We start from the raw sequence: 144,179 nt of genomic DNA, 5'->3' as shown, positions 1-144,179 counted from the left end.
AGTTGATCAGTTTTACACCTACTCTGAAAATTTCATGACCCTGACCCAAAAGACCTTTGACCTGTGACCTGATTCTCGAGACAATGTTCGGCCGGAATCGCGATTTAGCGTATGTCAGCTCACATTATCCGCGCGTTTCCAGTCTTTTTGTGATTGTAGGCGTCCAAACACATGAAATGATGTTCGTCGCATGCATCATGGTGTGTGAAGGTCACCTGAAGGTCAGGTCAGGTCATTGACCTTTGATGACCTCGGCTCACTTTTTCGAGTATTACATGTTTCTAAGGTAGTTTTTTTTCGGGCTGATTTCGAATTTAGCATCCATTCGAACGTTTACGAAGTAGTTTTAGTGCCTTCGTAACATGCTACGACGCCGTCAGTGGTAGTTGACACCTACTATGGATAGCCGGTAGGACGCCTAATGGTTGACCTGACCTGACCTGACCCGATCTGACCTAAATGCATGAAGAAATCATCTGTGATCAAAACTAACATGATATTCGTGATCAGCACCCCGAAAAACCCGATAACAGCTTCACTTTACGTAGTTCTAGCAGGTCCCGATATTCCCGTCTTTTGGAACATTGACCTGGAAGGTCAACCAATGACCTAGGACCTTAAAATTGGGTATCATCGGCTTCCTCTCGTCACGGGCAACACCCTCGTTTTTTCCGCGAAGCTCTAGCTCGATCAGCCCCCCCCCCCCCCCTACACATTAGAAGCTGGAAAACGCCGCACACATGCGAGGGTTAATAGGTATTGTCAATATTGACTACCGCAAAAAGTAAAAGCGGCCAACTTAGCCATTTTCGAAGATATCGGGCTAAAAATTTTGACAGTGGGTCATCGGCTCGGTATGTGTTCAATCACATGCTCCATTTCCTTTTTTCTTCAGCACAAATTTAAGTTTTGAAGACCATCACAAAAGCAAATGCTACGAAAGATGGATAGTGGGCAACATATCCTGAATTTGCCGTGCTGCATGGAAAGTAGTGTTGATGAGAAAAGGGGTTTTTGGTTCAGATTATTGTGGGTGCAGAATACATTGTCTGCACCCACTGGAGAAATATTGTGGGTGCAGCTGCACCCTTGCACCCATGGTTCCTACGCTTATGTTCGTATGTAGCTGGCCCGATTCTAGAAAAGCTGAGTCCGACCTACCGGCACTCACATTAGATGGAGCTGGTATTTATGTCTCGCCCATTCAGATGCATTTGAATGGTTTTCCAGGGTAATTAATCTTGATTGACATGATTCAAACAGGGATATATGTACAATAATTATGCACGGGCAATGCTTGGAGCAGCCTATGCTTTTGTTCAATTCTCACAAACCTGGAATGCATTGTCATGCATGCTCAAGTTTCAAAACTCGATTGTAGAACTGAAACACTTGACTTAGTTACACTTAACATTGTTCAACGCTCATATAAATGTCTCTATAGTTTGTCCGTTCACCCTGTTCAGGCTGCTACTATGCCCACTCAATAATCCTATTACTGATGAGGGGGGGGGGGGGCGAATCGGCCCCCACCTGTAGTTTTTCTGCTCTCGACGGAAAATGACTTAAGTTAGGGGCTCGAAATTTGATGACTTCTCATTTCCATTCATTGGGCACATTGTGTCAATTTTTTTTTAGTTTTTGGCTTGCGCAGGGGCGTCTCCAGGACGAGTTTCTCGGGAGTGGTTTTGGCCCAGCTTTGACTGTTTCGACATTTGCCGCTTTGGAGCGACTTACTTAGGTTTGTACTGGTGATCAGTGGCACCACCCGTCATATGTCGTCATATGTCGGTCCAAGGATCTAAGGACTATGTTACGTCATTTTACAATGAAAATATTGGAATAGGCGGATCCAGGTACCTGAGAAAGGGGGGTATATTAATGCACTGCCCCCCGTCTTAGCGTGCCTGAATCCGCCCATGCTAAACGAAAACGTGTATTTTGTGCTTAAGTGGCATATTTTACATGATATTTGAAACATTATGTCAGAAGACACATGATAACCATGGAAAACTCAAAACATCGTCCCTAGTTAGCTTACCTGAAACCGCCTATGATTTCCCCATTTTTTTTTACTTTTTATAATTAATCTGAAAGCTCACGATATGAGCAATCGAATGGTGTTTGTCCCATTCAGCTCGGACATTTATTTTTTCGAAATATCAAGGGCGTGAATCGCCCCCCCCCCCCCCCCACCACCACCACCTGTTAACGTAGTCCAGAAAGCCCACCAGTAATAGGGTTAAAGGCGACAAGGCTTTGGCTGTTGACTGAAACAAATGACTCCGGTTTTGAACAATACATATAGGACATAAGCGGTTGCCGGCCAAAAAATGATTTATTCTCTGTTCCGCTGATGCGTGATAAGATAGTCTAGCCGGTGTAGGCAAGTGCGGACAATGGACATGCTGTAAGCAGGATGCGTACCTGAGCTTCTCCAGTGCAGTCACCAGTGCTCTGAACAGCCGCCAGCCATGGTGAAGGATATCTCCACAGGGCCCTGTGGAGCTATCCTTCAGGGGTTCTAGGCGACATCGAACAGAGGAGCGGCCGTCCGATCGGCTGGCGTGTGCAGATAATGAGCCGCCGGCTCGCCGCGCCGTGCCGAGGGAGGTGGTCGGTACCTCACCTGACAGGAGACGCCCGCCTGGCCCGACCAGTGGCCGGCGGCCGGCAGTCGCGGCAGCTTTAATTGGGCTCAGTCGTCAACAAAGGCACGTGTGTGTCAGAGTGCAGCACGCGAGGGACGGCGGGGCTGCTGACAACGACAGGTAGCGCCGACGGCAGGACAGTGTATAACTACGAGTATGTAGCACCCTAGCACCTTAGCCAGGATCACGCCACAGCGGCAGGAAGCACCGCGATTTGGGAATGGGGTGGCGGCACGGTGGCACCGACGGTAGGGCGGCACGCACCGACAGAGCTATAGGCCGTCGACATCACGCAATTCTGCCGAACCCACCGCGACCAGAGAGGCGTACACATACCCCGGCCCACTGCGGCCGGCCCCGCCACACCCCAGCCATGGTTGTTGGATTAACAGAGACGGACCGGGCCGCCATGCCCTCTCACCGGAGAATCGCCCGGTGCAGTTGTATCCCTCACACAGCAGTGGGAGCGAGAGGACTGCAGTCGCCGGCCTCCGAGTAAGTCTGAACGGCCGGCCAGTCGCCGGTATGTCAGCAATGTTAACGAGGAGGCTCAGTTACTGACAGTCAGCTGCTGTCCAGGAAATGTTAACAACCCTACTGCTACTCGGCTGCCATTGGGAAAAGATTTACGGCCTGGCTGGCAGACCGGCCGTAAGTGAGTCACTTTAGCCGGCAATTTAGGTAAGTCGGAAGATTAGGCTACGGTGTCACCAGGCGCCGTTTCATGGTCATTACACATCTAACAGGAACAGTAAACCTCAGATCAGCTCTATTTGACGACCCATGATTCGCAGATTAGTGTAAGACGCTGCTTCGTTGAGTTAAAATGGATATCAAACGGATATATGTTCCTCATCATCTCGATGCCTACTCAAACCAATATTTGACACCGACTATAAAGTACAGATGAACCGAGTCGGGACCCTTTTGGACACGACCTAAGCTCAATTAGTGATGATCAGAACCATGCCATCCAGAAACTGTGGTTGTCCTTCCCCAAATAGCACATGCCCGTGCTGCACTAAGGAGCTTCCGCTCGATAAGGCCCCCTGCAGTGTTTGCAGACATCGCGGCAGACACCGGCGCCGCGAGCGTCGGCACTGGAAGTGGACACCCTGGACCCGGTGTTCACACTCAGAGGCCGAGCGCATAGAACAGTGGAGCGCGGCCCATTCAGGACGTCCCCGACAGCAGCTATATCTGTCCATCGGGTGCGGCCGGATGGGTGGAGATTTGGGGTGGTCTACAGTTCAGAAACTGATACGCTAAAAGGACAGTGTCATCGAACAAAATGAAAAGGATTGAACTCAAAACTGTCAACACACATTCTAAAATTTGTCTAGATGAAATATGCAATAGAAGTAACAGGATTATGAGAAAAAACAAAACATTTAACGCTGTCCTCTCACTAGCCTCCCATTAGTAAACAGCACGACACTTGTGTCTCGTTGGCTGACTGGCGCCAGTGCTACTGAGCGTAGTTTTGTGGAATCTGACCCCAGAACGACCACTAAACAGCGCTGGGGAATGGTATTAATCGTCGACGGAATGCATGCAGATGATAAGCATAGAACTCTCAGAAAGCAACACTCGACCGCCATTTGATTCACAAAGGCATCATGGATGACTGTGTATAGTGATGAGTGGAATCGTAAGCGCAAAATGTTAAATATTTTTTTACGTACTTTTAGCGAGAATATCTTTTTTTAACCACTCACAGACAAGGTTGTCCGCTAATAAGAGATGGGCTTATGTTTATTCTACAAACAGAACAGATGCAAAAGACCAAACGTGCGCTGCGGCACGCTGGCCGGGCCAGTACTGCAGTCGGCATGTCGCAGCCCGGCGGCAGCAGCCTGTGGGCGCTGGAACCGGAGTATTTCGACAGCACCCGCGCCGTGAGTAGGACACATTTGAATCAAATGCCCAGCTTTCATAGCTCCTTATAGATTTATAGGCTGAACAGCGGAATAACACAGGGTCTAAGTTTTGTAATGTTGAAACTTTGCGCTGTGATAGATCCATTGACGACATAGCCCGGCCGCGCCGCACCGCTCGGCGTGTCAGCTCTGGCCGCGGCGGCGGGCTCTGCGGCTAAAGCCCTTGTTACACTGCCGAATTTTGGTACACGAATGTGCACGAATATGCAAGTCATCCTATATCGCGGATCGATTCGGGATCTTTCTTCCACGGTCTTGGCATTTCGCAGACCAGTCGGTGCCCACCGCGCGACTTTTACGGTTCGTCACGACCGCCACGAATATTTCATGAAAAATGAAAATTTCGTGGCCGTTCGCCGAACTTATAATTAACCCTCGCCCGTAAACGGCGATCTGCCACCTTCGCCCATGCAGGGGGGGGGGGTTGGTGCGACCCCCCCCCCTTGGCGTTTGAAAACGGAGCGTCGTAGAGCTTAGCGGAAAAGACCAACGGATTGCTCTCGCCGAGATCTCGCGATTGGTGGTATATTTTTTGGTCCTAGGTCAACATTTGACCTACTTTTGACCGGTCAAAGGTCAAATTTTCGGAAAAATAGACTTTTTCAAATTTTCCGCGGCGATTGCGGCAAAACGGTGGGAGATATCGACTTGAAACTTTCACTATCGTGTTCCTTGATCAATTCTCTATCGTTTGGTATGTATTTCGTTTCCCTAGCTCTAAAAATGGCGCGTTGGGAGCGCCGGAAGTCGGCAAGGTCACAGTCGGCGGCAGAAATTCGAAAAATCAAAATTTAAATTTTTGAAATCTGATTGTATTTTTGGATTTGGGATGTCCATTTGCTCCCTATAGAAGCTAATATTGCTGCAAATTCCCATTGAGGTGACAAGAATTAGCAAAATAGTGGTTCGGGCGCTTTTCAAAAATAGTACCGGACGCTGTTCCTCTTGTGACGTCATAGCTCCGTGACCTGACCTGACCCGGTCAAGTTTCTTATACCATATGATAGCCAATACTTGCCCCAACATGCATGGGAAGTTTCATCACGATCCATCAACCGATGTCCGTACCACCGGCAGGAAACCTCGGGCGTTGGCACTCAGTTTGTGAAAATCCGGCCTGAGGCTGTTCCCTTTGTGACGTCATAACTCCGTGACCTGACATGACCCGGTCAAATTTTTTTTATTAAAAGATGCGCAAGGTTTGCCCCATAAGGTACCCAAAATTTGGCGGCGCTGCGCGCCGCCGTTTTTGCGCTATTTCCGAAAAACCTCAGGGGGGGGGGGTTGCACCAACCCCCCCCCCCCTACATGGGCGAGGGTTAACGAACATGATCGCCAAACACTCGCCGAGTCACCGCCGACATGTCGCTACGTGCGCCGACTTGTTGCCAAGGTATCGCCGACTATTCGCAACAGATTCGCCATTCATTCGCGATGTTCGCCGAATCATGGATCAGCTTCGACCCGCGCACGATTAGGGGGCCCCCCACCCGTTGTCTGCAAATCGGGCTCTGTCGGCGAACCGTTCGCCTCTGTCGGTGAACTGTTCGCCGATTTCCTACACGACGTGATTCGGCGACAGGGTCGTGGCCAAAATTCGGCAGTGTAACACGGCCTTAAAGCCCTTGTTACACTGCCGAATTTTGGTACACGAATATGCACGAATATGCAAGTCATCCTATGTCGCGGACCGATTCGGGATCTTTCTTCCACGGTCTTGGCATTTCGCAGACAAGTTGGTGCCCACCGCGCGACTTTTACGGTTCGTCACGACCGCCACGAATATTTCATGAAAAATGAAAATTTCGTGGCTGTTCGCCGAACTTATAATAAACGAACATGATCGCCAAACACTCGCCGAGTCACCGCCGACATGTCGCTACGTGCGCCGACTTGTTGCCAAGGTATCGGCGACTATTCGCAACAGATTCGCCATTCATTCGCGATGTTCGCCGAATCATAGATCAACTTCGACCCGCGCACGATTAGGGGGGCCCCCACCCGTTGTCTGCAAATCGGGCTCTGTCGGCGAACTGTTCGCCTCTGTCGGTGAACTGTTCGCCGATTTCCTACACGACGTGATTCGGCGACAGGGTCGTCGCCAAAATTCGGCAGTGTAACACGGCCTTAACAGCGCCCGCTGCACTGCGCTCAGAGGGCAGCCTCACCAGTAGGGCCTTCATCCAGCTCGCCGCGCTGTGCACAGCACAGTTCCACGCTGCCGCATCAGGCACTGTAGCGTTACACGCTGTCGCGCTATACACACTGCTACGCCTTTCCCTGACAGGCCACATGCTGTTGCGCCGCACGTTATTCGCTCGTGCGTCTCTGCGCGCCGGTGTGAATTTTAGGTGGTGCACTATTCAGTGGAAACAAGTCATAACTAACTTACAAGGTCTTTAAATTCCCAGCACACACAGGGACGTGCTTTGAAGGTAAGTTTAGGTAAACGCTTTAAATGTCATTGATGACAGCGTTTTGGTAGAGGCATCAACTGATGCAAACCGGTACTGAATTGGTGTTTGATACAGTTAAATTTCCATTTTTTTTTATCTTACTTTCACGGCTTTGCTGATACTGATGTTGTTTTGATATTCCTTTCACCTGGATTTAGCGGTAATATAGGCGCACTAAAATTAGCTCATGCTGAGCCCATATTTTTAGACAACAGTTTTTCCAATGGCTTGCAATCTCCCTTCTCAATACCTTTTGGCTAGAAATGATGTTTTCAGTCCCAATGTACCTATATTGTGTAGTGAAATTAACATCACTAGCAGAGTCTAAAATAAATTAAATCAAGAGATCGTATTACATTACTAGTAGCCCGTATTCCGACAGTTTGGAGTCGGTGAGTCCAGGACCCGTTATGTACCGTGCAAACCGTCGACAGTCGGTTTGTCGCTCTGCCCTTTGGAGCAGCTGGCTGGCCCGGAAGGCCCGGACAGGCCTGAATGGTCGCTACGTACACCGCTCGCGCTGGAGGCGGGCTCACTTAGATGCACTGTTTGTTTCCATCGGCACCCTCTATTTGAAACGGACAGGAGCGCTCAGTCTTGATCAGCGGCTGGGCGCGCCAGCTGGTACTACCGGGAACACAGGGAGCACCGGGAACGTGAGGCACGGAGCACAGGATACCGATGACTAGGAACGTGGAGCCACAGAGCACGACACACCGAGAACAGAGCACTGCAGCACAGAGCACAGGACGCTGGTGACTGGGAACACAGAGCACGGAGCACGGAGCGCCGGGAGCAGCGGAGCACCGGGAACAACGGAGCACGGGGAGCACGGGGAGCTCGGAGCACCGACTCACCCGGAGACCCGCGCCGGCCAAAAATTGATCGAGCCGCTCCCGGCTGGCGACTGGCGTGGACGCAGCTGCTTTCCGACGGCGTCCCGGAACACAAACGGCCCGGAGAGATGATGAAATCACTCGCTCCATATGGGTTCATTATTATAGTTGAACATGTCTTCCGTGAGTTTTGCAATGAACGCTTTTGGTAGAAACCATGTGTTTGATACCACCGTCTGCTCATTAGAATTGTTAGCCATGTGCATCTGCTCTAATCCAGAGTTGTTCCTAAACTTGATGGAGAGGGCGTCCAGTAAAGTTGGCTCGGTATTGTTGGTTCCGCGCACCTGTCTTTGACTCGCCTCCATATGCTCCGTAGTGGACCTTCCCAGCTGCTCCCGGCTGAAAACCTGGTCTGCCTGAGACGCACAGCCACAGAGAAATCGGCATTCGTTAACTTCATTATAAACCGCATTCAGACTGTACCTACTGTACCTCGTACTGCGCTCAGAACAGCGCTGCTCACTATCCTTGGTACTTGGGTCATGATATAGGTTATAAGTACGTTTTATCATATTTGCCCTCCTTATCTTTCAGTTATATTACTGTAAATAGCATATCCTTTGCAATATGTAAGTTTATTTTTATATATTCATGGTAAACCAGATTCATTTAATAGCTTGACCTGCTGACCCAGCGCTCTTTGAGAGGTCGGGTCACACCAAGTCAGCCGGTAGGTGCCAGCTCGCCGGTGCTGCGGCTGCCGTCCGACTCGACGCGCCGCTGCCAGCGATGCTACTGACCATCAATCCCCGGAGAACGACCTTTATTTTCGGTGCCACTCAGGCATTTGACGATCCTTTGCATGCTTTATAGCCCTGGAGTGCCGACTAAATTAAATTCCGCGCTAACCCAAGACACCTCTGCGCCGGAGAATGTTAATGGCCTTGCCGGCAGCTCTACCCTGGTAGGGCACGGAAAATTAGCCCGTCATATGCGTGTCCCCGTACGCAACCGGTGAACCACACTCATTAAACATCTCAGGGCTGAGAGCCTATCAGTCGAACAGTTATGCCGTCTCTTCCTCAATAACTTTAAGCATTTTCACATGCATTTATATTGTGAACGGCCGCCCCGAAATGTACAAATTTACGAAACTTGAGCCCAGTTCTTATCGTTTGTTAACCCTCGCCCTGGCAGGGGGTCGATGCGCCCCCCCCCCTAAGGTTTTTCGAAGATAGCGTAAAAATAGCGGCGCGCAGCGCCGCCAAATTTAGTACAGCCTATGGGGCAACCTTTTTACATATGTCCTGAAAATTTGAGGTCCGGGTGATCTTGGGTCAGGTCACCAGGTCAGAAAAACCGGTACAAGGTCATGGTCAAATTTCAATTTTCTTTTTGCACCTGTCCAACTCACAGTTTTTGACTGATTTCCTTCAAACTTTCAGGATGTGCTAAGTTCACCGAGTTGTATAACATATAGTTCGGGTTTTTTTTGAGGTCACTGACCTGAGGTCAGGTAGAGGTCATTACGTCGTAATGTTAAGCCTATGGGAAAATAATAAATTCGGAAAATACTGGAGATATCCGCTTCGTTCTATCACTTTTGTGCTTCGAAACCACAGTACTTAACAGCAGGTAACTTGGTGCTTCTTTGTTTGGTGTACTTATCCATGGGTCAGGTCAAATGAGGTCAACTGAGGTCAAATGACGTTTTTGCCAATAACTTGGCACATAATGAAGCTAGAGCTTAAAAAATGGTATCATTGTGTTCCTGGTGATCAGCCGAATCGAATGATATGTGATATGATGCAATTTGGTTAACTTGAACTTAATTTATTAATTTAAGTTTACTTAAAATTTAAGAAAAACTTTAAGTACACTTAAGCAAGCTAAGAAGTATATCATTCGACGCGCCTTGACGTGCTGAGTTCACTGGTGCTTTTCTTTTTGCTCTATGTTAATTAGATCAAAAGTTATAAGCGAAAACTTTTGACCTGTTTTTAGCGAAATTTTTACATTTATACCCCTCAAAACCCCCCTAAATATTGACCTAGAGCAACCAATTTTGCACAGGGGCGAGAACTCTAGGAGACCCACCTACCTACCAAATTTGGTGTTTCTAGGTGCCATAGGAGCCAATCGCGAGGGGGGTCGCATCGACCCCCCTGCTAGGCCGTGTTATGAAAAATGCCCTGCCAGGGCGAGGGTTAAGTTTCGCTGGGATTCGTAAATAACATGAGCTATGACAAATTTTGTGACGTTACTACATAACGGTTTCGACGAAAAGAGCCATAACTTATCAGTTTTTTTCCAAAGTGCACTTTTTTTGATTTGCAAAAGAGGTTGTCAATGAAAACGATCTGTAAAATAGCTATAGTCATTTAGCTATATTCATTTACCAAAAACATTATTTTAGGGAGAAATGTTATTTAGCCACTGGATTTCTTTAAAAAAAATACGCCACGGAAAGGAAATATACAAATTTTTAGCATGGGATATGGAACTAGAATGGCAGTTTTGTAGCTTGTAGATTGAAGCTATCACAAACCTGGAGCTTTATGGCCCAACAATCACCCTAGGCAAATATATTCCATTTCCCGTTCCGGAAGAATGCAGCCATCTGTCGCAGAGGCAAGCGTCAGCCAATCAGCATGCAGTTGGTTTGGAGCTGTGCAATATGGTTGGTCAACGCCTAATAAGCTTCCGCTGCGAACACTATTTAGCCTCTAGTTACTAAAGATGGAATATAGTTTTTCCTATACATTCTAAGCATAGAAAATCATAAATCTGTAGCAAAAACTAATTTCAGAGCAGTGGTGTATTTCCTTTAAAAAGCATATGCTTAAGCATAAGCATAAGCATAAGCATAAGCATAAACATAAACCAGCACACAAACAGTTACACACAAACAATGAACTAGCACCGGTCACTGTGATTGGAGCGTCAGTCTGCACACAATGGAAGGCATAACTCGTACGAGGCTCCGGCTAAAATTCCACCGGTCTCAGAGACTGGGATGGGCTACGGCAGATACTGTACGGCGTTATAGTGGGTTCGCCCGCAAAGCTGATTAACGCGGTGAAAGATTAGAGCAAAGCGGAAAAGAGGTGGCTCCAGCAGAAACGCATCGCGATTCGCGATCTTCTAATGGGATGCTCGCCAACAAAAATACGATTTACATTTTCTTGAGATTTGCGTGCGCTTTATATAAATACGACTACAATTGTACAAATACGAGCATAGGTGTATAATCATGAGCGTTACAAAATACGTACATGCATGCTTGTATGCTTGCATATACTCCAGAGCATACTTCGGGCAGCTTTGCGAGGACATAACCCACGCCGCTAACTAGAGCAAATAGGGATTCATGAAACCAACTTTGTGCCTACCATAAAAGTTCGGTTGTAAGTGAAACGGTCTAGCGCTCCCTGGAATGCGGCACTCGTCTGAAAGCACAGCACTCCTCAACCTGCACCCGCTCACGTGTCCTCGTGTGGTGCATTCTGAGGCTCATGGAGCTTGGGCGATGCCAGCTCGCTACATCTGCCTGACGGCCAACTTTGTGCGACTCTCTAAGACGCTGTTTTCGAATAACGACCGATTTTATTCGTTCATTCAGAGACCCGGAAGCTCACGTGGAGGGGTGGGGGCGTGGGACAGCTGTGGGGGCGGGCGGAGGGAGGGGGCGTCGGCGACTGACATTCATGGGCCACTTCACACGTGGCCGGCCCGCTCCCACGGTGGTGGCCGGTTGGCACTGCACGCGGCGACACTCCAATGGCCACCCATCGATCACCGGTCAATGGGGCACGCCCACTCAAAACGTCACCGGCAATAGATTTCGGAGTCACGAGCAATTCACGGCCGGATGGTTTTATCGCCGAACTGAATAGTGCATGTAGCTGGCTGCAGATAGTGCATTCACACTTGCATACGTTTTGATGGGAACTGTGTTGCTAAAACCTGTCGCATAACATCTTGCGGCATCGTGATAGAAGGACCAATAAATGACTATGTAATGTATCTCGGCAGTCGTATAATCGACCTGTGGACGGGCAGCTGTGCCGGATCCCAGCGCGCCGCTCGCCGGCCAGCCAAGAGCTGGTCCACGACCTACCCCGACCTAGCCACGTGACCGGGACCACGGGAGTGAGGGCAGCATGGAATGCACCGAGGGTAATGGGCGAATGGAACTAAATAAATATTTCGATAGTTTTTTCATCGTAGTTAATGTGAATTTATTCGGAAATTACTGTAATGCTTTTATGGTAATGTTTCATGCGGGACACTGTAGGTACCTGCGACGGACATTTCTGCCTCTGATAGCCACTGGGAATATCGTGGATAGGTACAGGTCTCGCGGGTTTTAGCGGTAGGTTTTGCACCTAGAAAATTTAGTGTACTTCAGGCTATATCTTCGTCGTCTTAAGCTTTTAAGTGTTGAAGATGCGATCGACTTGTTGGGTAACAAGCCGGCCATGATCGTGTAAAATGGCTTCATCGTAGATCGATTAGTTTCTGAGATATAACCGGAAATGTAAAAGTGCAAAACCTACCGCTTAATCTCGCGAGACCTGTACAATCTGTACGGTGTACCATGTTTGAGATTGGATTTAGCAGCTTGTCTGGGGGTATAAAGGGGCGATATTCCCTGACTCTTGATTTCCTTGGAGTTATATGGGTCCCGAGGTGTACAATTGGACATATGTAGGCGTGCCGGTGACCCTGGCGGAGTGTCTGGAAACCGTGACCCGCGGGCGGCAGCCCGTGTTGCCAGCTGTGGCCGCCGCTGGCAGGAAGTCAGAGATGAGGCCGGATGGGGACACGATTCACACCGGTCGTGAACGGCCCCACTGCGGACCGTGTGTGACAGGCCCGGCCCCACTGCGGGCCATGTGTGACAGACCCGGCCCCACTCCGGGCCGTGTGTGACAGCCCCACTCCGGGCCGTGTGTGACAGACCCGGTCCCACTGCGGGCCGTGTGTGACAAACCCGGTCCCACTGCGGGCCGTGTGTGACAGTCTCGCCCCGGCGGCGGTCACCGGTCACACAATTCCCACATCAAACGCTACCCCCCCCCCCCCGCCCCCCCCCCCCGGTGACCTCAGTGGCGTCCATTCATCTGACGTAATGGCGCGTCTGCAACTGACGCTCTGCCACTGACTGAGCCGCGCTCGTTTCCGGCGGCGCGCCGCCCCAGTCCCTGGCGGCGGCCCCCAGTCCCCGGTGGGCGGCCCCCAGTCCCCAGTGGCGGCCCCAGTCCCTGGCGGCGGCCCCCAGTCCCCGGCGGCGGCCCCCAGTCCCCGGCGGGCGGCCCCCAGTCCCCGGCGGGCGGCCCCCAGTCCCCGGTGGTGGCCCCCAGTCCCTGGCGCGCCACCCCCAGTCCCCGGCGCGCCGCCCTAGTCCCTGGCGGCGGCCCCCAGTCCCCGGTGGGGGACCGTTGGCGGCGCCGTGCGCGCGGCAGGGCGGTGGCAGTTAGCGCTCGGCAGGGCCTCCGACACCGCAGACAGCGGGGGCTGTCACCGGCCGGCCTCCTCCCCAAGGCACCCAGTCTGGTCCCCCGTGTACGGCCGGCCATCAGTCATCGCTGCCGCTGCCGCTGGGCGCCGGGCCGACGGTCCCGCGGGACACCGGGTGCAGCTGCAGCACCTCTGCTCTCCTCCCTCCCCTCTCAGGTCGGCCGGCACAGCACCTCTGCTCTCCCCCTCCCCTCTCAGGTCGGCCGGCACAGCACCTCTGCTCTCCCCCCTCCCCTCTCAGGTCGGCCGGCACAGCACCTCTGCTCTCCTCCCTCCCCTCTCAGGTCGGCCGTCACAGCACCTCTGCTCTCCTCCCTCCCCTCTCAGGTCGGCCGTCACAGCACCTCTGCTCTCCCCCCTCCCCTCTCAGGTCGGCCGTCACAGCACCTCTGCTCTCCCCCCTCCCCTCTCAGGTCGGCCGGCACAGCACCTCTGCTCTCCCCCCTCCCCTCTCAGGTCGGCCGGCACAGCACCTCTGCTCTCCTCCCTCCCCTCTCAGGTCGGCCGGCACAGCACCTCTGCTCTCCTCCCTCCCCTCTCAGGTCGGCCGTCACAGCACCTCTGCTCTCCTCCCTCCCCTCTCAGGTCGGCCGGCACAGCACCTCTGCTCTCCTCCCTCCCCTCTCAGGTCGGCCGGCACAGCACCTCTGCTCTCCTCCCTCCCCTCTCAGGTCGGCCGTCACAGCACCTCTGCTCTCCTCCCTCCCCTCTCAGGTCGGCCGGCACAGCACCTCTGCTCTCCTCCCTCCCCTCTCAGGTCGGCCGGCACAGCACCTCTGCTCTCCTCCCTCCCCTCTCAGGTCGGCCGGCACAGCACCTCTGCTCTCCTCCCTCCCCTCTCAGGTCGGCCGGCACAGCACCTCTGCTCTCCTCCCTCCCCTCTCAGGTCGGCCGGCACAGCACCTCTGCTCTCCTCCCTCCCCTCTCAGGTCGGCCGGCACAGCACCTCTGCTCTCCTCCCTTCCCTCTCAGGTCGGCCGGCACAGCACCTCTGCTCTCCTCCCTCCCCTCTCAGGTCGGCCGTTACAGCACCTCTGCTCTCCTCCCTCCCCTCTCAGGTCGGCCGGCACAGCACCTCTGCTCTCCTCCCTCCCCTCTCAGGTCGGCCGGCACAGCACCTCTGCTCTCCTCCCTCCCCTCTCAGGTCGGCCGGCACAGCACCTCTGCTCTCCTCCCTCCCCTCTCAGGTCGGCCGGCACAGCACCTCTGCTCTCCTCCCTCCCCTCTCAGGTCGGCCGTCACAGCACCTCTGCTCTCCCCCCTCCCCTCTCAGGTCGGCCGGCACAGCACCTCTGCTCTCCTCCCTCCCCTCTCAGGTCGGCCGGCACAGCACCTCTGCTCTCCCCCTCCCCTCTCAGGTCGGCCGTCACAGCACCTCTGCTCTCCCCCTCCCCTCTCAGGTCGGCCGTCACAGCACCTCTGCTCTCCTCCCTCCCCTCTCAGGTCGGCCGTCACAGCACCTCTGCTCTCCTCCCTCCCCTCTCAGGTCGGCCGGCACAGCACCTCTGCTCTCCTCCCTCCCCTCTCAGGTCGGCCGGCACAGCACCTCTGCTCTCCTCCCTCCCCTCTCAGGTCGGCCGGCACAGCACCTCTGCTCTCCCCCCTCCCCTTTCAGGTCGGCCGTCACAGCACCTCTGCTCTCCCCCTCCCCTCTCAGGTCGGCCGTCACAGCACCTCTGCTCTCCCCCTCCCCTCTCAGGTCGGCCGTCACAGCACCTCTGCTCTCCTCCCTCCCCTCTCAGGTCGGCCGGCACAGCACCTCTGCTCTCCTCCCTCCCCTCTCAGGTCGGCCGGCACAGCACCTCTGCTCTCCTCCCTCCCCTCTCAGGTCGGCCGGCACAGCACCTCTGCTCTCCCCCCTCCCCTTTCAGGTCGGCCGTCACAGCACCTCTGCTCTCCTCCCTCCCCTCTCAGGTCGGCCGGCACAGCACCTCTGCTCTCCTCCCTTCCCTCTCAGGTCGGCCGGCACAGCACCTCTGCTCTCCCCCCTCCCCTTTCAGGTCGGCCGTCACAGCACCTCTGCTCTCCTCCCTCCCCTCTCAGGTCGGCCGGCACAGCACCTCTGCTCTCCTCCCTTCCCTCTCAGGTCGGCCGGCACAGCACCTCTGCTCTCCCCCCTCCCCTCTCAGGTCGGCCGGCACAGCACCTCTGCTCTCCCCCCTCCCCTTTCAGGTCGGCCGTCACAGCACCTCTGCTCTCCTCCCTCCCCTCTCAGGTCGGCCGGCACAGCACCTCTGCTCTCCTCCCTCCCCTCTCAGGTCGGCCGTCACAGCACCTCTGCTCTCCTCCCTCCCCTCTCAGGTCGGCCGTCACAGCACCTCTGCTCTCCCCCCTCCCCTCTCAGGTCGGCCGTCACAGCACCTCTGCTCTCCTCCCTCCCCTCTCAGGTCGGCCGGCACAGCACCTCTGCTCTGCTCCCTCCCCTCTCAGGTCGGCCGGCACAGCACCTCTGCTCTCCTCCCTCCCCTCTCAGGTCGGCCGGCACAGCACCTCTGCTCTCCTCCCTCCCCTCTCAGGTCGGCCGTTACAGCACCTCTGCTCTCCTCCCTCCCCTCTCAGGTCGGCCGTCACAGCACCTCGCTCTCCTCCCTCCCCTCTCAGGTCGGCCGTCACAGCACCTCGCTCTCCTCCCTCCCCTCTCAGGTCGGCCGTCACAGCACCTCTGCTCTCCTCCCTCCCCTCTCAGGTCGGCCGCCACAGCATGCATCTGATAGGATGTCAGTCACCCCGCGCCCGTGTCGGCAGGACCTCCGTCCGAGTGTTCGGACAAGTCCACACAGAAGCGGGCGGTGTCGGTGCCCGAATGTGGTGTTTTGGTGCCCGGAGGTGGTGTTTTGGCGCCCGGAGGTGGTGCTTTGGTGTCGTGCCGCCGGTGCCGTCCCGATGGAGTGGCACCGCCGCGCTGGCCGGCGGTGGGACGCGGCCGGCCGGCCCACAACTGACGTCGTTAGCGTTGACAAACACGGCTATCAGCCGAATGAAGGGACATTTGCCAGCGGCCGACACGAACCGCGAAACGCCAGCCGTCCTTCATCCGACTCCTCTCTCTCTCTCTCTCTCTCTCTCTCTCTCTCTCTCTCTCTCTCTCTCTCTCTCTCTCTCTCTCTCTCTCTCTCTCTCTCTCTCTCCTTCTCTCACGCTTCGTGTGATCAGATTTGCGAAAGTATAACTTATAAGCAGCGCGGTCAATAAAAATATAGATAAGTGATAGATAACCAAGCCATTAGACGATAGTAGCACCAATCAGACCTTGATTAAATTCACTTGGATAATTGTGTCTGATGGGTGTCATGACGAAATTAATGCCCCGCAAGCAGAGCTTGTGGATCGTTCTAAAAGAACATTTTTGGCCTGCTTTGAAAAATTAAAATGCATATTGGACCACAAAGCCGAACAGGCCTATCGCCCTCCCTGCCCTCTCGCCTCTGCGGGAGCTGGCAGCTGCCCCCACAGCCACGGACGACAGTCGCAGCCCCTCCTGCAGCCAAAATTCAACGAATAGCGGTCTTCGGAGCGACTCGAGCCTGGGCTCTCACTAACAGGCGTTAAGCGCGCGATCGACTGAGCAGCCACACAGGCTGATTATGACGAAACTGATAACACAATCGTCATCTAGATTCTAGCCCAATTACAGATTTTATGGAATTATTTTTTTTTTCATTTACTATTCTTGGCCTCAAAAGTAATAGACTAAACTAACACGCTGTCAACTGTGTCATTATAATCGAGTAATTATGAAAATATTAGTCGCATCGCACATTGGTAAATACCGACACTATATTAACCCGCGCACCGACGGGGATCTGCGCGAACTTCGCACCGACGGGGGGGGGGGCGGATGACCGCCCCCCCTGAGATCTCGAGAACGAAGCAAGCTAGCGACAAGCGGTAAACGGCATCGGATACGCACGGCCAAGATCTACAATTTTTACTAAGGTCATTTTCAGGTCAGGTCAAAGATGACGTCACGGGGGTCGAAAAAGTCAAAATGGCGGCGCTAGATATGGAGAGTTTTTCTCGAATAACTTTCGAATGAGTCAAGATAGGACCAAACTAAGGGCATAATCGTGATCCTCTCGTCAATCCGCATCGAATGATATATATGTTGACCTCGAAAGGTCAAGGTCAAAGGTTGACCTCAGGTCACGTGACCTCGAGGTCATCATGTATATCATTCGATGCGTCTTGACGAGCTGAACATAATGAGACCATCCACGCGGCTGTATCTTGTTCCTGTACGGAGTTATTGGCCAAAAACCTTTGGTGACCTTTGATGACGTCACATGACCTCACAGCTTCCCAACAGCAAAACAGACCTCAAGGTAGTGAGGGTTGATCGTATATGAAGTCATGTATGGTATATGGGGCCATTCCGACCCGTTTTAGTGGTAAAAACAGGGAGATGATTTTCCCCCATTGACTTATAATGGGGAGGTCGCGAAATTGACCTGACCTTAGGTCACCGATATCAAAATTCCGAGATAAACAAATTGTAGCTACTAATGACCTAATAATATCCTGCGACTTTCAAAGGCCTCCGACATCTACTGTAGCTCTGGCACGGTGACAAAGTTGCAAAAAAGTGACTTGAGGTTGGGTCATTCAAAGTGACCTGGTGACCTGACCTTAAATGGTAGGAGGTTCAAACTTGCACACCATGTGTAAAATTGATGAGGTTATAGTCATACCAAATTTCGCGGCGCTACGCGCCGCGGTTTTCCCGCTATTCGCGAAAAACCTCAGGGGGGGGGGGGGCGGATATCCGCCCCCCCCGTCGCGTCGGTGCGCGGGTTAAAACGTAATTACGTCTACATTTACAACGAAACCACCTCTAACCTGATATTTGTAACAGTACTAAAGGATTTTTCAACAGGCTGCCTCAGTTGCCAGTTGATGCCTCAGTCGCTATATGTAGGTATTTTAGCCGGGGCCGCCCTGCTGCATTAGTTGCTGTCCGTCTAATCTGCCGGCCGGCTGTCGTATCAGACCCCCGATCTGGCGGCGATCGCGTCAGCGGCTGACGTGGTGGCCGATCCGTGGGACGGCGCTCAGGTGGTATTCCGCACCGGTCACCGGTCACCGAGCTCTGGTCACCGGTCACCGAGGTCCGTTCACTGGTCACCGCTCACTGCTCACCGAGCTCCGCTCACCGGTCACCGAGCTCTGGTCGCCGGTCACTGAGCTCCGGTCATCGGTCCGCTGATACCGCCTGCATCGTGACGCTGAGGCGCCTGCATCGGAGACCGGCGCTGTGCTTACCTATAGCGCACACACTGTCTACATATACAAATTGTGTATGAAATTGCGCAGTATATGCCCAGAGGCCGGTCTGCTGAGTGCTGTTGATTTTGTCACGGAGACCTTGAATATGACAGCTCAGTAATCAGCAGCGCGCTCTGTATGTAAGCAAAACGAACAGTCCTCGAGCGGCTCACCCCGCGATCAGGTCCTCAGGTGGTTCGTCCGTCCCCTCAGGGTATATTGCCTCCCCTGGCTGAGGTGAACTGCGCGCCCCTCGGATACAGTTTGGTGTGGGCGTATCTGCACAGCGGCCGGCTGGGCGAGCACCGGCGAGGTGGGCGAACAATGAGCCGGCAGGCTCAGCTCCAAGTCGAAGATCACTGACGCCGACTGACAGGCGGCCGTTTTCCAATTGCGCCATACTCCGCGGCTAATTCAAGACCTACATACATCACCCACCGTTGTGAAAATGATGCAACAGCCCGCCCGTACAGCTCGTAAGCTGTGGGGCGGCGTGACATTTGATGTAAGCTGTAACAGGTGCGGGGATGTCCCACATTGGCAACAATCAAAGGTGCAGCAGTGATCACAGATGAAGAGCAACGGAAAAGTTAATATCGTAGAGTGCAGCGCTCTTGAAAGCTCGTCTCTGGTCTGAAAATATTTATTTTGTAAAGAGATTGAAAGATTTAACTTAACAAGCGCAGTGGAAGGGGGGGGTGGATTTCGCCCACCCCTCCTGTTTTTCGCGAATAACTCGCGCTGCAAACATAATATTAATGTGAAATTTTGGCTACCTGCCCAGAATTGAATTGCGGATCTTCCCGTGCAAGAAATAAGAAAGTCGATTCACAACTTTTCTAGTAATAGCGGTGTAAAGTCAAATATCCTGCCGCGGCGGCGGCGCGGCGGCGCGGCGGCCGGCGCTAGCCGTTACGCGCCGCCTGAATTGTAGACTGTGCCGGGGCGGGACGGTTCCGTCTTTACATCGCGCTCCTTACCGCTGATTACATTAGATTCGCGTCAAATTTGGTGAGAAGACTGAGAAATATACAGGCAATCATATGGTCAAAGAATTTTGAAAATCGGTCGGTAACAACTTGAGTTATGAGTGTGAAAACACAAAATTGTGATTGCCGCGTTTCCCGCGTCGGCCGATCCCGCTTCAGCCGGCGACACCTTACCCTTAGCAGGCTTCTAAGTTAGAAGTTAGAAGTTCTAACTGCCATATTTATTGTTGGATTAACTAGAAATTCACAATACATACTCAGACATGTTTGGTCTTTCGTATAGTGAAAGACAAAAGAAAATCGGCCGGTAACTTTTTGAGTTATCGGCGTGTAAGCGCAAAAAAGTTGCTCATGTGGCAGATTTGACCACATTTGACCTCATTTGACCTTGAAGATATTGACCTAGGGTCATGAAATTCACACACAACAGAGTTTCCCATGGCCCCACCCTACCCTCCAAAGTTCGTCTTTCTAGCTCCAGTGGGAGCTGAGATCTTAGGGGGGGCGACATCCGCCCCCCCCTTCCACTGGGCGTAGTACTCGCAACCCTTCCACTGCGCGTGTTAATACTTATATACAAATAACCTTTGTCGTAGAATTGGTATTGATTCGATGCAGCTCGTCACGGTGAGTCTAATGGTGTTCTTTGTTTTTCGCCACGCGGTCTAGAATTGCCGTAAATTGACTTTGAAAATTTGACGTTATCAATTTTGAAGTTTTTTTCGATATAACTTGGCCAAAAAAAGAGGTATCAATTTAAAAGTTGGTATGTGAATATAAGTCAGTAGGGGATATCAAAAGTTCCGGTTTGTTCGAAAATAAAAAAACTTTAGGATTTTTTTTAGCCATTATATTCATTTTTTATTTTTTGGGGTCAAAATTCAAAACTGCCAACATTTCGAGATAGCAGCCTTTGTAATAATTTTGCCCTTGTATAGTTTTTGCCATTTGTATGAAATGAAAGCACGCTAGCGGCGTTTGCACTTGCGAGTATCTGACAGTCATTTTACGACATAGAAAATGTATCGACTTCTGACAATCATACGCGAGGCCGGTTTTGACAAAAACATGAAAATCATGTTTTTTACACACCCCAAACATTTACCTGACTGGTCAATTACGATTTATTCGATTTGGTGAACTTGAATTTTGTGTCTTTTCGGTATTTATGGCCCTCGAGAACCCCATTTGCATCACTGTGCTATGGCTGGTAGGGTCCGCCAATAGTCCTACGGGGCGCGGGTTAAGGAAAAGCCCAGAGGTCTTCCGCCGTTTCGGAGATATTCCAGAAGCACTTGAGGGGTAGACGAAAACAGCCCCGCGACTAATGACGGTAAGTTACTGGTGACTTGGTTAGAGAGTTGCAGAACGGACTACGCTGGAGGCCCGATCCCACTGCACTCAGTGGCAGTGCGCAGTGACCGGTTACTCCAGTGTGAAATTCCCTACTTACCAGTCAGAGACGCGGCCACCCGCCGACGATCAAAAGGAGCGAGGCCGGCGCCCGGCCTCAGGCACGTGCTGTCATATTTCCAGTATGGCGCACCTGTTTTCCAGATGTCAACTCAACAACTTTTTGTCGCCGACATAAAAAGCCCCTTCAGCGCAGGAGTTTTAGGTCACGCTTATTATCAAAGGCTAATGAGCATCCTAACAGTCCGTTCTACGTCAGCAGATGCCATGTCAGCATCTCTTTTTAATTTATGCTTTCGTTCTTTGTCCGTGTTATTCTTTTGGTTATGAATGCTCCGATTATGAAAGCGTTTTTGTTCTAACTGCATCGTCATATTTGCTTTAGATTCTTAGTCGTTGGATATTATAGCAATGCGAAAGAAAGGCGTATTTGGCTGATTCCAGGTGTACTAACTAGTAGTAATACACACTGGTGCCAACACTGGTTCAGTATCAGCTGCTGCAAGGTCAGACACTGGTATTGGCGCTCAGCCCTTGTCCGGGTTTCAGGTCAGCCACTGGTGTCAGTGTTCAGCCCTGGTTGAGGCTAGGCCAGACGCTGGCATTGCAGTGCTCAGCCACGGTTCGAGGCTAGGTCAGACGCTGGTATGGGCTCTCAGTTCCAGTCTGGTCGGTACTGAGGGGCTGGTCACTGCCACCACGCCGCCGCCATCGCTCAGTGTACAACCGGCACCGCACGTGAGCGGGGAGCCAAGCCGGCCAATTGGCGTCCCGGTGAGGCCGGCCGGCCGGCCCGGCGCCCCTCACCGACACCGACCTCTGATTTATCCGCGCCGCAGCGCCCGAGATGAACCGGCCGCGGCCGCTCTGCGGGCGGCGGCCGGGGGCGCTGTGACGCCCCTACACAGTACCGCTGTGTGTAACTACCAGCGGCGCACAGCAGCTGGCACAGCGTCACTGCAATCACCCGCATACCGCGGGTGATCCGGCTTCACTGTGTGTCCCTAAGGGTGCAGCCGTCTCAGGCCGACGTGGAGCACACAGCTGGCCAGTGTTCTATGTGCCGGCCTATATGTATTCTAGGTGCCGACTGCCGACATGTGATCTATGTGCCGGTTTGTGCTCTGTGTGCTGTCGACGGACGGAACACACAGCCGGCCTGTGTTCTAGGTGCTCCCGGCCGACGGAGACATGTTCTGTGTGTTCCCTGTGCTGCTGACACGGCGTCATCCCCGCGGCAGAAGGACTCCCTCGACGCCAACAACAAATGCCATGCAGTCTCTGGCTCAGCCTTCATGTCACCGAGCGGTACCGACTCGGAAGTCATTACGGAAGACAAACATCGAAAACAGCTTGCTGCCACCACCAAGAGAGGTGATTTATGTAAAGGATAAGTAACACAAAGCTTAAAAATTAAAAGAAATTGCGGAAAATGGTAGGACAGGGAGCACCAAAAAGGAGGGTTTATAGTTTTATTTGTTAATTATAATTATGCCTCCTTAATTTATATCTAATATATATTAGATATTGCTGGTAATGCTGATCCACCACAATTGGCTTCTGCAACAAAACATCGTATTGTGTTAGCTAGCTGCCTTTGTATTGTCAACGCAATTGCCTCACAATTGGCCGCATCACTATTTCCACTCAATCTATGGCAGCGCATGCTCCAAAGTGCGTTTCTTATGTTAATTTAATCATTTAGGTGGCGTAAGAAAAATAGTTCTCGGTTCTCGATGTTTCACTTTTATTTCCTTCATTTACCTTTGTAAATTGTAAGTGCCTACAATGTTTCGATTTTTTCGAGAAATGACTTCAGCTGTGTTTACAATTGGTATGATATCATTTATTTACGTATCTGCTTTATCCACGTGAGTTTAGAATAGTTGTGCTGAGTAGTTTGTGATTATTGCGTCTTCCTAGAACGTTTCGAACACAGCAGCGAGTCGCTTATCTGGGCGAGTCTGCGCCTTTTAGAGGGCCTGAAGTTTGACACAGACCACTTAGTGCCACCGCCAGTTGAGGCCTTGACGTCGGGAATTTATGGCGTCACAACTCGATTAGCGTGTGCCCGCGGGCCGCGCCGCCGCGCCGCGCCGCGCCCGTTAGCCAGCCAGCTGCCCGTCTCGGCCGACAGATATACTGGCGCGGCGGCGGCCAGTGCGGCGCGCTGACGGCCGCGGCGCGCGCGCCACTTCAAAGCGGCGCGCCGGCGGCCGGTGACGGGTCGTGTCGCGGTGTCACCGCCGCTGATGACGCCTCTCCGTCATCTCAGCCGCGCCGGCCCGCCGCACTATTTCGGGGGGCCCGGTGGGCACTGCCAGCCAGCCAGCCGTGGGAAGCTTTCACATCACTCACGCCAGCGGGCTCACTGTCAGAAAGTTCATAGAACGTGTTGGGTTGCCATTGCTCGTTTACATGTGCCACATTGTATGTGTTGCCTGTATGAGGAAAATGAAAATTTAAAAAGAAAATGTAGGACATGATATATATAACGCATAATGGACTTGTCTGCCGGAGTCGTCCGTCATTTTGCCGCTGCCACCGTCGATTCTGTCCCTGATCGTTCTCTCTGTCGACTCTCCGAGCGGCTCGTGCCGCTCCAGCGCTCCACTCTCTCTCCTCCGCGCTCTGCCGCGGCACGTCCGTGTCCTAATCTGGCCCCGACGGAGAGTTGATCCATGGCCTCCGTGTCGGCCAGGGGACGTTCGTTATTCGGGCGCCCGGCCGAGTCGGTTCGCCACTGCAGAGCGGCCGGTCCGCGGCCGACAGTCACGCCACGGCCCGCGGCAAACGGTCACGCACCAGTCACACCGCCGAGCCGGGCTGGCGGGACGGAGACCTGAGGCACGGGTAGCTGCAGGACAGGCAGCTGCAGGACAGACAGGTGCGGGACAGAGGTGCGGGGCAGACAGGTGCGGGGCAGACAGGTGCGGGGCAGACAGGTGCGGGACAGGCAGCTGCAGGGCAGACAGGTGCGGGACAGACAGGTGCGGGACAGACAGCTGCGGGACGGGTACCTAGCTGCGGGACAAACAGGTGCGGGACAGGCAGCTGCAGGGCAGACAGGTGCGGGACGGGTACCTAGCTGTGGGACAGACAGCTGGAGGAGCGGCTGATGACAGACACCTGACGGGCCCGCTGACCGGGCATTGGTCGGACACCCCAATGCAATGTAGGCACTTAGGTACAATTTAGTGTTTGTGCTCGCGAGTTCATTCATTCAGTGGAAGCGCTGTGTCCCGCGGTGGCACTGCTACCCATGTTGCACGGGTTGCCGTGAGTCCGTTGTGCCGGGTCCCACCGAGACGTCCCACAGGAGCCGCCGGGGCGACCCCCCACCCCGCGCTCCCCCTTCCCGGTACGTGCCGCGTCCCGTTCGCCGGTCGGCGTGCTCCCAATGTCCGGCGTAAAACCGAGAGTGCGGAAACACGCATTGTGAAATGATGATGAGCCGGCGGCCAGGGCCGCTCCCGCCGCGCCGGGCGCCGCCCGCTGCTGAGCCGTCAGCACGCCATCCGTCCGTGCCAGGGAAGCTGCGCCGGGAGCCGGGAGCCGCGGGACGACCCGGCGCGCCGGCCGGGCCGGGGGCCGGGGCCGCCGGACGACCCCGGCGCGCCGGCCGGGCCGCGCGGCGCCAATAGAGCCGCCCACCGCCGATGAGCTGTGCCTAAAGCGGCGAGTTGACACTAAGCAGGCTATCAGAGCTCGCGATGGCGCCTGATATCGCGCTGCAGCGCAGCCAGGCGGCACATTTTGGCTACTGCCGAAATCATTTATAAAGTCCCGGGAAAAAGAGTAATTTTCTGGACCAACATTAAATTTTATCAAGGCTTGATGTTAACTGAAAGTGCGCGAACTGATATGTAAAGAGCGATTGTTTCTCCAGCGCTTTTATTCCTGCCGTTTTATAGATTGACGTGAAAGAGTGAAAAACCCCGTGTTGCGTGGATCTTTTTCAAAACCACATATTCAGTGAGAACGTGAGAACGTGGGAAACTGACATACTCCAACTATTCCGGTGGCAATATGGATGCATCTCAGCATGTAATATGTGTGTACTTAAACTTATGTGTAATATATGTGTACGCGAGGGTACTTCAACCCGCGCCCCGTTGAGGTCTGGCCGGTTCCTCGTTCTGTTGGGGGTAGGTAGGGGGAGGGGGCAAAGGGCTCCCCCCGTCGTTTCTCTGGAACCAATAGCCGGATCGAAAAAAAATTCAAACGGCGCTCGAAAGAGCTCATCGAGATGCACAAGAAAGGATATCGATGACCTTGATATTTGACCTGCGACGTCACAGGGAGGTCAAACAAGGTCAAATAAGTCCAATTTACAATGACGAGAAGACGGATATGAAAATGAAATATAAGTTTCCAAAATGAGTATGGATAATATGTTTATGACAGATCTGGCATGTGGATAATCACCTGAGTGGATGATGATCTGTGACGTCGCAACAGAGGTCAGCCTCGACCAGTCAGAAAACACTTTCGTGAATCGTAAGGAAGGGCATGTTAAATTATGAATATTCGAGTCGTTAGGAAGGCCTGTCATATATATGCAACCACAGAAACCTCCTTGATCATTTTCTTGGACCTATGACGCCACAGGAAGTTCAAATAAGGTCAAATTGTACCGTTTTAAAGAAAGCAATTTTTTACGTAAAAGTGACTTTACTCACGCAAGGATCATATTCAGTCAGGAAGAGGTTGATAAGTATTATAAATATTACTACTGACTGATTTCAAGCACAAATATCGAAAATATTGTGACGTCATAAGAACAGTCGCTACTTTTTCAGTCATTCATAGGGCTATATCTCTGGCAGTTTTAAAGATATTTTGTTAGTTTTTGGCATGTGTAAGGGGTTCTCTGACATATATTCCTTTTTTTTAATTCCCCAAATTTCAAAAATTTCTTAAGAAATCTAAAAATTGAGGTAGAAAATTCCTAGATCTAGGGAGTTTTATATTTTTGGAAATTTCGAGATAGTTATTTTGTTTGCCATGCTTTTTTAGCAAGGGCGGCGCCACCGTGGGGGCAGTGGGGGCAGACTGCCCCCACTGGCAGGAGGCCGTGGGGGCAAGACTATGTTTTTGCCCCCACAAAATTTGGCTGATGTATGGGAACAGAAGACCGGTGCAACATTCATTATAGGCGGTTATAATAGTACGCCTGTTTTTGACGGTCCTCGTATCAAGTGCGTCAGCAGAACGTTCGTTCTCGGACCGTCTGTCGCATATCTCGTACTCCCACTCATTCTCCTACTCATTTTCATTCACCAAAAGGCTGCCCTAGAGCTTAATCTCGAGGAGGTTGAGAAGCAGTTTATCAAAAGTCGGCCAGAGAAGAGATCACCCTCTTTTGGGAACCCTTAGACTGAGACTGAGCTCAGAGAGGTATGACAAAATGTGATAGGTATGTATATCCCGGGTTATCTGGAATTGTATGTGGGTCGCCCTAATGGAGCTTATTCTCGTACCTATATCAATCGTATGTGAGAGAATCGCACATATATACGTACTACGGGGAAAATGAGAAATAGGTACTGACTATAGTTTTGAGGAACACACCATTTTACATCTCAACGAACAACATAACGTTTTCAGTAGTTTTCACAGGTTTGTGTCTCGCAATCTAGTTTTATAGTTTTATTTCGGCCGGGCGGCCCGGGGGTAATCCTAACCACCGCAGCCCGGGGTAGCCCCCCCCCCCTGTTTAACTCCGTTAATAAGGCAGCTACTGAAACAAAAATGGTACCAAACGAAAAGTATCTATGAGAAGATTCTAAAGCACCGAAACTTTTTGACCTCAGGTCAGTTTTCAAGGTCAGAATTCAAGGTCAAAGGCAAAAACCGGCATTAATGTAGTGGTCTCAAAGTACGTGTTCCAGAGGACGGCATGGTGCATAAAATCGGCTAAAAGGGATGTTGAACAAAAGAAGAGAATCCGTGGATTCCGATGATGTGCATAACATTCAACTTCAAGGTCACGATCATGCTCAAAATTGACCACAAACTTTGCACTTTTTCTTATATCTTGTATACTAAATTCCGAGATGTTTTGATATGTTTTCAAGCTTAGCGGACCCCTATTTGTGCTTAAGCTTACGATACAAGACTGCTACGAGGTCAAAGTCACAAGAGAGTATCCTTGCTAGAGGCTATTTCACTATTCAAGTCAGGCATAATAATTAAAACATGTTTTGCCATACTGAGGCTCTAAATGAATGCTTACAGCAAAATGGATGCCAGAGGCCAAGAATCGTGATCCGCGGCTACGAAATCATCACAAATGACCTTCCATGTGTAAAAAATCAACCAAATGTCATTCGAGGTCACATGAGGTCAACATAAAACTTGACCTTTTCCAAACAATATATATGTCATTCGACGCGTCTCGACAAGACTAATGCGAAGGTACCACTGCCGTAGCTCCAGAACCATTTTTGTTGAAGTTATTTGCGAAAAAAAGAAACTAAAGCCCCAGCTCGGGGTCGTTGCCCTGACCTCTGACCTCAGGTCACCAAAGTTACTTAAGTATTTTTTTCTGGGTCAAATGCTACACAACCGTGCTCGTAATTTGTCTTTATCTCTAAAACTCAATTTTTGGCAGCTGGTTGAAGTTCACGTCCGTGACGACGAAGTTTGCCGTGCAGGAGTCTAGAAAAATCGGCTCTGAGACATTATCAAGGAGGCTAGGTCCAAATTTTTTGCTTCAAAAGATGTCAAACTAATGGGGGATAAGGTACAGCAAGCTTCGTCTTTCTATCCCTAAGCGTTCGTGAGGTATCGCAAATATTCGCCAGGGGAGGCGAAAAATGCCCCCCCCCCCTTTCCGGGCCCGCGAGGGTTAATGGTTAAACTCAATACGCCTATGCATGAAACCTAAAACCAAAATAATTTTGAATGACAACATCTAGGGACAATGTGCTCATGGATTTTGCAGATCGGCGTTATCAGACAACAGTCGGGTCAGTCTCAAGCTTGCCCCCACTGGCGAAAATTCGTGGCGCCGCCACTGTTTTTTAGGTATACCTACGGTTCAATTTTTGAGTCGCGAAGTTGAAACTAGAGGTGGCAAAATATGAATTTTTTGGAACCAGACTCGAACCAGACCCGGCTGGACATTTCTGGAACCAGTCGGACCCGGTCTTAGTTGGAACCGGAACCAGTTGGACCCGTCCCCCAAAAGTCAATTAATACAAACTACTTGTAGGAATCATTAGTTGCATCATGTAAAACAGCCTATTTCCCACTTGGAATACTCATGAGGTACTGTGTGCAAAGAAACATTCACTTCATATCTTGCAATAATGTGTAGTGTGCAAGATGTATAGTTTATGGCAGGACCCGGTTGGGCCCGTCAGAAAATTTCCAGGAACCGGTCTGGACCCATATGGGTCCAGACTGGTTCTTTGGACCGGGTCCTCGGGTCCACATTTTGCCACCTCTAGTTGAAACTCCGATTTTCTGCGATTTTTCTCGGTGGACAACTTTTCGACGAAAAATTGCCGAACATGACCTCGAAGTTTGACCTCTATAGCTCTTGACCTAAGATGACCTGGGACCTGTTTTTCCAGGAGTTGTGTAAAATTGATGTCCGGAGAGGTACTGAAAGTGTTAAGCTGAAATTCGCAGCTGTTTCTGAGTTATCTGCAAAAAAACCACAGGGTGGGGGGCCCTTCCCACCCCCAACGGGTCGCGGGTTAATTAACATGTGTAACTGTAATATATCGTGTCGTGATGTCAGACGTGATCAGCTGACCACGTCTTAGCGCCCTATGCATGGAAAGAGATAGCTACAATTGGTTGTCTATAACCCGGCCGGGCCCGGGGGGTAATCCCAACCACCGCAGCCCGGGGGGGGGCGTTTTTCGCCCCCCTGTCTAACTCCGTAAATAAGGGAGCTACGGAAACAAAAGCGATACCAAACGAAAGGTCCTTACGAGACGATTCTAATGCACCTAAAAATTTTGACCTCAGGTCAATTTTCAAGGTCGGAGGTCAAGGTCAAAGGCCAAAACCGGCACATGTGTAGTGATCTCAAAGTAAGCCTTCTAGAGGACGGCAGGCTGCATCAAACCGGCAAAATTGGGTGTCAAACGAAAGAAGAGAATCTGAGGATTCTGAAAATGTGCTCCAAATTAAAGGTCAAGGTCAAGGTCACGCTCAAAATTGACCTCAAACTTGGCACTTTTTTGCACATCTTGCGTGCTAACTTCCAAGATGTTTTGAAATGTTTTGAGGCTTATTAGTTCCCTATTTGTAGTTCATCTTACGATACAAGGCTGCTCAAAGGTCAAGGTCACAGAAGAGTATCCCTGCTAGAGGCTATTTCACTGATTCAAGTTAGTAATAATAAATAAGACAATTTTGCCATCCGGAAGCTCTAAATGAAGGCTTAGAGGAAAATAGATGCCAGATTCGTGATCAGCGGGTACAAATCCATCATAAGCGACCTTTCATGTGTCAAGGTCAACCAGAGGTCATTCGAGGTCACATGAGGTCAACATGAAACTTGACCTTTTCCGAACAAAATATATATCATTCGACGCGGCTTGACAAGGCGAATGCGATGGTACCACTGCCGTAGCTCTAGGACCATTTTTGTCGAAGTTATTTGCGAAAAACTAAAACCACATTTCGGGGTCGTTGACCTGACCTCTGACCTCAGGTCACCAAAACTATTTTTCTATTTTTTTCTAGGTAAAACGCTACACAGCCGTGCTCGTAATTTGTCTGTATCTCTAAAACTCTATTTTTAGCAGCTATTTGAAGTTTGCGTCTGTGACGCCAAAGTTTGCCGTGCAGAGGTCTAGAAAAATGGACCTTGTGACGTCATCAAGGGGGCTATGTCCAAATTTTTTACTACAGAAGATGTCAAATTGATGGGAGAAAAGGTACTGAAAGTTTCGCCTTCCTATCCCTAAGCGTTCGGGAGTTATCCCAAATATTCGCCAGGGGGGGCGAAAAACGCCCCCCCCCCGGGCCCGCGAGGGATAAGTTATTTTGTAGTGCAGATTTACAACAGGTATACTTCAAATGCATCTCATTGGCCTAAATTATGCCTATCCTATTTATTACGTTTGTATGATTTGGTGCCCATACTGCCCAGTAGGTAAGTGCGAACTCCTAAGGACTAGGCAGTCAGTGGGTATTTTCCCCCCATTTTAAGTTACAGCGTTATGTTAGATTGCTTTTACAGAAAGATATTCGATAGATGGCTGGCCAGACTGAGTCGATGGAGCTCTATCGTGGTTGAGTCGGTATTTTATACACTAGTACAGCCAGCCAGTTTTTGAGTCACTCCGTTTGGGACGGGGACGGCGATGGACCCCTTTCACCGGCATGGCGGTGGACCCCCTCTCACTGTCCGGCGGTGGACCCCCTCTCACCTTCCGGCGGTGGACCCCCTCTCACCGGCATGGCGGCGGACCCTCTCTCACCGGCATGGCGGTGGACCACTGGCGGCGGGCGGTGGACTTCGGCCACAGGCTGGTAGAACTGTACCCCCGGTCACCGGCCGGCGCGGCGGGAGACCATGTCGCCGGTCGGTGCATGTGGACCCCCTGTTACCGGATGGCGCTTGTAGGTCTCCGATCTCCCTAGAGTTCCTGGCTGATCCCTCATCAGCTACCCCCTCCCCCCCCCCTGCGGCGAACACCGCCTGTCATCAGCTGCCCCCCCCCCCCTGCGGCGGACACCGCCTGTCCTGGCAGCGGCCGCACTGATCCGCCATCAGCGGGAGACCCTCCCCCGACCTGCCCCCCCCCCGGCCACCGCGCACAGCTCGCCCCGGTACAACAGGCGTCAGGCACCATCTACTGCCAACACATTACGCAGGTTTGTCCGTGCCAGTGCACTGTCAAACGCCCCCGCAAACAAATGACCCAATCAACAAAGCCTACTGTGCCGCGGGGACCAATACGTTGCTTCAGTGATTGCGTGACTGTTTTGATTTCCTTCATCTTAAAAGGCCTGCCTCACTCCATTTGGACAAAGTTCACTGTTCCTTAGGTGAAAAATGGTCACCATTAATATACGAACGCACGAATAAACTACTCGGTTGGGAAAGGCCTGTCATTTTGTAGTTTCAACCCACTGTGCAGGTGCAAATTGTCTTCGTATGCTTGGATAATGACATGGCCCATCTCTGAAATAATAGTTGAAGTGTCTTTGTGAATTTTGAGCAGTGTGTGCACATTTTCACGGGTGTTGATGCGGCCATGTTTTGTTCGGGGTTATTTGCCGTGCAGTAACACTGTAGCCAGTACAAGCTGCGAGCGGAGTGTGCGTTTCAGTTGGCTCTGCGCCCTCCGCCTGGTGAAGAGCCGGCTGACCACCTGAACAGCTGGTGGGGCCCGTCCCAGACGGTCACTCCGGTTCCGGCTTGGACTGGTCAGCTGACGGCTCCGTGTCCCACTCCAGTCAGTCCTGCAGGTGCAGTCAGCTGCTGGGTCCGTCCCACTCCGGGACGGAGCTCTCAGGCGGCGGCCACCCACCACTGTCACTGGTGAGCTGACGACGGGTCCGTCCCACTCCGGGACGGGGCGGTCACTCCTGTCCCCGCCCGGGCAGCGCCACCCAGCCGTCAAATTCGGGTCAGCCAGGCGGCAGAGCCGGCCGCCACGGGCCGGCGGCGTCGCCCGCGCGACGGACGTCGCTCTCTCGGCCTGAATAGCCCCGATTGCATCGATATTCGACCCAGCCGAGCGGCTGCCACCCGGGGACACGGCACACCTCCGGTGACCGTCGGTCCCGGACGGACGGACGGCGCCGGCATTGTCGGACAGTCACCGGCGGCCGCCGTCTGAACGTCGGACAGTCACCGCCGACCGCCGTCTGAACGTCGGACAGTCACCGGCGGCCGCCGTCTGAACGTCGGACATGCTGTACCCGCGCCGCCTGCCCGAACTGCCGTACCGCCGTCCACTCAGACTGTCCTGCCATACCACCGCCTTCCCAGACTGTCCTGTACCGCCGCCTGCCCAGATTGTCCTGCCGTATACCCGTCCACTCAGACTGTCCTGCCGTATACCCGTCCACTCAGACTGTCCTGTCGTATACCGTCCACTCAGACTGTCCTGTCGTATACCCGTCCACTCAGACTGTCCTGCCGTATACCGCCTTCCCAGACTGTCCTGTACCGCCGCCTGCCCAGATTGTCCTGCCGTATACCCGTCCACTCAGACTGTCCTGCCGTATACCCGTCCACTCAGACTGTCCTGCCGTATACCCGTCCACTCAGACTGTCCTGCCGTATACCGCCTTCCCAGACTGTCCTGCCGTATACCGCCTTCCCGGACTGTCCTGTCCTAATGCCGTCCACTCAGACTGTCCTGCCGTACCGCCATCCACTCAGACTGTCCTGCCGTACCGCCATCCACTCAGACTGTCCTGTCGTATACCGCCGTCCACTCAGACTGTCCTGCCGTATATACCGCGTCCACTCAGACTGCCCTGTCGTACTGCCGCCTGCCCGGACTGCAGTACCACCGTCCACTCAGACTGTCCTGCCGTATACCTACCGCATTCCCAGACTGTCCTGCCGTATACTCGTCCACTCAGACTGTCCTGTCGTAACGCCTTCCCAGACTGCCATACCGCCGTCCACTCAGACTGTCCTGCCGTATACCCGTCCACTCAGACTGTCCTGCCGTACCGACGTCCACTCAGACTGCCCTGTCGTACCGCCTCATTCCCAGACTGTCCTGCCGTACCGCCTTCCACTCAGACTGTCCTGCCGTATACCGCCGCCTTCCCAGACTGTCCTGCCCTGCCGTACCGCCGTCCACTCAGACTGTCCTGCCGTACCGCCTGCCCAGACCGCCATACCGCCGTCCACTCAGACTGTCCTGTCGTATACCACCGTCCATTCAGACTGTCCTGCCGTATACCGCCTTCCCAGACTGTCCTGTCCCAATGCCGTCCACTCAGACTGTCCTGCCGTATACCCGTCCACTCAGACTGCCGTGCCGTATACCGCCTTCCCAGACTGTCCTGTACCGCCGCCTGCCCAGATTGTCCTGCCGTATACCGCCTTCCCAGACTGTCCTGCCGTATACCGCCTTCCCAGACTGTCCTGCCGTAATACCGTCCACTCAGACTGTCGTGCCGTATACCCTTCCACTCAGACTGTCCTGCCGTATACCCGTCCACTCAGACTGTCCTACCGTATACCGGCCCCTGCCCGGACTGTCGTACCGCCGTCTACTTAGACTGTCCTGTGCGTTCTAGGATGGGAAAATGGCATGTGCGGGCGAGGGTTAATGGTCACTTTGAAATGGCGCAGCCGTCCAGGACTATTCTTTGACCACGCACTTGTGCATTACATCTATGAATGACCTTGTGGGACCGCAACTGTGAACAGCTTTTCAGTCGCACCAAACGTCCGACAGGCTCGTTTTCAGATGGTTCCGTACCATGGCCTGGTTTACAGCGCGTCGCCACAGTGTCAGCACACAATCCACACGTGTCAATCAGAGCAGGCCTGTAAGGGAAGCTCTGGATAAGCCTCCTGGTAGATGTTAATCCCAGCATATTGGTCGGCACGCCACGGTTAGGTATAACACACACTAGCTAGTATGCATGTCCAATGTCCATCTAGCCTCTCAATGCCGTCTTTGACGCGAGCACTTCCGGCCAGTGTTGAATGGAACATAACTGGATCGTCGAGGCTGGAGCGTAGGCTTCCAGCAACAATGGCCGAGCTTTGTTATGCCTGACTATGGTGCCGTACAGCGTTACGACATAGAACTGACGTCTTAGACCGCAGTCCCCTATATCAATCTGCTTACTCGGCACGAATTGCTTCATCAAACCAATGCAATTGATTTGAATGGAAGAGGAATTTATGCGGCCTATCGCACTCAGTGTTTAGCCATCATTTAACTATAGGTAGTCGCTCGAGGAAAGCATCCACGATACTGCGCCCCGTTCTTCAAGAGACGGCTCTTCACGAGGCGGGTCACCGGCGGCGTGGTGCAGTGATCTCCGGGCCCAATCGCGCCCACACGGGACGTCAGCGCGGCGTCATATTTGTTTTGGGACGCGCCGCGATTGATCGTGCCGTCAGGATCAGGCGCGCGGTCCGTCCGTCTCGCGGCCGGCGCAAATTTCGGCCCGCAGATAATTTACCGCTCTGGCCGACGAAAAATATTTACAGACACCGCATCCATCTCGAATAATCCAATTTCGCCACAGCCATAACGCAATTAACAGATGAAGCCCCTCATCTGCAGGAAAAACATGAGTGGGGTGAGAGCAAATGACAGCAGCTGGCGGCGGGTCGACAGCTGGGGGGGGGGGGGAGCGACGACAGGGTGGAGGGGGGGGGAGCGGGTGAGGACAGGGCGAGGGAGGTGGGTGGTGGTGACAGCGGAAACAGCGGCGGAACGGCAGGGCCCGGCGCCGGACGGCGGGGCACGGCGGGATAGGGGCCCGGTGGGACAGCGGGCCCGGCGGGACAGGGGCCCGGCGCCGGACAGCGGGGCCCGGCGGGATAGGCAGCGGCAGAGTGGTGGCTGCAGCAGGGCTGTATGTAGGTGACGGCAGAGCCCCTGTTGTTGGTGACGCCATTGGTGATGGTGCTGGTACGGCGGCACCGTGACAGCGCTGGCGGCTAGTGCTGACTGTGGAGGGTGTCCATACTGTCCAATGTCCATGGACGATGGTGACGACCAGGTTCTGTCAGCCGCGGACGGGAGGGTCCCGAGTGAACACCTTTGCAGTATCGCGGACGGCGCGGCGCGGACTTCGCGCGCCGTCCCCTGAGAGGGCGACAGTCGGATGAGCGCGCCGCGCCAATATTTGCCGCCGGTGCGTCAATAGTGTCGCGGCGCGCGCTATTTATTACACGGCCGGCCGGTTTAATGGGAGGACGGCTTAATGGCGCTGTCGACTTAGAGGGCGCGACAACCGGGCCGAGGGAGGCAAACAGGCCGGGGAGAGAGAGAGAGAGAGAGAGAGAGAGAGAGAGAGAGAGAGAGAGAGAGAGAGAGAGAGAGAGAGAGAGAGAGAGAGCCGGAGAGAGCGGTGATCAAAACATTCCTCGGATTTTGCACTCTAGCAACTAGCAAACACGATACCGCTTAGCGAAGACTTTTTGGTGGATAAGAGAAACGGGTAAAATTGATCAAAACTAAGCATGTGTTTCAAAGGTAGAAAAATGATGTAAAAATCAAGTATTTCTTTATTGTCATGACCTTTCATCCTTTTCAAAAATATGCTGAGCCAAAATCATATTGTTTTAGCGTTTTCAAATATATCGGCCACAGGCCTTCATCAGTGAAATATCCAAAAGAACTTTTGGATATTTTCTTTGGATATATATTATTTTGGATATTTCACTGATGGATGCCTGTGGCCGATATATTTGAAAACGCTAAAACAATATAATTTTGGCTCAGCATATTTTTGAAAAGGAGGAAAGGTCATGACTATAAAGAAATACTTGATTTTTACATTAATGATGATCCTCCAACAAGCACTAAAACAAATACAACTCACGTAGAAAAATGATGGTAAATTTGGAATTAAGATAGAATTTTGAAGTTGAAATCCTCTAAACAAAGCATTGAACACGTAGGCCTCTTTATGACTTGACATTGATTAACAGGAATTTGACAAAGATATAATCGTTTATTTTATATTAAAAGATATGCTTTATCTGGTTTTTGCTGTTTTGGGAGCATTTGAAATTGGCTGAAAATGGAGCGCATGAGTTGCACTATATTACTTCAGCCTGCAAATGCAGTCTCAGCTCGGCATAGGCAGCACTGGCGCTGGTCTTGCCTCGTTGATCGTTCTTCTAGCTGCCCCGGGCGGTGGAAAATTTCCTTTCTGACGAGCCTGGTCAGCTTTAAAGGAGCTCCAGCGACTGCAGCCCCAAATGAACGTGGACTGCTGTCTTTACCGTGCCTGGGAGCTCCGCGGAATTCGTCGGCTCTGAGGTCGTTCTCACGAGTCGCTGGCGGTGACTTCAAAGGGTGCCACGGGGGGAAGGGGGGGGGCCTGCAAAATGTCGACGACCATTGCAAATTGAGGCTCTGTGGAGCCTTCTCATATTGGGTTGCTACATTTTTTGGAACAGCAAAGTGCTGCTGAACGTGCGTTTTTTTTATTTTTTTTTCTACCAACAAATTTACGGTCTACCATTAATCAATCAGTGCCTTCGTGGTGGCAGATTTAGTGGTAAAAAAGAAAAGGCACTGTTTTGGTCTCGGTGCGCGGAAGCGCTTTCCGCATCGTGCTCCCACGACCGCTCCGCTCACTCGAGATTCACGGCGCCCACGCCGAGAGATCCACAGCCTTCACGCCCGGAGATCCACACCGGTCACGCCTCACGCGTCTCTATTGTTGAACTGCACGCTGCACAGCGCGCATCCGTTTGTAATTGTATTGTATCTGTATTGTAAAATACGAACGTATGAATGTGACTGTTACATGCGCAATCTAAAGGTATTGTTAAGAATGAAATGTTCAAACACTGTAGGCCCATGTATCCGATCACAAGCCCAGCCTGATCATCATCAGCTTTCACTGTGGACGTTCTCAATTTACAGACACTACGCTACATCAGATTTCTTCACAGTTCTTTAGTATTTGACGCACCGCGACCTGTATCCCTTAGCCTACTTATTCCACGCAACGATTTAAATGCGGCGGTGGTTTCAATTCACATTTGATATGCATTCCAGCTACGCCGGTGAAAGATGAAGACCTGCGTGCCTGTTTGTTCCCGCGCCGCAGAGGTCCGCTGACGCGCCGCCGCGGCAGACGGAGCGGCGCGGCGCAGCGGCGCAGCGCCGCCGGCGGCGCCACTTAGCTCGCCGCGGCACGGTTCACCTCTCCCTGGGGCCGAATCGGCCGCGGCCCCGCCTTTTTACCATAACATTGTCGACCGAACACCGATCACGTCGATATGACAGGCCACTTCCACTAAGCGTTCCACTGAAAGGCTGCCGCGCGTACAGTTGTAAGGTTCAGTTTGTGCTGCTCAGAGCATATGTTATCGGTGCTCGCTGCTTAGTGTATTGCCAATACGTTATTTACATAATCCGTAGGGAGACCTTTATCAGAATTACTCCGTCTATGCCGGTAGAACGCTACGTTAGCGGTTTTGCGGTGTGTGCCGGTTTCGGTCATTTGTTTGGTAGTCGACACTTCGCGGCCCCTATTGGAGCATTTATCAGGCGGTCGGCGGCGGCTGCGGATCGGGCGCCCGGGCGCCCGCCCCATCCGACCGGGCGCCGCCGCCGCCGCGGCCAAAGCCGCACGGCGTGATGGCACTGATCTGGTCAGCGGGGGAGGCCGAGGTACACGGCCTGCCTGGATCGGCCCGGATCGGCCCGGATCGGCCCGGATCGGCGCGGGTCGGCCGGCGGAGAGGCAGCCCTCTGATGGGATCGCCGGTGAGCCGCCGCCGCCGCCGCCGCCGCCGGCAGCGGTGGCCCGCTCCGAGCGCCGGCGGCGACGGCCGACGAGCAGCGAGCATCGATTCTCGGCGGAGTCGGCGAGAGGGCGACAACGGGCTCGGCGCAGCCACCAGCGCGCGCTCGGCAGACGCCGTCCGAGAGACTTGTCGGTGTGCGCGGCGGCGAGCCGGGCCCGGCGGCTCCGATAGAGTGCCGCTCCACCGCGGTCGGCCCGCAGCAGCGGTAATTTGGACCGGATTCCCAACAAACACAATTTACTGGCCCTGATTGCGCCGGCTCGGGTCATTGGCCGCCGTTCTCATACGAGACGGCGTCCCTGGCTTGCAGTAAAAGGAGAACAGTGTGTGGCTTCGATTGGGATGAGCAGCCACTTTGATGGCATTCACTTCAATTTAAAAGCCCTTAATTAACAAAAATAATTGAATTTGTCAAAATATCTTGGAATGATCCGTCATCACAGTAACATTCAATTTCTGAAATGCTGAGAGAGACAAAAAAAACAATAGCCAACAAGCGCCAGACGAGGTTCCACTTGTCCTTTTTCACATCACTGAGGCAAAGATTATTTCAACCTAAACCAAATGTGAGAGCGTAATGCATCATGCGATTGTAAATCGAATTCATTTAGAACTGATGACGCTTTAATGAAGTCATTCAAGGCGGCATGCATGGACTAATAAATCAAAACTCCAAAACCTATATTTACCAAACATCTTTAGTTAGGGGTTTATGGGTGACGAAAAGGATAATAATATTCGTTGTACTTCATATAGCTGTTCATGTGACTGTCCCGGCGATGGGTAGGTGCTGTTCCTTCCGGCCTTGGGTGATGTGCCGGTGTGGGTAATGTCTCTCTCTCTGTCCCCCCGGTGGGTACACTGTCCCCCCAGCGGTGGGTACACGGTCCCCGCGGTGGGTACACGGTCCCCCCGGTGGGTACACTGTCCCCCGGTGGGTACACGGTCCTCCCGGTGGGTGCAAGGTCCTCCCGGTGGGTACACGGTTCTCCCGGTGGGTACACTGTCCTCCCGGCAGTGGGTACACTGTCCCCCCGGCGGTGGGTACTGTCCCCCGGTGGGTACACTGTCCCTCCGGCGGTGGGTACTGTCCCCCCGGTGGGTACACTGTCCTCCCGGCGGTGGGTACTGTCCCCCGGAAGTGGGTACACGGTCCCCCCGGTGGGTACTGTCCCCCCGGGGGGTACTGTCCCCCGGTGGGTACACTGTCCCCCCGGCGGTGGGCGCCGACCGGTCTCCGATCGGCCGCCAGCGCCGGGAGTTGGCCCACCCATCGGACCCGGCCGGTGAGTGGGTGCGATCAGACCGACCCCCGGATCGTCCTCATCGATCGGCCGCCGGTTATCGCCGATTGTGAGCCGTCGGCGACGACGCTCGTCGGCCGCGGCGGGGGCGGACCGCGGTGGCGGAGGGCGACCTCGGCGGAGGAACCGAACTCTTCAAACGGTCCCCGTATGTCTGTCTGTCTATCTGTCTGTGTGCTGGCTGACCAGTGACGACCCAGTCCGGTCTGGAGGACCGTCCTCTGAGTGCGCGTCACCAGCTGAGCGCACGCAGTGGGCCCCAATTAGGGTAATGAGGACCCGGTGGGACCGCGGCCGAGTCGCACACGGCCGGCTGCACCACCGCGGGTCCCTCCCCTAGCTCCTCTCCTCTCCTCTCCTCTCCTCTCCTCTCCTCTCCTCTCCTCTCCTCTCCTCTCCTATCCCTCCTCTCCTCTCCTCTCCTCTCCTCTCTCCTCTCTTCTCTTCTCCTCTCCTCTCCTCTCCTCTCCTCTCCTCTCCTCTCCTTTCCTCTCCTCTCCTATCCCCCTCCTCTCCCCTCCTCTCCTCTCCTCCTCCTCCCTGCACGCCGTGGTGCAGTCTGCAGCCGGCCGGGCGGACTGACGGATGTATATCGCCTGTCGAGACTCGCTGGCTGTATCCGTCGAGCGCGCGGCGTCCCGTTGGCCGGAGCAGCGGCGGCCAGGGCCACCCGTCACCGACGGCGCGGCGGCCGGCCCCGCGGCCCTATACATATAGTATAGACCCAGTACCGGGCGGCCAAGCGGTCCTACAGTATAGACCCAGTGCCGGGCGACCCCGCGGTCCTATAGTATAGACCCAGTACCGGACAGTCACGCTCCTAGTCAACGGATCTAGAACCAGTGACAGGCATCCACCAACAGACGCCGGACAGACGGGACAGAGCTGTCTTGATGACAGCCCTGGACACAGGACAGACAGCCGTCAACTGCGGACACATGGACAGGACAGCTATCACCAGCGGACAGTCATCCCACCACCCAACAGACTACTGTCGCCTGACAGAGCCCATGAGGGACGCCCGACGGTCAGGGATCGGACCACCAGCCGCCCGACGGTCAGGGATCGGACCACCAGCCGCCCGACGGTCATGGATCGGACCACCGCGCCGGCCCGGGCTCCAGTGATCGGACCACCACTGGCCCCGGACGGACGGCCGGAGGTATGTAGGTACTCGTAGGACGGACCGACAGGCGGCCGGAGGTAGGAGGACTGACCCACTGCGCCCATCACCGGCTCCTGGCCTGCGTCCTTCCGCGCCGCGCGGCTGCCGCTCATCAAACTGGGCGCCGGCCGAGGCCATTTCATATGTTCCGCCGCTGAAATGCATCAGCGTGATTGGGTTCGTTATTGGCTAGCGCCTCAGCCCCGAACGACCTCGTTTTATCGGTACAGATGAGCTGCAGAATAAACTGTGGCAAACCTGTTAGCTTCGAGTTTTTGGCTAGTTGACCGAATAAATCAGGTGACACAATGACCGGTTTTCAGATTTGCAGTATAATACGAGGCAACCAAGTTCCGCTACTGTGTCTGTGTGTCTGCAGTGCAGACCGTGTCGTTAGGCGGCACGGGCGGTCATCGATAGCAGCGCCTCTATCGGTCACTAGGAAAAGCTGGGCTGTAGGCGACGAAATACCGGCTGAGTTGTCACACGTTGAATAGGTTTATAGCCATCAGTCTTGTGAAAAAGTTGAACTTTTGCCTTTAATATTTCTACAGGCAATTTTAGAAGTGTCTTCACATGGATTACAAAACCGTTTAGATTATTGTATTCACTTCAAGCCTTTCCTATTGTTCTTGATGATGCGGGAACTATTTATAATTAGTGTTTCTAGCTTAGTAAAAGAACATACTTTGCAAACGATGAAAAAAGCATAAATGAAAGATTTTAAATGCAATTCTCTCTAACAATTAACCCGCGCCCTGCTGGGGGGGGTGTTTGAACACCCCCCCTTGTGGTTTTTCGCGAATATCTCAAAAACGGCGGCGCGGAGCGCCGCCGTTTTTGGTACACCTTATCATACATCAATTCTACACATGTTGTGAAAATTTCAGACCAAGGTCATTCAAGGTCAGGTCACCAGGTCACTTGAAGTGACCTCACCTCATAAAAAGTTTCAATGTCTGTCATAGCTACACCGAGTGACCGATCGCTTTGAAACTTTCAGCGATCGCTAAGAGCAATAGCATGTACAAAATGTTTATCTCAGAATTTTGATATCGATGACCTAAGGTCAGGTCAATTTTGCGACCTCCCCATTATAAGTCAATGGGAGAAAATTGAAATGCGCCTCTTTTGGACGAAAGACATTATAAACACTCCCAAACACCGAATTACAAGTGGTTTAGACACACTGAACATGAAAATGGTGTCCGTGATCCTTGTTTATGCCCTGAGGTCATCTTAGGTCACGAATGGTATCTATCAGTTTTTCGCAAATAACTTTTGATAGAGGCATGCTAGAGCGATGAAAACGCCTTAGATGTGTTCAGCTCGACGATACGGATCGACTGATATGCAACATGACCCTTTCCGGTCAGGTCATGACCTTGACCTGAGGTCAAATTTTCAAGTTGACCTTTCAAGGTCAAGTTATAGTTCATTCGATGCGTCTTGACGAGAGGAACACGATGCCGGTAAAAAATAAGCTCGTACAGGGCTTGGGTCAAAAGTTATTGCAGAAAAACTGTTTCCGAAAAAATCGGCTATTTTTGCAGTTTTTGCCCCCTGCAGGCAAAACCGTTGACGTTAGGTCAAATCTGAGAGAATTACTCAGAAAGGGCGTTAATAGGGCTATCGAATGCGCTTTTCCGCGGCGCTGTAGCTCTATTGGTTCCCGAGTTATGCGTTGGCTTCTTGGAAATTTTTGACATTCGACCTGGAAATCGGCGAAATTTTGCCTTCAATGACCTCTGGTGACCTGACCTTTGACCTGACCAAAAAATTGACCGAAGTGATTTCGTCATTATTTTTGACGCTCTTTCGAACGCCGCCTTCCGCGTATCGCTACGTGGCCCAGGAGCCGAGTTACAAGGGGGGGGGGGTGTTCAAACACCCCCCCCCCCCCAGTAGGGCGTGGAAATCCAGGACCCCCAGCCGGGCGCGGGTTAATGGTAAATTCTCTACATATCAAGGAAAAGGTGCATGCTAACTGATAATTTAAAGTTCTTGGGGCCAGTTGTTTTCTTCTTTTCTTACGTCGCCCCAATGGCCGCGAATACACTTGTGATAACGCCTATCATCACTAACAGCCGTTTCGGCTCGGTGTCGACGTTTGGCTAGATTGACAGGACTGTGTAGTGTGTACAGTGTGTATGTACCTACAATACGGCACGGCTGACGGCCTGTCGGTGTTTTCGGCAGAGGGTCACAGGGGTCACACGGGGTGCAGCAGGGGTCACACAGGGGTGTAGTAAGGGCCACACGGCCGGTGAGGAGTTCAGCGAGGAGACACACAGGGGTGCAGGTGAGGGGTCACATGGGGGTGCTGTAAGGTGTCACACGGGGTTTAGTAGGGGTCACATGGGGGTTCAGTAAGGGGCCACATGGGGTGCAATAAGGGGCCACACAGGAGGGGTGTCGCAGTCCATCAGTCGCCCACGCAGCCCTCGGCTCCATGGAGCCGATGTAATAGGTCGGACAAACGGGCCGGTGCGGCGGCGCGACTGAGGCGCTTGTTAGTGCGCCACTATTGGACGGCGTCCCGGGGGAAATAGCACCCGATAGCCGCCTCTTTGCATATGAATCGAGCCTCCGCGTCAGCTGCTGTGGCCGGCGGAGCCCGCTGTGCCTCCCGGAGTGCACTGCTGATGACCGGTGCAGCCGCCAGGAGGAGGTATGTCCGCTGAGCCCGTGTCCCCTCGGGTACCGTCCGGTGGAGCTGCAGGTGAGCTCCGTACCTGTCCGCCGCACCCCGCCGGCCCCGAGCGCAGGTCCGTGCCACACCGCCCGCCGGACTCGGCAAACGCCTCCGCCCCGCCCCGCCCGCTCGATGGCAGCGCTCGAGCTGGCCCCCGGGACACGGGCTCCTTACATATTCGGCTCATGGCGAGTGGGACCCGCTGACCGCCCGCCGGCTCAGCGCCTGCGAGCGGCCGGCAGCTGCCGGCGGGCGGGACTCGGGATCCGCTCATCTTGACGCCCCTGCCTTTCCCGACTGACCCCGACCCGACCTCACAATGCTGAAACCTGGTAGGTATGGATGATCATGACAAGGCTGCTGAGTTAGCATATCCAACAAAACTGGCATTTGTCACTTCATTTAGCTAAAATTTCTGGTGGCGATTTTTCCAAGTGAATTGCAACTTGCAAGCCACATGGGTGATTTTGCCACCATGTTATCAATGCAAAAATGAAATACTTATCCGATGCAATTAAAAATATCTTTTTTGAATATAGCATCATTTTTATCTCCAAACTGGTTTTTAACAAGTAAAAAAATTACGTTGGAAATTACATAACACAGGAATGCACAGTGGGAGTATAGAGAAGCAAAAATTACCAAAATAAAAAATGGATAAAGCTGGGCTCAACTTTTCAGCGGAACCAAGATCATCTGCAACTCCTTAGTTTGCCAATAAGACTGGCTGAAGAAATCTGTACCATTTTTAGATCAAAACGCTGATAATAGGGGTGCCGGTAGGTTGCAGCAAGAACGCCCTCTTTTTGTTCCTCTCAATGCCGCTGGAAGAAAGCGGCAAGGTCCTAGAAAACCGATGCAATCATATTTTTGCTTATTTATCTATTCTAAACCATTTTTCAGTTTCTATTTACAATCAAATGTCAGTTATTTTCAACAAATATAATGTATTATAAAAGTAATGTATCGCTCCTATTTTGTACCTCATTTCAGGGCAAAAAAAAGTCGAATCGCTTTGCTATTTCCTATTAAACCAGTATAACGCCTTTTGGGGCGACTAACGGAGCGAGCGAGAGGGTGGGCCTTGCACGTGCGAAATTGCGAGGGGGTACCTCCAACTGACTTGAGCACGGCACCCTACTAACCGGTCTCTAGCGATGTGCCAAACTTGGGCACAATCGGCCCAGCCGTTCTCGAGATCTGGAAGCGGCACCCTGCACGTGCGCACGTGCAAAATGGGTCCCAACTGACTTGTGCACGGCACTCTACTAACCGGTCCCTAACTGTGTACCAAATTTGAGTGCAATCGGTCGAGCCGTTCTCGAGATCTGGAAACGACCCCTGCACGTGCGCACGTGCAGCAGCGCCCCAACTCTGACACATGGATATGCAGTGCCTAGTGGGTGCCTACCTTACATGCCAACTTTCAGCGCAATCGGCCAAGTAGTTACCGAGATATTGCAACAATTACAAAACGGACACCTCTTCGTTTTGCACGTGGCACGTGCATAAGGGGTCACCCACATGCATCAGGAATAGTCCAATACTTGGTAGAAGGAATGAAGCTACCCTACAAAAATTGCCGCGTGTAAATCGGTCAAGTGGTTGCTGAGATATAAGCCTCGCAAACCGGCCGCTCATACTCAGAAATTTCCGTTAATCTAAGGAAAGACTACGCTCGCTTCGCTCGCTCCGTAATAAAATGATTGAAAATATTTGTTAGCGTTAAAAAAAAAACATTATTTGGCATAGTGGCAAGGTCGCTCCTTGTTCAGTTAAACTTTACCACAACTCATTTTCTTAAAAAATATTTTTAGGCAAGATATAAATACGACGATAGCAAAACCCGAAGAGCTAATCTTCATCCGTGTTTTGAGCATAGAGTCATCCCAAAAAGTTAGCAAGTTTAAAGAAAAAAAGTTTAAAAAAGTTTAAAGAATACAAGCGTCTCAAGTTGAAAACATAGCAAAGTGAGATATATATCTTCAAATAATGCTTATCATGCATAAGTACATAATGCAGGAATTACCAGTCTCTGTAAGACGATTACTTCATCTTTCAACTGACCCTATCCATCAGACAAGAAATATCCATCATTTTCAACCTGTTTTTTCAACAAAAAATTACAGGCTCTACTCATTTCCTTGCATCGGACCCAAACTCTGGAATGACTTTATAGCTAAAGATCTTCTATTAGAAGAAGTACCTCAATAAAAAAACACTTTCAAAAAATATGTAAAGAATATCTTACTTAGTGAGTACTAAGCAAAAGTACTTATCAAAATTTTAAGTGAAGTATTAGCAAAAGTATTAGTTAAGTAATCCTGGGTACTAAGTATCCTCGTAAATATACCTATAAATGAATATGAAAATATGTTAAATCTTACAATAAGAAAAACAACAAGAACATGATAATAAATAGCAATACATACCTAAATAGCGTAATACACACGCTTACCTAGTACTTTTCATACAGAGTGCTTAGCATCTCGACAAGTGGCCCAATAATAAATGGACATATTGGTGCATTTATTATTGGGCTAGGCTGACAATGATGTGTTGATAATGTAACCTACCTTTGTGATTATCAACACAGGAGATACGTCCCCACTCAAATGGAACGCCGGACTTGAAGGGGTCCATCAGCAACAAGCCCTGCTTAGCTGGTGGGCCCTAGAAAGTCTGGCTGTTGACCTGCGCTCGAATTGACCAGAAATGTTTCCCCACTGGATTGCCATTTGCTGATTTTTCTTCTAGGAGTGAAAGGCTGAATGCACTCTACTAACCAATTATGTATGCATGTATGAATGACTTCTTTCTTAGATGTAGTAGAACAGTCATCCGCTGCTTTCAGCAATGACTACTTTGGCTCTCTTTATTTATTAACCGGTTCCCGCACTTCTTTTGCTTACATTGTTTTTTTTTCTTCAATTTTCCCAGCTGGGAGTGCCGCGACTTATCCTTTTTTATTTTTGTCTGGTGTTAACGTAAGGTGCTGTGAGTCGCTGGGCTGAGGGTGGGGGCACTCCTGGTCACCTAATAATGGGTGGCGGAGTAGTTCGAAAAAAGTGACCCCCGTTCACGGTACAGTTTTTTCCTAGTTTTCCTATAGTTTTGAGATAGTTTGGCATTACCAAATCCACCCCCAACCTCACCCGCTTCATTGCAAGGTGAAGTTTTTTTAGACTCCCACCAGGACACGGGCTATTTATTTGGTATGATGAATTGAGTAAATGTTGAATTAGTGAAGTGTTTATCATTTAAACCATATCTAACCTGATTAAGTTGTTTTTGAAAGATGTCTGTGAATGGAGCGCGGTCTGCAGCAGCCGGCCTGTTATCAGTAGCAGCCCTCTCAGATGAGCCGGACAATCTCGCTGGGCTGACGCTGGCGCATAAACGTTTCCATGAAGGAGGGGTTACGAGTGGCAGCCCATCGATCCATCTTCATCGCGGCCACAATTCCCTCGCATTACCATGTCAATTCCTTCTCCATTTAGTCATTACCAGGAGGCAGATATTCTCTGGCCCCGCTCCCCGGAGTCGTTCTGAGAGGAGCCTCATCTGCGCTGATTCGCCCCCCCCCCCTCCCCGCCCCGCGCCCCCCCTCCGTTATTGGTGCGTCGCTCAGCCCCCCGCAGACGATGAGCCCGCCGCCCCGACGTCCATTGACACCGGCCGCTAATCGGACGGCCCGGGTGCCGACCGTATGGACGGGCGAGCACCAATATACGGCTGGGCGCGTGTTCGGCCTATTGGATCTTACAGGGGCGGATTAGCAGCGGCGACACGCCCCGCCAGCCTGATTATTACTCCTCAATACCCAGTACACGCCCCGGCAGTCAGCCTTCACATCAACACCGGCCGTACCAACACAGGGAAAGAACCAACGCCAGCACCGTAATCATAGGTACCTACTCCATTGGAGATGAAATGTCAATCGGGTTTTATTGAATGATACATACACACAGAAAAATATTGACACCGTTAGCGGTGTAATTGCACAGTACATATCTGAGCACTTGAGGAAAGTTAATTTAGTCCCTTCCCCGCTTAAACTACTCGCGCTTCTAAATGAACACCAGGAAGAAGGTAAAAGAACACTGTTAGGAGGGTTGGGTGTTTTACTACATGTAGCAAAACACCCAACCCTCCTAACAGTGTTCTATTACCTTCTTCCTGGTGTTCATTTAGAAGCGCGAGTAATTTAAGCGGGGAAGGGACTAAATTAACTTTCCTCAAGTGCTCAGATATGTACTGTGCAATTACACCGCTAACGGTGTCAATATTTTTCTGTGTGTACTGCACGAGGCGTAATTAATGCGGTCCGGTTGACACAGTCTGCAGAAACTGAGTTTGAACAAAGACCTGGAGCAACTCAATCAAGGATTTGACGATCTTTGTAAGCTCACACATGTGTTGTCTTGTCATATGTGTGGACCCAGGCCTGTCGTCAAAATCGCTCCCACCCGGTTCTTTTCCCGCGCGGCGCGGCTCAGCTCCGCGACATGGTCACTTGACCGGTCAGCCAATCAGAGGCCGCCGTTCCTGCTCTGTGATTGGCTGATCGCCGGGAGCAGTCGTCAGCTGGCGACCAGAAAACTTTGACGGCCGCCCGTCGGCACTGCGGGGCCCTTCCTGTCGCACCTCAGGGAGCTGAAAGGTCATAGCGCTTTGAACCAGCCCAGACTACCGGCGGATCTTCGGCCGGCCTGTATCGAATTAACATCCTCAGTGTTCAGCCGCCGGGGACGCCCGAATAAGGCCATCAGTGCCCGGATCCATTCGGCGAAATACGCCTGCTGGTTATCTATTCTGTTCCTATGTGACAGGAGGTGCTTGGTTCCGTTGCGCAATGCCTCAAACTATTACTTGACATTCTGGCCAATCTAGAGGGAAGCATTTACCGCCTAGCACAGGCTGAATTCGATGAAAATTTGTCCTTCTTCCTAGAATAAAAGGAAAAACAAAACCTTGCGTTGTGAACGTTTCTGAATTCCAGAGCAATTTACACATGTTGAAGTGAAATTAATGGAAATTTATTCCAATGGCCTGGGGAATAATGTCTCACGCCATCATTTGTTTTGTATCCACCAACGTTATTGTGTTCATTACTGGTACTTAACTTATTTTGACCTCAGACTGTAAGTAGGTACCGCTCTCTTCTCACTAAAGGTAGATATTCCTGTTTCGACATATTTTTAGTTAATTTTGAAGGATATGGTGCCAGTCACTTTCCACTGCAGCTGCTGTTTGCTCTGTCCGTCCACTTGTGAGCTCGTACTGCGTGGACCGCACTGCGGGCGCCGCCCTGATGTAACCGCCACACTCTCCAGCTATGCAGTGTATGCGCCGGTCACCGGACAATCAGGGGCGGCTGTGCACCTGCACTCTGCAGTGTACGTGCGATCGACGGGTGATCAGCGGCAGGTGCACAGTGAACGACTGCCGGTCAGCGGGTGACTGAGGCGGCCGCCAGTCCACTGTGTATGACCGGCCGGCAAAAAGTGCCCGCTGTCTGCTCTAATTAATTAACCCTCGCCCGCACATGGGGGGGGGGGGTGGTTGCCACCCCCCAGGCAGTCTTTCTGCTCTGCACTCGTCTATCCTTTCTTGATGTCCACTGAAAATTTCAAGTTTCTGTGATTTTTGGTTTCGGAGATATGACCTTGTTTTTCAGGTCATGTCATGACCCAAATGGCCAATTCTCAACATCTTGCGTTTGCCATGGGCCTTGTGAGCTTTTGACACCCTGATTTCGGCCTTTTTTGCCAGTCTTACCTCCCACCTATCATGGAACATGTTGTTCGACGATGTACAGGGGTCAAGGTCAGGGTCAAGGTCAACCTAGGTCATCTAAGATAATTGCGTTTTAGGCAAGCTGAATTTACTTTTTGTGAAGTTTTTTGACTGCATTTTTGGTAAAAACTTCTCAGATCATGATTTCATGTGATATGGACCCAAAAACAATCGGTGCACACATCAGCATACACACAGACACACACAGACATACAAACACATATAATTGACCTTGACCTAACTTGACCTGAAATGACCTCAGCAGCAAAATTCTGGTCGGATAGTGTGACAAAGTGGTTCTAGCTGGCTTAGCACCAGAAAACAGCATCGTCATCGGTATTTGATAAGCAGCGCACTTGATATCCAACGGTGACCCAAAACAGCAACATTTTTTAGTTTGACCTGACCTGGAAGGTCAATGACTGACCTGAGAAGGTAAAACTGGGTATCATTGGATTCGTCTCTTCCCAAAGAATCTTTTTGGTCTTTACTGCTAAGCTCTATCTCCAACAGGAACGAAATGGCGCGGGGGGGGGGGTGGCAACCACCCCCCCCCCCCATGTGCGTTCTAGGATGGGAAAATGGCATGTGCGGGCGAGGGTTAAAGGGCTGACCGACTGAGCCGGTCAGCGGGCGACCGGGGCGGCCCCCAGTCCTCTGATTATGACCAGCCGGCAAAAAGTGCCGGGAGGTACTCGCACAGATGCCGACATATATCAGTATGCACCGGCCAAGATACCGGCGCAGATATACCTGCAGATACCGGCACAGAAATCTGCAGATATCAGCAGGCACGGATACAAATACCGGAGGGTGCAGGTAAATCGAAAGGGACTCTTTACCCACACGTCAAGCCGGGCCTCAACACTGGCTGCAGCAGCCGCCTGGTGTCGGTAGACTGTGCCGCATGACCTGAGAGTTGAGCGGGTCAGCCTAACTGTGGAAGGGGCACATTACATGAGACAGAGCCAGAAGGGAGCCTGTGGAGGCATATATGTAAGGGTGTCTGATGGCTCTAGCCTATAGGAACGAGCTTGAATCTTATGAAGCTTGTGGGGGCTTGGGAAGCGAGGAAGTCATTTGGGGCGTTCCACGACAAATCGACAAGTGCCCTGCACCCTCATATTTTATTTTTTGCTTAAAATTGGTCTAATGGGTTGTGATGGGCGGGGAAGCCAGCTGTGGCAAGGATTTTTTCTTCGAACAACGGTTTCCTAGATATAGCCTCGGGCAATTCCTGGAGGTCGCGCTGCAGCCCTATGTTTGGCGGCTTATACCTAATTCAAAAACTATTGGATTTCTACGATAAAACTGTATATGGTTCAACTCACAATCAACCAACAAACATTTTGGCTATCTCGGATTTTCAATTTTTGAAAATTTTGATCACGTGACCTTTTGACCTATTTTTCGAAGAGAGACCTTGATATTTTCCCCACTGAAAGTTGCAATTTTGTCTGATGACGATTAAAGCCTTATCAATTGTCATTCATATGCGAAAATAAAAAAGTAGCTATCGCCCTGCGTTGACCTCAGGCCAGGTCATTTTTATGACTCCATTATTACGAGCGGAAGCGACAGCGAGATCTCGAGAATAAAGCAAAATATCGACAAGCGGTAAACGGTGCAGGGTACACACTGATAAGGTCTATAATTTTTACTGAGGTCATTTTCAGGTCAGGTCAAAGATGACGTCATAGGAGCAAAAAGGATATCAAAATTGCGGCACTACATATATATGAAGTTTTTCTCGAATAACTTTCAAGGTATCCCAGCTAGGAACAAACTAATATCACCACCGTGATCCTCTCGTTGATCCGCATCGAAACATATCATGTTGACCTCGAAAGGTCGAAAGGTCAAAAGTTGACCTTAGGTCACGTGACCTAGGTCAAAAGTTGACCCTAGGTCAAAAGTTGACCCTAGGTCACGTGACCTAAGGTCAACTTTTGACCTTTCGACCTTTCGAGGTCAACATAATATGTTTCGATGCGGATCAACGAGAGGATCACGGTGGTGATATTAGTTTGTTCCTAGCTGGGATACCTTGAAAGTTATTCGAGAAAAACTTCATATATATGTAGTGCCGCAATTTTGACATCCTGTTTGCTCCTGTGACGTCATCTTTGACCTGACCTGAAAATGACCTTCGTAAAAATTATAGACTATCCGTGTGCACCCTGCACCGTTTACCGCTTGTCGCTATTTTGCTTTATTCTCGAGATCTCGCTGTCGCTCCCGCTCGTAATAATGGAGTCATAAAAATGACCTGACCTGAGGTCAACGCAGGGCGATAGCCACTTTTTTATTTTCGCATATGAATGACAATTGATAAGGCTTTAACCCGCGCACCGACGGGGGTCTGCGCCAACTTCGCACCGACGGGGGGGGGGGGGGCGGATGACCGCCCCCCCCCTGATATCTCGAGAACGAAGCAAGATAGCGACAAGTGGTAAACGGCATCGGATACGCACGGTCAAGATCTACAATTTTTACTAAGGTCATTTTCAGGTCAGGTCAAAGATGACGTCACAGGGGTCGAAAAAGTCAAAATGGCGGCGCTAGATATTGAGAGAGTTTTTCTCGAATAACTTTCGAACTAGTCAAGATAGGAACAAACTAAGGGCATCATCGTGATCCTCTCGTCAATCCGCATCGAATGATATATATGTTGACCTCGAAAGGTCAAGGTCAAAGGTTGACCTCAGGTCACGTGACCTCGAGGTCATCATGTATATCATTCGATGCGTCTTGACGAGATGAACACAATGAGACCATCCACGCGGCTGTATCTTGTTCCTGTACGGAGTTATTGGCCAAAAACCTTTGGTGACCTTTGATGACGTCACATGACCTCACAGCTGCCCAACAGCAAAACAGACCTCAAGGTAGTGAAGGTTGATCGTATATAAAGTCATGTATGGTATATGGGGCCATTCCGACCCGTTTTAGTGGTAAAAATAGGGAGTTGATTTTTCCCCCATTGACTTAAAATGGGGAGGTCGCGAAATTGACCTGACCTTAGGTCACCGATATCAAAATTCCGAGATACACAAATTGTAGCTACTAATGACCTAATAACATCCTGCGACTTTCAAAGGTCTCCAACATCTACTGTAGCTCTGGCACGGTGACAAAGTTGCAAAAAAGTGACTTGAGGTTGGGTCATTCAAAGTGACCTGGTGACCTGACCTTAAAAGGTAGGAGGTTCAAACTTGCACACCATGTGTAAAATTGATGAGGGAATAGTCATACCAAATTTCGTGGCGCTCCCGCTATTCGCGAAAAACCTCAGGGGGGCGGATATCCGCCCCCCGTCGCGTCGGTGCGCGGGTTAATCGTCATCAGACAAAATTGCAACTTTCAGTGGGGAAAATATCAAGGCCACTCTTCGAAAAATAGGTCAAAAGGTCACGTGACCCAAATTTTCAAAAATTGAAAATCCGAGATAGCCAAAATGTTTGTTGTTTGATTGTGAGTTAAACCATATAAAGTTTTATCGTAGAAATCCAATAGTTTTTAATTAGGTGTAGGCCGCCAAACATAGGGCTGCAGCGCGACCTCCAGGAATTGCCCGAGGCTATATCTCGGAAACCGTTGTTCGAAGCAAAAAAAATCCTTGCCACAGCTGGCTTCCCCGCCCATCACAACCCCTTACACCAGTTTTCAACGAAAATAAAATATGAGGGTGAAAATTTATTTTTTTATTTGTCGATTTGTCGTGGAACGCCCCATTTGTGTGACGTTTCTCAAGGCCCAGGGGTGATGCGCCGTTTGTGACAAATGCTCGTAGAAAATAAAAAAGGTCGGAGAGGGGGGGGGGGGGAATCGCCTTCAGCTCCTGTAAGCATGGTGTGGACTTTCCACACTGTCCGCTTAGGTGGTTACGCTCATGATTAATGATAATGTTTGTCCTTTTCCCTTTTCTACTTTTCCAGCCTCAAACCCCGTGCCCCTGGCCCATTTCTCTGATTTTATATTGTCTGTCCCTGTTTATTTCCCCTCTCCTTGCACGTCCTCTGTCTCTTGTCCCTTACCCCTGTCCCCAGTCCCCAGTCCCCAGTCCCCAGTCCCCAGTCCCCAGTCCCCAGTCCCCAGTCCCCAGTCTCCAGTCCCCAGTCCCCTGTCCCCTGTCCCCTGTCCCCTGTCCGCTATCCCCTGTCCGCTATCCCCTGTCCCCTGTCCCCTGTCCCCTGTCCGCTGTCCGCTGTCCACTGTCCCCTATCGGGACGTTGCCGGCTGTCCGAGGCACCCGGTCCCCCCGGTCGATACAGGCGGGGTGGCCGATGGACAGTGGTCCGGCCGTCTGTGGCCAACTAAAAGATTGAGCGGGAATGAGTCGGCCAAGCGGTCGCCGATGTCCTCTCATCTGGGAGTAACGAGTGTGGCCGGGCCGGCGGAGCTGGCGCGCCGGCCCGGTCCGCCGCCGGCCGCCGCCCGCTCTGACGGCGCCGGGAAGCCTGCTCAGCCGCCGCCGGCACATCAATCACACCAAATTGTCCGTGCGCTGAAGACGCCACACAAATCACGACCAATAGATAAATCTCGGCCGTGACCGCAGCTCACGGTCGTCTGAGTGGGACATCGGCGCGGACGCCGCCGCTGGACGGCCTGTCGGGGTGGCGGTCCCTGTCGGACAGGCTTTCGGGTGGTATAGGCTGTCGGGGTGGGACGGGCTATCGGTGGGACAGGCTGTCGCGGTGGGACGGGCTGTTGGGGTAGCTGTCCCTGTCGGCAGTGACCGGCTCGGCGCGCTAACCGACCACGGCAGTGACGCGCGGCGTGGGGTGTAATCCGCGCCGGCACGGATCCGCCCAGAGACGCCGGCGTTTCGACGTCGTACTGATGTCGCTGTGTCATCGGACGATAAGCCGACATCGGACGGGATCGGTCCGGCGAGCTGAGACCGCTGTTTGTTCTGATGGCGAGCGGGCCGGGATTATGTTTCTCGGCGATCACCCGGGCAGCGGTCGTGCTGTCTCCTGCCTCCGACGTGTCCAGCTGTCCGAGAGCCTGACTCAGCCGCAGGGCACCCGTGCGGATGGGCCCACAGCACCGGCGCTTTGCCCGGCCTCCAGCTCCCGAACGGCCGGCCTCCTGTGACGTCTGACCGCTCCTCCGCAGCCCCGACCCCTCTGCCCAGCCCCTCTGCCCCGTGCTCCTCCCGCTTCAGCCGGCCACCCCGGCCCGCTCTGCAGCTGGCCAGCGGCAGAGCAGAGCGCGGCCAACCATCAGCGCTCTGCCGCGGCCGTCCGGTGCCGTGTCCCTGGCGTGTGGCAGCGCCGGGATTACCCAGAAATCTGGCGTATTTTCAGAGCGGTCGCCTGGAGGCCGGTTAGCGGCTGTGGTAGGTACCGAGTCTCCCAGGCGGCAGGCGGCTGCCGTCTTACCAGCCGGCGTCGGCAGCCACGCCAGCCAGCCGCGCCAGCCAGCTGCTGCCGCTGCTAACACTGACCTGACTGCTGCTGCTGCTGCTGGCTGCTGCTGTAACCACTGATGGCTACTGCTGCTGCTACCGCTGCTAACACTGACTGCTGCTGCTGTTGTAACCACTGACGACTGCTGCTGCTGCCGCTGCTAACACTGACTGCTGCTGCTGCTGTAACCACTGACGACTGCTGCTGTAATCACTGACGACTGCTGCTGTAACCACTGACGACTGCTGCTGCTGCTGCTGCTGCTGCTGCTGCTGCTGCTGCTGCTGTTGTGACTACTGACGGCCATGCTGCTGCTGCTGCCGCTGGTGCTTTAACCACTGACGGCTGCTGCTGCTGCTGCTGCTAGCACTGACTGCTGCCAACACTGACTGCTGCTGCTGCCACTGCTGCAACCGCTGCTGCTAACACTGACTGCTGCTGCTGCTGCTGCTGGTGCTGCTGCTGCTGCTGCTGGTGCTGCTGCTACTACTGCTGCTGCTGCTGCTGCTAACACTGACTGCTGCTGCTGCTGTAACCACTGACGGCTGCTGCTGGTGCTGCTGCCTGCTCCTACTGCTGCTGTAACCACTGACGGTTGCTGCTGCTGGTACTGGTGCTGCTGGTACTGGTGCTGCTGGTGCTGCTGGTGCTGGTGCTGCTGGTGCTGGTGCTGACGGCTACTGCTACTGCTGCTAACCTGCCCCTGCTGTAACCACTGACGACTGCTGCTGCTGCTGGTGGTGCTGCTGCCGCTGCTGCTGCTGCTAGTACTGGTACTGCTGCTGGTGCTGACGGCTACTGCTAATGCTGCTAACCTGCTACTGCTACGGCGGATCGATGAGGATGCTGCGTAGCTCAGCAGATGTCGTAGGCAGCAGGCAGTATCGTCAACAGGCGACTCTGGCCAGCTGCTCCCCGGCATCAATTACCAATTAAGCGGCGATTACCTCGCCGCAGCGTCACGGCGACGCCAAAATGCCGTGCGATCCGCGTTTATGGTGCCGTTTTCGGATATGAATGGTCGCTGAAGCAGAATCTTTTCCATCACTCGCAGGCGCTACCGTCCTCGTGACACTGAGTGCACTTGTATGTCTTTCAAGTAAGTGGTTAAGGCTGTGAAACACATGTGAAACAATCTGCTGGCATTTTATTATGAGACCACCCCAATGAATATCCGTTGGGATGAGCGCGGAAAAGCTGCTGAACCCCACTTCTTCGATTGTAAGAGAACGACAGCTGCATTCAGAATATGTGAATTTACAAAGCATCGGGTTACAAGCATTGACCATAGAGGAAACAGGACACAGAAATGTATAGTGAAGGGAGCTTACCTGCAATTAGCGAGCGAGCAAAGCCAGCGAGAGACTTTATTTGTGGTTAAACGAAAAGAAAAATCCGTATGATTGGCCAGGCTCAGCCCCGCCCCGTGGCGCTTTGAGGGGCTAATATCTCGGGAATCACCTGACCGATCGACAAGCGGTCTTCCTCAAATGTGTGATACCGTTATTCTAACGTCACTTTTGAATCATCTAATTGCTTATCCGTCTTTTACTATGTTTCTTTACGCTTTTTTAGGATCGGTATTTTCAACGCAAAGTAAATCAGCGTTTGCCTTGTTTGTGTTTACGAGCGAGCGAGCGCAGCGAGCGAAGTGAGTCTTTTCAATACCAGTAAAACGCCTTTTGGGCGAAGAACGAGCGAGCGAGATAGTGAGCCCTGCACGTCCGGAAGGGCGAGAGGGTGCTTCCAACGGGCTTGCGCAAAGCACCCTTCTAACCGGTCGCTAGCGGTGTGCCAACTTTGAGCGCAATCGGCCCAGCCGTTCCTGAGATCTGGAAGCGGCATTCTGCACGTGCGCACGTGCAAACGGGTCCAAAATGACTTTTGCACGGCACCCTACTAACTGGTCCCCAACCGTGTACCAAATTTGAGCGCAATCGGCCCAGCCGTTCTCGAGATCTGGAAACGCCCCCTGCACGTGCGCACGTGCAGTAGCACCCCAACCGTAACACATGGGAATGCATTGCCTGGTGGGTGCCTACTTGTATGCCAAGTTTCAGCGAAATCGCCCCAGCAATTACCGAGTTGCTGAAATGGGAACAAATTTGGCACCTCTTATTGTTGTATTTTGCACGTGCACTGGGGGTCACTCACATGCATCGAGAGTATCCTATTTTGGGTAGAAGAGATGCTGCTACCCTACAAAAATTACCGCAAGTCAATCGCCCAAGCCGCTGCTGAGATATGAGCCTCTCAAAATCACTACTTTTGCAAAACAGCTTGAACACCCTTGACTTTTCACGTGGCACGTGCCACGACGGTCACTGAGATGTATCAAAAGTAGTCAATTACGGGGTAGAAGGGATGGGGCTACCCAACAAAAAAGACCGCAGGCCAATCGGTCCAGCGGTTGCTGAGATATAAGCCTCTCAAAAGCGTTACAGGCCGGGCCGGGCCGGGCCGGGCCGGGCCGGGCCGCTCATACTGAGATTTTTCCGTTATTACCAGTAAAACGCCTTTTGGGCGAAGAACGAGCGAGCGAGATAGGAGCCCTGCACGTGCAGAAGGGCGAGAGGGTACTTCCAACGGACTTGCGCAAAGCACCCTTCTAACCGGTCGATGGCCGTGTGCCAAATTTGAACGCAATCGGCCCAGCCATTCCTGAGATCTGGAAGCGGCATTCTGCACGTGCGCACGTGCAAACGGGGTCCAAAATGACTTTTGCACGGCACCCTACTAACTGGTCCCCAACCGTGTACCAAATTTGAGCGCAATTGGCCCAGCCGTTCTCGAGATCTGGAAACGCCCCCTGCACGTGCGCACGTGCAGTAGCACCCTAACCGCAACACATGGGAATGCATTGCCTGGTGGATTGCCGGGCCGGCCCGGCCTGTAACGCTTTTGAGAGGCTTATATCTCAGCAACCGCTGGACCGAATGGACTGCGGTCTTTTTTGCTGGGTAGCCCCATCCCTTCTACCCCGTAATTGACTACTTTTGATACATCTCAGTGACCGCCGTGGCACGTGCCACGTGAAAAGTCAAGGGTGTTTAACCAGTTTTGCAAAAGTAATGATTTTGAGAGGCCCATATCTCAGCAGCGGCTTGAGCGATTGTCTTGCGGTCATTTTTATAGGGTAGCTGCATCCCTTCTACCAAAGGTCGGATACTCTTCATCTATGTGAGTGACCCCAACTGCACGTGCAAAATACAACAATAAGAGGTGCCAAATTGGTTCCCATTTCAGTAACTCGGTAATTACTGGGGCGATTTCGCTGAAACTTGGCATACAGGTATGCACCCACCAGGCAATGCATTCCCATGTGTTGCGGTTAGGGTGCTACTGCACGTGCGCACGTGCAGGGGGCGTTTCCAGATCTCGAGAACGGCTGGGCCGATTGCGCTCAAATTTGGTACACGGTTGGGGACCGGTTAGTAGGGTGCCGTGCAAAAGTCATTTTGGACCCCGTTTGCACGTGCGCACGTGAATAATGCCGCTTCCAGATCTCAGGAGCGGCTGGGCCGATTGCGTTCAAATTTGGCACACCGCTAGCGACCGGTTAGAAGGGTGCTTTAAGCCCGTTGGAAGTACCCTATCGCCCTTCCGCACGTGCAGGGCTCACTATCTCGCTCGCTCGTTCTTCGCCCAAAAGGCGTTTTACTGGTATTGAAAAGACTCACTTCGCTCGCTGCGCTCGCTCGCTCGTAATAACGGAAAAATCTCAGTATGAGCGGCACGGCCCGGCCCGGCCCGGCCTGTAACGCTTTTGAGAGGCTTATATCTCAGCAACCGCTGGACCGATTGGCATGCGGTCTTTTTTGTTGGGTAGCCCCATCCCTTCTACCCCGTAATTGACTACTTTTGATACATCTCAGTGACCGTCGTGGCACGTGCCACGTGAAAAGTCAAGGGTGTTCAAGCTGTTTTGCAAAAGTAGTGATTTTGAGAGGCTCATATCTCAGCAGCCGCTTGGGCGATTGACTTGCGGTAATTTTTGTAGGGTAGCAGCATCCCTTCTATCCAAAATAGGATACTCTCGATGCATGTGGGTCACCCCCAGTGCACGTGCAAAATACAACATTAAGAGGTGCCAAATGTGTTCCCATTTCAATAACTCGGTAATTACTGGGGCGATTTCGCTGAAACTTGGCATACTGGTAGGCACCCACCAGGCAATGCATTCCCATGTGTTGCGGTTAGGGTGCTACTGCACGTGCGCACGTGCAGAGGGCGTTTCCAGATCTCGAGAACGGCTGGGCCGATTGCGCTCAAATTTGGTACACGGTTGGGGACCAGTCAGTAGGGTGCCGTGCAAAAGTCATTTTGGACCCCGTTTGCACGTGCGCACGTGCAGAATGCCGCTTCCAGATCTCAGGAACGGCTGGGCCGATTGCGTTCAAATTTGGCACACCGCTAGCGACCAGTTAGAAGGGTGCTTTGCGCAAGCCCGTTGGAAGCACCCTCTCGCCCTTCCGCACGTGCAGGGCTCACTATCTCGCTCGCTCGTTCTTCGCCCAAAAGGCGTTTTACTGGTTTATTTTATTCGAGTTCATAGTTGGGTGCTGTAGCGTGTATGATTTTATGTATTTACTTCGTCTTTGAAAAAAATTGATCGGGTCATGTCAGGTCACGGAGTTATGACGTCATAAGAGGTACAGCCTCCGGCCGGATTTTCACAAACTGAGTGCCAACGCCCGAGGTTTCCTGCCGGTGGTACGGACATCGGTTGATGGATCATGATGAAACTTCCCATGCATGTTGGGGCAAGTATTGGCTATCATATGGTATAAGAAATTTGACCGGGTCAGGTCAGGTCACGGAGCTATGACGTCACAAGAGGAACAGCGTCCGGTACTATTTTTGAAAAGCGCCCGAACCACTATTTTGCTAATTCTTGTCACCTCAATGGGAATATGCAGCAATATTAGCTTCTATAGGGAGCAAATGGACCTCCCAAATCCAAAAATACAATCAGATTTCAAAAATTTAAATTTTGATTTTTCGAATTTCTGCCGCCGACTGTGACCTTGCCGACTTCCGGCGCTCCCAACGCGCCATTTTTAGAGCTAGGGAAACGAAATACATACCAAACGATAGAGAATTGATCAAGGAACACGATAGTGAAGGTTTCGAGTCGATATCTCCCACCGTTTTGCCGCAATCGCCGCCGAAAGTTGAAAAAAGTCTATTTTTCCGAAAATTTGACCTTTGACCGGTCAAAAGTAGGTCAAATGTTGACCTAGGACCAAAAAATATACCACCAATCGCGAGATCTCGTTGAGAGCAATCCGTTGGTTTTTTCCGCTAAGCTCTACGACCTTCCGTTTCGAAACGCCAGGGGGGGGTCGTAACAACCCCCCCTGGTCGTTCGTGTTATGAGAAATGGCCTGGTCGTGCGAGGGTTAAACCATTCATACATTTTCTTTTGAACAATATGAATGAATTCCACGGCACGTGTCACGTGACCAGTCAGGCATGCAGAATTGTTTCGCTTGCAAAAAAAATCGGCATTGACTTAGCGGATTGCGCTGAAACGTGGCCAATAATAGGCGGGCTAACTCTGTGTTCCGTGTGGCCCAGTGGATAATGCGTCCGTCCCCCAACTTAGTAGCAGCGAGTTCACGACCGGGGTGCTTCACGTCGTTCGACCTGCGTTTCTATATTTAGCCAGCTGCCTTTGGTGACAGCAGGCCACGCTAGACGACGGACCGTTCAGCCATCTATCTGCAATCCTTAAAACTTTCGATTAAATTTATATCCGGTTAACCAGGCACCTGCGACAAGCAGGAGACCGTTCCCACATCTCGAGCACGACTGAGCCGATTGAACTCAAACTGTTAGGCATCGGTAAGTACACCCTGCACTATTAGCCCTCGCCCGCACATGCCATTTTCCCATCCTAGAACGCACATGGGGGGGTGGTTGCCACCCCCCCCCCGCGCCATTTCGTTCCTGTTGGAGATAGAGCTTAGCAGTAAAGACCAAAAAGATTCTTTGGGAAGAGACGAATCCAATGATACCCAGTTTTACCTTCTCAGGTCAGTCATTGACCTTCCAGGTCAGGTCAAACTAAAAAATGTTGCTGTTTTGGGTCACCGTTGGATATCAAGTGCGCTGCTTATCAAATACCGATGACGATGCTGTTTTCTGGTGCCGAGCCAGCTAGAACCTCTTTGTCACACTATCCGACCAGAATTTTGCTGCTGAGGTCATTTCAGGTCAAGTTAGGTCAAGGTCAATTATATGTGTTTGTATGTCTGTGTGTGTCTGTGTGTATACTGATGTGTGCACCGATTGTTTTTGGGTCCATATCACATGAAATCATGATCTGAGAAGCTTTTACCAAAAATGCAGTCAAAAAACTTCACAAAAAGTAAATTCAGCTTGCCTAAAACGCAATTATCTTAGATGACCTAGGTTGACCTTGACCCTGACCTTGACCCCTGTACTTCGTCGAACAACATGTTCCATGATAGGTGGGAGGTAAGACTGGCAAAAAAGGCCGAAATCAGGGTGTCAAAAGCTCACAAGGCCCATGGCAAACGCAAGATGTTGAAAATTGGCCATTTGGGTCATGACATGACCTGAAAAACAAGGTCATATCTCCGAAACCAAAAATCACAGAAACTTGAAATTTTCAGTGGACATCAAGAAAGGATAGACGAGCAGCTATACGAAAAATCAGCCTTCTAGCTCTAAAAATGTTGAGTGCAGAGCAGAAAGACTGCCTGGGGGGGGGGGTGGCAACCACCACCCCCATGTGCGGGCGAGGGTTAGGGCACCCTGCACAGGTCAGGTGGGTTCTCTTATCATTTTGCACGCGCGCACGTGCAGGGTGCCGCTAATATATCTCAGGAATGGCTGGGGCAATGACGCTCAAAGTCACATCACATCTTGATCACACACATACTAATGCATCGGCTAGAACTACATAGATAGAAGGCGATCGGCACAAGTCGATTAGAGATGGGGCATCGAGCTTTCGCACGCCCAGGTTACACAATCTTTCTCGTTTGCTCGTAGCCCCAAAAGGCGTCTTGTTGGTTTTAAACTGCGTAGATTTACACGTTTGAAGTTTTGCCAAAGCTTGTCAGTAAGTTTGGTCACTAAATTTTATAACATTTTAAATTGAAAACGTGTGATGCGTCCTTTATATTTACTCTACTAAAAGAAATATTGTGTGAACAGAACTTTATTTCGTAATGGAGGTGATCAGAGATGACGAAGGACACTGAAACATCTAATTGGCTGGAATTCCAAAGTCAGTATCCGTTAGATATAGCCATAGCCACACAATGAACAATTTTGCGTGTAAATGTCACTCGACTTTTCCTTTGACGTGCTATGCCTGCTTTTACTCAGATGGTGGCCCAATTATATTTTCCCTTAGTTAACCCTAAAAACAACCCTTGTTATTGTATCAATGTCCATCACCTTTGCACATGCCAAACACGTTTTGATGGAGACTGACGACCGGCGCAGAGCGGTGTAATTTGTAAGCCACTCGGAGCCTGCTCCGCCGGCGGTCGCCGCGACCTGTCGCGCACGGCGCGGATCGGATGCGTCCGGCGGGCCCGCCGGGACCGTGCGCCGGCGGCCTGTGAGCCATCCGTTACGGCGCCAAGCCCCGCAGGACAGCGGCGGCCGGCATCCATTAGGCGCGCCGGCCAGATGCGATTTATATGCATTGGCGGCCTCTTGTGAAGCTCATTGATATGCGCCGGTCAAAATCAATGCATGTAATTATTGGCGCCGCCGGACGTGGCCACTATTGAAATTGTCCATGTCAATCACTGCAGGCTGGGCGGCGGCGTGGAAGCGGCTCGGCTCGCTCGGGCCGCTCCTCGGTGGGGCGCGCCGAACAGGACTGACCTGTGCCGCTGTGAACAACAACAGCCCGAATGTATTGATGACCACTTGGGGCGCGTGTGAGTTTATTAGATCTCGCCAAACAGGCGAGACATTTACTGTTCGCACGTCGCCACTTTAATGGCGCACTGCCTGTCACGGCCGGCTGGATAGTTTTGCCGAGCGGCGCCGGTATTTTACGAGCTCGTAATGACAGTGCCGCGATCAGGGCGAGCCCGAGACGGCCGAACCGGCCATTACCGATGACGCATGTGTGATTTACCAATTCCAGGAAAGCTGCTAACAAAACACTGACTGATCAGGGTGGAACCAATGGGCTGCTAACGAACGCTGCTAACAAAACACTGACTGATCAGGGTGGAACGAATGGGTGGAACGTATACTCATCACATTTTGACGAACTCCGATAGATATGTCGTTTCATACGTCATACTATGTAAGCATTTAACACTCGCACTTATAGGGGGTCGAACGGATCCCACTTCGATTTTTTGCACACACAAAAAAATCGCTCAAAAAAGGTCTGATTGCGCGCACGCTCAAACTTATCTATTTTACACCTACCATGAAAATTTGATGACCCTGACCCTAGTGACCTTTGACCTGTGACCTGCTTCTCGAGATCATGCTTGGCCAGAATTGTGATTCGGCGTACGTCAGCTCACTTGGCACCCTTTCAGTACGAGTATTTGTGTGGTTGTAAGCGTTTAATCACATGACCTCACCGTTATAAGTCAATGGGGAAAAATGAAAACTGTTATTTTGGCGTCGGAAACGATCTCAAACTACATCAGCCACACGGAATCGTGATTTCATGCACTTCTTGCATGTTTCGATGCTTCGCTTTTGCAAATGCTGACCTTGCGTGAGGTCATTTATGACCTTAATAGGGTCATAAGAGTTTTTGTCAATAACTCCTGATTAAATTGAGCTAGCGAGTATGGAAAGTCACCAATGGACTCAGGAAGACCTGCCAAACCGAAAAATATGCGACATGACCTTCTTTGACAAAGTCCGTGACCTGTGGGCCCTGCCCAAATCGTAAGCCGAGGTCAACATCTCAAGTTGACCTTATCCAAACAAAAAGCATACCATTCGGCGCGGCTGATCAAGGCGAAAACGATGCTGTCAAAATCACGGCTCTGCGGCCATTTTTGGCGAAGTCATTTGCCAAAAACCGCGCCCGTACCTTAAGCAACTTGACCTGACCTCAGAGGTCACCGGTTGATCTGAGACCTTAAAATTGGGTACCATCGCTGCGTCTCATAACGGCGCACATGCTTGTTTTTTTTTTCCGCAATGCTCTAGCTCAATCAGGGGCGAAACGGCGAGGGAGGTCGTACTCGTCCCCTCCCCCTCGGCCGGCGCGTATGTAGCCAAAACCGTCGAGAGTTAAACTTGTAAAATGATGTTTGTCCCATGCCTCATAGTGATTTCTTAGACTACTTGAGGGTCAGGTCAAGGTCGTTGACCTTAGATGACCTTGGCTCACTTTTTCGAGTTTTACATGTTTCTATGGTACTTTTTTTTTGCTAATTTCGAATTAAGTGTCCATTTGAACATTTACGAAGTAGTTTTGCTGCCTATGTAACACATTTCGAAGCTGTCAGTAGTGGTTTAGATCTTCTCTGAATAGATGGCAGGAAGCCTTCTGGCTGGCCTGACCTGACCCGCCCTTACCCAAACGCATGAATATATCATCTTTGATCAAAACTCATAACATGAAATTCGTTGTCAGCGCCGGGAAAAGAATCATAACAACCTTACTTTACGCGTACAGTCGAACATTTCCTTGCTATTCAATTCGTTGCGCATCGTATGATGAACTATCATTTATAAAAAGGAAGTAGTCACTTAGACTTCATAGTCACTTCTTTTGGGAAGATTGAACATTTCACTTTATCAATCCGCCCGGGGTTGTTTTGAAGTGAACACATAATACAGCATGATGAAAGCAAACTAATTTGTGGTGGCTTTTGTTTCGTCTGTATAGGTTAATGAGGATGGAGTGGAGGAGCAGTGTGGCTTTTGATGATTTTACATTTGAAATGAAGGAAATTTCTTGTTTTATCCTTTATGACTATCAGATATTGTCTTTCTTTCATTTATAGAGTTCTAAAGCGCGCGGTGCAAAGCAAATTGTGCCAATGTAATCAAAACTGGTTGGCGAAAGTAATGCATGTTGCAAAAGTAATGCAAGTATTTTTGTTTGTCATTATTAAACGCTCAAGTGGGTTCGAAATTCGAAACGGCACAAAAGAGTACCCTAGAAAATCATTAAACTTGAACGATCTCCCGAGACCACCAAAGGTCAAAGACTTTGACCTGACCTTCACATTACCTTGAAACCTATCATGAGGCATGGATAAAACATCATTTTACATTCTGAGGCCTGTTTCACTAACAAATAAAGTGTGTAATTACAAAGAAAAAACTTGAGTTTAAAAGAAATAATTACCAACATTTGAAATTTGGATTTAACGAAACCTTCGGGCATGAATTTTGAGTTTAAAATTTGCAAACTTTTTTACAAGAAAAAGTTTGCTAGAAAACATGGGAATCGCAAACTTTCTGTTTCACGAAGACCAGAAACTTGAAAGAAAACATCGTAATTACAAACCTGAAATTCCAGTGGTCCTGACGTTCGGAATTTTGATACTTTTTGTGCAATGATGCAAAGCAATCAATTATTTAAAACAAATATGATATGCTGAGTCATTATATGCTCTTTTTCACTTAGAACATTCCCTACGAACTAGCTACGAGCAATAAATAAATATCGTCATGTTTTGTCATTCGCGCGCCATAATTGCATTCAACAGTCTTCTGCTGTCACATGTTTTACGTGTTATTTTCTTTCGATAATAAGATATTGTGAACTATCATTTATACCACTCAGAAACAGCATCATTATTTTTAATTTATTCCTGCAATTTCTGACATGAAAACTAGACATAGTTTGATAAAAAGAAGCAATATCTGTAACATGTTAAAGTTCTTGATTAAAAACAATTTTATTGTTTACAAGTTTATTTACCAACTCTTTTTATCGGAGGTGCCGCTGGTGATGAAGTTTAGTGAAACCCGATTTTACATAGTTTGCAAAAATACTTATGAATTGTAAAGTTCAAACACTTGTAATCGCAAGTTTTTAGTGAAACAGGCCTCTGGAATGTTTGGACAAGCTTAGGAAGCCCATGGAAACGCACGGATACTACATATGCGCTGGATACGCCGATTTGCCATTGCGGCCTGACATAGTTTCGGAAAAGAGGTCACAGGGCACAGGCCATTAGTGTAAGGGTCATGAAATTTTATGGAACTATGTGAAATTGAGTAAATCGAGAGGGCTATGGAAGTTCAATCGGCTGTTTTTTTACGAGAGCTGTTGGTGATAAACCAGGGAGGGTCATTGACCTTCACTGGCTCAGCAGCCGGCACTTTTGATTGTAGCTGTACACCAATCTCTATAACATGGGTTTGGGAGTTAATGTGACCATGAGTAGTATCATCCCGCCTGACTTCTGCGGTTTTCTGCGAGGCCCTGCTCTACGCGCGTGTGAAAGAAATGCTTCCCTTCCTAATGTTAACATTTCCGAGCCAGTTTGCAGTACCTACTTACACCCTACACATATGCATACTGCACGCATGCTAAAATATCGCCGATGTATTTTCAACAAACATTTATCTTCGGACACATAAGGGTATATACTGATAATGTAACAACTCAATGTTTGACGAACCATTCCTCCTGTCTGTGAGCAGAGGTGGCGGCCAACAGTCAACAATGTGGAGGGCCGCCGGTGCGCCCGGCCGGAGCCGCGGGGCCTCAACAGGGCGCCCCAAACACTCCACAGGCGCGGCAATTTCACACCGGATCAGCACACGAGGGATCTGTTTGGCTCAAACTCAACTAAACGTGGTGCTGCCTTATGTGAAACACTTGTTTTTGTCGGTACGACTGATACGTGCTGTGGAACGCTACCGCTAGCGCTCCGTACGGGATTGTTTCAGTGATTTTATCAGAATGTATTCCTTTGAACTGTATGTGCGAATTCACGATATCTCCCAGCTGCCGCACTGAACGATCCATCTTTGTGAAGCCACCTATCTAATATGCATGAGACAATGCAGTACAAGAACTACCGACAACAAGTTCATTCACAGAACGGTTGTTTGCCGACCACGCATCGCTCCCAGTATCCGCAGCTCACACTCACCACAGCTTCCACTTTCACTCGCCCACAGCTCACAGTTTAGCGCACTGACAACAAACGACATCAGTCACTCGCAGCTGACAGTGTCACATCCCGGCCAGTCACGCAACACCACCAGCCGGCGTGAGCGGGGTTCCGGTTTCGTACTCTATTGGTTGACGGTCGGGAGCGCTGGACGCCCTGGTCCACTCCGAGGTACTCCGCTGCACGCGCTGAACCTCATGGGCGACCTCCGAAACACCTCGGACCCTCCGGGACCGGGCGGAGTGTCGCACCCCCTCCGGGAGCGGGCGGAGAGTTTCGCACCCCCTCCGGGACCGGGCGGAGAGTGTCGCACTCAACCAAGACTATTCGAGCGGCTCACACCGTTTGAAACACCTCACTTTTTTCCAGAGACTGTTCGAAGCGCACCATACTCCGTCGTGTATCGTTCGAAGCACATCTCTTTCCCTCTGGGCGGTATGGGTGACGCCTCCGGCCTAGGCGGTCCTTTGAAGTTCGACACCCACCGGTCACCACTCAGTGCCTGTCGGATCCCTGGATCCCCGCGGTTTGTAGCTCGGGCACAGACGCACCCGGCACGGCCCGGCACCGGCACACTCACAGTCTCAGCGCCGCCAGCAGCGCCGAAAGACTAGCGGCCGCGGCGCCCTGTCACCGGGCCCCGCCGCGCCGCCACGGTCCGCGCGCGCCGCTGGCGCCACCTGTCGGTGACCGAGGGCGGCGGCGACCCCTCACGTGACGTCCACGCCGCGCGCCGGCCGCGGTTGTGTGACCAGGGCGTCGGTGATGGCGCCCAGTAAGCTGAGGCCGACGCAGAGCAGCCACAGGTGACCCGGGTGGCCGGCCGGGTGGCCGGCGCTCACCCCGTCCTGCATTGCCGCGTGGTGCTCGCCTGGAAACGACCCGGTGGCGTCAGCTGTAAGGTAGGGCCAATAGGATTTTTCGAGCTTTATGCATGCTGAGTGGGCAGTATGCATACCGCCCAACAGTCTGGGCAGTGTGCATATTGCTCGGCCACGCTCCTCTTCACGGTCAATATGTTACCTCGGGCATACATTAACCCGCCCCGTGCTGGAGGGGGGGGGGGGGGAAGAGGGTCGTTCCCCCCTCAGGTTTTTCACAACTACCTTAACCCGCGCCCCACTGGGGGGGGGGGGCTATTTATAGCCCCCCTCCCGTTTTTCTGCAATAACTTCCAAACCGCTTGACGTATCGACGCCAAACTTTCAGTACCTTCGCCTGCATCAATTTGACACATTGTGTCAAAATTTGAACTTCGTAGCTACCATAGGTCGGCCGGAAATGACGTCAGAGTGACGTCATGTTCGGCCGATTTCGACGCAAAACATTGAACCACGGCAATCGTTCCCAAGGGCTCAGTTTTTAAGCTAGATCCAATTTCTTTGCATGAGAGGACTCAGAATAGACTGCGCTATCAAACTGCTATCTCGGATTTTCAACATTTTGAAAATTTTGAAAATTTCATATAATGAAATTCAAAATTTACATTTTTACATTTTTTTCAAAAAGTTGTTGACTTTTCGAAAAAATCGGAATATATGTGATAGAACGCGTTATTATGACTAACTCTAGCAAGTTTTAGCTAAATATCTTCAAAAATAGCCAAGTTATACGCATTATTGCAAAAAATTCACAATTATTAATTTTTCAAATCAATTTTCCAGCACGTATTTGACATCGTACGCCAATATAAATAGCACCATCGTGTTCCTGAGCTCAAACTGCATCCAATAGACACCTTTTTTGTTGAAAAATTTTAACTTCAAAATTTGACCTTTTTTGACCTGAAAGTGACCTGACCCTAAGCTAAATTCGACTCAAAATGACCTCGAATGACACAGACGACATCAAATCCGAAATCTTTGGCCTAAATGGACCATAAAACATGTGTCACGTGACCGAGGCATGATATAATATTTTCGTGACCTGTGATGACCTGACCTTGACCTGAAAATCAAAGTACAAGTTTGGTACCCTCAGGGTATCTAGAACATCTGTTCACGAGTGTGTGAACCAAAAATGAGCCTGATCGGACTTGTAAGACGGCGGCCAGAGCCCAAAACGTGAACAAGCCAAAATGCTAATAATTTTTACTTTGACCTGACCTGTGACGTCATCGGTGACCTCGAGGTCAATGAAATTAGGTTTCGCTCGACAGTTTTTCCGGGGCTATCAGACGCCGTTTGAATTTTGACGATCGGCCCAGTAGTTTCGGAGTTAGGAGGGGGGGCTATGAATAGCCCCCCCCCCCCCCCCAGTAGGGCGTGTTATACGCAGACGCCAGTGGGGCGCGGGTTAAAAACAGCTGGGCGCAGCGCCACCGCTTTTGGTACAGCTGTTTATGCCTCTTTTCCGCACATTTTGCGAAAATTTCAGACCCAGCTCTTTCAAGGTAAAGTCACCAAGTCACGTTAAGTGACCTTACCCCAGAAAAGTTTCAATGCTCGCTGTAGCTACACCGACGGTACGATCGCTTTGAAATTTTTAGCGATTGATATGAGTAACAGTATGTATAAAATATTTGTTTCATAATTTTGATATCCGTGACCAAAGGTCAGATCAATTTTGTGACCCTCCATTATAAGTCAATTGGAGAAAATTGAAATGCGCCTATTTTGGACGGATGTCGTTCTTAATACTCCAAACATCGGCGCCCCTCGCCCGGCAGCCCCCCCCCTCGCCCGGCGAGGGGGGTTGATGCAACCTCCCTAAGTTTTTTTTTTCGCAAATAACGTACAAACGATCTGAACGAAAGACGAAAGGATCTGAAGGAAAAAAGAAAAAATATGACATACCCTCTGGGGCAACCTTTTCGCACCTATCCTGAAAATTTGAAGTCCCAGTCTTTTCAGGTCAGGTCACCAGGTCACAAAAACCGGTACAAGGTGAGGGGAAAGTTGGACTAGTTAAGCGGCAACTGGATTCCAGAGTTCACAAATTGATGGTAACAAAGTATATCATTCAATGCGCACGGACGTCCTCAGTTCACTGGTGCTTTTATTTTTGCTCTATCTTTACTAGGTAAAAAGTTATAAGCGAAAGCTTTTGACATGTTTTAGCAAAATTTTTGCACTCATGACCCCCAAAACCCCCCTAAATATTGACTTAGTCACCAAATTTTCACAGGGGCGAGATCTCCTATGGACCCACCTACCCTGTAAATTTAGCGTTTCTAAGTGCCATAGGAGCCAATCGCCGGGGGGGGGGGGTCGTAACCAGCCCCCCCCGCCGTCCGTGTTATGGAAAAGGCCCTCGCCTGGCGAGGGTTAATTGGTAAACATGACACACTGAATCAGAACAATGCACCCTCACCTCCCTGTGTGCCCCTGAGGACATCTCAGGTCATGAAAGGTCCCAGCAGTTTTTTTTTACTGTAACTTTTGATGGGGACGTGCTAAAGCGGTGAAAATATCTCAGCTGTGTTCAACTCGACGATACACATCGACTGATATGCAGCATGACCTTTTCTGGTCAGTTCATGACCTTGGCCTAAGGCCAAATTTTCAAAATGACCTTTCAATGTCAAATTATAAATCATTCGAAATAAATCATTATAAACCCCCAGCACACCACGGAAAACTCAGACCTGGTACCGTGCACGCACGGAGCGGGTACCGTGGATCGACAAGACCCTGGGACAAGACAAGATCCAGGTTCCGTGGACCGGACAGGACCGGTTACATGGGTTCCGTGGACCGCGGCGGGGCCGGTTACATAGGTTCCGTGGACCGCGGCGGGGCCGGTTACAGGGGTTCCGTGGACCGGACAGGGCCGGTTACAGGGGTTCCGTGGACCGCGGCGGGTGGACCGACAGGACCGGGCGGGGTCAGCTATATGCGGACCGTGCTTCACAGCGTTCCTGCAGGAGGTCGCTCGGCTCAGAAATCGTTTAATGTCCCAAATGCATGCCGCAGCCGTCATCATCGGCTGAAACCAGGCGCTGGCTCAATGAGCCGGCCACAAGTTGCACTGAATGTTGATCGATGCAAATCACTCTCTTTCATGGAGCGGAACAAAATGCCGATAATTTCGCCCTGTCAAATGATCAGCCGTCGGACACCCATCAAACTTCGAGCAATCATACCGATGTCGTTGATATGTCTAGGTTCAGCACCGCAATGTGCTGCTGGAAGGCATCTTGCGGGCTAACTTCCATGAGGAAAGTCTCTGAAACACTAATTTCTCAAGATTTGTAACTATTTTAGCTAAGAAAAAATGTATAATTGAGGGTGTATCATATGTGCCTATAAGTACACGTCTCACACGATCCTAGCAAATGTCTCTTTACAATAAAATAGGTATAGAACAAAACATAATCTAACCTGACCTAACCTTGCCAGCAACCTACAGCCTTCAACGTACAGCCTACACCCTACGGCCTACAGCCTACAACCTACAAAATATGCCGTGGTACATGAGCGGCACATTACATATGAACTGTGGCACATAGGTATGGAAGTCTCCATATATTTCATGACGTCATAAATTGAACGATTTTCATTACATCGTAGACGGCTTGCTATGCGGTTTTGGGGATAGCTATGGACTGATCGTCCAGATGGTGTGGGCGTGCTTCAGAATGCTTACCGACTATTGGCAAAAATAATATTATTCACGAGTCACAACGTTGATCCCTCGTCCGGCGAGGGGGTTGATGCAACCCCCCCCCCCCTAAGGTCTTTCGCAGATAACGTAAAAACGGCGGCGCGTAGCGCCGTCAAATTTGGCATACCCTCTGAGGAAGCCTTTTGGCGCCTTTGCTGAAATTTTCAGGTCTCAGACTTTTCAGGTCAGGTCACCAGCTCACAAAAATCGGTACAAGGTCAGGGGCAAAATTGGACAAGTTTATCGGCAACGGAATGCCAAAGTTTTTTCGGCGATAGCGTGAGTGCAATGGCACGTAGCGCTTCCAAAGTTCAGACACGAGTTAGAGCATTTAACATGTGTCACATGACCCAGGAGTTTTGAGATCCAGTAACTTCAGGTCAGGTCACAAGGTTACAAAAACCAGTACATTGTCAAAATGGCACTAAAAATGCACTCTTTTGTTCATTGAAATTAGAGTTCTTCATCGATTTGGGTTAAATCGTCCCTGGTGGAGCTAGCGCGTCGCGAAAAAAAAAAACGAGCGTGTTCGCCGATACGAGACGAAGAGATTGATACCCGATTTTAAGGTCCTAGGTCAATCGGTGGCCTCTGACGTCAGGTCAAGTGCCCAAAGGTGCGGTTTCGTTTTTGGTGAATAACTTAGCAAAAAAAAAAAAAAAACGGGCGCAGAGCCGCGATTTTGGCAGCATCGTATTCGCCTTGCTCAGGCGCGTCGAATGATATCCTTTCTGATTGGGTGAGGTCAACTTAGGGTGTTGAGTGTTGACCTCGGTTCATGGTCAGGTCAGCGCCCCCAGGTCACGAAATTGGCCGAAGGAGGTAATGCCGCTTATCATTCGATTCGGCAGGTCTTTCTGAGTCCATTGGTGGCTTTTTCGATTCGTTAGTTCAATTTGATCGGGAGTTATTGACGAAAAACTGATATGACTGAATGACGTCATAAATGACGTCACACAAGGTCAACATTGCAAAACTGACGCATCAAACCTTGCAAGGAGTCCATGAAATCACGATTCTGTGCCTTGAGATAGTTAGAGATTGTTCCCGGCGCCAGAATAGCAGTTTTCATTTTTCCCCATTGACTATACCTAATGGTGAGGTCACGAAAATGACCTGACCTCATATGACCTTTAGGAAAAATCCGAGATATACAAGTTGTGAGACTCGTAATGGATACTAGATCCTGCAAGTTCCATTTCCCTGTGAAAGCTCCTCTGGCAGTGGGTGCGTTGCGAAGTTGCGATATCTGAAGATCGTGCAGAGGTTCACCTATGACGTCATAGGTCAGTGACCTGACCTGACCCGGAAATGCGGTTGGTGTCAAAAGATCAGGCTTGAATCAAAGGTCAGGTATGCGAAGTTCCAGCTCTCTATCGCCAGCGTGTTCGGAGCTATCGCGAAAAAAAAACTATGGGGGGCGGCGCCCGCCTCCCTCGGCCGGCGAGGGTTTAAATCGGGTACTAATCATTGCGTCTTGTATCGGCGCACACGCTCGGCGAAACGGTAAGGGGGTCGTACCCCCCCCCCCCCCTCGGCAGGCGCGTACGTAGAAAACCAATAGGTTCGGCGAGGGAAGAGATGATGAAAATAAATTATGTCCAAAGCAGCACGGTGCAGTAGGTTTCAATTGCGGTCTAGACGCTACCGAAGTAGCATGGCCATGGAAGGAAATGCTAAATGTATGCTTTTGGGATACACTTATGTAACACTTTAAATAAACACTTTTATAAACACCATTATAAACACTATAACAAACACTTCCATAGATCCTGGTTTGTCGCTTGAAAAAGGGTGTTTGGCTAATGTGAAGGGAAAGGCGAGTGTCTGACATACTGTTTGTGCCACATCCAGTGATGTAATTGATGTGTTCTTGGTATTATTTCTTTCTATCGTATATATATTCTTTGGGCACTAATTAAGATGATAGAAACCCTGCCGGTGTTCTAACATTTCAACATTTCAACTCGACCAAAGTCGTGACGCGAGTGCGAATGCGGCTGTGCAGTGATGAAAAATAGTGTCACGAACTGCTGTTTTTGCCAGAGTTGTTCGAGCAAAAAGCAATCCAAAGAAATGCAGACGCAGAATGCGACAGCATTCTGACACATCACCGCCCTTTCGGCTCTGTTGTGGTAGTTTCATTTACTTTGTGCTGCCGGAGAACAGAAAGGAAAATACGTTACAGGCTTTCAGAAATTAAATAAAAAATAATCCCTCGAAAAACTCATCTGCCAGGTTTTAGTCGATTTTGTGGGCTAAATCGGTCGTGTTGGTAGATAGTGGCCGCGGAAACTTTGTTGTTTCTCCGTTCAATTTTTGTCGTTAAGTCAAAGTTCCGTATTTTAACGTTTTCTTATTTGTTTCCAGACTCATATGCTGCCGCTTATGTTATATTTATTATGCAAACTATGCACACACTAAACTTTTTCAACAGCCTTTCGAATCACATGCAAAGCAAGTCTGTATGAGGTCTAACTCGGTCAATGAGTCGTTTTTAAATGTGCAGTTTTTTCGTGAACAACCCTGTATAACACGTATCGCTCTCATCAGGTTAGGGAGTTTTTGTATTAGCAGACTTTAGCTGATAATTTCCTCAACGAAACGGCGGACTTGCCGACACACCGCCTTTGATGGGTGTTTGAGCTCTGAGACTGCCTCTTGTCGGTACGGGGCCCAGGAGACCAATAACGAGCGTCGTTGAGTCGCCCTCGGGGCTGTTTTCAACTGGATGCCATCACGGCCCAGCCAGAAATGGGCGGCAGCAGGCTGCAGGGTCTGAGAATTATTCGTAGCAAAGTGGAGAGGCAGGATACTGCAAACACACATACAACGACGCAAACCATGGCGCATCTCAGAACAAAAAGCGTGAGGTAAAAATATGCAAACATATTCGACTAGCTCTGCAGTATGTACTTCAAAAGAAATCTACACCGTTTTCACTTCGGTCAATAATTAAGTGGTATACTGTGAGCAAATTTCAAGGGAATATAAAGATTGGCGGGTTTTGAAGGGCTGATGCCAGAAGCCACAGCCAAATGCTGACAGTGACTGCAGAGTGATACCATGGATGATATAACACTATTATTATCTCATCCATGGTGATACCGTTCCATCTTTTATTTGTTTGTTTGTTTGTTTGTTGGTGGTTAGGGGCGCGCCGACTGCGAGGTCATTTTGCGCCCATAACCATTCCATATTTCAACGACTCCCTTTAGCTACTGGTGGAAATGCGCCGACACCTACACCATTTGGTAGTTCTGGCACATGGTGCTACCCCAAGTGCAGCAGCCGCTATCATCGGCCTCAAACGGGAACAGGGGGCGGGGACATCAGCTCGCGCACCACCCTTCACGACCGGTCATGTCTCCCCACGTCAACCCCGTGGACTTCCCTGTGAGGCCACGTGAGTGACATGGGGGGGTCCAGCAGCCCAAAGAACTTCAACACTCCCGACGAGAGCAGTGGGGGGGGGGCCTCCACTGCTTGCTTTGGCTTATGGTCGCATCTTTGCACGCACGTGCTCGAAAACAGGGGAAAATCCTGGTCCGGGCTGAATCGTGCATTGCCCGAAAAACTCGTCATCTGTAAAATGCGCTGTAAGTTCTTGCGAACACAAATGATTTGATCTCAAAATACATGAATATTTTTTTTTTTAATCTACCCCATTTGCTCACACCATGATCGTCATGCTGAGCTCAATTGTTTGCTCCTAATTCGGAAAGTAAATGAGTCAGTTTTTGTGAACATCCCCGTACCTATTTACATTTTAAGGACACAAATCCACCCGGCATGACACTGTCCCTTCATTTACCATCCTCAGGACAGGCAAACCTATTTGCTCCACACCGCAAACCCTTGTTCTGGGCTAGACAGTCACCTTTATCTGATAGGTACGGGTAGCTCCACAATATGTAGGAGCGGGCCTATGGCCGGGTGCGGTGACCGCTGGCGGGGCTGGATCGCCTGTCTACGTGATGGGCTCAGCCCCGGCGGAGTACCGGGATGCCCGCCCAGACAAATGTCTCCCCTTATTCCTATCATCGTTCCCACTCTGGAAAGGTCTCGTCAGACCAAAAGGGCCTAATCCTACAAAACAAACGAAATCCGACATGAGTTCAGTGACAATGAAAGGGCAATGAAGGTCATATAGTGAAAGAGTCATAGCGGTGAGCTGTGAGCTATGAGTAGCAAAGCTGTGAGTAGCTGTGCAGACTAACTGTAGGTACCTGGGTATGTTTACATGCCTACAATGGAATGTAGTTGAAAGTTACATACCTAAGACAGTCGTCAAAACGATGCTTTGGCTTACGGTAGAGCACATTTGGACTTAATGGGGCGCGTGCATAATGCTGGGATAGTTGATAGCGCCGCGCAATGCCCTGCACGCCGCGCCGGTGCCTTGTCTCACCGTTGAGCACGTGCAGCAGGACGGTGGCGTGCGGCAGGTTGCTGGGCTGGCACGTGTAGTTGCCGGAGTCGGCGCGCCGCACGCGGCTGATCACCAGCGTGCTGACAGTGGTGTCGGCGCCGGTGCGCTCGACGGCGGTCCGGTGGCGGCCGCCGGCCGGCGACATCACCAGACGCCCGTCGTGGTGCCAGAACACGAACGCCGGCTGCTCGATGCTGCGCGAGATCACGCACTGGATGGTTACCGTGCTGCCGGCGTTCACGTGCAGATCGCGCTCGCCGCCGACGATCGCCACGCGTGGCACTGAAACACCCGACGCACCGGTCACAGGGCGCACTGCAGGCCAGGTTAGCGGTCACATTAGTGGAGGGGTCAGGGGTCACAGCGGTGGGGTCATAGGTCACAGCGGTCGGGTCACAGATCACAGCGGGCGGACAGAGAAGCTGACACCAGCGAATCCCCCGGAACGTTTAGCCCCTGTCGTGATACCTGGAGGCCACTGTGTACCTGGGGCGCGGAGCGACTCGGTATACGGGCGGACGGCGCACGATGGAAGCCACTCCCTCCAACGGTGGCTGCTCAACGTGTCAGCACACTGACTACGTGATCGAGACGAGGTGGTAGAGCCCAGGAGCTATTATCAGACGGAAGGAGCTGGACCAGCCGACTGACGAGGGTCCGTGGAGACGAGGCCGCCCGCTAATCCGATCCATTATCCGGCCGCCGCTGCTGAATATGTACAGTTCAGCCCACTTTGCCAGTTCGGCGAACGGAGGCTGTGTCGAGAACCAGTGCGGCTGAGAGCCAACTTTGGCGCCGGACGCGCTTCCTGAAGGGCCAATTAGTGGACTAGTAGATGTCATCTGTGACACTGTTCCTGCAAATCATGCCGCTTCACCCTTACGGGGAACATACGCTTATAGAGACGCGCGAGTGGAAACTTCCAAGTCCGCACACGGATGGAGGCATAATTAAATTAGTAACGGTAGGCTAAGTTCCAAAGTGATGATGCACCGTTATTCCCATGTGCCCGGGAGTTATTCGGGTTGAAAGTGAGTGCTAACTGCGGTATGGCTGTTCAGACAACGCACCAATCATAGTTACACCCCATTTCGCTAAATAACATATATTTAGGCTGTGAAATGTAAGCCATGATACGGAATTCTCTGTTTCTTTTTTTTAAGAAATTCAGCTATTTATGATAAGGTATGTCGCAGCCGGTGTCTGAATTTCTTTCTCCAAACACCGTGAGTTGTTCAGTGGTATCTTTTTACGTTTCGGCAGTCCGTCTTCTCAGTCCACTTTACCTTTCGATGGCCGCTGACATTGAATGATTGACGGGCGTGTCGGCTCCGTGGAGGCCTCTCTTCTGTAAAGTGGCCGGAAGCAGTGGCTGCCCGCCATATCCCCCCACCCCCACCCTCTCCCTCCAACGTGACAGACGCCTATACCTCGCCGGAGGGGCCCGACAACAGCACCTTGCGGAGCCCCGGGGAGGAACAGATACCTCGCCGGAGGGCCCGACAACAGCACCTTACGGAGCCCCGGGGAGGCGCCGCTACCTACCTCCTCGGAAGGCGCGACAACAGCAGCTTACGGAGCCCCGGGGAGGCGCCGCTACCTCCCCGGAGGGCCCCAACAGCAGCTTACGGAGCCCCGGAAAGGCACAGATACCTCGCCGGAGGGCCCGACAACAGCACCTTACGGAGCCCCGGGGAGGCGCCGCTACCTCATCGGAGGGCCCCAACAGCAGCTTACGGAGCCAGGGGAGGCGCCGCTACCTACCTCCCCGGAGGGCGCGACAACAGCAGCTTACTGAGCCCCGGGGAGGCGCCGCTACCTCATCGGAGGGCCCCAACAGCAGCTTACGGAGCCCCGGGGAGGCACAGATACCTCCTCAGAGGGGCCCGACAACAGCACCTTACGGAGCCTCGGGAAGGCATAGATATTAGATACCTCCCCGGAGGGCCCCAACAGCAGCTTACGGAGCCCCGGGGAGGCACAGACACCTACCTCCCCGGAGGGCGCGACAACAGCAGCTTACTGAGCCCCGGGGAGGCACAGATACCTCCCCGGAGGGCCCCAACAGCACCTTACGGAGCCCCGGGGAGGCACAGATACCTCCCCGGAGGGCCCCAACAGCAGCTTACGGAGCCCCGGGGAGGCACAGATACCTCCTGATCGGAGGACCCGACAACAGCTTACGGAGCCCCGGGGAGGCACAGCTATCTCCTCGGAGGGTCCGACAACAGCAGCTTACGGAGCCCAGGGGAGGCACAGATACCTCCCCGGAGGGCCCGACAACAGCAGCCAGCCTGCAGCCGGCTATGGGCTCTATCGCAGCCGACACAACGGCTGCTATTGCACCAGCGCAAATGGCACGCTAAAAGTAAATCTACCGAGCTCAAGTTTAGTGAGGTCAGCTATTTAGATAAGGGTTCAATGTAAGCTTGGCACTTGGTGCAGAAAATGTTCCAGTCGATCGTAAGTGATTATTTCCGAAGCGTTTAAGCGGCAATTACTTCCAACAACAAAGGTCATTTCACACAAAGCAATGACCGCTCTATTGCAGTTTGCATGTAGTTACATAAGCGCAGTGTTGCGAAACCTGGAAAAAACAACGCATTAGCGTCCCTAGAGCTGGCAGCGCTATTTTGACCCAGACCTTTGTTGACCGTGTTTGGCGAGCCAAAGTGAAGGACCGTGGATGGACGGTGGACGGTGGACGGTGGACGGTGGACGGTGGACGGTGGACGGTGGTCGGTGGACGGTGGACGGTGGACGGTGGACGGTGGACGGTGGGCGGTGGTCGGTGGACGGTGGACGGTGGACGGTGGACGGTGGACGGTGGACGGTGGACGGTGGACGATGGACAGCGGACGGCGGGCGCGGGGCACCGTGTGTCCACCGCTAAGTCGGCGTACCGCCGCTCGACCGCCCGTTAATTGGCGTTGTGTGTGTGTGTGTGTATGTCGGCCGGCAGGGGCGGCGCGTACTTCCACCATTAGCTGTATGTACCGGCGGCGCCGGCCCGGGGTGGCGACATCGCAGCTCGTCGGGGCGATCGTTAGCGAGGAAACTGGCGTTTGGCTCGCCACTGATCCGGGTAGACAGTTTGGTGCACCACTGATCCGGGTAGCCAGTTTGGCGCGCCACAGAGCGATAGCCAGTTTGGTGCGCCACTGAATTGGTGACCAGTTTGGTGCGCCAATTAACTGGTGACCAACCACCACCGGACGCCACTATTTGACGAAAGGAGGAAGTAAGGTGCACGAGTCACGACACCATTGCCTTCTGTCCCTGGGTCAAGAACACGTCACCATTTCATTCTCTCCCTGGGTCCAGAGCATGTCACCATTTCTTTCTTTCCTTCTGCTTCGACTCTCTGAAGATCCTCACATCGTTCCACCTGCCTGCGGCCTGCGGGCTGAGCAAAATGCTGACAAAATGAATTATTATGTATTTCAGACCCCATGAGACCGTTTTTCGGCGATAATTTCTTCAGTTTTTGTCTAATTGGCTTGAAATTTTGACATTAGACATTTCAGTTCAAGCGCCAATTTTCATCAATATGGTCTCTTAACAAAATATCAATATTTAGAGCACTTGTCATAGGCTCGTAATGCTAATAAGATTTTGCACCCGGATAGAGGCTCGTTCGCTACCGCAGCGGATTGGATGGGAGCGCTGGCCAATCACGTTGCGCCGGGCCCAACTAAACTCCGCCCACTGGCCGTGACCGCGCTGGGCTTATGCCGGCTCAGTCGGCGGCAGCACCGCGGGGAGGTCGCACGGGAGCCGCGCACTGGAAACATACATGGAATCGACAGGAAGTGTCTGAGCGAAAGCTTGCTCTTCATTTGGGGGAGTTGGTAACCGCTTCTCTCTTTTTGGTATATCAACACCGATCCAGCTCAGAATATGAAGAATAATCATAATGAGGATAGGTATCAACATTCAACCTCTCCAGAACCAACCTTAAATAGAGAGCTGAGTCATGCTCATGCACTATCTGAATATCTGAATGAATGCACATTCTGGCGCTTATGTCATGGTCAGGTCGTGCCACTGTTCTGTCACCTACTTATGACATGCGAAGCCTCTGCACTACTCGAAAATATCGATATGGTTGTCTGCGTCAATCGCTGTTTCTGAAGACGCTGTTATACCTATGCAGAAAACAACAGAGTAGGATGATGAGTCGCGAGCACTTCCGATTGCCTAAGACATCGCTCCACGAGCTGTGTTCGTAATTCGGGAAGCGTTGAGAAGGGAGCAGAAATGTGATGTGCGATTGGTGGCGCATGGTAGAAATGTGACATCAGAATAAGGGAAACAAGCGCATAGACTATAATAAAGAAATCGCGTCTTTTTGTGAAACTAAAGTAACTTTTCAATTCCTCCAATAATGAGGCAGTAGGCTACTTACTTACAGGTATTTTAATTATTTGCAGTTCAACACGAAAGCTTGGGGTCAAGTCAGTCCGGTGACCTCAATCTAGCCCTCGCCCTGGCAGGGGGGGGGGGTCGATGCGACCCCCCCCCCTAAGGTTTTTCGAAGATAGCGTAAAAACGGCGGCGCGCAGCGCCGCCAAATTTGGCACAGCCTATGGGGCAACCTTTTTACATATGACCTGAAAATTTCAGGTCCGGGTGACCTTGGGTCAGGTCACCAGGTCAGAAAAACCGGTACAAGGTCATGGTCAAATTTCAATTTTCTTCTTGCACCTGTCCAACTCACAGTTTTGCACTGATTTCCTTCAAACTTTCAGGATGTGCTAAGTTCACCGAGTTGTATAACATATAGTTCGGGTTTTTTGAGGTCACTGACCTGAGGTCAGTTAGAGGTCATTACGTCGTAATGTTAAGCCTATGAGAAAATACTAAATTCGGAAAATACTGGAGATATCCGCTTCGTTTTATCACTTTTGTGCTTTGAAACCACAGTACTTAACAGCAGGTCACTTGGTGTTTCTTTGTTTGGTGTACTTATCCATGGGTCAGGTCAAATGAGGTCAACTGAGGTCAAATGACGTTTTTGCCAATAACTTGGCACATAATGACGCTAGAGCTTCAAAAATGGTATCATTGTGTTCCTGGTGATCAGCCGAATCGAATGATATGTGATATGATACAATTTGGTCAACTTTAACTTAATTTATTAATTTAAGTTTACTTAAAATTTAAGAAAAACTTTAAGTACACTTAAGCAAGCTAAAAAGTATATCATTCGACGCGCCTTGACGTGCTGAGTTCACTGGTGCTTTTCTTTTTGCTCTATCTTAATTAGATCAAAAGTTATAAGCGAAAAACTTTTGACCTGTTTTTAGCGAAATTTTTACATTTATACCCCCCAAAACCCCCCTAAATATTGACCTAGAGCAACCAAATTTGCACAGGGGCGAGAACTCCAGGGGGCCCACCTACCTACCAAATTTGGTGTTTCTAGGTGCCATAGGAGCCAATCGCGAGGGGGGGGGGTCGCATCGACCCCCCCCCCCCCTGCCAGGCCGTGTTATGAAAAATGCCCTGCCAGGGCGAGGGCTAGCCAATTACAAAATGGGTTAGTTCTGAAGGTGTTATGACTATGTTGCACCGCAATCACATGAATCCATCTCAAGCATACGCATACTCGTAAGCATAATATATTTCATATTGCAACCACACTTCTTAAATGCTACGGTGTAACTGTTTATCATGTCTTGCATCAGTTCACAGTCAATTGACATTAACGGTTTTTAATGACGTTCAATCAAGCAAAAATGGAGTCACTAGCCCTGAACTTACTGAACTTGTAACTTACGTATATCTTAATTGATTGACATGGTGTAGGCTAATTTGCGATAAATGCAATAACGAAGGCTATATGCGCTAATTACGAGCGCTAGTTTCTGCTGTATCGTTATTACTGCAACGGCAACCGCAAGGCAGCCACGTCCAGTGCGAGCCGCCCCGGTCCGGCATACAGCCTTGGGTCCGGCAGCTACTGACCCGTCGGCTCCACGCATCCGACTGACCGGCCAAGGTCACCGCTCCGTCCGCCGGGAGGGCGGAGCTTAATGGTCACGTGCCTGTGACGTCACGCCTACGTACGGATAGCCTCTACTCCACTGACGGATTTACGGAGCTGATTTTAACATTACGAGGCAACGAGAAGTACCCTAACAATTGATATTTTGTTAAGAGACCATATTAGCGAAAATTGGCGCTTGAGCTGAAATGTGCTTTGCGAAAATTTGAAGCTAATTGGATAGATATTAAATAAATTATCGCCGAAAAACAGGGTCTCATGGGGTCTGAAATGCATAGTAAATTACAATGTACGTACATTTTGACACATTATTAACTCCATGAACGTAGGGGTTGTTCATAGTTCTAGGACTATCATTGTTCAACGACAGCTTTGAAACAGACGGAGGCACACCCAGAGTATGACATTTGACGCTCTAGGTGATGTCTCCATTAATTATTTGAGCTTCCCTAATAATGTTAAACTAGTTTAAATTATCTGTAGCACCAGATTATCGTTTGTTAGCTCGGTCATTATGTGTTCATAAATCACTAGGAGGGCTCGACAATAATTCAGGTAGACGAATGTTGCTGCTGCGACTGCGGGTCAAATTTACGAGCCCAGCATACCTCACGTCTGGTCCTTATAAGGCAAATGTTGTGCATCATACAAGCAGACTGCAATGAGCGACTCCATAACTAGGTACAGATTGCTGGAAGGCGTGATTTAACCACAAATCGGTACAGTCACGCAAACAGCACGACTGCAGAGTGTTTTATTTGTTAAATGGTCAATATTGACCGGTACCCGACAAACGTCAACACTGCTGTGGCAGTACGTAAATACGTTGAGTCCCGCGAGCTGTCTGTGCTCAACAAATAATGTAAACTGGGGGGGGGGGGGGGCGGGCGCAAACAATCTACGGTTTATACCCTTGTGTACCTGTCCGTGCCCGCATGCAAGAGAGAGCGGCATCATAAAAGTGGAAAACTTAATTGCGTTATCATTATTTTTATCTTTCCCTCATTTTCGAGCATATATGAATAACTAGGAAATAACTCCTCCTCCTCCTCTCTTCTCCTCTGTCGCTCTTTCTCTTTCTCTTTCTCGTTCTCTTTCTTTTTTCCTCTCTCTCTCTCTCTCTCTCTCTCTCTCTCTCTCTCTCTCTCTCTCTCTCTCTCTCTCTCTCTCTCTCTCTCTCTCTCTCTCTCTCTCTCTCTCTCTCTCTCTCTCTCTCTCTCTCTCTCTCTCTCTCTCTCTCTCTCTCTCTCTCTCTCTCTCTCTCTCTCTCTCTCTCTCTCTCTCTCTCTCTCTCTCTCTCTCTCTCTCTCTCTCTCTCTCTCTCTCTCCTTTGGTTCTTGTAGGAGGTGACATAAAAGTAATATAACGTTTTTTTTCAAACGTTTCACGTCAATCTCTACAACGGGAGCATCAGAAATATGCTTTCACAAACAGAAAATGGCGCAACAACGGCTTAGAAGGTTGAAAAAATGTTTTGCTTCAAAACAGTTAAAAGGACCCACCCGCCTTGAAAAGTTAATGAATTAGCGTAAAAGTGATATACCGTAGTTCAGAAAGCGCAAAAATACCTAAATATCAACCTAATTTCACTAAAAATATTCACCGGTTTTTGAGATATTTTAATTTTAATTTCGGCTATTTTGGGCATAGAGATCTTAGATCTCTATGATTTTGGGCTTTGGGGGCCTCCGTTCTTCCTATGACGTCATTTGTAAGCGATAATTTGTTAGGTATCGTAAAAGTGCGAAAGATGTTGCGCGCACGGTAGCATATACAACCGAAGCAACGATTGATTGTCTTTTACCACTCTGTTAGATAAGATTTAAAAATCACTAGACCTGCGTTGACGTCACAGAGTCTAAGAGGCATTCAAATGCATTAGCCCATTAGAACCCGAAACTGCAGACTTTGAAATTACATACACATTACAAAAATGTAATTACATGAAATTACATTTTTGTCATAGTATGTCATGTGTCTTATGACATGATGTGTCATATATCATGTTAAATATCATCGTGGGCACAAAATACACGTTTTCGTTCATCATAGGTGGATTCAGGCACGCTAGGACGGGGAGCAGTGCATTGATGTTTACCCCCCTTTCTCCGGTACCTGGATCCGCCTATTCCAATATTTTCATTGTAAAATGACGTCACATAGTCTACAGGCTCAAACATATGACGGATGGTGCCACTGATCACCAGTAGGTACAAACCTAAGTAAGTCGCTGCCTAGCGGCAAATGTCGGAATAGTCAGAGCTGGACCAAAACTACCTCCGAGAAACTCGTCCTGGAGACGCCTCTGCGCAAGCTAGAAACTAAAAAATATGACACAATGTGCGCAATGAATAGCAAGGAAAAGTCATCAAATTTCGAGCCCCTAGCTTAACCCGCGCACCGACGGGGGGGGCGGATATCCGCCCCCCTGAGGTTTTTCGCCAATAGCGGGAAAACCGTGGCGCGTAGCGCCACGAAATTTGGTATGACTATTTCCTTATCAATTTTACACATGGTGTGCAAGTTTGAACCTCCTACCTTTTAAGGTCAGGTCACCAGGTCACTTTGAATGACCCAACCTCAAGTCACTTTTTTGCAACTTTGTCACCGTGCCAGAGCTACAGTAGATGTCGGAGGCCTTTGAAAGTCGCAGGATGTTATTAGGTCATTAGTAGCTACAATTTCTATATCTCGGAATTTTGATATCGGTGACCTATGGTCAGGTCAATTTCGCGACCTCGCCATTATAAGTCAATGGGGGAAAATCAACTTCCTGTTTTTACCACTAAAACGGGTCGAAATGGCCCCATATACCATACATGACTTCATATACGATCAACCTTCACTACCTTGAGGTCTGTTTTGCTGTTGGGCAGCTGTGAGGTCATGTGACGTCATCAAAGGTCACCAAAGGTTTTTGGCCAATAACCCGCGACCTGGTGGGGGGCTATTTTTTGCCCCCCCCCCCCTCCAGACTTTTCGATATATCTCCAGAACCGCTGCGCCGATCGTCACCAAACTTTCAGTACCCTCCCGGACATCAATTTTACACATTGTGACCAAAAAATTTTCCAAAGGCTATGATAGGTTGGCCGAAAATGACGTCAGAGTGACGTCATGTTCTGCCGTTTTCGACCCAAAAAAGGGTTTCGCGGGAAGAGCTGTCAGGCTTTGCAAATACAGAAAAATGATAAATACATAAAAGCTGTAGATTAGACAGGGCTACAAAATTGCTATCTCGCATTTTTGAAATTTTTGGATTTTGACCCCCAAAAATCAAAAAATAAACTTTTTGGATATAATTATCGAAAAATCCAAAAAGTTTTTTGAATTTCGCAAAAACCGGAATATATGTGATAGTCCTTACCGCCTTCCATCCACATACCAAATTTGAGATTGATACCTCTTTTTTGGCGAAGTTATAGCGAAAAAACTGTTCAAAATTGATGACGTCAAATTTTCAAACTCAATTTTTAGCAATTCTAGACCCCGTAGCGCAAAACAAAGACCACCATTAGACTCCCCGTGACGAGCTGCATCGAATCAATACCCATTTTATGCAAAACTATCAACTTTAAAATTTGACCTTTTTTGGCCTGATCTTGACCTGAACTTGACCTGAACTTCACCAGAAAGTGACCTAAGCCGTACCTGATAGTCTTATAACCAACACCATTGAGTTGGAAATGAAAAATTGGCCATAAAACATGTATCACACAACCTTAGTAAAGTTGGGCTCATGTGACCTGACCTGTGACCTGACCTGGTATTGCCAGTGACCTCTAATAGCAACATATCTACTAGGCAACTGACGTCCTACCGCTGATTCTCGACAAAATGCGTTTTCCTCGGTGTTATAGCGCATTCCCTAGAAGACCCGTGAACGGTGAAACATTTCATCTTTGACCTGACCTGTGACGTCATCGGTGACCCCGAGGTCAATGAAATTTGGTTTCCTTCGACAAATTTGACAGGCCTTTCGAACACCGTTTGAATTTTGTGGATCCGTCCAGTAGTTTCGGAGATACGAGGGGGGCAAAAAATAGCCCCCCCCCCCCCCCCCATCAGGTCGCGTTATAAACAGACCCCACCAGGGCGCGGGATAACTCCGTACAGGAACAAGATACAGACGCGTGGATGGTCTCATTGTGTTCAGCTCGTCAAGACGCATCGAATGATATACATGCACGTGGCCTGAGGTCAACCTTTGACCTTGACCTTTCGAGGTCAACATATATATCATTTGATGCGGATTGACGAGAGGATTACGATGATGCCCTTAGTTTGTTCCTATCTTGACTAATTCGAAAGTTATTCGAGAAAAACTCTCTATATCTAGCGCCGCCATTTTGACTTTTTCGACCCCTGTGACGTCATCTTTGACCTGACCTGAAAATGACCTTCGTAAAAATTGTAGATCTTGACCGTGCGTATCCGATGCCGTTTGCCGCTTGTCGCTATCTTGCTTCGTTCTCGAGATCTCAGGGGGGCGGCCATCCGCCCCCCCCCCCCGTCGGTGCGAAGTTGGCGCAGACCCCCGTCGGTGCGCGGGTTGAGTGGTTTTCCGTCGAGAGGAAAAAACTACAGGTGGGGGGCGAATCTCCCCCCCCCCCACCACCACCACATGTGATAGGGGTAACTGGGATTGACTGCAATACTCTCTTCACTAGTTACGACAGATAACATTCGTACAATTATTTTCATCATCTTTTTAGCGTGTTTTACGCTATGCACTGTCGGTAAATGTCAGATGACATATGTATGTGTCGCAGCGCACACAACAATAAAGCAGCCCATGCTGTATGTGAGCGGCATCCGCCGACAAAGCGTCTGACGGCACTGATCCCCGAGCTCGGCAAAGGGCCCCGTCTGAGGCCCCAATTCGCCTCTCAGTGAGCACATATCCGGGAGGCAACGGGTGGCTTCATTCGCGAATCACATTGTGAGCTCATGCGTTATGTCTGAAGCAATAATAGTCTAAGTGGCTGCCGGCTCGGTGCGCGGAAAAGAGAGGACGGCCCGGCCAGCCGGAAACCTTCCCGAAAATGGCTGAACTCGACTCACATGCTCCGTCTATGATGATGGGCTGTGCCGACATTGCGAAACATGCTAATTCTATTATTACCATTCCACAAGAGATTAAGTTAGGAAAAAACAACTATTTCAGTGCCCCGAAACATTGAACTTATCAATCAATTAATTACCATTGTCTCATATGGAGCGTCAGCAGCCGTCAGCGAGTCGACAGCTCTGGATCCTAGCTCAGTTCATCATTGCACTGCAGGCCGCCGGGGCCATCAAATCGGTAGTCAACGACCCGAGCGGACCCATCAATCGCGGGTCAGCTGTCTGCATCCGGTACCTCCCGATGTTGATAGACCCCCCCCCCCGCGCACCATCCATCCACCTGGCCGACCGACTCGGCGGGGCAGCGGCTCCCCGCACTGGTGCCCCGCACTGGTTCCCCGCGCGGACCGCCCCACTGCTCCACAGCAGCCCCGCGCGGGCCGACGCTGTTCTCCCAGTGTCTCAGAGCTCTCCACACGGCCCCGCCGCTGAACCTGCGGGCTGGCCCGCCGCCGCTGACCCAGCCCGGCCCGGCGCCGCTGTCCCGGCCCGGCGCCGCTGTCCCAGCCCGGCCCGGCCCGCCGCCGCTGTCCCGGCCCTCCGCCGCTGACCCAGCCCGGCCCTCCGCGCAGCGCCCCACTCTGACTCACCTATGACGTTCAGTGTGACGATGTGGCAGATCTTGGGTTCGGTGCTGATCTGACACTCGTAGAGGCCGGCGTCGCGTGTCTGCACGTATTTGATCTGCAGCGTCCACGTCTCCGAGTTGTCCACGTGGAAGCACTGGAAGCGCTCGTCGGCGATGAACGTGTACCGGTCCACGGTGAGGATGTGGGAGTCCCGGTTACGGACCCAGGACACCTGAGGGACGGGGGGCGCGGGTCACACAGACGCCTGCGGGCCGGGCGACGGGTCACACAGACAGCTGCAGGACGGGCGATCTGCACACAGGGGGACAGGACACCTGCAGGCAGGGTGACGGGGCAGAAAAGAGCAGTTAGAGTCTATGCTAAACGGCTGCCGGGTCGACCGGCAATGCATGTACCCAAAATTTAGGCTACACACATTCGTAGTACAAAATATCCATGGGTGTTGATTTTTTTATTCTGATAGCCGAAACGAAAGCATTTATGAGTATATTTCATATTCTTCAATCGTTTCACATTCTTCACTATCCCAAAACTCAGGTTTTACTCTTCGATCATGTTGCATAACATTAAGTACATTGCTCTCGTTTTGCACAGCCTCTCCTCATTCATGCAGCATTACGGTAAGCCCCAATTTCGTCCGTTTGTGTGTGCATGCCATTCGGTCTGTTATTCCGGAGCGTGTCGCCCGTTTTATTCGTTCCCCAGTGGTTATTCCATCACGGCCCAGACACATTTGCCAATGCCACTGCAGCCCCACGGTCGGCCGTTTTATTCGGCGTTGGGACACATTCGGTTTACAGCGCGCGGCCACTGTGCGATGGGTGGATCGCCGCCAGATGGGATGTCGCGAGCTCTGACACAGGGACGCCAAGCTCAGGTGAGCACTGAGCGAGCATCGAGCGGTGGGGAATTGACTCGAGCTGTGGCGGAGGGGGGATGGGAGGGACATTTTCATGTCCGGTCCTCATATTATTCCCGCAGATAGATTAAAACGGCAATGCTATCGTGGTTAGTGTCGCTGTTCTTACCATACCTTATGATGTGTCCTGTTATCAAGGGAAAATTTCAGGCATAGGTCATTCCAGATCAATTCACCAAGCTGAGCCAAGTACCCTCTCATCAATACAAAGTAGACATTGGCGTTGGCTACACAGCCTGATGTTTTGAAGCATTACATGTTTTGTTCAGTCTGTTTCTTTCAACGCATTTTAGTTTCTACCCAACGCATATTTCATCTAAAAAGTATTAAGTCGAAGCTATATGATTTACATATATCCCGCTTCCAAAGCATTGTTCTGTTTAAAAGTACCTAACTTTATAATAGATTATTTGGTGTCAGCGACTGCTCATTTTCTCTCAGAATGGCCTTCTGTAAGGCCCAGGGGTCCGACATTCTCGTAAGAGAGTACCATTCTCCGACTGTCCGGGCCGCTGCACGCTGTCCAATAGTCGTCTATGAGGCTCAATAGTATGCCCATGTCGGCCGTAGCGGGGCTCAGTGCGCCGCCTTATGCGTAGACCAGGCTCAATATCCCGGCTCCGAGGTAATGGACCGCTGTCGATGTCAATGAGGACGGCTGGCAGACGCACAGCGGTCGGTAACGACTCGGCTCTCCAGACCGATTAACGACACACAGCCATAACATTCAGTTCAATTTTCATCCCCTCAATGAGCAACGATTGCTCATTGTTGCCTTTAGTGACGCCCCCAACGAGTAAGATATGCACCGCGGCCAGCGCTAAGCTGTCGAATCAGTGGGCCATCGTGTGACTCATTGTCGTGGGCCGACCAGCAGCCAGATTCCAAACAGAGGCGGTTATATTGTGATGACTGTCCTCAGCGAATGCCAAACGAGGTGCATTGATCCGGGGGCCGGGCGACTGCCCTGGGCGGCGGGAGGGAGCCTGGCGCGGCCTCGTCGCCCGGTGGCCGCCCGAGGACGTACCGACTTGTCGTCCAGCTGCTGGATGATGCACGGCAGGAAGGCGTGGGTGCCCAGCTGGGCCGTCACATTGGTCGGCATCGTCGCGTCGAAGTAGGGGCCCGTGTAGAGCGCGCTACTGGGCAGCCTCTCCCGACGGCACTCGGTCGAGCCGACCCCATCTGCGGACAGAGACGAACGGTGTCAGAGACGGAGGCAGAGACGACAGAGACAACAGCGACTGTCAGAGACTCTCAGAGACGAGCGGTGTCAGAGACGGTGGCAGAGGTGACAGAGTCAGAGACTAACAGATACTCTCAGAGACGGTGACGGATGCTGTCAGAGACGACAAAGACGGCGACAGAGGCGGCAAAGACCGCAGCTGATGGCGATCGGCCAAAGGCAGGCCGGCCGCCGGGCTGGGGAGTGGCCGACGGCAGCCGGTCCGTCTCTGGATGCTGCCGGAAGGAGCGCGAACAACTCGCACTGAGGGCGCGCGCTGGATGGGCTCCGATCAGATTCCGTTTGCTAACAGAGTCGGCTCGGTCCGGGAGAAGTGAGCTGGTGAATGGCCTCCTATCAGAGTCAGTTTCCTAATTCAGAGCCGGCCCTGTGAGCCCTATGTGAGCTGAGAAGTGGGGGCTGGTGAGCGCCCTCCTATCAGACTCCGTCGGGTAGGAGCGCCGGCCGGGTCAGCCGGTACGCTCGGGCTGCAGTGACGGATGCCGCCCGGCTGGGACGCAATCATCTGCTCTGTGCCGGCGGCGCAGTCCGCGCCAGAGCCGGGCGTAATTAGTCAGCTGGGTCAGACCGTCAGCGAGGTGAATTATTCACTTAGCTCCCGCTTCAGAAAAGCCTCGCCGTCTGCGCTCGGCGACGTGACGAAAGGCGGCGCTTTATTTGCCGTCCGGCAGAGCGGTCGGCAAGTGGTGGCAGAGAGCAGGACAGACGGACAGTCGGACAGACGGACAGACATACAGACAGACAGACGAACAGACGGACAGACGGACAGACGGACGGACAGACGGACAGACGGACAGACGGACAGACGGACAGACGGACAGACAGACGGACAGACGGACAGACGGACAGACGAACAGACGGACAGACGGACAGACGGAGACAACTTTCGACATGTTTTATACAAAAAGGCATGAAATCTACTCTCAGCAACCATTGCCTGGTCCTCACCTCCTGATGGAAACTCATAAAAAATATTAAATGACATGCTGAGCAATGAACATTCCAAACAGCTCCAGCAAAACGAGATGTCAAAATAAAGCATGTCAAGATTTCAGACCCGCACGAAAGTTCCCCTGTGCAATATCACTGCAACGTGGTCTTCAAAGCACCGTAATGCTGTTTCCATATCTCTGCTATGTTGCGCCAGTATCGCCGGGTGTCGCCACCCATACTGCCATATTGTGGCCGCGATGGTGTTTTGCGTGTGGCGACGATGGCGTTTTGCGTGTAGCCGCGATGGTGTTTTGCGTGTGGCGACGATGGTGTTTTGCGTGGTAGGATCACGCTCTCACACGGCACGGGGCTGCGCTTTCAAATGCAATACCCACTCCTCACTGTGTTAGGGAACAGCTGATACCCACTGAATGTAATATTTGTGTGTGTGTGTGTGTGTGGGTGTGTGTGTGTGTGTGTGTGTGTGTGTGTATGTAATCTGTGCTGTGATATTCACTCGCCATAACTCGGTTGCGCTTTAGTCGTGACACAAGCGTTGCAAACTGCCAGTTTTTCACCTGCATATACGATACTTGTAAGTTTCGGTATACCTGACACTCTGATACGGTGTGTTTTATGGAATGTTAAGGCTCGAACCCGTCGCCGAGGCCGTGCGGTTCTACCTTTGAGAGCAGGAGATAGGCCGGCCGTAATTCTGATCCCACTCGAACCGTCTCCGATTCGTCTCGTCGGCTGGTCCGTCTCAGGATAGTCTCCAAGAATAGACTTTACATGGGCGGTAGGGAGTGGCCCGTGTCTGGACATCCTCGGACCGTGCCCGACCCGGCCGTTCGGCCGCCGGGCAGGGACGGCACGCGACGCCAAATCAGATCCAGTTAGCAGCGGCCGCGGGGCTAATTAGAGGCCGCCCGGGGACACGCACCGCTCCGTCGCCCGGCGCGGAGGGGTGACACGCACCCTGACCCGCGGACAGTGCAGTCCAGCCGGTATGGCCGCCACTGTCAACGGGACGGAACGCGCATCCACCTCGCCGGGCAGAGCGAAACGTCCCGGTGCCGACTCCCTCGGCCTCCGCACACCGTCCGCCGCGCTGGACGCAGCTGCAGCGGGCCAGCCTGGGTTCTGGGACCAGCGCGCAACACGCACCTCACCCGAAACGGCTACTGGGTGCCAGGGAGATGATCATCGACCACTGACCATCGCGTCGACGGCCCACGGATGGGTTAGGCCCACTGTAAAAAAATCTTACAAGCCCCTTGTAGGAAAACCGCTGGCGCAAAAATGAGCATGCAGCGACGTGTAAAAATCGCCTCATATTTAGCTAGTAAGAGAGTACAAGCTTGTTTCGTTAGTAAATGACAAGCCCACGCCTCATAAACCGAGCACCCCCGTGTCAGCCCCTCGTTTCGTTATTCGGTACCTCGTTTGAAAACGAGGGCAAAACCAGCAGATCGGTACGCCGATTAGGCTTCTTAGCAGGACTCGCCTGGTAACCCAACCAGCTAGCGCCTGCTATTGCTGCCCAGTAGTAATACTAGCTCAATTGCGTCACCCCCCCCCCTCCTTCTCCCCAGCCGCCCCTCCGACTGGTGGACGACCCGGCCAACGACAGCCACGACAGGGTGCCAGCCACGTTACAAAAAACATACACAAAAATAACGTTTATTACTTATTAGCATACGATACAAAATATCTAAATATATACATATTACAATATCATAGCGGAGTGGTGCAAAAGCTGATTCGAGTCGCCACCAATAACATTCACAAAATAATACGGTTGCATGAGACACGATCGGGCACTTCCACGGGCTTTGACGCAACGGCACTTACAACAGGCGAGTGAGCAAGTTGATCCTGCCATGTCAGGTACATTGTGCACTGTGCAGTCCATCAAATATTTGCCATACTTTGCAGATCCAAGCAAGTTTTTTTCTGGGCGAGGCTTACCAACAGAAATATCGCTGGCTTTCGGTATACCTTCATGCCTCAGTCTCCCACAACTTTAAGCAGCTCTGCAAACAGAAAAGAAAATTAACTGCTGATTTTAAAATATCAGTGAGGATGTCTTTATTATCTACATCAACTGACTTTTGTATAAGATAAATCAATGTGAGGCAATATGTGTAGCTTACACATTTGGAAAAAAAGGCTAGACAGCAACTGAAAGAAAGTCCGTCTTCCAACAGTCGGAATTCAAACGAAACAGTGGCCCACAACGGTCAAGGGGTGAATTCTATGACGCAACATGTGTTCAGAATATTACAAAATAAATAAAATGTCCCCCATTGCTACGTAAATATCATACAATATAACGTACCTTCGAAATATCCCAGCCCGAGAACTTCACGACGCACCGTGCCACAACACAACCGCACCAACCGCCGGCAGCCGCAGAACTGAACAATGGCGGCCGGAAATGACGGCCCCGCGCCGGAAGTGAAGGACGCGTTTTAGAAGCAGTCTCAGACTCGTCGCTGCTCACCGTAGCAGGGATTTATGAGGCACTACCGAATCAAAGTCGTTTCGCCTCATTCGGCAACACGAAAACCCTACCAGGACTAGTCCGATGATGAGTTTCCGACTAGGTGGCGTGTGCGCAGGATTATATTTAAAGCACGTGCAGGGCGGTGCCTCATTAGCCGACATAATAATAATATGACACGATAATGAAACACGCATGTAACTAGCATGCAACAAGCTTCTGGCGGATTTAATTATGAGACTATGCGTAGTTTTCCGACACAGCGCGAAATCTGTTGATAAGCAGGAAGGGGTGTTAGGGAAGCATTTAAGTTATTAGGTTACCGTTTGTAACCAATTGTTTCACGAGGGCACTCTTTAACTAACAACTCTCAGGCTGATAATGTCCCTATATATAACAGCAAGGTACAATGGACGACCGTGTAACCCACTCCTTGTCATAGAATTGGCTCGTGACATTTTTTTACAGTGCCGGGTCCGCGAGGTGCCGTGTGGGTGAGGGCCCGGGTGGGTGAGGGCCCTTCCGGCCGCTTGGAGGCCGGGCGGAAGTGCATGGTAGGGTCAGACCAGGGATAGGCCAGGCGGCCGAAAGAGCCGTGTGGGGGTCAGACCAGACTCAGAGATAGGCCGGGGGGCGGGAGTGGGCTGTGGCGGGGGTGGGCAGACGAGCTGATTGGCTGCCCCAACTTTCCCCGACTTCTTTTGCAGTCGGGCGTTGAGCGGCTCTTCGGTATTGGTGGCGATCCCGTGCCAACTTTTGTCATAATATGAGCGGCTACTGCGCCCGGCCAGATCGCGCGGAGAGCAGAGCACTGTCGCAGTCCGGACCTGCAGAGAACATGAACCTGCCTCAGTCCGGACCCCCGGAGGAAATGACCCTGTCCCAGTTCTGACCAGGACCCTACCTCAGTCCTGATTCATAAAAAACAGAGTCCCTCAGTCCTGTCTGAGTTCAGTTGGGGAAACTACGAGGAGCCAAACAAAAATTGGATTAGCCAATCAGCGGCTGGAGTGGGCGGGGCGATGACCATCTATGGTCATAAAATCAGACAACTTCATCTTTTCAATGAAATTTAGCATTTAACCCTCGCCGGACCTATTGGTTTTCTACATACGCGCCGGCCGAGGGGGGGGGGGGCGGGTACGACCCCCCCTCGCCGTTTCGCCCCTGGTGGAGCTAGCGCGTCGCAGAAAAAACGAGCGTGTGCGCCGTTACGAGACGCAGAGATTGGTACCCGATTTTAAGGTCCCAGGTCAACCGGTGACCTCTGAGGTCAGGTCAAGTGCCCCAAGGTACGGTTCAGTTTTTGGTAAATAACTTCGCAAAAAACGGCCGCAGAGCGCCGATTTTGGCAGCATCGTGTTCGTCTCGCTCAGGCGCGTCGAATGATATACTTTTTGTCTGGGTCAGGTCAATTTGGGGTGTTGACCTCAGGTCAAGGTCAGGTCAGCACCCCCAGGTCACGAAGTTGGTCGAAAGAGGTCATGTCGCATATCATTCGATTCGGCAGGTCTTCCTGAGTCCATTGGTGGCTTTCCCGACTCGCTAGCTCAATTTGATCAAGAGTTATTGACGAAAAACTAATATGGCCTTGATGACGTCATAAATGACGTCACGCAAGGTCAACATTGCAAAAGTGACGCATCTAACCTTGCAAGGAGTGCATCAAATCACGATTCTGTGTGCTTGAGATAGTTGGAGATCGTTCCCGGCGCCAGAATAGCAGTTTGAATTTTTCCCCATTGACTTATAATGGTGAGGTCACGAAAATGACCTGACCTCATATGACCTTTAGGAAAAATCCGAGATATACAAGTTGTGGGACTCATAATGGATACTAGATCCTGCAAGTTTCATTTCCCTGTGACATCTCCTCTGGCAGTGAGGGCGTTGCGAAGTTGCGACATCTGAAGACCGTGCAGAGGTTCACTTATGACGTCATAGGTCAGTGACCTGACCTGACCCAAAAATGCGGTTGGTGTCAAAAGATCCGGCTTGGATCAAAGGTCAGGTATGCCAAGTTTCAGCTCTCTATCGCCAGCGTGTTCGGAGCTATCGCGAAAAAACCCTATATGGGGGGGCGGCACCCGCCCCCCCCCCCTCGGCCGGCGAGGGTTAAATGAAAAAATACCTAAGGCATAAGAATGTTTTTTAACCACACAAGGCCTACACTCACCCGGTGCATAATTAACATTTAACTGGCGGCTCTAAATCGCAGAGTTACAACGCAAGGTCAAACCGTGATTGGCAAATATGGCGGATTGAAACAGACGCGCCAAAAAATGTAAGCAGTACCGTGGTTTAAAAATGTCATTATTTTTATTATTTTGTTTATGGTCTTTCTAATTGTAGTTAAGTTATTGTTTAAGAATTAAATATTTTTTGTTTATTGTAATCAAATTAAATCTTTTAACAATTTCGTTAGGCGGCACGGGCGGACATCGATAGCAGCGCCTCTATCGGTCACTAGGGAAAGCTGGGCTGTAGGCGACGAAATACCGGCTAAGTTGTCACACGTTGAATAGGTTTAAAGGCATCCGTCTTGTGAAAAAGTTGAACTTTTGCCTTCAATATTTCTACAGGCAATTTTAGAAGTGTCTTCACATAGATTACAAAACCGTTTAGATTATTGTATTCACTCCAAGCCTTCCCTATTGTTCTTGACGATGATGCGGGAACTATTTCTAAGTAGTGTTTCTAGCTTAGTAAAAGAACATATTGTGCAAACCGTGCAAACGATGAAAAAAGCATAAATGGAAGATTTTAATTGCAATTTTCTCTAGCAATTAATGGTAAATTCTCTACAGAGGCCTCTTGCACCAAACTACCTAGCTAGGTAAAATCGAAAAACCGGTTTCAGAATAAGCTAATCTAACGGTAGTAAATTTGTTTGCAATAGCCGAACACATAATCCTTGACATGTGCTTGCTAAATTTTGCACGCAAATTGTTACGTTTGAGACTTAGACTGGGTATGCGATGCAAAATAACTTAAGCATTGGTGCAAGAGGATTTTGGTGCAAGAGGCCTCAGATCAAGGAAAAGGTGCATGCTAACTGATACATTAAAGTTCTTGGGGCCAGTTGTTTCTTCTTTTCTTACGTCGCCCCAATGGCCGCGAATACACTTATGATAACGCCTATCGTTCTTTCATAAAACCAATCCATTTATTGAATGGCCAGCTGATTGTGACGCCCAGAACCTGCAGAAAAGCCGTTTTCCTATCGACATTTTCGAGTCAATTCGCCGAATTTAATCAAATCACACTAATTCCTAGTGAAAAATGGAAGCCTTTTCTCTCCAATAAGTGGACGCGATACCGCAAGTACCAGCTTGTTATACCGTTGTTCACCCTTAGTAGCGGGGCCTGCATTTATGCCCATATATGGTCATCAAAAGTCCATTTATTGACCAATCCATTTTTTGACATTCGCCTCGTAGTTTGCCCAACTGAGTTGAGGATAAAGAACACTGCAGTTCAGTCCTGCCTATGTAGTTCAGGCCTCGCCCCAGACCGTCCCTTGCTGCTGGCCTCTCGTGAACGGGCGTGCCGTAAAAGCAGGGAGTCGCAGCCCTGTATAAACCCGCCGCGGTATGACAAATGGCGCGGGAAGTAGCCACCTCACTGCAAGCCAATCGACCAATCTACCCTCACGAACAGGAAGAAATTTTCGGAAAGGGAAAATCATGTGCTTAGTTGTTGACAGCCAAAACTCCGTAGATCACGAATAAAACACTTTACCTGGTTGTCCAGAAGGCATGGTCTCAAAGACAGGATGTGCTTCTGAAGACATTGTTTCTGGCATTGAAAATGCGATGGATAACCGTTTGATTATAGGATCACAAAGCATTATCCACTCAACTGCAATACAGGCTTTGTTGTGATCGATGACCCTGAATGAAGAAGTGAGATCCGTTTTTTTTTTTCACTGACCCAAGAGAAAAGAAAATCATTTTGAAATATCTGAAGGAAAACAAAGACATCAATAGAAACGTTTTGGATGTCTGTTTATGATGCTCAACATCGAGTTTAATGAGTTGTCAGGCAGTAGGCACCACAAAAAGAACTATGGAGAAGCGGAGTTCTATAGCCTTGGGAGAAGCATGCCTGAAGAGAAGATGAAACAACAAATATTTTGGCCAAATTTAAGAGGGAAAACCAGTTAAAACCTGCCCGTTCTTACACCAATTTCATCTCGCTGTGATTGTCTACAATTTGCCATTGAAGAGCGCCGGTGCTTTCCCGTGGCACGGTGCGAGTGCCAGCCACTCGGCATCGATTTACCGGGCAATTACTCAGCCGCCTTGGGCGCTAATGGTGGCGCACATCGCATTGATTATCGCCGCAAACCAGGTACGCCACCGCCAGCGTCACCGCCACCATGCACCGCCACGGCCGCCACCGGCACTGTCCACCGCCACTGTCCACCACCACCGCCAGCATCCACCGCCACCGTCCACCGTCCACCGTCCACCGGCCCTGTCCACCGCCACCGTCACCGTCCACCGTCACCGTCACTGTCACATTGAATCTGGCCGCATCAGCTGGGGCATTCCACGTCAAATCAAACACCGAAATCCGTCATCCCCTTCGATTTTTCTGAAAATTTGTAGGCAGACTGGGCATGGTTCAAAACTGAGTTACGTATAATATTTTCGCAATTTGATAACGTATTGCTGAGATATAGGTCATCGAATATAGCCAAAAATGCCACACACAAATTTTTTAAATGTCTATAACTCCGGTTCCTTTTCTGGTATCAAAATGATATTAACAGCGTCTTGTAGGCAATTGATAAGGCTTTGATTTTTAATTATAAAATTAACCCTCGCATGTGTGCGGCGTTTGCCAGCTTCTAATGTGTAGGGGGGGGGTCGGTTGGACCCCCCCCTTGCCGTTTGGCCCCTGATCGAGCTAGAGCTTCGCGGAAAAAACGAGCGTGTTGCCCGTGACGAGAGGAAGCCGATGATACCCAATTTTAAGGTCCTAGGTCATTGGTTGACCTTCCAGGTCAGGTCAATGACCCAAAGTCGGGAAAATCGGGACCTGTTAGAAAGTCGTAAAGTGTGGCTGCTAAGGGGTTTTTCGGGGTGCTGATCACGAATATCGTGTTAGTTTTGATCACAGATGATGTCTTGAAGCATTTAGACCAGGTCGGGTCAGGTCAGGTCAGGTCAACCAGTAGGCGTCGTGACGGGTATTCGTAGTACGTGTCAACCGCCTCTGACAGCTTCGTAACATGTTACGAAGTCACCAAAACTACTTCGTAAATGTTCAAATGGTTGCTAAATTCGAATTCAGCTACAAAAACTAGCCTAGAAACATGTAAAACTCGAAAAAGTGACCCGAGGTCACCCGAGGTCACCAAAGGTCAATGACCTGACCTGACCTTCAGGTGACCTTGACACACACGGGAGTAACATCAAATCACATGTTTGAACGTTTGAAACCACGAAAAGCTTGCAAACACGCGGCTAGTGCGAGCCGACATACGCGAAATCGCGATTCCGGCCAAACATGGTCTCGGAAAAGAGGTCACAGGTCAAAGGTCATTTGGGTCAGGGTCATGAAATTTTCAGGGTAGGTGTAAAATTGATCAATGCGAGGGTACTGAAAGTTTCGTCGCGATCGGCCGCTTTTTACGCGAGTTATTCGCGAAAAACCATGGGGGGGGGGGTCCATCCGACCCCCCCCCCCCTACACATGCGAGGGTTAAATTGAAGTGACCTTGAAATGCATTTGACCTTGAATTAAAACAGAAAAAAATTAAATAGCAAAAAACACGTCAACTTCGATTTGGGTAATTTTTACATATTATGTCCGTCACAATGTTCCTAACCATCTGTGAAAAAATTGGAGTGGGCCATTCATAACTTTCGCGGCAAACCCCGTTTTCATGCATCAACATCACGCAACCGCGCGTGACCTTGAAAGACAGAGTCAAGACATGCTTGCTTGTGTACACTTTCTGAAATGAATGATTGCTGATTAGTGATATCCCAAACTCTGCGAGAATGGAAATGCATAGTCATCGTAGTCAAGCGTTCAAGTTCCATAGTAAAAGTGTCTCAGGCAAACGGTATTTTGCGATGAATTTTGAGCCGTGTGGAAATGCATCATGAAGTAAATTCAACGAAAACATTATCATGCAACGATATCTTCACGTCTTTTTATCTTCACTATACGAAAGAACATACATTTTTGAGTATGCATGGGGAATTTCTAGTTAATCCAATAAAAAATATGGCAGTTAGAGGCCTGCTAAGAGTAACATGTCGCCGGCTGAGGCGGGATCGGCCGACGCGGGAAACGCAACAATCACAATTTTGTGTTTACACGTTCATATTTCAATTGTTTACCAACTGATTTTCAAAATTCTTTCACCATAAGATTGCCTGTACATTTCTTAGTCTTCTCACAAAATTTGACGCGAATCGAACGTAATCAGCGGTAAGGAGCGCGATGTAAAGACGGAATAGTTCCGTTCCGTCCCGGCACAGTCTACAATTCAGGCGGCGCGTAGCGCCGGTCGGCGCCGGCTGCCGAGTCGCCGCGTCGCCGCGGCGACAGGATTGTTCACTTTACACCGCTATTACTAGAACAGTTGTGAACCGATTTTCTTATTGCTTGCACGATGAGATGTGCAATTCAATTCTGGACAAGTAGCCATAATTAATTTTGCATTAATATTATGAGATATTGGCGAAAAACAGGAGGGGTGGGGCGAAATTCGCTCTTCCCCCTCCACTGCGCGTGCTAACATACGTTTGCATATGTGCCATTTTCTTCAAAACTTATGAATGGCCCACTCTAATTTTTTCACAGGTTGTTAAGAAGATGGTAGGCAATAAAATGTATGAAAATGAGCCAAATCGAAGTTGACGTGTTTTTTGCTATTTTAATTTTTGTGCTTAAGAACAGAGTTAAGCAAATTTCAAGGTCATATATTTAAGCAGATGCAAATATAAACAAATGGTTAAGAAATTACCTAAACAGTAAGGTTCATTTCATTCAAATCAAACAAGTACAACCAAAGTTATGATCGTTCAAAAATATAAAGGTGCAACATTTTGTAAAAATTTGATGCCCTATATTTAGAAGACCTGTGGTCAGAATGTGCAAAAAACATCGATGTAATGTCCGGGGCGACACAGGAACTCGCTCACAAATTTATAATGAAATCGCTGATGGTAAGGTGCAAAACAGCCGATTTTTGTTCGATTTGACGTGGAATGCCCCAGCTATAAGCGAGGGAGGGACAGAAGCGCATGGCAGATACGTAGATACTGGATTTTCAGGCACATTTTTACCTAGACACCCTTTGATCCCATGGCTACAAGCAACATGGTAACTTCCGTTAAACACAAGTTACAAGTTTTTTGGGGGGAGGGGGAGGGGGCGTTGACTATGCGGGATGGCCAGCTCAGAACTGCCATTGAACAGTTAGTCCCTATCAATTCCCTTTCATTTTCCGTTTTCTAGTCTGAAAAAAGCGCGTGCCTCAGAAGCACGCATTTAAGTTTGGAGCTCACTTCCTCTGCCCAATGCCCCTGTAACTGACGGACTGTTTCCTGTTCTGACACGTCAGCTCAGCACTTGACCGGACCTTCATGTATGTACCGGCCGCTAGTCATTTGTGATAGCCTCCTTCGGAAGCATAAACGCGAGCAGCGGACATTCGGACAGCTCGCCGCCTGAATGCGTCTTCAGACAGTAAGGGCGCAGGGACCCCAACAGACGGCGGCTGCGCGGCCGGTGGGGAACACATCGGTGCGTCCTGTGGCTGAGCTACAGATCCGGTCGTAGGGGTCAACACAAGTGGCTAACGCTGCTGCATTCTGCAACGCTGTGCAACGCTGTGCTCGCTACCCAATACCCATGCCTACATAGCGCCTAATGATCAGCCCATGGAAGTCCATTGGTACTACGAGGTGCCGCTCTCATTCAGTCTCGCTGCCTCCGGCCCCTCGCCGGGCCCCGGCCGTCTCTCAGGGCCGGTGGGAGGGTGAGGGGGAGCGGAAGGAGCGCGTCAGCGCCACTACGCCTCGTCTCCGGATGTCAAGGCGATTAGCATCTCCTCAGTGCGACGGCAGACAGGGCCGCGCCGCCGCTCCGGTACTAATGGCGACCTCCGGGGCCGCCGGCGCGGCGGGGCGGGGCGGGCCGCCGCGGGACGGACGGCGCCATTACCAGCCGACATCGGTCACCGTGCCTGAACTGTCCCACAGACCAGTGGCAGTGTGAGCCCTCACCGCGCCTGAACTGTCCCACAGACCAGTGACAGTGTGAGCCCTCACCGCGCCAGTGGCAGCCCGCCGCCCGCCCATTCAGGACCGCGGCACACGGAGAGCTGGGACGGACGGGTATGGACGCATTTACAGCTGCTGGGACCACCGGCCTCCCTGGGCGGATACAGGGCCGTGGGGCCACCGATACAGTCCCCCGTCAGTCCGCGGCGCGGGGCCAACGATCAGTCCGCTGGGCAGTCCGCGGCGCGGGGCCGCCGCCGACCGATCAGTCTGCCGGTGAGTGTCGCCAGCTAGTGCCGCATATAACTGGATCAGGCCGCGCCGCCTACCGTGTACACTGTACTCAGTGAAGCCGCGCTGACGAGCTGAGCCGACAATCAGTGGCGGCGGCGGCCGGCACACTGGACACTGTAGAGGGTCGGTCGCCGGTCCACAGCACGGAGAGGTCGGTCGCCGGTCCACAGCACGGAGAGGTCGGTCACAGCACGGAGAGGTCGGTCCACAGCCCGGAGAGGTCGGTCGCCGGTCCACAGCACGGAGAGGTCGGTCCACAGCACGGAGAGGTCGGTCCACAGCACGGAGAGGTCGGTCACAGCACGGAGAGGTCGGTCCACAGCCCGGAGAGGTCGGTCGCCGGTCCACAGCACGGAGAGGTCGGTCCACAGCACGGAGAGGTCGGTCCTCAGCACGGAGAGGTCGGTCCACAGCACGCAGAGGTCGGTCCACAGCACGCAGAGGTCGTTCGGCGGTCCACAGCACGGAGAGGTCGGTCCACAGCACGGCCGAGAGGTCGGTCGCCGGTCCACAGCACGGAGAGGTCGGTCCCCAGCACGGAGAGGTCGGTCCACAGCCCGGAGAGGTCGGTCGCCGGTCCACAGCACGGAGAGGTCGGTCGCCGGTCCACAGCCCGGAGAGGGTCGGTCGCCAGTGCGGCGGCAGAGACGGCGGCACTGCACCCCACGGAGCTCGGTGGTGGTGCAGATTGGTCTCCGCGAGCCGCCGCTCGCACTGATTAGTGACAAGATCGCTTCCCGAGCGGCAGCCGTGCTGACGTCTGCCGGGGCATGCCGCGCTCTGGGATCAGTGACAGGGCAGTGTCTCCTGTGGCAGTATTAACCTCTTCAAAGGGCCGGCGGCGGAGACCGCTGCCCGGCTGCCGCCTGTGGCCGCACCCCAGTCCAGGCCGGAAACTGCACACGGCGTGTCCCCCAGACCGGTCGACGTTCGAACGGCATAATTGATTCGCCATTTGTTCGTGGTCTTTGGTGAAAGGCCACTAAAAGGGCGGCGAACGCCACCAACAGAGCGTATAACTCGGCCATTGAGTGTGCCACCAATACGGAAGCAAACAAAGGAGTTGAAAAGACTTCGACGAAATCTGTACAAGCACCGAACCTTATGCTGATATTTGAAGTTCTTCATTGCTGCGCAGGGCGCTGTCGCATGACGTCAAAAAGATCCAATGCAACGCCAAGTGCATTAGGCGTAACATTGCACGCCAATGAGCTATTTTTGCGCCATAGCCTTTGATACCTTATTCATAATTATGTCAGCTTTTATTATGTAATTTTCATTATATATCTTAATTGTGTATTAGCTTTAATTATGTAAGCAAAAATGTAGGTCCGTATAGTTATGTCCCATCGTCACTGGCAAGGTAAAACGTTTATCTAAAACTGAAAATAAATAACGTTTCTTTGCTTCCTGGTTTACTGTTAAGCGCAATATCAGTGGACATGGCGATCTAATTACAATTAATATCAAATGAAACTGGAAATAGCGATAAATGAAGTTTTGGTTAATATCCTGGGCATTTCCTTGCGCGCGAGAAGCCAGCTTCAGAGGAACAATATCCGGCTGAGTGCGGCACGCGCTCGTCGAGCGCCGTCGGCACAAAGGGAGCTGGCTCGTCTGAGCAGAGGCCGTGCCGCCGGCAGACGTATTCCACTAATCCCGCCGAGACGAGACGCCCGATGGCCTATCGACCGCATCGGTCCCCGTAAAATGGCCGCACCAGATGGCGAAACGACACCGCCTGACCTCTGTAGAACAACGTACTGCAAGGTAGGTACAGTCCACCGCTAAAGTCATGTGAGGTGTCAGTAGTGGTTAAGCTTTGCATCTGTATCTGAGGAACTATTCGCCAGACTACCATGAAACTCGGAATATTGCTTACAAGTACCATCATCATTGCAGCTGAGCTCTTTTTGTTGTCTTCCTCTGCATCACTCCGCATTTAAAAATCGCCAGTCAAAGCCATCTGTTGAGATTGGCAGAACCTCACATTACTTGTATTTAGCTGTGGGCTGTATTTACTTTTAAAACTGAGACAACATTGGTGGTCTTTGGAAGATAATTGGATTGTTTTACTTCTCTTCGGCTCAATAGGTATAAGGCTCCTCTGATTTGAATGCCGAAACGTTGGGTAAGTCCCTACATTGCCCGGCATTGTTGCTGTAGCACATTCACATTCTCGTGCGGCGGTTACCGTGCCCCTCCACAGTCGTAACCTCTGCCGGAGAGGGGCGTTCACAGCTCACAGTCCAGCGTCCACAGGGCACACTCACCGTGGTCCGCCGCCCCGAGGATCTGTGGTCAGCCAGGGACAGTGGATACCACGGCATGCTCTCACAGTCATGTCGGACCCCGATGGCTGGACGTGTGGCCGGCACCCGGCTGTCACCACCGTCAGAGCCCATAGGTGGCTGTGGGGGGCTGTGGCTGACTGCTGCAGACGCCGAGCTGTGGGTGGCTGGCTGTGGTGGCTATGTGTGGCTGTGTGTGGCTGTGGCTGGCTGTAGCTGGCTGTGACTGGCTGCGGTTGGCTGCCGGAGCCGTCAGAGCTGTGGTGGCTGCCGTCCCGGCAGTCGGGCTGCAGCAGTCGCCCACGACAATCAATACACAGCTCCAATCGGGGCACGGCGCGGCCGCCATAGGCAAACGACTTAACTCGATTTATTAATTGCATTGACATATCAATTTGTGTAATCGGGTTGGTTTGTTTCGGCGCTGGGCCTCTGTCAATGCGGTCGGCTGTGGGTACGCGGTGGAGGCCCGCGGACAATCGGCATTGGCACTGCAGCCCTCCACTGCTGCGGCCGCCCGCGGGGCCGTGCGCGGGGGTCGTCAGGTCATCCCTCGGGTCAATGCCGTCCGTGGGGATCGTCAGGTCAGCGCCTCAGGCGGCCGTCAGGTCAGCGCTTCGGGTCACTGCCGTCCGCGGGGGTCGTCAGGTCAGCGCCTCGGGTCAGCGCCGGCAGTGGCGGCCGCCAGGTCAGCGCCTCGGGTCACTGCCGGCAGTGGGGGTCGTCAGGTCAGCGCCTCGGGTCACCGCCGGCAGTGGCGTCCGCCAGGTCAGCGCATCGGGTCACTGCCGTCCGTGGGGGTCGTCAGGTCAGCGCCTCGGGTCACTGCCGGCAGTGGTGTCGGCTCTCCGTTCCCCGGTGAAAAGGTCGCAGGCCGGCCTGTATCCAGTCGGAGTGTCGGGAAGCGGGCGGTGTTTTACGAAACAGGGGCGGTCGTTGGCATCGACCTGCAGCGATCGCGAGACGCGACTTCCCACCGTGGGCGACACCGTCCGCCTGCGCTGCTGGTGACACGAGAGCGCGCGAGAGAGAGAGAGAGAGAGAGAGAGAGAGAGAGAGAGAGAGAGAGAGAGAGAGAGAGAGAGAGAGAGAGGGAGAGGGAGAGAGAGAGAGATGGTGAGAGAGAGAGAGTGGGGAAAGAGGGAGGGAAAAAGAGGGGAAGAGGGGAGGAGGGAGGAGGAAAGATGGAGAACGAAGAGAGGGAAAGAGAGCTCGAGGAGACGCAGGACGGACATATTTTCGTTATTGGAGAGTGACGCTCGGGCATTCGGCTGAATTGATTTCCCACTCAGTGTGTCGTCTAACTATGACAGGCTTATCCTCTTATTCTCGTCTATGTATATTGACAACAGCTCTCTCCAATCCACCTAATGACTTTTTGAATTTGCTCTGACCGCCCAGATCATAAATGTAAACTGAGCATTCCAGAAAAAAAAACATTTATCAAACCCTTTTAACCATCATTCAAGCATTGAAGGAATCAGTCGGAAATGCTGTTGAATGCTTTGAAAAGATTTCAAAGAACCAGGCGGCTTTGTATATTAGCGCCATAAAAGCAAATGCACACTACCATAAACCATATAAACTGCAAAACGCATCTCGAACGGACTCTGGAACCGTTAGGAAGCGGGCCACATCTTTCCGCCGAAGACGCAGTCGCCGGCGCTTTATGTCGATGTAGATTGCTGATGTCTCGGAGACCCAGTAGCCGGCGCGATAAGGGATTTATGCGGGTCGCTCTGCGGGACAGCCATGGCGCTGCTGGGCTCGTAACGCCCCTATCGGTCGGCCGAGCGGGCGGCCCACACAATGACCGCCGCTCATTGTCGCCCCCCCCCCCCCCCGCTGCCGCCCCCGCCGCCGCCCCCGCCAGAGGGCCGGCCGGCAGAGCCAGAAGCCCTCTCACGGTCAGCACAAAATCAGACGTGCATGTATACCTACTAGATAATGAGAGGTGCAATACAGTGTAAGCATGCCGATTTCCACATAAGCTTATTTTGTCACAACACATATTCCTAAAACGAGCGACGGAATTGTTTTCTGTGCGAACTGCGGTGTTTCGCTGAACATCCTCATTAAGATTGTGTGACAGCTCATTCTGTACCAGCCATATCAGAGCGGATTTACGGTATCAGAGGCTGTTGGTGCGGATTGCTAACATACGGCTGGTATGAGAGGCTTCCAAACGAAAGGCAACAGAAGAAACACTGAAATATATAATTGGTGAAAGAGGAAAGCTATTAGATATTCTTTACGCATTGGTTGTAAAAGACGTTAGCGAATTCTGTATTTATATATTTATGAGAGAGAGAGAGAGAGAGAGAGAGAGAGAGAGAGAGAGAGAGAGAGAGAGAGAGAGAGAGAGAGAGAGAGAGAGAGAGAGAGAGAGAGAGAGAGAGAGAGAGAGAGAGAGAGAGAGAGAGAGAGATAACTGTATTTAACAGATAACTGTATTTATCTGTAAATATATTTCTAAAAATGATTATCAGATAAACGGTTACCTCTATATAATCAGAAATGTTATAAAGGCAATAAACAAAATGCACCCCGTACTCTTCCAACATTTTGCCATAATTGAACTGCGTTCCACATGTTAGAATAAAAAAAAAAAACAGGCAAGAAATTGACGGATGTTTGTTTGCAAGATAGTAAATATTGATTGGAATTGGGAGTGTATGCACTTATAAGTGCATAATTTGTATCACATCAGCTTTACTTATAACCTATCATATAAAAAATCAATGGAAATATACATACTAAAAAGGTGATAGCTTTGTTAATCACCCAATTAAATGGAATTACGAGTCAGACAGCCTGTGAAACGAACACAAGTACATAGACGGTCTACAACACTGACATCTAAATTGCAGCACCGGCTGTTTCGTCGCCATTATAGAGGCATTAATAATAAATTAGCGTGTTATGTCTTTGTTCTCAGAAACTCAGTAACGATATTGGCATTGCATTAGCACGTGGATGGAAAAAAACTAAAAGATAAACATCCAAACAGGGGACCCGTTTCAGCTCTACCAGCACGCTGAGGCGTGTCTGAGTTGTGACGACGCTGCAGGCTAGCAAGGTGGGCAGGTCCTCCCTGCAGCACAGGCGTCCTCTCTGGTGTCCACCCTGGTGTCCTCCCAGGCACAGGCGTCCTCCCTGGCACAGGCGTCCTCCCTGGCGTCCTCCCTGGCACAGGCGTCCTCCCTGGCGTCCTCCCTGGCACAGGCGTTTCCTGAGCCGGTCGGGTCTGGTCTGACTGCCCCAGCGGCCACACGGTCGCCACAGAGACCGACAATCTGACAGCAGCGGCGGTCAGGCGCGTCACCACCTGCGCGCCGAGCCACTCGCAGCCAGTATAGCTGCCATCCGCAGCCGGCACCTCCGACCTCCACCAGTGGCAGCTCGACCTCCACCGCCGACCTCCAGTGGTGGCTGCGACCTCCACCAGTGGCGGCTCCGACCTCCACCAGCGGCAGGTCTGACCTCCACCAGCAGCAGCTCGACCTCCACCGCCGACCTCCAGTGGCGGCTCCGACCTCCATCGCCGACCTCCAGCGGCGGCTCCGACCTCCACCAGTAGCGGCTCTGACCTCCACGCGGCACCCCGAGCTCCACCGCCGTCCTCGACAGCCTGCAGTGGCGCTCGCTCCGAGTTTCGGCGAAACACATCCCCAGTAAAGGACACTTTTGAAGTACGATCAAAGGAAGTTCACTTATCCAGCCAAGGATCTCCCTAGGGCATTAATTATACACGGTAATGTACACTGGATCAATGAACCTTCCAAACTAATTCAGACACATAGCTTGGTGGCCGACAAAATTTGCTTTAGTGAAGTAAAAGTGATGCTATCAACTGGGTTTGTTGGGTCTGACCGTTAAGCTTTTCTCTTACTTTTGGCTCTTAAATTCGAGGCGTGATGCAGGTGCTCATCAGCTTAGGAATTGTTATCACTTATCCCCCTATAGCGTCGTTTTGAGTTAAAAGAAAATCAAGCGATATAATTTCACATCCGCGTAATGCACTTTTCCTCGTGTGCTCCTGTCATAATATCACCCATCATATGGTAGCAGTAGGTAGATATAAGATTAAGACGTGCTTTCTAATAATGGCTTATTTCACAAGAATCTTGTCCCTTTCGTTGTTGTTCTAGCTCAAGTAGGGGAAGCCGGGGGAAGCCCGGGCGCGGGGGAAGCCCGGCCACCCCGTTTCCGGCTAAATTATTCACAATAAAATGCTCAACTGTTTGTCCTTTCAGCGTGGCAGCTAAGGTGACGCCAGCAAAAAAGTTAAGGCTGACAAAAATTGCATATTGTTTAACTTATAGCGCAAAAATGATATTTTAAGGGTTTTTAGCTAAAAAGTGAGATATGTTGCACTGTTAATGTTATACCATACAGTACTAATATTTATACGAATGTTATGTAAGGACCGTTTAAGTGTTTGTAGTGAGGGGTGACTAGGCAGGCTGGCTTAAGTATGACATTTTTTCGAATATCGCTGTTCTAAAATAAAAATTAGCACATTGGGGTAACCCCGGGCGAGTGGCCAAGCTTTCCCCCAACCGAGAGCAATGCCACTAAACCACTGTTTTCCATGAGATATTAGGTACTGAGCAGGTTTGGTTTACACCTAGATCAAAGATAAATTTCGAAAATAAACATGTTATGATAGACAAAGCCAGTCATGTCACTTAAGGTCAACTAGGGTCAAACTACGTTTTTGCAGATAACACGACAGACAATGAAGCTAGAGCTTCAAAAATGGTGTCGTTGTGTTCTTCTTCATCAGCCGAGTCGAATGATATGCAATATGATGCATTAAGGTAAAAAGAAAAATAAATTTTAAGGAATTTTGAAACACACATTTTTTGTCAATTTTGCATCACGATTTTCATCGACCTGTACTGTAAATGTAGTAGACGCTAGCTAAAATACCAGTAGTGACATAAACTCTAAGATGTCCAGAGCTAATTAGTACCTTAATATTTCACTTTCCGTTAACCCGCGCCCTGCTGGGGGGGGGTGTTTGAACACCCCCCCTTGTGGTTTTTCGCGAATATCTCAAAAACGGCGGCGCGGAGCGCCGCCGTTTTTGGTATACCTTATCATACATCAATTCTACACATGTTGTGAAAATTTCAGACCAAGGTCATTCAAGGTCAGGTCACCAGGTCACTTGAAGTGACCTCACCTCATAAAAAGTTTCAATGTCTGTCATAGCTACACCGAGTGACCGATCGCTTTGAAACTTTCAGCGATTGATAAGAGTAGCAGTATCTATAAAATGTATATCTCGGAATTTTGATATCGGTGACCTAAGGTCAGGTCAATTTTGCGACCTCCCCATTATAAGTCAATGGGAGAAAATTGAAATGCGCCTCTTTTGGACGAAAGACATTATAAACACTCCCAAACACTGAATTACAAGTGGTTTAGACACACTGAACATGAAAAAGGTGTCCGTGACCCTTGTTTATGCCCTGAGGTCATCTTAGGTCACGAATTGTATCTAACAGTTTTTCGCAAATAACTTTTGATAGAGGCATGCTAGAGCGATGAAAACGCCTAAGATGTGTTCAGCTCGACGATACGGATCGACTGATATGCAACATGACCCTTTCCGGTCAGGTCATGACCTTGACCTGAGGTCAAATTTTCAAGTTGACCTTTCAAGGTCAAGTTATAGTTCATTCGATGCGTCTTGACGAGAGGAACACGATGCCGGTAAAAGTAAGCTCGTACAAGGCTTGGGTCAAAAGTTATTGCCGAAAAACTGTTTCCGAAAAAATCGGCTATTTTTGCAGTTTTTGCCCCCTGCAGGCAAAACCGTTGACGTTAGGTCAAATCTGAGAGAATTATTCAGAAAGGGCGTTAATAGGGCTATCGAATGCGCTTTTCCGCGGCGCTGTAGCTCTATTGGTTCCCGAGTTATGCGTTGGCTTCTTGGAAATTTTCGATATTCGACCTGGAAATCGGCGAAATTTTGCCTTCAATGACCTCTGGTGACCTGACCTTTGACCTGACCAAAAAATTGACCGAAGTGATTTCGTCATTATTTTTGACGCTCTTTCGAACGCCGCCTTCCGCGTATCGCTACGTGGCCCAGGAGCCGAGTTACAAGGGGGGTGTTCAAACACCCCCCCCCCCCAGCAGGGCGTGGAAATCCAGGACCCCCAGCCGGGCGCGGGTTAATATTTGGAAAACACATAATGGTTTCATCAACTCGATGTAAAGCGCTGGGGAGGTGGCCGGCGTTACCCCTATGCCGGGCTTACCCCAGAAAAATCAACACTTTTTTAAAACTCGATTTTCTCAACCTTATACTTATTCCAAGAAACCGAATTTTTGGGAAAACACGGCCAATGAACTTAGCTAGCTAGCAGGATATCAACATTTTATACAGCACGTATGGTATGTAATAAAAATGAAAAAGAGCTTACTATGCCGGGCTTCCCCCGGCTTCCCCTATAAGTATGGTGAGAGCCTACGCGGACGCTGCGACCTGCGTTCACCCGCGTTTGGGCGAGAATACCCGGCAGGCGAGCGTGCCTAGCAGGCGATCCGGCACTCACTCCGGCACGCATTGAGGTGCACACAAACACGCCTCGGCAGCACCCCCCCCCCCCTGGCTGGGGGTAGCTACCGCAGGTCATTGCTCGGTGCCGTCGGCAGTGACCTGACCCAAGGGTGTCGTATCGTAAACAACTTCACCTCATCGAGGGCGCACGCACGACCATTGCACGTTGTTGGCCCCCTCACACCTGGCACCACTCCGTGGCTGAGCGGTGGTCTGTGAGCCGCGGCTCGAACCACCTACCACTGATGTGTCGCTCAGTGTGACCTGTTGGCGCCAGTCTGGCCACACCGCCGTCTCAAGGGACCCGTCTCCGAGCTGAGCTGGGTGTCCATGTCCGGCTGCCGAGCGCAGAGACCGGAACCTGTCCCTCAGGGAAGGGGAGCAACTGGCACCTGACCTCGTCCGTCGAGGCAAAACCTGACCTTGACTGCCTTGACCTTGACTGAGTAGAGACCGTGGCAGCACATGCACTGAGGTTCTCTGCACCTGCAACTGTGTATACCAGCCTGTCGTTAGCGTACAATGGCCTCGGGAACACGACTGACACAGCATCTATCTACGATTGACACAGCATCTATCTACGGCGTCAGGCGCTGGTCGCAGCCTGACGCCGGGCGCTGGTCGCAGCCTGACGCCGGGCGCTGGTCGCAGCCTGACGCCGGGCGCTGGTCGCAGCCTAACGCTAGGCACCTATAACTGTGAGGGATTCCTATCTGCGGCGCACTATATCGTTGATCAGCTGCTGCCAGAATGTGACATCCTGTTTCTGTCAGAAGTGTGGTTGTCTCGAGCCGAGGGGACTTACCTGCCTTGTGTTATAGGATCTCTGGATCCTGACGATTATTTCTATGAGCAACAGTTTGCAATGGAGTTACCGCCCCGTGTCAGGGAGGGTCGCCCACGGGGTGGCGTGGCTCTTATTTGCCGGCGCGGTTCGGAGCTCAGCTTCCGTGCTATTGACTGCAGCGATGCACGGCTTTGTGGAGTCACTGTGTTGCTCGCCGGGCTTCCCCTCCTCAGCGTTATTGGGTGCTACATGCCCTACTGGGATGGATCTGGTGATAATGCAGAAGAATACGCTGCTGTAACTGGGAAACTAGACGCCCTTATATCCTCTCTTCAACCCAGTGCTCCCACCATACTTCTTGGCGACTTCAACTGCGCGTTATGCCCACTGGCTCGAGAAGTACGGCCCTCAGGGTGGCACCGTCTTCATGGCTTCACTCAGCACAGTATAGTGATGCAAGACCTTTTGGACGATCATGACCTCGAAGTGGCTGAATTTGAATTCGTCCAATCTGTTGATTTTACCTACTCCCGTGCAGGTCACCGCACCCACATTGATCACATCGCTGTGCCATGTTCCCTCATACCTCATATGCTAGACTGCAGCATCCTGCCGCCAGACCAGAATAATTTGAGTCCGCATTTGCCGTTAATCTGCCAGCTGGTCGTCCCTGCTCCGGTTAGCTTGAGCCTTCCCGCTCATAGCACTTTCAGTGTTATGCAGCGTTCCGATATTCTAGATTGGAGCTGCACGGAGAAGGTCAAGATGTATAAATCAACCCTTGACGAGCTGCTCACTGCCAGCCTTCCGGAATGCGGCGACTCCTTAGATGCGTTGGATGGAGCTATCTCACGCTGCCTGCACGCTGCAGCCCGCGTCTCTGGCTGCTCCAAACCACGTCTCCCGCCCAAGTCATGGTGGTCTTCTAGTGCTGCAGCCGCTCGGAATCGTTCACGATTCTGGCACCGTCTCTGGATCCACTGCGGCCGGCCCAACGCAGGAGCTGTCCGAGACTGCTATTGTGAGGCGAGGCGGTCCTATCGCCGAGCTCGTTGTAAAGCAGCAGCCCATCACATCGAGCAAGAGGCGAAACTTCTTCGTGTGTTACGCCGCGACAGGAATCAATCTGCCTTCTGGCGTCGCGTTCAGCTGGCCCGGCGGGGTGGACTCCCGGCCGTCTCCGAACGCAGTGCCGGCGATTTCCGCGCTCATTTCCAGGTGGTGCATCAGGACGGTCGCGATCAGCTAAGCGACGAACAGAAGTTCATCGCCGATGCCGTTGAGTCCCGTGTGGAAGCCGCTCGCTCTGTAGTCTGCTACCGCACTGTGTCAGCAGCTGAGGTGGCCGCTCTCTTGCGCCGTCTTCATCGCGGAAAGACGCCCGGTCTTGACGGCGTGACAGCTGAGCATCTTCTGTTTGGTTGTACACCTATGCTATTATCTTTCTTGGCACGCCTGCTGTCTAGATGTTTGTCTACGTGCACTGTCCCAGCTTCCTTTACAGAGAGCATGATAGTACCACTGCTGAAGAAGACTCACCTGGACCCACACTGTCTGGACAGTTACAGACCAGTTTCTATTACGTCGTGCATCTCAAAGCTGCTTGAGCTTCTAATACTGGATGAGCTGCATTTGACGTTCATTCCACATGACCTGCAATTTGGGTTCGTTGCCAGACGGGGCACAGCAGAGGCCTCTCTTCTCGCTGCGGAGACGGTCCAGTTCAATCTTAGAAGAGGCCTTCCTGTATATGCAGCCAATTTGGACGCACGCAAGTGCTTTGACAGAATTTGGCACGACGGTCTTTTTTACAGACTTGCAAGCCACTTGAGCACCAACAGCTGGCTTCTAATTGTACACTGGTACCGTCATCTTGCTGCGAGAGTTGCATTCGGGGGAGCCATATCCGAGACCTTCTCGGTACTGAGGGGCACTAGGCAGGGTGCCATCCTTTCTCCCAGCTTCGCCAATGTGTATCTGCACCCTCTCCTGGCAGCGTTGGACGAGAATGGATGTGGCGCCTACCTGTATCAGCACCACGTTCCGGCTGTGTGCTATGCCGACGATCTGCTCCTACTGTCTGCAAACGCCCTGCATCTTGGTGGGCTGTTGGGCCTGGTTGAAGAATTCGCACAGGAATGGAGGCTTGAATTCGTTCATCCTGACCCAGAAAAAACGAAGAGTCACTGTGTCCTCTTTGGTGGAGAACTCCTGGCAAGTACACCGTCATGGGTACTGTCTGGCCAGCGGCTCCTGACCAGGTCACAATCGGAGCACCTTGGCGTGGTGCTGGACTCTCGCCTATCAGCCGCCAGTCATGTTAACCAGCGAGAAAAACGAGCACGTGCCGCCTTTTATGGCCTCACGCCCGCCGGTATGTTGAGCAAGAACCTATCTCCCGCAGACAAGGCGTATTTATGGCAGACGGTGGTCTTACCTGTTTTGATATTCGGCTGCGGCACGGCTGCCTTGCGCTCGGCTGATGTGGAACACTTAGACAAAGTGCAAGCCAGCTGCGTGAAGGCTGCGTTTGGACTTCCGCGCTCTGCACATCACTACGCCTTGATGGACGCCTCAGGTATTCCCACAGTCCAAGAGGAATTGAGAGGTGAAATCTTACGCACCTTCAGATCTGCGATGTGCACCCGCCACCGTCTACAGAAAGCCCTCATCACTTCACTGGCAAAGCTGACCCTGAATCCCAGTGAACTGGAGGGCTCATTCGTGATGCAGATAATCGGCATGCTGAACAATGACTTCAGAGAAGTGCTGGAACTTGCCGCTGGTGGCCCGGTAGATCGTGACCGGGTTCGGACTCCTCGCATGCCAGATGGCCTGAAAGACAGCTTGAAGTTTGTTTTACAAGGCAGTTGCGAGGCATCCCGGCGACTACTAAGGCTGCTCACCTGCTACTGACCGTGCGGCAGTTGAGGGGTTACACTCTGTTATTACTTACTGTTATCAATTGTCGCACAATGCGATGCTAAATAAATGATGATGATGATGATGATGATGATGTTGTTCCTGTCGAAGTAGGTTTGGTCAACAGGCACTCCCCGTTCTGTCACAGCTATTGTTAGTAGCAAACCTACTCGTACCTACTCGTAAGTATGTCTGTATCCATTAGGCCGAGTCCGCAGGTCAGGCGATAGCCGGCACGGGTCGTCTCGCGAGCGCACCGCCCACAGTGGAGGGATTATGGGACGGGGGACGATACTGTGCGAGCTGCTGTGTCTCCGCGTCCTTCTGGGAGAAAGACGGGACACAGGGGCGGTGACGGGACACAGGGCCAGTGACGGTCCCGGCCGGTGACGGTCCCGGCCGGTGACGGTCCCGGCCGGTGACGGTCCCGGCCGGTGACGGACCCGGCCGGTGACGGGACACACAGAGCCGGTGACGGTCCCGCGGCCGCCCCGGCGGACCGCGCCGCCGTATTGATCGTTGAGCTGGTGTGTTCGGAGAGACGGCCGCCGAGACCGGCGCCCACCGTTGCCGCCCTCTCCGGCCCGTTTTCCGCGCACCTCACGTACGGTGCCGGTGCAGGCGCTGCAGGCGTCTCCGGCAGTGGGCCGCACCGGGTGTCAAACAGCGCCGGAGCGCTGTCCCACCTGCGGCGGCAATATCAGCCGCCCGGCCGGCCGACACCGGCAGCCCGGACAAACACGCCCCGCCCCGCGGCTGTCACCTCCCTGCTACAGAGAGGGACTCTCGTCCCACCGTGTCACAGTCGCCCACCTCCGGCTCCGGCCCCGGCTCCGGCTCCGGCTCCGGCTCCGGCTCCGGCTCCGGCTCCGGCTCCGGCTCCGCCTGAGTTGGGTCCGCAGGCGACCTCCGGAGACAGCGGTCAGCGGTCAGCAGCTGGACGCTGTCGGTTGTCGAACTGGATAGCCTTTGGAATATAAGCCCACCGGCCGAATTTACTGATGGGACAGACGGTACAGATGAAATGCAGATGAAAACTGGTTACTGGTGGTCTGGCTGGTGGTTGGCGTATGTTGCAGACTCTAATGTTTGTTTTCCGATGATAAGTATTTGTTGTCTGTTGTCTCAGTTGTCCATCCACCTCGTTTGGTTGATTACGGAGACCCGAGGTGATCGGCAAACGGCTGCTGGTGGCCATCGGCGCCGAGCCTCCGTCACAGCCACTAGCAGACGTGGCGACTCTGTCACCCTAACACGGAGGGAGCGGCGACTCTTTCACCCTGACACGGAGGGAGCGGCGACTGTCACCAGGAGAGAGCGGCGTCTATGTGTCGCTGGCAGGGAGGGAGCAGTGCCCTATTTCAGCAGACGACCTTAAGGTAGGTGACGTCGCATGATGGGCTGGTGGGCGCACCTTTTCCACTGGAGAAGGGCAGACTCAGAGGGATTCCTCAGAGGAGTGTCACGCACTCCCTTGGAAGCATCCCTGTATAATACTGAATACATTTGTTTTATCCCATTACACCAGGCGCATGTGACCTCTTCGTTGGGATCAACGTGCAGGTAACCTGCCAATTGTAACCTGTCAGGGACACGTATCATATTGCATCAATGTACCGTGGCTATCGCGCAACATCCTTTGTGCCTCCGTGCGCTCTCTCCTCACGGCTCTTCGGCGACCTTTCTGTGACCCTCCTCTGAGCCAGTGACTGGGAAGCGGCTCCGACGGGCTATTGGGGCTGCACCTCAGCAGTATCGAGCGTGCTCGACGAGGTTCGAGGAGCGTGGGAGGGGGCGCCGACAGTGGCCGCGGGGCGGGCGCGGGGTGACATCACCAGCAGAGCACTCCGCGCTAGAGATTCGTGCCTCCCGCGTGCCACCGCCCCGTGGCCAGACCGGAACACCGCATTGTAGGCCAGCCAACGTCTGGACGAGGCCATATATAACCGACTGAAAGTCGGCAAGAAAACAGTCAGAGTTTAGTCATTGTTGGGGCGGGGTAGCTCGAGCGGGGATGATTTTGAAGTAAAAGTGGCCTGAAATGTATTTATGACCATGCATAAGTTGCCACCAGACTCTGATATACCACTTTGTTGATAGCTGAGTGGAGGCCAGAAACGCTTTATGTTTTCCCCGTTTGTTTAATCTCTTTAATCTCAAACGCACAGGACGGCTTACCTCGGTCTTGTTATTTGTGCAGTCGGATGACATACCTGAATGCACGCTCATGCATATGTATATGTTATATGAATGGTAAATAATTAATTGGACGAAATGACGCTGGAGTTGTTGACACTGACAATGGGACAAATGGAGTCGTGTGCATTTACAATGGAAGGCTTGACTCACATTTGAGAACTACATGCAGCTGGGTAAAGATTGTGTTATGGTGACAATATGATTACTGGGTTGCTGATAGACTCGACACCTATAGAATAACCCGGCCGGGCCCGGGGGTAATCCCAACCACCGCAGCCCGGGGGGGGGGCGTTTTTCGCCCCCACCCCCCTGTCTAACTATGTAAATAAGGGAGCTACGGAAACAAAAGCGATACCAAACGAAAGGTCCTTACGAGACGATTCTAATGCACCTAAAATTTTTGACCTCAGGTCAATTTTCAAGGTCAGAGGTCAAGGTCAAAGGCCAAAACCGGCACGTGTGTAGTGATCTCAAAGTAAGCCTTCTAGAGTACGGCAGGCTGCATCAAACCGGCAAAATTGGGTGTCAAACGAAAGAAGAGAATCTGAGGATTCTGAAAATGTGCTCCAAATCAAAGGTCAAGGTCAAGGTCACGCTCAAAATTGACCTCAAACTTGGCACTTTTTCGCACATCTTGCGTGCTAACTTCCAAGATGTTTTGAAATGTTTTGAGGCTTATCAGTTCCCTATTTGTGGTTCATCTTACGATACAAGGCTGCTCAAAGGTCAAGGTCACAGAAGAGTATCCCTGCTAGAGGCTATTTCACTGATTCAAGTTAGTAATAATAAATAAGACAATTTTGCCATCCGGAAGCTCTAAATGAAGGCTTAGAGGAAAATAGATGCCAGATTCGTGATCAGCGGGACAAATCCATCATACACGAACTTTCATGTGTCAAGGTCAACCAGAGGTCATTCGAGGTCACATGAGGTCAACATGAAACTTGACCTTTTCCGAACAAAATATATATCATTCGACGCGGCTTGACAAGGCGAATGCGATGGTACCACTGCCGTAGCTCTAGGACCATTTTTGTCGAAGTTATTTGCGAAAAACTAAAACCACATTTCGGGGTCGTTGACCTGACCTCTGACCTCAGGTCACCAAAACTATTTTTCTATTTTTCTCTAGGTCAAACGCTACACAGCCATGCTCGTAATTTGTCTTTATCTCTAAAACTCTATTTTTAGCAGCTATTTGAAGTTTGCGTCTGTGACGCCGAAGTTTGCCGTGCAGGGGTCTAGAAAAATGGACCTTGTGACGTCATCAAGGGGGCTAGGTCCAAATTTTTTACTTCAGAAGATGTCAAATTGATAGGAGAAAAGGTACTGAAAGTTTCGTCTTCCTATCCCTAAGCGTTCGGGAGTTATCGCAAATATTCGCCAGGGGGGGGGGCGAAAAACGCCCCCCGGGCCCGCGAGGGTTAATGATTTCTATTTTAAATATTTCCCTTGGACACAGGCCAGATTTTTCATAGGTATACTGGTGTGGTGTGCTCGTGTGTCGTCATTAATTTCCATACCACACTGCATTTGCTGACGAGAACTGGAAAGGAGAGCCACAGTTCATCAAGCCGCTGACATTAGAGGCTGAACGTTACGCATCTTTTAGAGCCTGCGGTCTAATGGAGGGACAGAGCCGCGCTGCCCAGTTCAGGTGACTTCCGGTCGGCAGAGTGGTGTGAAGCAGGAGGGACCTTTTCCGGGCCGCAGAGGAAGGCCGCCGAACGTCCGGGCCCGTCGGCTCTCTCCCCACGGTGCGGTTAATTGCAACAGCTGGATTTATGGCGAAACTTTCGCTCACCAAATTTACGGTGGGCAACTGAATGTGACCATCTTTGTAATTCGCTCACGGCCCTGCCGCCTCGCCCAGTGAGCAGGAGCGGCCGCCCCTCGGCAGTCAGTGGAGTCTGTCCCGGCGCGGAGAGCCGGCACAAACTCGCCCAGACTCGATGGAAATCAATGGCCGAGAACGACGTGCTTATTTGCGTCCAACGGAGCATGGTCCGCGACAAGTTCCGCCGAGAACGCGGCGCCGTGGTCGCGGACTGCAGCGGCCCGCCGCGCCGCCGAATCGAGAGCTCTGTCTCGCGGATGTCTGCTAAATAATGTAACTCAAGCTGATGAAAAGGGAAGAGAGCGGTGCGCTCACGGTGCTTTGAGCAACTCAGCGACATTTATTGTGAGGCGGACTTGAGTCCATGTCCCTGGAATAGGGCGCCATTTGCTTGTAAGTACGAGCGGAACCCATTTTAATGGTGCATCGCAGAACTGTGTCGACAGAGCGTTGTTTGTGGAGTTTGCCAGTTTTGGAAGTCAGCCGCTGCACTTTCTGCAGCCAGCCTATAAATATTGTGCACTTGGTGTAAGACAGCTAGTGTCCCTGCCTGGTAATTCGGGACAGCGTCCATCTCTGCACGGCTGGCCGCTATGGCCGGCCGACCTTTCCAGCGCTGGGGTTTCTGCTGAGTCTGCCTTGGCGTGCCAGTAAAAGGCGCCGGCCGCCATGGCTGCTCTCGTCTGTCACGCTATGGGTACTGATTAGGTCCGAATCACCGGGCCGGGCCTAATTAGCGTCCGATGCGCCGCCGGGTCCGACCGTGAGCCGCTGCCGACAGGGTCCGACAGGGTCCGACCGTGAGCCGCTGTCACAGGGTCCGACCGTGAGCCGCTGCCGCTGCCACAGGGTGCGACCGTGAGCCGCTGCCACAGGGTCCGACAGGGTCCGACCGTGAGCCGCTGTCGCTGCCACAGGGTCCGACCGTTAGCCGCTGCCAAAGGGTCCGACCGTGAGCCGCTGCCAAAGGGTCCGACCGTGAGCCGCTGCCACAGGGTGCGGCCGTGAGCCGCTGCCAAAGGGTCCGACCGTGAGCCGCTGCCTCTGCCACAGGGTCCGACCGTGAGCCGCTGCCACAGGGTGCGACCGTGAGCCGCTGCCGCTGCCATAGGGTCCGACCGTGAGCCGCTGCCACAGGGTGCGACAGGGTCCGACCGTGAGCCGCTACCACAGGGTCCGACTGTGAGCCGCTACCACTGGGTCCGACCGTGAGCCGCTGCCACAGGGTCCGACAGTGAGCCGCTACTGACGGGGTGCGACCGGGTCCCAACGTGAGTCGCTGCCACAGGGTGCGCCTCCGACCCACAGTGGGGATTTTTCCGATCTAGCACGTCTTAATTCGTAGAGGGCAAACCATAGGTAGTATTGTAGCCAGATTGTTCACAGATGTTGGCTGGTGTGTTCTGGTGAGAATGTTTACCTGTAAATGTGCATAATCAACATAGTTTAGGGGGTTCAATTGGACCCCTGTCTCAGCCGTTTGGCCCCTGATCAAGCTAGAGCTTCGCGGAAAAATCAAGCGTGCTGCCTATGACGAGATGAGGCCGAATGTATCCAATTTCAAAGTCCAAGGTCATTAGTTGACTTTCCAAGTCAGTTTAATGACCCAACTAAAGTTGGGAAATCGAGACTTCTTGAAACTTCGTAAAGTTCGGGTGTGACGGGGTATTTTGGGGTGCTGATCACGAATTTCATGTTAGTTTTGATCACAGACGATGTCTTTATGCATTAAGGCCAGGTCGGGTCAGGTCAGGTCAGATCAACCAGTAGGCGTCCTGCCGGCCACCCATAGTAGGAGTCACCTACCACTGACAGCTTCGTAACATGGTACGATGGCACCAGAACTACTTCGTAAATATTCAAATGGTTGCTTAATTCGAAATCAGCACCAAAAACTACCCTAGAAACAAGTAAAGCTCGAAAAAGTGAATCAAGGTCATCAAAGGTCAATGACCTTGACTTGACCTTCACGTGACCTTGACACCCACCATAATGCATGGCACCAACATCATTTCACATATTTGAACGTTTAAAACCACAAAAAGACTGGAAACCGCGGATAATGTGAGCTGGCATACGCCGAATCGCGATTCCGGCCAAACATGGTCTCGAGGAATATGCCACAGGTCAAAGGTCAGTTGGGTCAGAGTCATGGAATTTTTAGGTTAGATGTACAATTGATGATCTCGAGGGCACCGAAAGTTTTGTCGCTATCGGCCGCTTTTTGCGCGAGCAATTTGCGGAAAACCATGGGGTTTTATCCAACCACTTCCCCCTCCCCCTCCCCACAAATGCGAGGGTTAATAAGGTTACGGTATGTATAATTTACGCTTGCCATCCTATTCCTAATGAATGTGTCTCAGAAAATATGCATCATATAAATCAGGAAGTAAAATTATTCGCCTATGTCCGGAGCATACCTATATCGTGCTGTTTGCCCTAACGCTCCTAGAGTGGGGTATTAAGATACTCTAATGTGAATATTCCGTGTTCAGGCAAGTCCCGGCAGCCAAACTAGGCGTTGTCTTGTGCAGGAGAAAGTGGCGAATTCGATAGGATATGTTTTTGGAGTGGAAAAGTGTGGAAAACATTGTTGATTTCCTATGTACATTTATTTAGAATACCATTCCTTCAATATGGTGTCTGTTGTTTTTGTAAATGGCATTTTTGTGACCTTAGTAAGGTTGGGCATGCTTTCTGTTTGCCATTCCATTCCTAATAAAGGTGCCTTTCAGACGATATACAACTTTAAGACCTCGCAAGAATAAAACCAACAGGACAGGACAATGACATTGAGCTATACTTTCGGGCCTTACTGAGCCCATTGAGTAATCACGCATGAGTGTGAACTTTTGGCGCATTTTCCTAGTCTTGCTGTAGACATACAGATAAAACAATGCCATGCTATATGAAACATTCAGACATCTCTTAGCCCCACTGACACAAAAAAAAACAAAAATCCAAAAAAGATTTTTGGAATTAAGACGCGCTAGATCGGAAAAATCCCCACTGTGCCTTGTGGTCAAAAATAAGTTGACCATTCAACCATCAGCGATTTATGATGTAAGGAATGGGCAAATTTTAGATATGAGCGATATAACTGCATTTTGGTTAGCCTCAGCAGCTTCAACCGTGTGCCGCCCTACTACCGTCTATGTTATGAGGCGGCCGAATTCCGAGAGGAGCAAAAAGTAGCAAAAGTTACAATGTAATTCTAACCTAGAATTGTTCAAAGAATCGAATGGTGTCAAATTTGTAGTGTCAACTTTTGTCGAAAGTTGTTGATTTTCTATGTTTTTCAAAACCGTACTGATAACTAAAACACCGTTTACAATATATCTTTTATTTGGCGTTTAGAACCCCGAAATTTGACAAATATATTATTGTAATGCATCCACATACTCCACAATGATGTGGCCATTAGACCATATGCCACTTGTCATGCTGGATATCATTGCTTTCCAGTTATAAGCCACAGAATCGCGTGCTTGTTTTCAGCATCCATTTCTACCCGGTGTGAAAAGTAAGCGATGCCTGACTTTGAGCTCATTTTTTCTACTCAACATTATTCTTAAGGGTAAAATGAGACATGTAACGTAAAAATTCAGACAATTTTACGCAAGATGAGCCCAAAAGAATGATTTAAGAGAGAAGTCGGTTCTGGGACTTAAGACAGGCTAGATCGGGAATATCCCTACGGTGCGACCCGCCGCCGAGCCGCGACAGACCCAGTGACCTCAGTCAGTGCCATAACCGCGGATGTCGGGCCGCCCCGCTCCCAGACGTCAGTACTAGAGCACTTCACGGATAGGCTTTTCAGGATCCGGCCCGGCCCATATCCGGCAAGTCATATCCAGATCCGCCCATTATCCGTGTTTCTTTGAATTTCAAAATCCGGCCCGCCCATGGCCCGTATCTCAGCCATACATCCAAAAAATATCCATAATAATCCGTTTCATTACAAACCGGTTGTGAGACTATCAGCATATCGCCATAAGATCCAAACGTTGGACACTAGGAAGCTATCAAATTGTAATAACAGCAATCTTAGCCACTGCAAAATACATTTTGTGGTAAAAGCTGCATTGCTAAGGATAGGGGTAACACATTGACATGGACCTCAGCATTTCACAAGGTTGGCTATCATTAGAATTGTTAAGAATCTACTGTGGTCTATAAAAGGAAGAGTACTTATTCATATAGCAAAACCACAATCAATTAGTAAGTCAAATGGTAGGTAATAAGTATAATACAATGAATAAATAAAGTTTCATGACATTGGCAACATTCTATATGGGAAAAGGCAGAATCAAAACACCTCAAAACACATTGTTTGGAAACTAGCCTTGGAATGTGGTCTGACACACTCTACAAAGAATTTGACACTGAAAACCCAGCTGAAAAGGTAGGTATTAAATAGCCTTGAGCCTGACTTTGGTCCTAAAATGAAAGGAAGATAAGTTAAAGGGACCCTCCCATCTTCAAAAAAGTTTATGAATTGGCATGAAAGTGATGTCGCTCGGTTCAGAAAGAGCGAAAACGAATATCTACCAAATTTCACCGAAAAATATTCACCGGTTTTCAAGATATTAGACTTTTACTTTTGTTTACTTTTTTGGGATCTCAGCTGTTTCTAGCGACTTTATTTTAGAAGTGCGGCGTTTGCGGCAGATGTTGCGCGCAAATAGCATATACCACCGCGTGCTACAAAACGTTTTAGTCAAACTTAATGACGGACGTTCGAAAGCCTGATGACGTCATCAGATTCCCGTAATGGTTAAGAGATAGGGGGGGGGGGGGGGGCATTCCACGATAGATCGTACCACTTTTTTCCAATTTGACACCCTCATCTCTCGGAATTTGACGAGAATTGGTCTCAGGGGTAATCAGGGGCTCTGAATCCACCTGTAACAATTTCAGGCTTATCAGATAAGTATTTTTTGAGTTATGGTGTATAACATTTTTTGGATCTTGCTTTGCAGCGCTAAGTTTGGCGGGCTGTAACTCTAAGACGGATTATTCAAATGCCAAATGTGATATAACATTGAACTTGCAATGAAACAGAGATTAATATGTATTTTTGAAATTTCGAAAAATACGCTATTTTTTATATATGACATATCGAGTTTTCTTTCATTTGTATTTTTTGGACTTTGGGACCAAATTTTTTTGAATTTTTATTTCTTTAAAAAAATATTTGGCTCATTGTTAAGAAGTATGCAAAAAATTAGGAAGGTGTTCTTTCTATAAATGTATTTATTTTACGTCACGATAACGGTTTCGAATAGTGATTTCGGGAGGGGAGCTTACAAATGGCGTGGTAAAGCTGTCTAGTGACATCACGGGTTACTGAAATTTCAATTCAAGTCTGAGTCATCTGAAAAAAAGTGAAAAGAGGGTTCATTCAACCCTCTTTCCTATAAGCGCGAGGGTGAAAAGGCTGTTTGGTTCTGACATTGTTTTGGACGCCAATGACCATAGCTGTCCGAGATGAAAGTTACAGGACGCATACATGGTGTCCTCCAGAGGTCTCACAACTTGCATATCTGGGAATTTTTCAAGGTTACATGAGTTCAGGTCGGTCACGTGACATCACTGTTATAAATCAATGGGGAAATATAAAAACTGTTATTTTAGCGCCGAGAATGATCCAAAACTATCCCACGTACATGGTATCGTGATTTCATGCACTCCTTGCAAAGTCCAATGCTTTACTTTTGCATGGTTAACCTTGCGTGACGTCATTTATGACGTCACTAGGGTCGTACGAGCTTTTCGTCAATAACTCCCGATCAAATGGAGCTAGAGAGTCGGGAAAGCCACCAATGGACTCGTGAAGACCTTCCGAATCGAATGATATGCCATATGATACCCTTTGCCCAGCTTCGTGACCTGAGGGGCTCTGACCTGACCTTGACCCGAGGTCAACTACTTAAGTTGACCTCATCCTAGCAAAAAGTATGCCATTCGATGCACCTGAGCTAGGCGAACACAATGATGCCAAAATCGCGGCTGTGCGGCCATTTTTTGCGAAGTTATTTACAAAAAAACCGAACCCGTAACTTCAGTCACGTGACCTGACCTCAGACGCTACCGGTTAACCTGAGACCTTAAAATCGGGTACCAATCGCTGCGACTTGTAACGGCACACACGCTCGTTTTTTCCGCGAGGCTCTAGCTCTATTAGAAGCGAAACGGGGTGCTGGGGTCGTATCAACCCCTCAGAAACCCATTTTGTTTGCGGGAAAATGAGGAACTTATAGACAGAACACCTTTCTAATTTTTTGCATGTCGATTTGCAATGACATGAAGATTATTTTGAAAAAATAAAAATGTGAAAAATTTTGGTCCCAAAAGTCATTAGAGGCAAATGAAAAAAGATTAAGTTTTTTGCTCAACAATGAAATTTTTTCTTTGGAATTTTTAAATAGTAATATTAATTTTTGATTCATCGCAAGCTTAGTGTTGTTTACTTTTTGTTGGTTGCTTAACCCGTTCTTGAGTTATAAGCCATCAAACTCACCGTTACATACCGAAGTTTAAAAAATGTAATGCAATATAACTCAAAAAGTTTTGATCTGAGAAGTCTGATAATTTGCCAGGCGTCTTTGGGGCCTATGATTACCCCTAGGACCGATTTTCATTAAAATCTGAGAGATGAGGGTGACGGGCCTGGTACGATCTATCGTGGAATGCCCCAGGGACCACGCTGGTCCCACCCTGCAAGTAAAGGGAAGACATTTCTTGAACACCATAAACCTGCGGGGGTTGCGACCAGGATAAATGGTGGTTTCTGAGCCTGGCCGCAAACTTGGCTATCTCAACTCAAAACTAATGTTAAGGTGGGAGGGTCCCTTTAAACCGGCATTTTGTCGTATTAACAAGACGACACAACACAATACACAGACAAAATTGACGATAGTGGCGCAAAAAAGCAAGCAAGGATTGATTTTTTTAAGATCCGCTCTCTCTGTATGAAATAGGCGAGCTGATGACGTAATATTGATTCGTTTACCATTTAAGTTGAATTTCTGATCAGACCATATTTTTTGGCGTCATTTACACTGAAAATGTTGATAACATCAGAATTTAATATCGTCTTGGATCGTTTTTATTTCTAAAAAAATCATCCACGAGGCATTGCGCCAAGTTTAAAACTTTTTTGCAGCGTTTTATTCAGCTGGTTAACCCGCGCACCGACGGGGGTCTGCGCCAACTTCGCACCGACGGGGGGGGGGGCGGATGACCGCCCCCCCCCCTGAGATCTCAAGAACGAAGCAAGATAGCGACAAGCGGTAAACGGCATCGGATACGCACGGCCAAGATCTACAATTTTTACGAAGGTCATTTTCAGGTCAGGTCAAAGATGACGTCACAGGGGTCGAAAATGTCAAAATGGCGGCGCTAGATATGGAGAGTTTTTCTCGAATAACTTTCGAATTAGTCAAGATAGGAACAAACTAAGGGCATCATCGTGATCCTCTCGTCAATCCGCATAGAATGATATATATGTTGACCTCGAAAGGTCAAGGTCAAAGGTTGACCTCAGGTCACGTGACCTCGAGGTCATCATGTATATCATTCGATGCGTCTTGACGAGCTGAACACAATGAGACCATCCACGCGTCTGTATCTTGTTCCTGTACGGAGTTATTGGCCAAAAACCTTTGGTGACCTTTGATGACGTCACATGACCTCACAGCTGCCCAACAGCAAAACAGACCTCAAGGTAGTGAAGGTTGATCGTATATGAAGTCATGTATGGTATATGGGGCCATTCCGACCCGTTTTAGTGGTAAAAACAGGGAGTTGATTTTCCCCCATTGACTTATAATGGGGAGGTCGCGAAATTGACCTGACCTTAGGTCACCGATATCAAAATTCCGAGATATACAAATTGTAGCTACTAATGACCTAATAATATCCAGCGACTTTCAAAGGCCTCCGACATCTACTGTAGCTCTGGCACGGTGACAAAGTTGCAAAAAAGTGACTTGAGGTTGGGTCATTCAAAGTGACCTGGTGACCTGACCTTAAAAGGTAGGAGGTTCAAACTTGCACACCATGTGTAAAATTGATGAGGTTATAGTCATACCAAATTTCGCGGCGGTAGCGCCGCGCCGCGGTTTTCCCGCTATTCGCGAAAAACCTCAGGGGGGGCGGATATCCGCCCCCCCCGTCGGTGCGCGGGTTAAAAGCATCTGTTATTGCGCATGTGTTTCTAACCTTGCGCAGTGTTTGTTGCTGTCTGGAAGATTGAAAAATTCGAGAACGCATTATCGTTTTTATACATATTATATGGGGACTGTTCTCAGGACAAGTGAGTTATTAACACATTTTTTTACATGATTCGTATCTTATTCAGGAACCAGCGAGCCATGGTGGATATGATGCCATGGCGGTTGTTCTTGCTTCCTCGGTTAGGAACATGGCTGAGTCTGCAGATTTTATGTTGTGACCATCTATATTTAAAAATTTGGTTGGTGCTGCCATATACCTTACAGACTATCATGGCTAACAAAGGTATGCTTATAAATCTCATGTAAATCAATTAATACTTCTGCTGCAGTGCCTAACAAGTTAAGTTACCTAATTCTTAACATGAATATTGAATGCTACAATTTTATCCGTTCTGATCCGTGTTCAACATTCAATTCCCAAATCCGGCCCGCCCAGATCCGTTCTATTTTTCCAAATTTGGGATCCAATCCTATCCGGTCCACGGATTTATCCGTGGATAACGGATTTATCCGGCCCATGAAGTGCTCTAGTCAGTACCATGTCCGCTGCCGGCCGCCCCCGCCCCCGCCCCCAGACGTCAGTAGGTATGTGTGTACCATGTCCGCCGCCGGGCCGCCCCCGCCCCAGATGTCGCAACGGCCGGTCACTGCAGATGTATGCTAGTAATTACGTACATTGACAGCAATTGCGCTGCAGTTAGATTTAGGTTCTGTGTCCTTTTCGAAATATCTTTACTTACCTGCGGCGTACCATGTTACAGCGCAGGCGTTACAAAGTCCTAGACGCTCAGTGGTACATGATGTATATAACGGGCGGACAGTGCTGTCACCTGAAACCCCGTGACAGCGGCACCATGACCATACACCATGGTGTCCTGTATGACAGCACACGGCTGGTCGCAGCCGCAGACCGGGTGTCAGACGTGACACGCGCCGTGGAGCTGTGGTGACGGCACTGGGCAGCCGCTGCGACAAGGCTGAATCGAGCGCCTCCTGATGCTGCGCTGACATTGTGACAGTACAAGGGCCCATCTCGCCCGTTCATTATTCATTGCGCTGAACAGGATCCCCATGAAACATTCATGTGTCGCGGCCGCGGTGTGGTCAGCGGAGTCGGCCAGGCCACGCCGGCCTCAGCCGGGCACAGCGCCCGCCCCTCAGCTATAGGCCAAACCGCCCGCCTGGCGGCCACACCTCCCCCCCCCCTCCCACACAGCCGGGCCACACCGCCACCGCCCGGCTGTCCGGTCACCCCGCCTTCGCTCATACAGCCATCGAAGGCAGGCTACCTTTATCCGCATTAGCCGGATCGGATACCCGACGCTTGCATATCGGTGTCAGTTACACAGTCGCTGTGACCTGCAGATGTCTCGAAGCCTGCTCAGTTGCAGGCGCTGGAAGACCACATCGCGGCACAACATCCAGCTCTGAGGTCCGCAGTCCTCAGTATTTTTTTTTCTGTACGAAAGAAGATTTGTTTACGTCCCACCAGCACCACCATAAGTGCTTCTCGGTGTTGACTTTCAAACACAAAGACAGCTCGCTGATTGCAAAAAGTCTGAGACCCTGATCAGTCTTGCCTTGTCAGGCCACATTGGTAAATCGCCAATGGTATGGACTTCTTGCAGACGCGGGTAGAAAATCGAACGCCGGATACCCACGCGGAGAAGACGCAGTTCCAATAAATGGATCGGGTCGGGCGGCGCGGCGCTGTCTCGGCGCCGTACCTCCGCTGCACCACTGCAGTGTGACGGTGTGACGGTGTGTCGGTGTGACGGTGTGACGGTGTGACGATGTGACGGTGTGACGGTGTGACGGTGTGTCGGTGTGTCGGTGTGACGGTGTGACGGTGTGACGGTGTGACGGTGTGTCGGTGTGACGGTGTGACGGTGTGACGGTAAGACGGTGCTGTCGGTGTGACGGTGTGACGGTGTGTTGGTGTGACGGTGTGCTGGTGTGTTGGTGCTGATGCTGGTATGAGGTATCAGGCAATGAGGAGAGTGTAGGATGACGGCGACCACGGCGAACGTAGTGTCTATCTACCCAGGCGAGCAGCCCCGGCCAGAAGCTGATTTTTCAGGACCGCTTCTAACTGGCCCTTTAATAAATTAAATTTATTCCACAGTGAAGTGCATGGTCTGATTATGATAACACAGACATTGCCAACAGCCTAGTCACTCAACTTCTTACAAAACTCTCTTATGAGGCACGGCGAGGGGATACTTTGTGACCATTGCCATGTAACTATATGGCCTTCTCCCGGAGGACCTGAAGCTTATTCACATGCCCTTCGGCTGTATGAATAAAACATGCGGTTCTGGAGAAGCCGGATAGTAAGTTGCCGGCTTCTCTTCACTGCCGTGACAGCGGCCCTGTTCAAAGGATAACGCTCATCTCAAAACATTGCTGCAGCTTTAGGAAGTTATTGGAAGCGAGAAGTTCACTAATTCATTTATTAACTGTTCCGGCCGACAGGCTGCCGTCAGATGCGTCATTAGGGCTTCGTCCGGTGACTGGACGGTGTCGGGCGCCCACTGGGCCCGCACGGCCCGGTCCGGAGAGACCATTAGTCCGGGGGACGGCGCTCGGCGGGGATCTAACCGAGCACCATCGGCACTGGAACGAATAAGCCGCGCCAACAGGAACGAAATGCTGCCAGTCTCTATAATAAATTTTCCCGGTCCGACATTCATTTACAACTGTGCAATTCAAACAACTTCACACTTACACCACACAAAAGGCATTATACATTCCCCACACCACGTGTGCATTGTCCATAATGGTAATACATGCATACATACATACAAGACATACGCAAATAAATACTTATTGCAATATAATTTCAGGAAATAGTTGGGAGAAAGTATTTATGATTTTTATTAGCCATCTTGCTTCAATTCCACAAATGTCGCGTTGTAAACCATAAAGAGACTAAGACAAAATGGCCAAACTATTCAGCCTTTGAATTTGTAGGACTTTCGAATGATTCATCATGCAAGGCTATGTACGAGCCATTTACGTCACTTCAATTCAAATGAAGGGCCGTATAGTTAATTCCCATTGGTGTAAAACTGACGGCTGCATGATTTGACATTCAGCATTGCACCGGTAGTTTGGTGCCGTGCGCCCCACCACCAATCACCGGGCCTGAGCGGGAAATTGGGGGCGTACGCCGGACAGAGTGGCGCTGACAACCCACGGCTCATGACTAGGGCCGCAACGTCCAGCTGCCGAGACTCTGCGCAGCTAAACTGAACTGAACACGAACACTCAGCCTGCCATGGAAATCAATGGCTTGACCCCGCGGCATAAGCACGAAGCAAAGCAAAGGAAGCCTTCGCTAGTGCTTAACAGCCAATGCCTTTAGTGACGGATGTACACCAAGCTCCTGATCTGTTTGCAGCTACTGTGGTCAATATAAAGTTACTCAACTGTAGTAGGTACTTCTTGGGAAACAAGCAAACAATTACCAACCAATTACCAGCCATCGCTGGGAAGCTGAGTGACGTGCTACAGCACACAAACATTGACGAAGTTAAACTCCATTACATCACGTCAAATATTGTGCCGCTCAATGTCATTGTCGCTTTGGGGCTGTCCACGAACTCTTTGACAGCGGACTGTATGGCCCGTACCAAACTTAACCCAAACAAAGGCCCGGACGGGCGGCGGCTGGCTCGGTGGCCTGGCGATATACAGGGAAACGAGGGCGCTCTGGCTGGTAACGAGGTGCATATGGACTCATCCACCGCCGGTCGGTAAGAGCGGCTCCGTCCAGCCGCGCCGGGCCAGGGTACGAACCCCGGTAGGGACCACAGGAGAGACAGAGTCGCTGACTGGTCGCATGGCTCCGTCCTCACCATGTAGACCCGCGCCGGCCCCGCCGCGTCAGTGGCACCGCGCGGCCGCTCGGAGACTGGCCGGCGGTCCGTACATACAGGCAGCTCTCGGGACCGGACCGGCGCGCCGTCCGTCAGTGGCGCGGCGACCCGGCGCCGGCCCGGTATACAGGGCCTTGGCCCGTCACCTGTCCGGCGCGGCCCCTCGCCCTTCGGGCCGTCGTCTCCATCCCTCAGGACCTTCAAATCCTTCTCCACGCCGCAACCCTCGGTCCGGGCTGGACAGGCAACTTTATCTCATGTGGGCTGCTCCCTTGGAGCGGCACCGCTGCTCCCAGGGGAGCACACCCGTAACCGGGCACAGTGAGTACTTGGGGTGGTACTGTGGTCAGTGAGTAGGGGAGAGTGGGGCAAAGCGGCCACCCTAACGCTTCTCACGATGCCAACGCTTGATTTTTAAACTCGGAAAGATTCTTTCTATACCAATGTAATCCCTATTAAGTTGCCTTTTATTTCAACTGCGTTTTATTTCCAAAGGCGTTCACATATGAAAGATATTGACAAAACTTTAAACCTATGCATATTGGCCACTTTGCCCCATACCCTGGGGCAAAGCGGCCACCGGCGTCTTCTCAAGTCCCGATATGAGAAACAAAATAGTTGCCTCGTGTACGACTAGGGTATTTGATGGTGACAAGGTTAAGCGAGGATGGATGTTTACTTTATCATCTTCCACCTGTAGGTAAACAAAGAAAGGATTTTCATGAAAATAAACATTTAATTGCATTATTTGGTAACTCATGCAACTGAAAAGTGGCCAAGATGAATGCATGACGACACATTTGAATATAAATAATGTTTTTTATCCAGATGGAAGCAACTTATGGCCAATTGGGGGGTGGCCACTTTGCCCCGGCCACTTTGCCCCGCGCATACCGTCCGAGACAAAAATATTCCAGCTTAGCTATTAGTGGGGTAAAAACATTAAAATTGGTAGAATACATGTACGATAACCATGCAATGCATGGACAAGAACGCTTATAAAAATTCCAAACGGTTATGGAATAGCATAACATTTAAAAATTGTAAACATAGTTGGTAACCTGGCAAGAAATGCTTTTCCGTGTTTCACAGAACAATGGTGATGGGCCTGAAACCCCGGTCTGGCTCATTTGAACGACCGTGGAGAGAAGTATAATTGGAAACCATAAATTGGAACTGACGCCAGCTATGAAGGGCTAAAACGATGGGTGGCCGCTTTGCCCCGGGTGGCCGCTTTGCCCCACTCTCCCCTACTGCTGGTCGGCCTGTCCTTCAGGACGGGCTCAGATCCGGTGACGCACTAGGCTGCCTGCCCAGACCAATGTCTCCCCCTAATTCCTATCATCCTTTCGTCTCTTAAATGGTCTTGTCAGACCGAAAGAGCCTAGCCCAACAAAACAAAATAAACAAACCTAACGCGGCCCGTGATCGGTTAGCGCTCTGTGTAGACCGCCCCGGTCCCGGCCGACACCCCCGCCCGTGGACCGGTGACGGGGACCACTGTGGTCTGCGCGGTCTGCGGTGACGGACCACTGTGGTCTGCGCGGTCTGCGGTGACGGGACCACTGTGGTCTGCGTGGTCTGCGGTGACGGGGACCAGCTGGACGGAACGGCTCGCTCGGCCTGCCTGCACCTGAAGCGCCGCCTCCGCGCAGCTGAGCGATTCATTGTCAGTGCATTGTCAGCGATCCATTGTCAGTGCACACCTGAGCAGCGCTGGTCTCAGCGCCCGTCCGCGGCACAGTGCGGGACGGTAACTGGCTGCTGTAGGCGCGCTGCCGCCGAGCCGCGCCGCGCTGTCCCGGTCTGTGGCTGCTGTATACGCTTTGCCGCCGCCGAGCCCCGCCGCGCGGCTCCCGCTCGCGGCGGGGCGTCACCGGCAGCCGGCACGATAATGACTCAGTGTCGGCCGCCGGGTAACGCCAGCCGTCACCGCCGTCGGCACCGTCATCCGTCATCGCCGGTTGGCGGTACCCCGACCCTCCCCACCCCTCCCCAGCCGGGGGAGGGGCGGCACACCCGTCGCCTGTCCCGTTGACGAGTCTTCCAGTGCAGTCGACACCGGCGGGACAGGAAGGAGCCCGGTCCGTCAGCGCGCCGGTTTGACACTGGTCCACAGCTCCTGTGCCACTACCCGAGCTCTGTGCCGGCCGGCGCGGCGGCGTGGAGAGCCGCCCGCTCTGCACTGCCGGGTCGGTCGGACGGGTCGGGCGGGTCGGGTCGGGCGGGTCAGACGGGTCAGACGGGTCGGGCCGGGTCGTTCGGGTCGGGCGGGCCGCCCGTCTCGCCGTCAGTGCCACGCACCATCGGCGGCCATTCATCACGGCGGCCATATGGCGTCTGACGCTAACCGGCCGCCGGCGTTTAGCGCAGCATGTCGGCCCGGCCCGCCCCGCCGGGCAGCGCCGCCGAGCGCCGCGGACGATCAATGGGCCGCCGCCGCCGGCCGCCCCCGCCTCGGCCGCCGTGCGCCGGGGTCAGGGTCGCGTGCAGACTGACGCTCCGCCCGGCGGGCTCTGACAGCGGCCAGATGGGCCGCCAGCAGTGGGGATATCGCCGGCCGGTGTTGCCGCTGCCCGGCTGACCGTCCGACTGTCTGTCTGTCTGCAGTCCCGTCACCGGTGCCCTTCAAACCGGGGCTGCAGCGGACACAGGCTGCAGTCTCCGCAGACTGGCGGTCCAGTGGGTCAGACTCGCCGCAGCGGACTGAATGGTTTAGGCTGCCTTCTGCCGGAGAGGAGAGCTCCGGCCGACCTCCCGGTATGACGCGGACGGGTTATGTTTGGTGGCGAGGGTCGACCGCCCGCCGTCCGCCGGACGTCCATCCGTCCCCGGCGGCGCCGCGGTGCAGTGATCGGCTGTCGCGGTGGTCCATGGACGGCAGGTCAGAGGGCCGGCGGCGCTGGTACAATTCACCCGGCCGGAGCTGGTACAATTCGCCCGGTCGGCACTGGCTCTTATTTACGGCCCTTCGGCGGCCACCTAATGGAACCGCCATGATTGTATGCGGTCGTTTTACGGCGCGGCTGGCGGCCGAGCGCGATGAAAGGAGCCCGCGCCGGCTGTCCACCTGTATTGATGGCGCGCTGACCTCGTTCCTGAAGACGGCCGCGCTGGTCACCACGGAACGGTGCAGCACCTGGTCGGCGGCAGCGGCACCGCGTCCCTATTTCCACTGACTTTCTGCCCTGACTGCCCAGCAGGCAGTGTGTGTATGTCCCATGGGGCCTCAGTTCTCATAGTTAACGAAATAATTAAGTATAAGGATGGTCATTTACGACATGCTCCGCATACCAATACTTTATTTGCATATTTCATTATTTTGGCTATCTTAGGCACGAGGAGGCGATTGCACTCGGTGCAATCGCCTCAATTAACATCAAAGGAATGTGAGTTTTTATCTGCATATGAATCGATGGTAAATTTAGACATCTATATCGCAGACATTGGTCAAGTAAACCCCTCTCCTCCATAGCCGGTCATCCCTCGTTTCACTCATAAGCACTTACTGAGCTGTGTCTCACTCCTCCTCCTGTGAGCGTCTATCAAATAAAACAAATAACTGACGAAAACAGATAACGTGACCTTCGATAAAGCATAAATAAGAAATATATCGAACAGTGGATAGTTTTGGATAGTTAATGTAAAAAAAGTATTTTTAACATTTTCTGTTCAAATTCTTGAGTACCGATGAAAAAACATTTTTTGCAGAACAAAAAAAAAGTAAACAAAACACAAACACAAATATACATGAAAATAATATCTGCAAAAATATTTCAGCGTTTTCCCTTGTCACGCCCAAAGCTTTTCTTTCACTAGTAGCGGCCAACAATGTCCGGTTTGGAATTAGCTCAAATTTCGTTTACAACGTCGTCGAGTATTGGCGGCCGGCCCATTCTGTGCGGCGGTGAAATGGCTGCGAGCACCATACGGGGACCGGAGCCGGCCCTGAGGTGCCCTCGGGGGCGGCCCGCCCCGATGGCCGCCGGCGGCGCGCGCTGATTTGATCGACCTCTGCCCTCCCGATAAGGGCGTCGTCACATGTTGCCGGTCGCTGAATAAATTAGTGTGAACTGAATGCGAGCTGCCGTCGTGGCCGCCGAGATCGATACGGTAGAAGATCTGCTCCGCAACACGTATAGTCGACTGCCGCTCGGCGCAGCGGGCTAAAAAAAAAACATTTAAGGGGTTTCACATTCACGGTCAACAACAAATTGGTTGCAGTTTAGCTACGTGTGTGACTGTGTCTTATATGTTTATTGCTGCAAATATCCTAAAAAAAGCATTAATACCGTTGCTCAAGTTTTTATTTTTATGCTCACGCCGTTCACAGACTATACGTGACAGCTCGTCTTGTTGGTTGTCACATAATCCTATTCAGTGGTCCGATAGTTTCGCTCGAGCAGCAGAAGAACAACTTCCATAAAAATGAAATGATCTTCAGACTTACAAACCGCAAATAAATATATCTTAACATCATGCGTTTGGGGTGAAATATATCGGCAGTAAATGCCTTCATAACACATCTTTCAGCACATCTTTTATGCTGCATAAATGACGAATTTTATTTTGCTACGACTTTATTTGCATTTTATTACCATTTCAATTTTATTTACCGGAATGTAGCATGTCATGATTGAATGATTCAAGTACGAATCTGAAAATGACGACTTGTTTGGCTTTCGGAAGTTGTTTGACGTCGTTCACCCGATTTCGTCGTGGAAATTGACTTTCAAATCGGAGCTGTATTCATTATCATTTGTTCAGAAGTGCAGCGTGCTGCTCTTATTTTAAACTTGTAAGCTTAACAAGCTGTTTGTATGCCCAGTTGGGTCCCAGATGTTTTGATGAATATGGTTTCGGTGGGGAGAATGCCGAGTTGGAGCGTCACACAATTTTACGGCGCGTTGGAGCTGCTGAGCGCATTGTCTGCGGCCCAAAGTCGGCCGAATCATAGCCGCCGCCGTGTTCCGCGCGTCCCAGCGCAGATGGCTCTGTGGATTGGTGTGGCTGTCAGCTCCCATTCCGGCGGGCTGGCACGCCGCACGCTCCGCGCGGCGCGGCGCGGCAGTCTATGTAGTCCAGCTGTGTGGCGGGCGGGGCAGTCGGGCGGCGCAGTATGCACACAGGCGGCGGCGTGTCGTGCGGCGCAGTCTACCCCCGCAGTCTCCACATCGCTGCCGCAGCCGACTGCCCGCGCGCAGCTGCCGGCCTCGTTCCGGTGAAATAATCGCAGCTGGATGGAATTCACTGAATGAGCTGAACTCGGTCTAGCGCAGCTGGGCGCTGGCCACGGGGTCATTGCGGCGGTGTGATAGCCCCGCAGCGCAGTAGCCCGGAGTGGGCCGCCGGGTCATCCATCGTGCCTGATCGGTCCCGCCGGCGGCCGGGCTGCCAGCCGCCGCCGCCGCCGCCGCCGCCCAGACAGACAGACTGGCCGCCTCACCTGAGACCGGCGGACGGCCGCAGTACCGCAGCCGACCGACGGGCCCCGCAGCGCGGTCAGGCGGGGCAGCCGCCGGCCCCGCCCGGATTAAATCACTCCTCACTCCTCCGTGGCGTGCCGCGGCGCTGTAGTGGCGTATATGGCGCAATAAAGGCACTGCACCCTGGGTAGGCGACAGAGCGGTCCTGGCTCGGCAACCGGCGGCACGGCGCCGCGTGTCGGCGGGCCGACTTCGAGTCCTTCGAGTCCTTCGAGACTTCGAGTCTGCTGGTTTCCCTCGCTGGCTGCCAACAGTATCACCGAGGAGCCGACCTGGGTGGCTCCGCGCGACTGGTCAGCTGAGAGGACTGAGCGCGGAACATCAGCTACGAACCGGCCGGGGTGCCAGTTTAATCACAAACCGACGCCAACGTCGGCTCAAAACATTTTAAATCGGACCGGCCGCCGCGGCAGAACGGGCCACCTTCACATCTTCATATCATTCACAGTCAAAGTGACCTGCCCTTCTACTGCCAGCGACCCACCTAGAGACACACAGCGTCAGTGGCCTGCGGAACACGCCATCTGTGGCCTGAGGACGCGGCCATTTGAGAGACCATTTGTGATCAGACTCGGAGACGGTCTGTGACCAGAGGGCGAGGGGCCGCGGCCACTTATGACCACCGACTGCGACCGGAGGGCGCGGCCATTTGTGACCACCGACCCCAGCTGCCGCCGCGCCCGCTGTGGAGACGGGCCATCTGTGGCCGCGCCAGTCGACGGTGGCTTATCGACCACCTGTGAGACGCCCATGCAGGGGCCGAGGAACCGGGCCACAGACGCCCAGGGGCCGAGGAACCGGGCCACAGACGGCCGCCAGGGTGACCAGACCAGACCACAGACGCCCAGGGGCCGAGGAACCGGGCCACAGACGGCCGCCGGGGTCACCGGGCCACAGACGGCCGCCGGGGTCACCAGACCGGGCCGGAGACGGACTCCCAGAGGCCAGGCTGCAGGCCGCACAGAGGGCACACACCAGGCGCCAGACAGCCACGCAGAGGGCACACACCAGGCGCCAAACAGCCACGCAGAGGGCACACACCAGGCGCCAGACAGCCACGCAGAGGGCACACACCAGGCGCCAGACAGCCACGCAGAGGGCACACACCAGGCGCCAAACAGCCGCACAGAGGGCACACACCAGGCGCCAAACAGCCACGCAGAGGGCACACACCAGGCGCCAGACAGCCACGCAGAGGGCACACACCAGGCGCCAAACAGCCACGCAGAGGGCACACACCAGGCGCCAGACAGCCACGCAGAGGGCACACACCAGGCGCCAAACAGCCACGCAGAGGGCACACACCAGGCGCCAAACAGCCGCACAGAGGGCACACACCAGGCGCCAGACAGCCGCACAGAGGGCACACACCAGGCGCCAGACAGCCGCACAGAGGGCACACACCAGGCGCCAGACAGCCGCACAGAGGGCACACACCAGGCGCCAAACAGCCGCACAGAGGGCACACACCAGGCGCCAAACAGCCGCACAGAGGGCACACACCAGGCGCCAGACAGCCGCACAGAGGGCACACACCAGGCGCCAAACAGCCGCCGGCGTCACCAGAATACAGCCCTTCTCGGATCCCAGCCGAAACCCGAGTCAACCGAGACGTGAGCTTAGCTCACCTCCATATGACGCAGGATTAAAATTGGAGCTATTTTGACACCATACCTAACCACCCAACGTTTCGTAATAACCGTTATCACGAAGTGCTATCTGGTAGATGCGCCTTATTTGACCAAATCTGCACCAAATCTATGTTAAAATAAATATCTTCATTTCATGAATTTATTTTAGTGTTTAAAAATTATAGTGCTCTTTATTAGTGCTCGGCGTATGCCCGAGACCTTCGGAAGGATCAGTATCAGTATCAGTGTATTTAAACCTTCCACAAGGTGGCTTTTACGGTTTAGCGTCAGTACAATGGGTATACAAAGATAAGCGAGTAATAGACAAGTAAAAGCATACAATGTAAATTAAGAACGAATTAAATCTTCGAGCTCCGCGCTGGGTACACACACGGGACGCACGGGACGCTGATGGCTGCTCAGTTACCGTCTGATTTCTTCACCAGCATCCGAATGTTGACACCACCAGCGCGCTGTTGGCACCTGCCAACTTCTGAGTACAAACAATTATTCTCGGGTATATGACTTCTCAGAGCCGAAAACTTCCGAACATAAAAACACGCAGGGCACAAAACTGGCCCACTGGCCAAATGACGAGCCTTGTTTGTCGGCGGCTTAGAGCCGATTCTGAGCGCAGTCTGATCCCCGCGGCCAGCCGCCGGACCCCGGCAAAGTTGCCCGCCGGCGATTGCCCGAGATGTCCAAGTTTGTGACTCCGATTACATGTCGAAGCCTTGTTCCGCCAGGCTTTGTCGCCGGTTGTAAAAGCCGGAAGTTTCAGTGCACTATGGGACATCAGCGCGGGCTGCCTGCAGGAAAACATTCACAGCGGCTGGGCTTTTATGTTTCCGCATCACACTTTGCGGTCCTGGCCGGATCGTCCTTGTCATCCTTGTTCGCGCCTCCCTCTCTATGTCTCTCTGCTCCGCTCTGCCCTGACAGCCGTCCCTTTCCTCTCCCGTCTCCCTTTCTCCCGTCTCCCGTCTCCTGTCTCCTGTCTCCTGTCTCCTGTCTCCCGTCTCCCGCCTCACGTCTCCCGTCTCCCGTCTCCCGTCTCTCGTTTCCCTTTCTCCTGTCTCCCGTCTCCCTTCCCCGCCGTCCGGCCGCCGACTGTATTTTCGTCGTCCCACCGTCGGCCGCGCCGCGTGTGACAAACGACGCCGCCACTGGCTGGCGGCGACGGCTCGTCCCGGCGTCGCCCGTCGGTCCGGCCACACATCCATCCGGCGATATTACCGCCCCCGCCATCGCCGGCGCTCCTCCGGCAGCCGCCGCCGCCGCGCGTCGTCTCCAGTGTCACTGACAGCTCTGTGGCCCCACTTGACGGCAGCCAGCCACCCTCCCCCGAGTCCAAATGGCGGCGCGACTCGTGCCGACATCTGCGGCGGAACCGACCCGCGCCACGCGCCCAGCCGGACGGGTTTTTGCGGCCGGCGGCACTCGGCGGCTGATCCGACACCGTCCGAGCGCGCCGGGCCCGTGAGCGCTCCGACCGCCATCCGTCAGAAGCTCCGTTCATTATCGTCCCGCGGAGCCGGCCGGGCGCGAATGCGATTGCCTTTGTTGGCGCTGAGGAGGACCAGCCGCCGCGGGGCGTACGATTGTGTCGACCCGACACCGGACACCGCCGCGTCGGTCGTAATCGCCGCGCCGCCGCCGCTGCACGCCGCAAATCCATCTGCGTCCCAACCACCGGCAGTTGTGAGGCGGTAATTGTCTGGGATGAGAGAATCCGACGCCACAGACTCAGCGCAGCAAAACAACGCTAAGCTGGCAATTCAAGCAGTGGCCTGAGAACCATAATGGCTTTTCCCTGAAGTCATTTTCAAAACATTTACTACCGTAGCCCGTGCCTATTTGCCATCCTTCTCTGTCGGACAATGATTGTGTTCTGCCCGGCAGCATTTATTATTTGTGGGCTGGAAGGGTACTCACATAGCAATAACAGCCCATGAAGGATAAACAGAAGTCACAGCAATCTGGGCCCCGATTAATATCCGCCATAAAACTCCATTCTGCCTACCAAATATAGCTCAGCCTGCCATAGAGCGGACGGTTCGAGCCGTCGCTTCCGGACGCGTCTCCGGGAGCCTCGCGACCGGCTGCGCCACGAAATATCGTCTGCCAATGTGCATATCTGGCGCCGACCCTGCGCGGGCCGTTCGACCGGCGTCCCATCGCCACGCCGATAATTTTCCGGGGTGAATAGCTGAACAGATGAGCTGTGGCCGACGGCCGTTTTTAGAGCTCGCCCCGCCCGGCGCGCGCGCGAACCGCGAGTTTGGCGCGCCGCGGGAGACCGCGCCGGAAACGGGCCAGAGGCGGAGGTGTCACCGCGCGACGGACAGCAACATGATACCGCGCGACCGACAACAACAGGACCGGTGATACCGCGCGACGGATAACGGGACCTGTGATACAACGGGATGGGGGCCAGCAGGACCAGTGATACCGCGCGAAACAGCAGGACCAGTGATACCGCGCGAAACAACAGGACCGGTGATACCGCGCGAAAAACAGGACCAGTGATACCGCGCGATGGGATCAACAGGACCACCCATACTTAATTGTTTATTATGTATTTCACAACATCGCCAACAGGCAGTACCCATTGAGAAGCGAAGTATACCGCGCAACAATACCACGCGATAGCAGAGCGGGGGCGGTACGGGAAGCCAAGATCACAGCACGGAACGGAAAGGCAGACAGAACCGATGTGGGAAAGAACCGAAGAAGGGCGATGAACGACGAAAAAGTTAACTTATTGTGCTCACAGAAACAAAAATAAAACTGTAAAGATACCGAGACTGGTTTGATATTGAGCGGCAAGCATCTCTTTAAGCATCATCGTTGTCTTTTCATGCACAACACATATGTTCTCCACATCGGGCTCAGCTACTTCTCTTGGAAAGTCAGATTAGGTGGAATGCCTCTGCGATTATGTAAAGCATCCGACATGGCCGAATCTCAGCAGCCCCGCAGTGAGGCGCAGACTGTGGCGGACGACTTGGATGGCTTCCGCCTCAGAGCCAGTCCATCGGCCGGTCATCGGGCGGGATCGGGGCGGGATCGAGGAGTTCCGCGCGGCCCGGGTGGGGACGCTCGGTATGCACGCGGCGCGCCGGCGGAACGGTCGATTCGGCTCGGTATCTGACCGCGCAGGCCGCTGTCGGACGGCCGATGGCCCCGTCAGCGCCAGGATGTCGCCATTACGGCGATAATGAGCGGCGACTCACACACCGACGGCGGCAAAATCATCGCGCCAGCAGGCCCGCCCAGTTCTATTGCGCGGGTATGTGTGTAGATGTGAGAATATTTTGCCAAGTCCACAAACACCAACAGTGTTTAACTTGTGACATTGTTACAATAACGTCAAGCTTCTTAAAAAGTTTGGTAGTTGTGATTCAGTAAAAGAAGCATTGTGTGCTATAAAAACATGCGTAGGCTTGTATAGGCTCAACAGGGTTATGCTATGGACCGACTGGTCGTGTCGCCGGCTTGACTAGGGTTGCCAATTCGGTGGAGGTTTGGTTGGTATTTGGCTGGCCGGCGCGTTCGGTGGGGGTTAGATCGGTGCGTTTAGTTAGTGTTGGCCGGTACGGCCGGTTGGAGTCTGGTCGGTGCGCGTTCGGTGGAAGATTGGTTGGTGAGTTTAGTTGGAGTTGGCTGGTTCGCCTTTTGCTGAGCTGTAAGACGGCGGCGGCAGATGGAGATTGAAATGGCTTTGGGTGACAGCGGTACGTCTGAAATCATGACATATGTTTTACGACGACATTCAGAAACGTAATAGCCGTTTTCACGACAGCCATCTGGTAAGCATTTGGTGCACATCTGGTGCAGATTAGGTGCAGATTTGATCAAATTAGGTTCAGTGCAGCCGTTTTCACGACGGCTGCGTTTAGTTAGTGTTGGCCGGTACGGCCGGTTGAAGTCTGGTCGGTGCGCGTTCGGTGGAAGATTGGTTGGTGAGTTTAGTTGGAGTTGGCTGGTTCGCCTTTTGCTGAGCTGTAAGACGGCGGCGGCAGATGGAGATTGAAATGGCTTTGGGTGACAGCGGTACGTCTGAAATCATGACATATGTTTTACGACGACATTCAGAAACGTAATAGCCGTTTTCACGACAGCCATCTGGTAAGCATTTGGTGCACATCTGGTGCAGATTAGGTGCAGATTTGATCAAATTAGGTTCAGTGCAGCCGTTTTCACGACGGCCATCTGGTACACATTTGCTGCACATCTGGTGCAGATTAGGTGCAGATTTGGTCAAATTAGGTTCAGTGTGTCTCTTAGTAGCTATCAGCTAGGGTTGCACTAATTGCTTATATGCCTGCTTTGTCGTATTATCAGAAAATATTACCGATTAAAACACTGAAATAAAATCATAAAATAAAGATATTTTCTGTAAAAGAAATTAGGTGCAGATTTGGTCAAATTAGGGTTACTCGCCGGATAAACGGCTAATATATTCGTCGTGAAAACGGCTAATATATTCTTAGCATGGTAATATCTTAAAAACATCTCTAATACAATTAAAACAGACACATCTTAAGAATTAAGTTTGGTTCCCAACATTTTGTCCATTTTCAAACCATTGTGAAGCCCAGTGTTCTTCGCGGAGCGTTATTTGCAATTGGAAAAGTGGAGCGTGCCTCCTCGAAATGGAGCCTTTATCATGGCTGGAGGAGACGTCTCCCAGATTGCCGGATATTCTAAATCTTGTTGAAGTTGATCCGTGAGCTGTGGCTGTCTGTGCCGGCGGCGGCGGCAGCGAAATGGCCGCGCCGCGCCGTCGCTCGGCAGCCAGTGCAGTGTGGGCTGGCCGCGGGCCCCTGATGTTCCGCCAAATCGGACCGGTCAGATATGGTAACACCAGTGCCATTGTCGCCAGAGCTCTCCGCAGTGGGCCAATGTGAACTCTTTGCCACCCGATAAATCGTCTGCTTAGCTTTGTGCTAAAGCATACGAGCACGCTGCTCGTGATAACAACCGAGTGCATAACAGCACAAATGAAAATAATGGATAAGCCGAAAGTGAAAATGTCGAAAGTCAATTTTCGTGACGTGTCATTTAGCAAAGTTAATAGGGTTAATAAATAACAAGTTAATTTACAGCCAGCGTTCTCAAATAAGAACGTCAAATTAATATTGAAATGGAGGCACAAATGAATATGAATGTTATCGCGAATGGACGGGACTGTCCATTGCCTGTCAATAGTGCTTGCATTACAAATGATAACATGCTCCGTTTCACCCAATAATTATCGTCAACTCATCAGAATTAGCTGCAAATCAGCCTCCAGCGACCCGATGCCAAATAACTGCAATTGACTCGGTTCTAATATGGGATGACGGTAAGGTGATGGGAGCCATTTGTCTGCCAAACACCTACGTCAAATGTTTGAAAGAGACTTTCACTCTTGTCGCATTGATATCAGCTGTTTTTGATGATATTCTCAAAATAAAGCATCATAGACTGTGTGATTTTGTGATTTAGAATAATTTGTGCAAGCGTTTTGGGCTCATTTCCGAGGTGAATTTCATTCAATGAAACTAAAGTCGCATAATAGTGGATAATTCATAGGTCCTGAAACAAACGTAATAACATGGAATTATCTCACTATACATATTGTAGATACAAACCAGAACAAATTCATTATTTAGCAGCTTATCTAATTGAATCACTTCAATTCGATGTAAGTTATAAATACGAGATGATACAAAGATGTACAAAGCAATTCATTTAACTTACATTCACGGAATACAGTTTGGATAAAAATCATACAAATTTTTATAAATTTCTCTCGAGGAAATAGACTTGTCATTTTCCCATAAACCTCGTTTTTCGATCCGCCTTTATTCTTTGCGTTACCATTAAACACCAAAATTCCATTGAGCCACTAACTACCCGTTTATTTGTACAAACGCAAATGATGAATTTCAATGCACGTGTTGTTCGAAAATACTTCTTTTAAAAGCATGAAGCGAGGCAACAAATATGTGGTAGCTTTGTAGCTATATAGCTAAAAGATAGCCTTGGTATTCAGCACTGTTAACCTGAGGCATATCAGCATGTTTACAGAGCAGTTTATCAAGTTATTGAACATGCAATGAAAATCAATAGTTCTGGAACTGCAGCCTCAGGGTGTACATTTAGATACTACTCTGTAAACATGAACGTCTCGTAAATGTTTTAATTGATATATGTTTGTGTGCTAGGAGCCTAATTTATGGTGTTGCAAGTGTGCCATATCCGTTATTTTACACCACCATCCAGCGCTGTTTGTCGGAGAATCTTCCGTCAAAACAGAACAATGTGTCAAAACCAGGATACCGAAACCCAATAACAGAAATTCGGCTACCGCTGCTGAGGACGAGCTGACAGATGACCTAAAGTGCGACCTAACAGCAGCGGAAGCCAGCAGCAGTAACGCTGACGCTGCAGCCCAACAGTCAGCCGGTCCGAGGTCGCAGACGGAGGTTCTAATAGAGGCCGGGAGCTTTATCACAGGAGCCAAGAGCTCGGGAGCTCTGTTACGGGAACCAAGAGCTCAGGAGCTCTGTGACGGGAGCCGGCCGGAGCGGCTTATGTCGGAGTGGCTGGGGTGTCCCCGCACCAGTCTGATTGCCGCGCTGTCGGTGGAAGCGGTCCGGCCGGTCCGCTGTGACCGGCCGCGCTGTGGGACTCACCTCGGACGCCGAGAAGGACCAGCGCGCTGAGCACCAGCACACAGGCCATGGCCGGGCCGCCGCGTCACTCGGCCCCGGCCCGCCACCTCCGTATGGGCGGCGTCTGCGTCACTGTCACAGCGGCCGGCGGCGGAACGTCCGGCCAACACAAACGCCCGCCGCGCCGATGGCTTTCCCCCGCGGTGACGCGTGTCGCCGTCGACGCTCGACTGACGGCGGCGCGTCGGTGTCGATGGACCGCCTGCGCAGTCGGCGGCGCGCGCTCCGACGCCGCCCGCGCCCCGGGCCGGGCCGGGGAGGGAAGGTGCACCGATCCATGGCGATTTGCCGACATCTTGCAGCGGCGGCTCAGCAGCGACACTAATGGCTGTAAAGTGGATACTGTGAATACTATGCTCGGTGCAGTCCTTTGCTCTTGCCGCCTATCCGTAGCTACTCAAGGATCAAATACCTACTGTTGTCAACAACCGAATGGGTGACCAGTGGTCACACCCTGAGGACTGTTCGCTCCTAACCTTATACCTACAAGTGGTCGATTCTGATTATTGCGGCATATTACTAGCGATAGGCAGCCGAGTGGCGGGCATGTTGTGGATAGCGCCGCGCGCAGCCGCGGGTCGCGTCCTGCTAAATGATCCAACTCGTACCGAGGCACCACGAACACGCCAACATGTTTTGCGCTGATACCCGTAACATGTGGGGTAAGCTGATC

The 144,179-nt window shown here is 51.5% G+C and overlaps 1 protein-coding gene across 1 annotated transcript; it reads right to left on the bottom strand.

Annotated features, from left to right (window-relative positions):
- Window positions 1-65,430: 65,430 nt before the first annotated feature.
- LOC122377470 (lachesin-like) lies at window positions 65,431-143,678 on the bottom strand. The gene is made up of 5 exons (XM_043357527.1): window positions 143,468-143,678; window positions 88,730-88,887; window positions 86,784-86,994; window positions 75,036-75,338; window positions 65,431-66,890 (listed from the first exon to the last, which is right to left on the bottom strand). Exons 1-5 carry the CDS (start codon window positions 143,514-143,516, stop codon window positions 66,730-66,732), a joined length of 882 nt encoding a protein of 293 aa, XP_043213462.1. The 5' UTR covers window positions 143,517-143,678; the 3' UTR covers window positions 65,431-66,729.
- Window positions 143,679-144,179: the final 501 nt, after the last annotated feature.

This window comes from Amphibalanus amphitrite, unplaced genomic scaffold (genome assembly GCF_019059575.1).
Source record: "Amphibalanus amphitrite isolate SeventyFive unplaced genomic scaffold, NRLGWU_Aamphi_draft 000006F_arrow, whole genome shotgun sequence".
NCBI lineage: Eukaryota > Metazoa > Arthropoda > Thecostraca > Balanomorpha > Balanidae > Amphibalanus > Amphibalanus amphitrite.
Note: the sequence above shows the minus strand (reverse complement) of the source record. Positions and strands in the feature narration are given on the sequence as shown.

Coding starts and splice junctions, on each gene's coding strand:
- LOC122377470 (XM_043357527.1), bottom strand. CDS start 143,516: ATGGCCTGTGTGCTGGTGCTCAGCGCGCTGGTCCTTCTCGGCGTCCGA. Junction 88,888..143,467: donor GGTCCTTCTCGGCGTCCGAG/GTGAGTCCCACA, acceptor CTCTGTCCGCAG/ATGGGGTCGGCTCGACCGAG. Junction 75,339..86,783: donor CGTCACACTGAACGTCATAG/GTGAGTCAGAGT, acceptor CGGGTGTTTCAG/TGCCACGCGTGGCGATCGTC.